The sequence below is a fragment of the Dicentrarchus labrax genome, unplaced genomic scaffold (assembly GCF_905237075.1).
Source record: "Dicentrarchus labrax unplaced genomic scaffold, dlabrax2021, whole genome shotgun sequence".
In the NCBI taxonomy this organism is placed as follows: Eukaryota; Metazoa; Chordata; class Actinopteri; family Moronidae; genus Dicentrarchus; species Dicentrarchus labrax.
This window is the reverse complement of record NW_026136714.1, coordinates 2796062-2936824: the sequence shown is the minus strand read 5'-3', so window position 1 is coordinate 2936824 and position 140763 is coordinate 2796062. Positions and strand designations below refer to the sequence as shown.

Here is a 140763-nt window from a genome sequence, read left to right as displayed (position 1 = left end):
ACACACACACACACACACACACACACAGCTGCAATACTACGCATGACGGCCTCATGCCAATAGAATTAGCCCCATCCTGCTTTGCTTTGGAGGCTTGTGTGAGCATTGATTTGTCCGATTCTAAAGCATCCCGGGATCAATTTTTAGTCAAAGCCAACGGAAGCAGTCTGTTTAGATAAATCTATGGTTTTACTTCACATTTAGTGTTATTAGATCCATAAACAACAATTCTAAATATGTATTTGTTCATTTATTGTCAGTGTTTTTCTGTTGTAATGTTTATTCCTATTATTTGTTACATGTATGAAATTGATCAATGTTTCCGTAATATATTGGCTTGGCTTTCTTTACCCCCCCCCCCATTTAGCATTTACATGCATGCAGACATTGAATCATTGAATACATGGTTTATAACACGCACATTATAGCGTGTTGTAAGCAGACATAACTGTGTATTAATGTGTTTGTTATCAACTGTAACTCCTACTGTGGACACACATAAGTGGATTCTGGAATATAAACTGATAATGAATGGAGAATATAGTAAAACACAGCTTCAAATGATAAGTTGACAAATGCTGTACATTAATAAACCCTTACAAATGTCCTTATGCCAGCTTACTGCATTATAGTGTGTTATAAGATATTTATTAAATGTTTGTAGTGCTTTAAAAGCTAAATAGGGGGTTAAAGTCAAGTGTTATGTTAAGATATCAATGAGAGAAACACATAAAGTGTAACAGTTTGCTCCAAAAGATTACAAATCTTTAACAGGGGGGTTTGTATGAGCCTGTATTAGCAAAAGTTGGCTAAGAGCACCAACAATGAACAACCACACCATAATATGAACTGACATACTTCATATAAATTGGTGAGGGAGCCTGTCTGGGAAGCAGCAGCAGCATCCTCAGTCAGGAACAGCAGGTTAGTGCACAGGTTGTGTCACTAAATCACTGCTTCTCATTGTTGCCGTGAAATCACTTATAGCGCACAATAGTGGGCACCTGGCCCGAGTGAATCTGTGGTTCGCAGTGTTATCATGGTCTGTGTGGTCCGCCGTCGAGCTCTGTGTTGATTGTGTTGTTTATTGTGTGTTTGTGCTGAGTAATGGCCCAGTGTTATGTAAGAAGAGAGGAGAGATTACCCCAAGCCCATGCAGGCCACACTGTTAATCCCTCAACACAGCCCTACTGACTGACTGAGGTACCGCCAGAGTGCTGTTACAACACACACACACACACACACACACACACACACACACACACACACACACACACACACACAGCTTACATTCACTTCCTACAGTCTGTGCACCTGTCTTCAGATACCCACAGTCTACTCCTCACCCAGCGTGTCTGCCTGACCTTTTTTCTGTCCGTCTACTAAAAACATCCCACCATGCTGTGTGTGTGTGTCTGTGTGTGTGTGTGTGTGGCCTGAATGGCACTTCTGTGGTCCCACTGAGCCGCTATCATAGCCCCTGTTTGTTTAGCATGTGCTCAGCGTACACTCCATGTTGGTTTTATCCCTCCGCGGCTGTCTGGGGGAGTCTAGGCGAATAGTTTTTCTCCTCAGTCAATTCTCTCTCCCTTTTTAAAAAAAATCTTTATACACACGAAGCGTGGGCTACACGGCACGCTTCGGTTTGTGTCTCCACTTTATCTTAGCCAGGAGGGATTTCAGCCTGAACCACTCCTAAACTCTAAATCTGCCTTGAAGTCATAGAGTCCTCTGACAGCTCCTTCTGTTTTGTCAGTTTTACTCATCCATGAAGCCAGCATGTCTCAATGGAGGCACAATGACATTCAATATTCACATTTTCTTCGATTTACATTGAAGTAAAAGCCGGGGGAAGAGGGTGACTGCGCTTGTTAAACGCAGAAACCGAGTAATGTATGAACAGAGAGACCATAGATATCACTGGGCGGGTAGCTTTTTTTTAAAAGAAATATGCTCACATTGAGACCATTTGAGCTGAGGAATTGAGCTGCTGTCTCATAATCAGAGTCGTTCTGTTGAGCGAGAGATATAGATTGCAATGTTTGATAGTCCAAAGTCAGGAAGCATGTTGCACTTCTAACCTCTGGTTTCAAGGGTCATGTAGAAAGTCTATTGAATGAATGCAGTAAATAGCATTTTGGTTAGGTAATCAGCGTGTAGTTTGTAAATATATATGTGTGTGTATATATATATATATATATATATATATCTCAAAGCAGGAAAACTGTAATGGGACATGGCCTTGGCTTGTGTTTGTGTTTAGTTTTGTCTTCCATTTCAGAGACTTTGAATAAAACAATTTCCTTCTCTGGACTTTTCTGCATCGACTTTGAAAAAGACTGTGAATTATTTGAGAATCTATGAAGTGAATACATGGAAATTTAAGTTAAAGAAGAATATTAAAATGCAGGAGATAAGAAGAAAGGAGAGAAGGGAGAATGAGTGAGTGAGTGAGTGAGATAAGAAAAGAGAGAGCGAGTTAGAGAGGGACTAAAGAGTTATATAATAGTGCAATAGTGTGTGTGTGTGTGTGTGTGTGTGTGTGTGTGTGTGTGTGTGTGTGTGTGTGTGTGTGTGTGTGTGTGTGTGTGCAAAAGTAAGGGAGAACAGAGTGGAGGGTGGATAAAACAGTAAATGGTGTTTACTTGCAGGCACATTGACACACACAAAGATACCAAACCATCCTGTCCTCACATTACAGTTGCAGACTGTGGCTGCCCTTAGCAATGAATAACGCCAGAACCCGTAATAGTTAGAGTCCAAAGTCCACACTAGCTCCACCACCGACTAGACTTTAGCTAACACTCAAAGCAGATTAGTCCATATACTGTAGGATAGTGTCAGTTTAACATTCCCACTTCTACTTTATACTCCAAAAATATAGATTAAATGCTGCTGTTTTAGATTAAAAAAAACTTTGCATTGAAGCAAACTGCATTGTCACGAAGCTTAAAACAATTATTCTTATTTTAATTAAACCTATAAGTATTTTTAAAAACAAAATTTTCATTGAGAAAAGGAGAAAGAACAACACTGATTACTGTATTGTTGTTACTGTGACAACTTTTAACATGAAAAAGAAGCATTTCTCCCCCACAGTAAAACAGATACTTCCACATTTCATTAATTATTAGCAATTTGGAGAAAATAATTTTGCTGAATGCCTATATACACTATATACGGAAGGTGTTCAATGCTGGCAGGTGCACAGTGCACACTGGCAACAATAAGCCTATAATATGACTTAGCCAACTGCGGCATCTTTTCTTAATGACAAAGATTAGCCTGTTTTAGTGCTTGTAATCTCATTGAAGAGACTCTTATTGGGTCTATCTTTCTTTCTCTCTACATCCCTCTCTCTCTGTCACTCTGTCTAAATCCTGAGTTACCTCTCTTAACCTGTGTGTGTGTGTGTGTGTGTGTGTGTGTGTGTGTGTGTGTGTGTGTGTGATGTGTGTGTGTCCTTAGCAGTGGCTGTGGACGTGAGGTCTCCTGTCATTCACAAAAAAAAAGAGAACGCAATTACGAAACTGACTGCTGCTTTTGCTCTCTCAACTCAGATTTAATGTTCATAACGCATTCTGTTAAATCATCCCACCAGAGAGAGAGAAAGAGAGAGAGAGAGAGAGAGAGAGAGAGAGAGAGAGAGAGAGAGAGGGAGCGGAAAGCGACGGCCGGGCCGAGCAGCGGTAGTCTTTGTATCAATCCCCGAGAGATGCCCCTGGGGCCACTTTGGGGAGAACCTTGTTAGGCTGAGTTAAATTGTTGCCCGAGGCGAGCTATTAGCGGCCATCCCTGGGAGAGGACACACACATACGCTCACACACGCATGCTCTCACACTCGCCTGAAACGCACACATACATTCAAACCTTTTAAAAACTCATTCATATGCTCACGTTCAAGCAGACAGCATCTTTCAACTCAAAGGAATACATAAACCACACAGGAATCTTTACTTAAGTAAGCAGTAATACTACGGTGTAGGAATACTCCATTACAAGTACTACAAATGCTAAAAATACGACTGCAAGCTCGGTGTAAGTAAGTAAGTGAGTAACTGAAATGTACAAAAATAAACAGTATGTATAATAGTATCAACAGTAGAAGTACTCTACGGTGGCTCTTTAGGTTCTTATTGGTGCATTAATGTGTGTAAACAGTACTTTAATGTTGCAGTTGGTCGAGGTGGAGCAAATCTTAACTACTTTATATGTTGGATTGTTAAATCTGTAACAATACATAATATTTTATCATGTTTTTAGGTGGTTTGAAAGGTTTATCTGTTAAGTAATGGGGTAAAAAGTACAATATTTCCCTCTATAATGTAGTTGAGTGGAAGAATAAAGTAGCATTGTTACTTTCTAGTACTGCCCACTTTCTTTTCTTGCATGCACAAACAAGTGTATATACGTATGTATGTTCTGTATTTATCCAAGCAGATCTGGAAGGAGACAGATAGTATTAGAAACACTCAGCCTCCATACTTCTCTCCGTCATTTAATTCTCTCAGATATTCACACTAAGTGCTGCTCTTCATTAATGCTTTAAAGCCCATTCAGGCTCACTCATGTTGACGTTCCTGCTTCCTGACTGACCACCGACAAACACTATAAAGGATGACAAAACTGGGGGCAAATTTCTCCATGTCTTATGTAAGAACTGAAAGCAATTTTCTGTCTGTCTCTCCATGGATGTCCCTCTCTTTCTGTTCCTCTCTCTCTGTCTCTCTGTCTCTCTCTCTCTCTCTCTCTCTCTCTCTCTCTCTCACACTGGGATAGCCACCTTTCCTCTCCCTTCCCCCTCAAAGACACACACACACACACACACACACAACACACACACACACTGTCATCTACAATTAGGCTCAAGAGCAACACCATAGGAGGAGGAGCGTGAGGTTAAGGGAGGATGAGGACATCACCAAAGCCAACAAAATGTTATTTTCTCACCTCAGGAATGAAACAACAGCATCTCAGTCACCGTATGTGTGTGTGTAAACATATTCTTCTCCGCTTTGATTCCCCTCAACATAACACAGCGCCGAACACCTCGACCCCGCTCTGTGTTTGAACAGCTCAGTGTGCACGAATGCATGTCTGCTAACGTGAGGGTGGAGGCGTGAGACAGGAAATAAAATATATAAGAGAGAGCTTAAAGCACTCTGTGTGTGTGTGTGTGTGTGTGTGTGTGTGTGTGTGTGTGTGTGTGTGTGTGTGTGTGTGTGTGTGTGTGTTTGCTTCAGCAAGTGCGCCTCAGTGTGTGTGCATTCTCATGGCTGATTTCAGGACGGTAATGACCAGATGCAGACCTCTCACACTTGGACTCGTTCCTTCCACTCTGATGCACCCGCTCAGTCCTCAAGGAAAGGTCAAAGGCCGTCAGGGTCCTACAGGTCACCCAGGGGGTTTGAGTGTGAGCGGACGCCTGTGTGTGTGTGTGTGTGTGTGTGTGTGTGTGTGTGTGTACAGTGACCATGAGAGGCAGATCTGAGAGGGCAGATGGGCAGACTGTGTGTGTGTACATATATGTGTTCAGGCAGGGGTTGGGTTTACCCTGTGGATTTTTTCCCACGCCTCCATCTCCTCTTATCCATCTGAGGACACATGCTGCACTGGGTGGGAGACTGTGTGTGTGTGTGTGTGTGTGTGTGTGTGTAGGGGGGGTGTGAGGGGGCAAGCATAGAAATCATACTGTAAAGTCTGCTTTTTCAAAGGCAGTTTGCAGTAATGTATGCATTCGAGCATGTCTGAATGTGCCTCTGTCTGTCTGAACGTGTCTCTGCGAGCGTGTGTGTGTGTGTGTGTGTGTGTGTGTGTGTGTGCGCCTGTGCATGTGAATCGATGCACTGGATGGCAGCCAGTGGCCCCCTTCTGTTCCCACTCCGTGGCGTCCAATCACGCCGCGGCACAATATTCTATGAGCAAACCGCAGCTGATCCCAGACCTGCTATCTGAGCAATTACCCAGAGTGCTCTGGGGCCGCATGGCAAGCTGGACAAGCTCATGCCCTCTGACATAGAGCATGGGGGGGGGGGGGGGGGCAAGAGAGACTGTTTTTCTGACTGTTTGTGTGTGTGCGTTGGCAAAGTGCGGGAGGGGGGTCGATGCATAGACTGATGGGAGAAGCGGAGGTTGGGGGTAGTAGCATGTATGCTCATGCAGCAACAGTGTGACTGACTATATTACAGAGTGGACAAAGACATGCTTGGCGGCGAGGGATGGAGATGGGGGAGGGGAGATGGGCCCGCTGCGTGGCATTATGATTATTACTATAACGCACAGAAGAGCAGACTGTACAAACACAACCGCTACAGGACTGTGTCATCTTATATTAACGAGGATGGTTCACGTTAGTGTGTCAGCGTTATGTTGTTTATCAATCACATCAGGCCGAGATGTTTGACTCAGGGATGGTAATCGCTAGCATGGAGCTCACTGCTGCTGTCTGGAGCTTTCATAATCGATTCATCTACAGATTGTTTTCTCAATTAATTAAGCAAACGTCTGCTCTATATCAGAAAATAGTGGCCCGAGGTGACATCTTTAGTCGTCTTATTTTATCCCACCAACAGTCCAAATATCAAAGAACGTGTATTTCCAGTGACAGAAATCAGAGAAAAGCAGGGACCAGAGTATGACTAACAGTTTTGCTTTAATAGTTGACAATTTTCTACTGATCGACCGATTGATTGAGTCATTTTGTAGTTCTATTGGTGTTTACAAGCTCTTTCTAAATACACTGAATAAAAGCAATTGATCGGGTAGCAGTAATGATATCAACCAAACTGCAAAATAGTTCAGAAAATCCATCATAAAGAACATATGGCTGGTTATTGAACCCTTACAATGTTTGGTACCAACCAATAATAGTCTGTAGTAGTGAGTATTGAACATTTCCAAGGACAGATTTGTAGTCTTTCAGATATTTACTGATTTCAGATCACATTTTTGCCTATTTTAGAGGCAAACTCTTGTTATGGCTGATGTTAAATGGAAAAACAAGGTTTTGTAGGATACAATACTAAAGTTCTGTTTTGGTTTCAGTACACCGCAGTATTGAAAAATTTGTGATGGATGGTGGTCTGTTGCAGTATTGAAAATCTTATATTGAATATATATATGTGTATACATATATCTTTATTGGAAAAGAGACAGTAGCAACAGACAGGAAACAAGGCGAGAAAGAGATGAGGAACTGGACTCAAACTGGGAAGTTGGCAATTACATGATCAGCACCTTAAGAGGCTCCACCACCAGGGCTCCCAAACAATAGAATTTATGGTTAATTAATAATGTTCTCTGGTGTCTGAGAGAAGTAAAATGGACATAATCCATACTTACTTTTATTTTTCTCACAGAGAGCAGATAGTCGACCACTCTTCAGTATATTTTTTAGAGGCTTTAGACAGTAAAAACAGACAGGAAAGAAAGAAAAGTATGACAGCGCATCGCACAAGTCCGTTTGAAACCACATGCAGTGGCTGTGTTTCATTGATTTTAATGGGACAGTGTGATGTGAAAACATGACAGGAGACACAGGGGAGATAACCCAAGCAGCACTGCTATACGCTATTCCCAGCTGTGTGTGTTAATCCACTCAGCAATCACGCCACCAGAAGTTTTTCTCAGTGTTTTTCATCATCGGCAGGAGGAGAAGAAAAAAAAAAAAGGCTTGTTCCTCTCTAAGCTCTGCGAGACAAGGAAGACAGAGTTGCACTGAGAGATGGAAATAGATCATGAAATACAGAAACTGAAATGATTTCCCAGTCACACAGCCACTTACAGCGAGGAGGAACACTCAAATGAAAAAGTCAAACAGACTGAAGTGGAAGGGATGGTGAACAGTGATAGCATAATTCACAGTATATAGACATCTAAGACCAGCGCCAGAGTTGTTCAGATTTAACAAGGAGTGGTGGGGGGTAAAGTGCTGATCTCCTCCATTTCCCCAGAAGATATCTAGTTAACTGGCAAGAAGCTATGCATATTTTTAATGAAGTGGAGATACCACCCACATTCACCCCTCAACAAATCAACCCCTGGGACTACAGTAGGAGTTGTGTTTGCATTTCTGAAGTGCCTTACATTGGCAAAAGTTATAGTAGAAAGTGATCTCAACTGTTCCATAAGCTGTGCTACTACAGCACCAACCTCTGGTGTATAACGCTGTGTTACTGCATCATAGAGTGTGTGTTTCTGTTGTAGACCCACCCTGCAGGCTGAATGAATGAAACATGCATGTCCAGTCTGCCCCACTTGAAACACATACACACAAACTAAACATGTATAGCAACACCTAGTGGCCTTAATTTGCTGTTACACTGGCAGTATAGACAGAGAAGAACTGCTCTGTAAAATGGTCATGTCACTGTGTGTGTGTGTGTGTGTGTGTGTGTGTGTGTGTGTAACCCTTAATGGTGTGTGAGCTACTTGTCGTTGAAGTATTGTTAAGATATTGGTGCTAGGCTGCTGCTTCTTCTTTTTTTTTTCCTGCAGTGCAATGTAGATAATTAGGACTCTATTTAGAGAGAGGGCCAGCCCAGGAAATACACAGGAGATCCTCACCTCATTAAAAATCAATTATCATAACACACGTGCCGGCGCAATACAGCCCTCATGGCCACAGTCAGCTACACACACATGCACGTGTGGCAACCGTAATGGAGTGCACACTACAACAACTATCTTTGCCTTGTTCTTTCTCTAGTTCCTCTCTAGTTAGCTAGTCTGGGTTTTTTTTTTTTCACTCTCTCTCTCAAGAGATTGCGCAGGCCTGATCCTCCTCTTAGCTGAGGAATCGCCAGCGTTGCAGTCCCGCTCTTACATAATAACCTCAGGATAACACTCGCGCTCCCGCTGGCCGAACATGCTGTCAGTCACTCAGCTCGGAGTGGGTCAGCTCAGGTTGGAGACAAGGCCCTCCCACCCCTGTGAAAGACATGTAGCTGAGAGCAAAATAATCTCTGAAAAGTAGAAATGAGTGTTTTTTTCCACTAAGGTTTTGTTTGTAAATGGTCGCCTGTCAGGAGAGGTTAGGGGGAATAGCTGCATTAGACTCACTTTCTGTAGTTCTACTCTTCTTTAGAAATTCACTTTCACTGCGGCTTTGAAACTGAAAGTTTGCTTCTGTAATGTAAAAACCATGAAATCAAATACCCAAAATGTATTATCATACATCCTAACTTTGAAAACAATAACAACACGGACTCCTCTAAACACCCAACAGATAACACACGTCTTAATTCTGCCGTAATCCGTAACAAGGCAGCAAGCATGTATTGTTGACTGGATGTGGAAGTGGGAGTCCTTTTGGTAAACAATTCACAAAGCCTCTGCTGCTGAGAGAGGGCGACGGGACGAAACAGTGGTGATACACCGAGCTGGCTGCACACACCGATGACGTCACTTCCTTTAAGAGTGTGACAGCTTAGCACATCATCGCTGTGACAGCCAGACGAGTGCAGCGAGTGGGTGGTCACCCTGGCAACAGCAATGCTGTCATGACCGTCTCCCTATATCCTACCTGACAGTCCCCGCTGGCAATGAGCACAACACACACTCAACAATGCACACACCCCCACACACACACACACACACACACACACACATATTCACAAACACTTTGTCAAACACGGAGACATGTACACATACTTTATCTTTCACTGTGTCTTCTTTATAAGTGAAACGCTCACTCAAACCCCCTCTGAAACACACACTAAAACAATGCACATGCCCACACGCCCATGCTCCTTTGGGCATAATTATGTGATACAAAGAGGAGTACAACCTCCCAAGGGGCAAAAAGAAATACAGAGAAGCTATAATGTAATCACTGGAGAGAAACACACACTCCTCTAAGGTGGAAAAATGTAAAGAGCTTTTTCTAAAAATCTCTTAAATATTAAGTATGTATATCCACATCACAGCAGCAGCAGGTGTGGGCTGAACAATTCAGCTTGTCTAAACCCATAGATATTCACTTTATTCATGATTAACAATTTAATCACTTAGACTTGAAGTGTGTGTTAAACAATAGCAACCGCAAAAAAGAAAGAGGATTGTAAGAAGCAAAGAGTGAAGGTGATAAGAAGCACAGCTGATGCATTGTTGTCCTGTCTCCTGTTTACTGCTCATATGTGGTTTGTTGATAACAGCCATCATGGGCACAACTGACCTGTTTTACAGACTATAAATAGAGTGTTACAGGCCATGTTCATTGACAGCTCTGTGTATGTGTAGTCTGTGTGTTGTCCCAGTCCAGTGCTCTGCTCTGCTCTGACCCAGTTTGGAACCAGTTGGGCGGGAATTGGTGGAAATGGGTCACATCTTGTGCTGCACCAAAACTCACAGCAAGAGCTACGCCACCTTAAGCACATAGTCAAACTGCATGTTATTACGTCCATAGGTCATTCATTCACAGACAATCTCCTGTGGAGGGACACAATGATCCATTATTGGCTTTGAGGTACTAAATGTGAATTATAATCTTACAAGAGAGAAATTAAGGGGCTAAAGGCACATTCACATCCTTAATGACAACTATAAAGATAACTAGAACAACGCACAATGCAATAAGCATGAGGGACGGTGCATAGTCCAGGGTCACGGCAGATCAGAGATCAGTTTATAGTTTCTAGATATTTTAATGCCACTTAATGGCCACTAGGGGGCCAATAGGCAAGTGAATGAATGGATGAGGAAAAACAAATGAATGAGTACATGAGCAAGTTACTTAGTGCATCTGGAGGTCTTTTGATGCAAATTGCAAAAGCTGCAATTTTTCTTGACAAATTTAAAATTTGTGACAAACAGCATCATAATGAAGTACTGTAGTGCTGCAGAGATCCCCTGGCCTACAAATCATGTTCTCCACATTTAACATGTTTGTTACATGTACAAACCCCCAAAAATATTCACGATTTTAATTTTTCATTGAAAATTATATTTGCGCAGCTCTATAACTGTTCCATCATTATCTCCATATTCCCTTTCTATCCAATCTCCCTGAGCTACAGGTAAAGTGTATAGACTGTCTGTTGCTGCTCAGTCGCTTAGACAGACAGAACTGTCTCCATTGATCCTCATATGGGATTATCCAATTACATACACTGCACACTCATTCCTCCACAGACATTTAGTATACACACACACCTATAGTACAACATGCACCTGTATGTACAGTATGCACACATACACACATACAAACAATTCATACTCTAAAATCAGAACATATACACTGGCTTCAATGCACAAAATACACTGATACAACTCCTACAAATGCACGTCACTGTGCAAACACATGCAGTTCAGACTCAGGCAAGCATACCGGTGCACACACACACAAACACATACGTGTTCTCTGCAAATACACACCTCTCTAGCACCAATTCCAGTTACACAGGTTTTATATTGTTCTTAAGGGGAATAGAGTAGGCAGAATTCATGCAAACATGATATTATAAAACTGAACACAACTTGTATTTCCCGTTCTTCTGTTTTTGAACTTCGAGCATTCAGAAATACCTGCAGAATTTCCTACAGGTGGGAAATATGCAAAGAGATTACATGTGAATGGCTATTTCAGCTGTGGCTAAGCCAGTAAGCAAGCAGAGGAGGGAACCAGCTCGTCGGGAAATAATTTAGGATTAGATAGGCTGTCTAATCTCTTTATAGAGGGTGTGCCATCTCAGCAGACATACCTGCCTACCTCTAGATCCATCTCATATCTCTTAACAGGCGCTGCGGCTTTCTCTTTCCATATATTATGGATAATAAGTTCAAAGACACCGGTGACAGGTGCTTCTGTGTGTTGCATTGAAATACTTTCTGTGCCTTTGGTTGTGACTGTACATGGAGCTGCCAATACACAGTGAGTAAAAGCAGTTAAATTAGTACAGCGGTAGATTGAGAAAAAGCTAAATACTGAAAGCATTAGTAAAAAAGGTTGTAGAACTCGATGTCTGTGTGTGTGTGTGTGTGTGTGTGTGTGTGTGTGTGTGTGTGTGTGTGTGTGTGTGTGGAGAGAGAGAGAGAGAGAGAGAGAGAGAGAGAGAGAGAGAGAGAGAGAGAGAGAGAGTTGAAGAGTGGTCCTTCACTGATGTAACCTGTTTTCTCATTATGGGCAACCTTTATAACCTCGCAGGGGTCTCTCCTTCAAGCGTAACACAGGGACCCCACACACACACAATTAATGCTATCCTGTCATTTATGTGTGCGTGTGTGTGTGTCTGTCTACACGTATGCAGTCCTCGACATGTCCCAGTCATTAGAAAAACTCCCGCAAGAACATACAGAATGACCAGATGTCACTGTGCCCTTGTGAAGTCACAGACAAATTGTGCGCAGACACATTCACACGTAGTAACCTCAATCAGGTCCAGACAACCATTTTTCTTTTTACCCTCAAATTAGACCACCACCTGAGGTCTAAAAATCTGTGAGGTGACTGAATCAGGTGGGAAGAAAAAAGTCTTGGTCCTGTCCAAAATCTGTTTTTTTTAAACGCATGTCTTTTCTTTTTGCTTGCAGCCCAAATTGAAGTTATACCATGCAAAATCTGCGGAGACAAATCATCAGGTATCCACTATGGAGTCATTACGTGCGAGGGATGTAAGGTGAGGCTTATTACAGTGATTCATCAAAGCCTGTTTATTTGTGCTCGGAAATTGCGCATTTACATCTACGGGTACCTGTGAGCCTGTATTCACGCTCTTTGTTGACGTGTTCACAGGGTTTCTTCAGACGGAGTCAGCAGAACAATGCAGCCTACTCCTGCCCCCGCCAGAGGAACTGCCTCATCGACAGAACAAACCGCAACCGCTGCCAACACTGCCGCCTGCAGAAATGTCTCGCCCTAGGAATGTCCAGAGATGGTAAGGCCCATTAAATCAGTATCTATATCTACATGTATTTAAAAAGGATTATCACTAAACCATCATACTGTATGTGTAGTGCATGAGTGTACACTCAGATCTTATGCAGTCTTGTATCTGAGCTCTTAGGCTCTCCTAGGTTTTTTTTCCTACTTCAACATGCTGTATTTTAACTGCTCTACATTGTTTGTTTCTTACTGAGTTATGCTGCCTTAGGAAGCTAAAATGTTGTGAGGTTTTCTTTTTTTGGTATTAATTCTGTCTCGCTCCCTTGTTGCAGCGGTAAAGTTTGGCCGCATGTCCAAGAAGCAACGTGACAGCCTGTATGCAGAGGTCCAGAAGCACCAGGCGCGACTGCAGGAGCAGCGGCAGCAGCAGACAGGTGAAGCGGAGGCTCTGGCACGCGTTTACTCATCCAGCCTAACCAACGGACTGTCCACCCTTAACCATGAGATTGGGGGCACCTATGCCAATGGCCACGTCATTGAGCTGCCCAAGGGTGGCCATGGCAACGGAGGGGGAGTCCCAGGGGGATACTATGGGATAGATTCCACCCAGCCGTCTCCAGACCAGTCAGGTTTGGACATGTCGGGCATGAAGCACATTAAACAGGAGCCGGTGTATGATCTGACACCAGTACCCAACCTGTTCAGCTACGGAGGCTACCAGGACAGCCAGCTGGGACCCAACAATGTCAGCATGGGAGAGCTGGGTAAAGACTGCATGACATTTTTGCTCCGTCAGTACACAGTAGAATGGCTCATCATTTAAAATCTACATGAATTATCCACGTGGAAAAATTACCCACAAAGTAGTCCTGGTAGAGAGCGTGAGTCAGAGTGCTAATCTGAGAGCAGAACAGGAGATCAGACAGGCTTACACAGCTAGCTGACAAGGTGTCATATTACTGTATGTACAGCTCAGCCTGTTAGCACAAGTTAAGATTAAGTTAAAATGAAGGATTTAGCACAAATCCAAGGAAATGTTAAATTAAGCAGTAAACTGGTAGCACTGAAAAATAGACAGAAGATAGATAGATAGATAGATAGATAGATAGATGGATAGATAGATAGATAGATAGATAGATAGATAGATAGATAGATAGATAGATAGATAGATAGATAGATAGATAGATAGATAGATAGATATAGCAATATAAAATGCAATATAAAAAATGTATAAAATGTATAAATAAGCGGTATAATTGTAGTGCAAAGTAAAAATATAAGGTGCAGTGAACAGAAAAAATGCCAGAATCTTCAACATATAAGAATCATAGCTACAGTATAATGTGCAGAATACATGTATGCATTTCTTTAGCACCACCAATACACATACCATATACCACTGTATCAAATAGATGAATAAGTGACCTTACTGTACATAAAGGAATGAATGAATAAACAAAGAAACAATCCTCTCTTTCAGACCGTATTGCTCAGAATATCATCAAATCCCACTTGGAGACATGTCAGTACACAACAGAGGAGCTGCAGCAGCTAGCCTGGCAGACACACTCCTATGAAGAGGTCAAAATGTACCAGAGCAAGGTGAGGCTTTGTGTTATTATTATAGCTATTTTCAGCTACTCCTGCAATACTGGAGGTATAAAAGTGTGTCATTGTCCTGTTCAATGAATCAGTGGAACAGACAGACAAATGATGGAACAGACAAAGACGATTTGCTGATGATGTATTCGAGACAGAACCTTTAACCCTAAACCCTGGGTGTGTTTGGTTCTAGCCCCGGGACGTGCTGTGGCAGCAGTGTGCCATCCAGATCACCCATGCAATCCAGTACGTGGTGGAGTTCGCCAAGCGGATCTCAGGGTTCATGGAACTGTGCCAGAATGACCAGATCCTCCTGCTCAAGTCAGGTGAGTTGACCGGACGGACAATGACGGGTCAGGGAGATCTGACAATAATGTCTTGTGCCGCCTCTTTGTCAGAATATCACAGACTGTCTCTATGGTTCTTCCAGGTTGTTTGGAGGTAGTCTTGGTGCGGATGTGCAGGGCGTTCAACCCTCTCAACAACACTGTGCTTTTTGAAGGGAAGTACGGAGGCATGCAGATGTTTAAAGCTCTAGGTAAGACATTACTACCTATGCATTTCTTCTGGGTATACATGTCTGAAAAGGCCAATTTAAATTGAAAAAAAGGGGAGAAAATGTAAAACAAGAAAACGGAAAAATAAGTGTAATAACAATCTCTCTTTTTTGTCTGCCCTTCTCCGTCCTCTTCTCTGTTTCCCTCCAAGGTTGTGATGACTTAGTGAGTGCAGTGTTTGACTTTGCCAAGAGTTTGTGTTCGCTGCAGCTGACAGAGGAGGAGATTGCTCTGTTCTCAGCAGCTGTACTAATTTCCACAGGTCAGTGCACGTTCCCAAATATTATTAGAATAGAGGAAGTAAACTGCGTGCCTGCACTGAATCAAGGCACTTAACAGTAAGCAAAACAGGACACACTGTTTTGTGTCAAAGTCATTAAGCCGCATCAACTTTATGAGCAGCTCTCCAATTAACACGTGTCAACTCAAAACTATCAGCATTAAAAAATAAACGCTTCTTTCCTTTTTTATATTCAGATCGGCCGTGGCTGATGGAGCCTCGGAAAGTCCAGAAGCTCCAGGAGAAGATCTACTTTGCTCTGCAGCACATTATGCAGAAGAACCACATGGACGAAGACGCGTTGGCTAAGGTAAGCCAAGCTTTTGTAGTAATTTAAGTCATATCAAGGTAGACAAAAGGCATTGTTCTTAGACTAAAGGAACAGTCTTCTGGCCTCAAGGCAAAAAGCACAAGAAGCTCGACTCTTGCACAAAAAACTCTCTTTGAATCTTCCAAGTCTAAATTCCCTCGTCCTTGACTGTCTCTCCCTCTCGTCTTGCAGCTGATCAGTCGAATCCCAACGTTGTCAGCCCTGTGCACGCTCCATACCGAGGAGCTCCAGGCCTTCCAGCAGCTCCACCCAGAAACAGTCAACATCCTCTTCCCTCCGCTCTACAAAGAACTCTTCAACCCAGACCCCAATTCTGCCATGGCCATGCCCAAGTGACTGCCTGTGCAACAAACGGCGTCAGCGGAGGAACAAGAAAATGAGACCGCGGCCACGTCTGACGAGACGACAGTGGCTGTGTCGACCATGTCATCACCGTGGCAACCACATATTCCTGAGCTCCCCCAGCCTCATTTCAGGCTGGAGGGTGAGGAGTCATCTGCCAGAAACTTACAGTTACCGCCAACAACACTAGGAATGTCCAGCACTTATTCCATCCTGTTCACCGATACAGTCTGAAGAATGTATATATAAATGAAACGCGCCCCAAGCCACAACCTACGTGGGGCTTCCTCCTGTCTCCTGAACTGAACTGACTGACCAGAAATGTACAGACTTTAAAACCAATCTAGGAACAATTTTAAGCTGTCAATCTTTAAAAAAAAAATGGGTAAGTTAATTTGTTTTAACTTTGAAAAAAATCTTTTTTTTTTTTTTTTAATTTTGTTTTGGTTTTTTTTCACGTGAAGAAATTGTGAAATTGAAGAAGCTGGATGGGGGAGGGAACTGTGGATTTTAGAGAAGCTATTGTAGATATTCTTCTAGTGCAGAGCGGATTCCAGTATTACTTCTTGTTCTGTTAAAATAAGTTAGTCCTAATTTAAATATACAGCAGTCCACTGTGGCTGACTATACCGTGTCTATGTGTTTTTATTTTATTTGATAGTTTCTCGTGTACAGAATTTGTAAAGTTGAGACTTGTAAAAGAATATTGGGTAAAACCGGGAGTCGATTCGGGTTTTGTTGATATATAGAAGCCTTGTCTGGATTTTGTTCATATGTAAAGAAGGTACTGCATCCTTCTGATGAGAACTTATAGAATTGTAAAGAGAGCATATGAAGGATTTAAAAAGAAAAATAATGGGTACTACTTTTCAAGGTGAAGATATATACATAAATATTCTATTTTGCAAGTAAAAGAATCTGGCAGATTTGCCGTCCTATCAATCATTTTTTTCTCGCTGCAATAATTACGTCCAACAAAAGCTGGACTGCTTTCGAACAATCAACCACAAACAACCAATCAGAAGCTAGGACCTCACAATAAACCCCACCTCTTCCCAAATTCCCCCTCACCCCGCCCCTTATTTCTAGTGTATTAGGGCCTTGACGTGAGATTTCCGCAGACATAAGTGCATCGGAATCACAATGAAGAAGTGGATGAAAAATTCCACCAAAAATAAAAAGACAAGAAAATCAAGACAAACTTGACTTTAACTCACAACTTGCCAATCTTCAAAAACCTGTGTGAGTGCTGTACGCCCTCATCCCTCCCGTCACTATTTGCACAATCCAGTCCGTGGATGTCAATCACTCCAGGCTGTGAATATGAAGGACCCTTTTCTCTAAAGAGCAATAACTTTCACACTGCCTTTCTGATCTTACTCCTCTCTTTACCTTCTCCTCCTATTTTCAGCTGTTCAAAACAGGGTAGCGGTTTTAACAAGAATGCACTATATTTGACTCTTGATCATTAATTATGTCATTCATCTCTATGGATGGTACTCATTTCACCACAGACTCTGCAGTGTTTTCTAACGTGACACAACGTGAACTGGGGTTAGGACTTAACACAGATGCACTGATTGAAAGATGTGAAGAAATGCAGCCTTCAAGGATCTTTTAAAGCTACAATATTACATTGACAGGTCACACAGAAAGCTGTGATAGACAATCACTTTTTTTTGCTTTTTTTGTTAGTCATTCCGTAGTTATTAGCACTTAGCGATCATTGTTGCTGCTTTTTCTACATTAATGTTGTGTTGATTAGCACTTGGCCACTGTGTAAAATCTCACTGGGCATTTGTATCATCTGTGCATGTTGCTGAAGTCTTTTAGTAGTTACCACCACCTTGTGATAAATGGAGGAACAATGTGTATGCATTACTTTCGTAAAGAGATCTACGATGAGCTTTGACAAATCTCCAAGTACAACGAAAGAGCTTCATTTAAAGCTACTTACCCAAATAAGTGACCCCCAACACAATAATAGCACAAAATTCATCTTCAGTACAAAAATGACAATTGTGCTTTGTGGAACTGCACTTATACTTTTACCACAATTCAAATTACTATGATTAGTTGACCCTGATTTAGTGTTCTTGGAGATCGGTTAGGTTTATAGGTGAAGGTCTTCAACTTCACCTATAAGCTTGGACACAATCGAAGTCATTAACATGAAAAACCATTTAACCATTTTCATCCTCACACGCTGCGTCTCACCGATCCACTCACAAGATCCTTCCTTCGACCCCTGACCCCGACCCCAGATCAGAGGCCAGTGACTCTTAAGACAATCACTTGCTCAGTAAGGCTCGATGCACTACACAGCATCTCTCAGGGAGCAGCTCTTTTTCTGACTTTGCATCAAAAGAGGGTTTAATATTTTTGCAAATTTACAAAAAATGAATTATAAAAGAATAACTTTTTAGGATAAAAAAAAAAAAGGCATACGTCGCCAAACGTATGCAGGCAACGGAATCTGCCCAGACAAGGCTTTGATAAGTGTGTGTCTGTGTGTATGTGTGTATAGAGCATGAATTCACTGTCCAAATCTCTTTACAGCCCAGACTATATGACAAGCATTGTTACATAGCACATGGAGAAAAAACAAAAAAAAAGATATATACTGTATGTCGGTGTGCTCTTGTCACCACTGTGCACTCATGTTTACTGCTTATTTTGCTGCTTTTCGGGACAGTGAGGGAAGCCCACTAGTAAGCTGTGAATCAAGCGCCATCACAACATCCCTGGGACAGTGAATTCCAACTCTGAATATGAAGTTTTTGTGTGTGATGTTATTATTTTCCCTTGTTAGACTGTGAATCAGAGGGGTGGGATGGGGTTATGAGAGGGGATGTGCTGGCAAGAACGAGTGGCAACGCAACACTGTAAGTAAGATACTGTAGCAATAAGAACTGGAGGCATTTACTACTGTCATGTTTGCATTGTAAGATTATTTTTTATTTTATTACTATTTACTATTATTATTGTTCTTATTATGACTACTATTCTTCTATTACTATTAGCCTATTGTTGTTCTGTTCTATTTGCATGACGTTTCATTGCAATGAAACATTTGGGGCTTATTTGTGTTTTTCTCTTCTCATGATATTGTGAGTTTCGTGGGAGGGGGTTATTGGCAGGGTGGGCGATGGGTTTAGGGCAAATTCCACCTCAATTCAGTCAGTTCAAAGCAATTTTTTCACAAGCTGAAAGAATTTTTAAATAAAAATGCTCTTATTTATACACAACCAATTTAAAATTTGTTGTTCGATTTGAAATGATTTACATTTTTTTTCCCTCAACCTTTTGAATGTGTGAGTTGGTATAACCAGTCAGCGAACGGCCCTTTCTGAACTGGCCTTATTGAACCGGATCAGAGACCCTTAACCTGCAGAGGGAGGGAACGATGTGGGGAGGGGGGGGTAATCTATTCTGAATGTTATGGAGTAGCCTGTTCAGTGTGAGGGGCTGAACGCATCATGCGCCTTTACCACTCCATCAACACAGACTGACATCGCAGAGAGCGCACAATAAAACTAGTCGTCATTCTGTGTGACGGCTCGGACAAATTGCGCAAAACATTTTTAATACACTTGGTTTGAAATGCATTTCCTACACTTGGTCAAATACACTCCAGCCCAAACTTCCTCCTCCCTTTCCTGAGAAGACCTGTGTGTGTGTGTGTGTGTGTGTGTGTGTGTGTGTGTGTGTGTGTGTCTGAGAGAGAAACAGAGAGAATGAGATGATGTTTGCTCTACCAATGCTTTGTAAACTTTCTTGATGCATTACACATGCGTGCAATTGGAGTAGTGTTGAAAATTTGTTAAGTTATTGTTTAGAATGTCTTTGCATCCAAGCAAGAGCAAATAAAACAAAATGTAGCAATCTGTAACCGAAACCTAAAAGGTGCTTGGGCTTACAGAACCTCTTTTACACAGGACTAACAATACAAAACAAACAAAAAAATACAATAAAATGAGACTTTTTTTGTTTTTTGTTTTCAAAGTGCCATAGCTAGTGAGGAGAGGATTGGCAGAGTGGGGCGTAGATGCTTTACAGTGTGAGTTTACTTGAGAAACCAATCAAAAAAAAAGGGAACTCTACTCAAAATGTGTATTTGATTACACTGACAAAACGTTTTTACATTTTATGCTTTTTTCATTTGGTGAGAGGGGACTCTGCTGGACTCTGAACTCTGACTCTACAATAAATCCATGAGCTTTGCTGTAGATTTTTTTTTTATTATTTCCACATGAGAATGAGAGAGTGTGTGTGCGTGCGTGTGCATGCATTCGTTTGCATTAAAGAGAGCCACAAACACCCACATTTGATGGATCAGAATGGGTTGAAGTTCAGAGCTATGCAGGGCCCTTACTGAGTCCTCCTTTGAGATGTATATACAATGTGAAGGTCTGAAGTGATTTTTGTTAAATTCTATATTTTATCGCTTTTGTAGACATTTTGTTGTGGGAAGAAAAAAAATAAAAGAAATTTTATGGGTGCATTTCTGCCTCGATTTTCTGTTTTCACACATACACATTGTTAGATTTTAACTTTTTTTTATTTTAACCAAACATGGAACAATTTTACCCATAGTAAATTAATCCATGATGTAACAATGTTAGTTATAACAGTAATTTTCATTGTCTAAATATCAAAATATTTATAGTACAAAAAGTCCTATTATGATTTATCAAATACAGCTTAATAACATAAACTCTTTTTTAGAAGAATAATTTGCAACACTCCCTTCCTCCTGAAAATATTTACTTAATATAATGAAAAAATATATTAGCATCCTTTGAACAAATTACAGTAATTAAATCTCTAGTGTTACAGACTGCTCATGATAACAAATCACTTTTCTATCTCCCTGTTTCCACTGCGAAGGAATCCGAGATGACGCAGGACACCAAGACAGTATTTACTGAGAACATATGTGTGAGTGTGTGTTTTCAGGCAGACATGTCTCGGTACATGTGTTGGCGAAAAGTGCAAGTTTCTTTTTTTTCCCTACTTCCCAGGTCAAAGGTTACATCCCGGTTTCAACGTTCTCTTGTTCATCTTTCCCCGACGTCGACTACGCCTCGCTGCTGTCCGGACGCTTCCTTAAATCTGAACAACAGAAACATCAGTCAGCGACATGTCGCTCCAATAACACAGTCATTACCACAAGAAAGAGAATACTGACAGGCCTGGGAGGAAGTCCACGCATCCGGCATGAATAATTTGGTTTGATTTGTTGGAGAAATCTTGGAGAGGACACAAGAAGAGGAAGAGGAAACACAACGCACCTTTGAAATATCAAAACAACTGTGTCTGAATGTTTGTGTTTGTGTGTTTGTTTGCCGGGCTTGTTTGTTTTTGAGCACAGTTTCTTTCCGAGCAGTTATCCTCTAGATGCCGGTATCGTGCCTACCCAGAGACGTTAATTAATAGCTAATCAAAGCTAATGTCTCAGCAGCACATCGCCAGCACAAAGACATGATTAATATGTAATCAAAGGCCGTGGAGCACAACGCACAAAGCAGGGCCCACCCCCATGCCTCAAACACTACTGTTGTTATAGAAATAAACGAACACTCGTGGCTTAATTAGCTGGCTGTTGGTGTGTGTTGTCTTCATTTGAAGTTGTTGGGGATTTATCTCAGAGCCAACGTTGGCCTCCTGAGTGACGACACTGAGGTGACATACATGCATATACACACATGCATGACAAAAAAAAAATCTTTTGTATACACCAAGGGATGCAAATCGCATACTGGTTTAGACAATAAGCTGTATCCTTCAAGTATTTTAACAATGTTAACACGCACACATTCTCTCTCTCTCTCTCTCTCTCTCTCTCTCTCTCTCTCTCTCTCTCACACACACACACACACACACACACACACACACACTCACACACACAACACACACACACAGCTATGCTGAACATCTCTAACCTGTTAGGCCCAGTCTGCGGCAGCAGGCGCCACAAGAGTGTTTCTGCAGAAAACCTTTGATGGCGACATCTCCGAGGTTATCAGGACCAAAGAGCATCTCACCCCTGCTACCACTGAAACAGGGTCAGGCAGAGGTTTTATCTGTTCTACCAATGTATATTTTTATAGTATTTAAAGCTCTTAATTCAGAAGGGAAAGTTTTCTGAAACCAGATGTCAATAATAAAGTATCTCTGCTTACTGTACCTTTGATCGTCTGCCATAATGACCGTTGGATCGGTCAGAGCCTCTCCAACTCCTGTCAAGAAAAGAACACATAAACAAAGAAAGAAAGACAGGTAGGTAGATACAAACACCCAGACAGTAAAGGAATCTACCTTGTATATCGAGCACCAGAAGCTCCCTGCGTGAGTACTCATACGTCCAGTGGGAGAACGCCAGCAGCATTTCCTCCAGTGAACAGCAGGGGGGGATCTCTTCTCCTGTGTTGTTGTTATACTTCCTGAAGTCGCCACACATGTTCCTCTCAATGGTCAGGTACTGGCCGTTTGAATGCCAGAGGACCAGTGAGACATCTAGAAACCTGGTGGAGAGAAAAGACAATTGGTGAATGCACACACACACCAGATGCATGTATGAGAGAAAGCACACACACACACACATACCTTGGTGAGTAGTGCATATCCTCAGGTTTGATCTGGTTGAACACTTCCATCATCCGCTGGGCTGCCCTCTGCTGTTGGATCTCCTTCAAGCAGAGGTTTACCACAAACTTAAGCTAAAATTGTATGTGTATACATCCCCAGAAATGTCTTCAACTATTCAGTGCTTCCCTGTCTATGTGCACTTTGCTTTTTACAGGGTGTCTGCAGGTTTCCATAGGTTACATTTAAGACATTCTAAGACCGTATAAAATTATTATGAATGCACTTTCCTATTTTACTTTTAAAGTGCTAAAAAAGTAGGAAGGTTATGTAAGAAAACAGGTATTGGTTTTGTTTCGAAGTTGTTCGGGATGATCAATAAAATTTTTTCCCAAAAACACATTTAAAAGCAAGACTGAAATTAATTTCAATAATCAAATACATTTATAGTACATTTTAAGACATTTCAAGGCAGATATACTTACCCTTAAACAAAGCTGCAGTGCCGTGCTACCATGGAAATACCTCTGCCAGGCACGAACCACCTCCGGCCTGAAGGCTTTGACCACGTATACCAGACCAGGTCTGAGCACGTCCTGCTCTGCCCAGGTACACAGCACCCTGAGGCCCTGCCGGAGACCCCCATCCAGAGAGCCCTCTTCACTGGAGAGAGGCTGCAGCATGGCAGAGAGTCCTCGTGACGACCAGGAGGAGACTGTGCTGGATTCGGAGTCAGCTTCAGACGGAACTTCCTCCAGGGAGTAGATGCTCACCTCTTCACCTCCTGCAGAGAAAGAGGAAAACAGTAAATTAAGTGCATGGAAAGAAATAAGTTGACTGTGACACCAAACAAAAAAGTTACCCAGAATGGAGACAGGTGTGAAGGGAATGGTGTGAGCCAGTCTCATCAGGTTGTTTCTCTCCATAGCTGTTAGCACACAAACACAACACAGTCAGAACTATTCAGGAGCTAAAGTACAAGTATAATGACACATGGAATCTCAGGGAAACAGATGCACAATAAATTATTTGAGGTGGAAAAAGCTTTTGGGATCAAGTGCACCAAAAATGTTGATAGCGACAATTGACTCAACTTAATTTTAATACCTGAATAGTGCGGATACAAGTTGTCAGTGGACGGGAATGAGGAGCTCTTCACTGCAGCAGGCAAAACACAGGGGAAATTAAAATACAGGAACAGTGACTCTCACAATAATGAATAAATTAAGTATATAAACATATTTTATAGCAAATGTATCAGAACTGTATGTTCAGAAATACCTTCAGGGGCAATCCCACTTTGTAAACTGCAACAGAGACATCAAAATATTTTATATAATTATTAAAATCAAGTGTTTTGAAATTTGTGGATATTACTGCCAAAAGAAAGGCTGACTTACGAAGACCTACGGCTCATGGATCTGGCCCAGCTGTTCCATGCTGAATGAGGGGGGCTCCACACATCCTGAAGGCCAATTTCAATGCACATGTTATACAATCAATATATCTCGTCAATATTTACTCAATATTTCTATTGCTTCCAAAATTACTACAGTATACAGTTGGTGCATATTTATTTACCTGATGGGAAAACACTTGCTTCTGCAACAAATCCATTGGTTCAAAATCTGAAACAATATTGATATTTCTTAAATCTGAACAACACAACTTACACTGTACACTTTTATTTCGAATTTCAAGAAGATCAAGATAAAATGATTATTGTGTCGTTGTTGCATTTCACAATGATGCTCTCATTTTGTCTGGTGTTATAAGTCCAGCACACCCGTTTCCTTTACAGTGGAATGCTTTTGCCCGTCCCTAAAGGCCCAAACTCACTCTCAACCAGGCCATGGCATGTTTAGTTCAGCTCAAGGCAAAAGGAACGAGAGCTTTTAGTCAACAAGAAAAGTAAAACCAATTTATTATTTGGAAACACTTTGGTTAACATGAGTCTGAGTTTGATAAACATGATGTTACCAATGTCAATCAGCAAATCATGTTAAATAATCGTGATCTCTCAGCCCTAATACATTGCACATTTTAAAAAAAGGACTTACTGAGCTGACTGAGGCTGGCTGAAGCTGACCAACATGTAGGTTCTCCTCTCAGTCTCCGGCACCTTCTCCAGCAGGCATCAGACATGTGGGACTGCATGGTTACCAGTTTTCCAAGTAAAGAGAAACAATCAGCAGGGTTTCAGTTTTATGATCCATGCGTTTATCAGTGCATTACTGAGCCATTATGGAGAAATTTGCCATGAAAAAAGTAAATGTATGTGTGTCACATTACAGTATCTGGACTGCTCTCCTGTATCTTCACAGTCTTCCTGTTCTGGTTCTTGCCTCTGCTGTCTGCCTGAGCGAAGTCAGAGGACTTTGACCACTCTGCAGAAACAGAAACACACATGATCTGTTAGAAAGTGTGCACAATAACACAAAAGTAAATACAGTGTAAAAAAGAAAACATAAAGTACACCAAGATTGTTATGAGCTAATGCATATTCTTTTGTTTTAAAGCATCCACTAGTAAATAATTTAATTTCTACCTCTGCATCGCAGCGATGTGTCCTCCCTAAAACTCCTCCCACCAGCCAAACTCTCTTTGTTCATTGCCTCATTAAGAGAAGAAAATGATCCCCTCATTGGACTGAGGGGTGCCCCAGAGAAAGTCATGTTCTCCACGCTGGATGACAGAGACCTGCAGTGGCCGTAGGGACGGTCTCTGGACAGACACGCCCACCTGGGGGACTTCACAGGTTTTACCCATTGGCTGGAAGGTCTGGACCGAGGACTTGGTAGGCTGTCATCCTGAGAAAAGGCAGGATTTACTAAACCCTCAGAGACGTCTCGAGGGTCAGAGAGAAGGACAGCATTGCTAGAAGATCTGGATATGTTAATATTAGACAGCTGTTCCTGTGACCTTTCCTCGTCTCCCTCTTTCTCTTCTGCTTCTTCTTCTTCTTCATCCTCTTCTTCTTCCTCTGCCTCCTCTTCCATGGAAGTTTCCTCCTGACTGGGATACAGGTATGGGTCACATGTCCAGAGTTTGTGATGTGGTGACTCCATGCCTCTGGAAGACAGAGGAGACCCACAGCGGGATGGTCCACAGAACTCACAGGGCGTCTGTCGGCATCTAGAAACTCCCAGCCAGTTCTCACAGGGATGGTCAACAGAAGCAGACTAGGGTGAAAAAAGTGTGTTAAACAAACTATTTATTATTAGTTCTGTTAGTGTTAGATATTAAAATTATCATATTCCCTGTAAGAAAATTCTCTTTGGCTTGTTTTGCAACATCCTCATTTTCTTTCACTTCCTACAGCTGCTGTTATAATAAAATGACAACATTAAAAGAAAACCATAAGTACCTCTTTTGCTCCTTCGTCTTCCTCCTCAGTGTGTCCTGGTCTTCCTCCCCTGCTCCCCCTGGCTCCGACATGGCACTCCTGTGATACCAATCTACTCGCCTTCTGAGTATAGCCCTTCAGCAAAGAAGGCGGGGTACTTTTGCACGACTTGGCCATCACTCGCCGCATATTAAGTACATCACAGTCTGCTCCACTTCTGTGTGGGGGGGTCCAGCTGTGAGGGAGCATGTGCCGGGACGCTGTGATGGGTCGACACTGAGCCAGTCGCGTCTCTTCCTGATGTAGGCTGTCAGAAGCGGAGAGCAGAGTGAGGGTGTCCACAGCCAGCGCCGAAAGGTCCTGGAGTTGACCCAGCTGACCGTCCAACTCTGACAGGCTGTCCTGAATGAAGTTGACCTTCTCTGAGACCTCCCCCACCATCATGCACATCTCCTCCGCTCTAGTGGAACAAACATTAATAAAAAACACTGTTCAAATGTGTTTTGTCTACTTATGTTATCCCAAATGTTTAAAAAAATGTCAGAAGCTGTCATAAACGGACTTTTTATCCAGTTTTAGGCCATATTTTTATGATAATCTTTTTAGATCTTGTTTTTTTAACTATATATTTTAATCTGATGAGTGATTTTACTTATCGGATGTCTGGATCTTAAGTTATCTGAGGCTGAACAGCGTCACCGTCAACTGCTTTCTTCTGTGTTTTTACCGATATTAATCAGCGGGTTCGTTTGTTTGGGAGAAGAGGAGACTGCAGTGGTGGCAAACTCCCATGATCCCACGCTACTTCATGACATCATCATACTTTGTCTGTTGTTATTGTTTTGATGTGAGAAACCCCCAAGAGGCAGACAAATATTCAACACAGTTAACTTTAAGCTCATACCAATGTCATGATGTCAATCTTTTTAAAGCGACATTTTTTTTGACATTTTGTATTATACTGCATGTCACATGTAAATGAAGAGTCAAGCAAACACACACAGAGGACTGAAGCCTGTGTTTGTAGGACAGGAATACATACTCACTAGAAGAAATCTAATCAATATTGATACCATAATTCACATGCACTTAACTTATTTATGACTAATCAGTCAGAAAACAGGGGTCCTTTTTGGACAGACATATGAGTTCACTGAGAATCAGCTGCATCAACTTAAATACCTCATTATCCATTACCCTCATAAGCTAATGAGGGGAAAATATAACAAAAGGAGCCATTGTGGGTGTTATAGTACGAGGAATGTTTTGGTTCTGGCACCGGACACACACTTATTATAGAAACTATTCACTACACTTCACTAAAATCAACTTGTACAGGGCAACAGAGTTCATGCAGTATATCTTTAATCCAGACATTCTTTTCAGTTACATCATATAGAGCCCCCAGTCCTTAATGTCTCCATCCAAGCTCACTGTTTATGTAAGCATTAACTCTGAAATGTCTACAACACTGACTTCATCCTGTGCAAGGACCCAAGTGAAATCTAAAAGGCCAGTTAGCAATTGTGATTTTGCCGGAGAGGGAACGGGCCGTGGTGCAGCAGGAACACACAAGAGCTGGAGGGTCATCCTCTCAGATAAAACAAGTTGAGAAGCGTCACTATAATTCTACATCCTACACGGCCGGCTTATAAGAATCAATTAGAATATCAATCCAACCTCTCAGCTGTGGCTCTGATCCTGTTAATGTGACTGCCGTGGAGCCCTTCACTCTTCTCGTGGAAGTAGGCCTCTACACATTTCTCCTCAAACTCGTGGAGCTTCTTGCAATCCTCATGGCCCAGGAAGAGCTCTGGTAAGGACAGGAGGGATTTTATTAATAGACTCATGCTGTGAAGTGACTGTCAGATCTGTACAAATAACTCCTGAGTTAGTTTTCCATCCACACACGTACAGCGTGGTACTTACTAAGTCCAGAGCATCTCTCCTCCCGCTCAGCACCTCCACTACATCTCCTGTAGATGGCTCTCAAACCTAGGGTCATGTGACTGAGGAGGATGAGGGGCGGGGGCAGCCACGGCCTATCCTGATAAGTCATTATGTAGCGATAGCGGTTGTATTTCCACAGCTTATTAGATGTCGATGCCATGTCAAAGTAGATGTTGCTGTTAATGAGAAGGCAACAATAAAAGTTATCTTAATTTGGGGTCATGCACTGTAACAAATAAATGTGATTTTTCTTTTTTAATAAACGTGCTTACTTAAAAAATGCAATGAGAATGTTGACCATGATGATGTACTGGAAGAACATATAGACAGCCTGGAGGAAGGGCGTGAGGAAGGAAGCAGGAGGACATGGAATACCATCGTCACACACTGTTAAAACACACAAACACCATTATCAAAAATATTATTATTAATAATAATAATAATAATAACATATCATTCTCAATATTCACCATATATATATATTCAGATTTAGCAGTGGTTTTCAATCTGTTGTCCAGGGACCAACAAGAGTCATTACATCGGTTGTATGGGATCCCCAGCAAAAAGAGGAAGAGGATATTTTTACTTTTATCAAATTTTTTAGATGTTGGAACAAGGAAAGAAATAGGATAGGCCGCTTTGATTGATTATTACTTATAGTGATCCCAGTTTGTCAATATCATTAATTAACTATGAAGACTTTTTTCATCTGTAAACCTAAAATAAAAAATTACTCAGAGGAGATTCCTTATGACAAAATCCTCTCAAAATTGGGGGTCTGTTGTCCAATGGTGCATCTATTATGGGGGTCCTTGACAAGAAAAAGCTTGGGAACTCTGCTTCAACTGCTGCATTAGTTAAAGTTATCAGACTCCTGACACAATGAGCATAATCACCTCATTCACCGCTAGCCTTCAAATAAATAACACACATTGTAATACAAAGGTCAGTCAAGCAAGTGTCACTTGAAATGAGGTGAGACTGAATGAGCTAAATTTTAATCCAGTTCCATGACTAACCTTGCTTTAACAATGTTTTGGAGCACCTGATCTATCTATTCTATTCATGTGGCAGAGGATAAGTGGCAAGTTGACCTTGCAGTTAAGCACCTCTACCAAGAAAACTCAAGGCAACATCAAATTCATCAAGGTAAAGTCTGCTGCTTTAAATCAACACTGTTTAATAAGTATCTAATGTTTTCTACTGAACCACAAACCATCTATTTCCGCTGCATAGACCTCTCCGTAGATCATCCAGTAGGGTTGGAAGACTGCATCACGAGCTAGGCTCCAGGACGGATCCTCATTTGGTGACAGGATGGCCTTCCTGGACACCCCGAAGCTCAGCAGCACTATAGCCATCATCACCACTATGAAGAACATGTTGCTGGTCTGAGCAGACACAGAGAGAGGAGGGAGGGGTGACTAAAGAAACGCTTTCCCACCTTCTTCCTCTCCAAAAAGTAATGTACAGTCTCTACCCACCATCTTAGTGATCATGGTGAGGTAGGGGCCAGCATGCTGATTGACAGCCAGCAGATCCATCACCCTGACGAACCAGAAGATGATGTCCAGGCAGTAACTGATGCGTCCTGCCGTCTGGAATGGATCAGCATGCCAACGCATTACCAGTCCAGCCAGGAAGAGGAGGATGGCAATGAAATCTGATATGTTCCAGTACTCTGAGAACCAAATCTTCAGCTTCTGGCTCAGCTTCCTCGGCTCGGACATTAGTACCTAATTACGAGGTATAAAGTGGGATATTTTTTAAGCTGCATTGATCTATCAACTGAGATTCCTACGTAATGTATTATGTACTTTTATTTTATCTTCAGTATGAGACTTTTTTTAGCAACATTTTCTTCAGAAAATGCATACAACAATGAGCATAAGTTGTTAAATAATTACAATGGAGAGAATACAAATAAATAAGAGAACATGTCTCTCTCTCTCTCTGGCACTCTCACCTCTCTGGTTTTCTCCACTGCAGTGGACAAGATGTACGCTATAACCAGCCACTCCTGAACACTGGGTTTATCCCCCATCTTCACCAGGACCACGTAGGAAAATAACATCAGAAAGGCCAAGTAGGACATCTACAGATGGAAAAAGGTTTAAAGAGAGACGTGGAGCAATTATAAAAACATACACTGCCTTTCAAAAGTTTGGAATCACTCAGAAAATGTCTGATTTTCCATGAAGTCATACATTTGTGCTTTAATTACAACCCTGCAGATCTTCTAGCTGTCAATTCAATGTCATTGTCAACGAAATCTTCAGAAACGTCACCCTAAACTTCCTGTACTTTATTTTAACCACATGGTCAAAGGTGCTCCCACAACATCTCGATAGACAATTGATTGTCACGTTTCTAAAGAAATTTCTTTATTTCTGTTCATTTTGAGACCATAAACCTGCAGACTGTGCCTCAGATGCTCTATTAGCCCAAAGAAGGCCAGTTTTATTAAACAAGACAGTTCTCAGCTGTGCTAACGTGATGATGATGAGTCTTGGTTGTTGAAAATCTGATTTCCCAACAATAGACGAGACTATATTTCTGATTAATTTAAAATTATTTCCATTAAAAAGTGTATTTCGGGGCGCCCGGTTGGCTCAGTGGGTGGAGCTGGCAACCCATGTACCGGGGCTCAGTCCTTGCTGCAGCGGCCCAGGGTTTGAATCCGACCTGCGGCCCTTTGCTGCGTGTCATCCCCTCTCTCTGCCCCCCTTTCCTGTCTGTCTGAAGCTGTCCTATCAAATAAAGGGAATAAAAGCCCAAAAAATACTTTTTTTAAAAAAAGTGTATTTCTTCCAAAACAGTGATTCCTCAGTGTCGATGAATACTGTACCACACATGCGATCAAATAAGCAGGTACATTCAGTCCAAACAAAACTATTTTACATCTATCCACAAACATAACAACATGCACACGACCTACTGTGTGAAACCAGAACTTGACAACAGGAGCTGTGTAGAATTCATACAGTCTTGTGATCCAGGACAGACAATGCACGGTCACAGAGGATACGGTGTCTGACACAGGACCAAGACATTTCTCATGGAACGACAGGCCTCGCTCTGCATCCTGGCTGCCCTGTGAGAGTAGAGTAGGACAGGAGAAGAGATTGGAAGGGGAGACAAGAGAAGTATGATGCTATGGTTAATCAGGATTCCAGTTCTAGTTTGAAACCAGTGCTGGATACGTGCTCTACTGGCACTTTACCGTCTGATCAGTTCCCTCATGGGCTGGAACTGACTTCACAGCGTCAAGCCCAAACAGCATTGCCTCATGGGACTGTGGGACATGGCACATTTCAGCTTTGCTTTTGAACTCCAGTAGCAGGATGGCAGGGGGCAGAAGAAGGCTCAAAATAATCTGAGAGAAAGAGATAACAAGTGTGTTTTAAATACTTTGAATCAAATCACTCATCGTAAGAGTGTGAAAGGGACGCTCGGAGTGCTGAACCCGCTGAGAATTCTGTTAATTTAGTTCATAATGAATTTTTATAGTGATAAAAATACATCACATATTAAGACTTACAATCAGAGACTTTACGGGTGCAATGCATTTAAACATAACGTGAATTTTATTTGGTTTATCTGACGTTGTTTACCTTCAAAAATGAGTTTTTCCTCATGTTGAGCGGACCGGTCCAGAGATCTGTGAGGAGGGTCTGGGTGCAGGAGTGTGAGACGAATGGTCTATGACATGAGGAGACAGCCATCTGCAGACAGGTGAAGTGGCTCCATGCCTCCATCTCTGAAGTCAACAGCTTCATGGCCATCTGCTCGTTCTGACGAAATGCACAGTCTAACATATCCACCGCCAGCTGACCAAACTCACTGTGACACAGAGACGGGACTCACATGCAATCATATGCAGGTTTTTATAGAAGCAACTGCACAAAGTCTGTAATAATTTAAAAAGATATAAAAGATACAAACATACAAAACAAAGATCCAGAAGTGCCACAAAAAAAGTAAAACACCCAAATTGATTAAGGACACAACACAGGATCAGACTGAACCATAATTAATGTAATTGTCCCCATATGTTGATGCATATACACTCACAGTGAATATGTCTTTAATCGCTCTGCAATGTTGTCGTCCATACTGCTCTGCCGTGCCTCAAAGGCCATGGAGCGGTAAAGCTTACAGGCCACGGTGGCACGTGCCAGCGCCTCCTCGCCGTGCTGCCACAGGAACAGTGCCATCTGCTGACGCTGGTGAAGCACGGCCCACACGAACAGGTCGTTGAAGTTGAAGGGAGCCAGCAGTGTGGCATCACCAAGGCCGGGTTGATGCCCCGCTGCTGGCTCGACAACTCGACTGCTCCCAGGTGACTCATCTTGCTCCTAGATGGAAAAGGTAGAGGTGTGGACAAAAGAATCCACAAGGGAAGTGAAAAAAGGGAGGCAGAAGGGAAATAGAACAGATTTATAATGTACAAAATAAATGTTTGTACAAGGCTATTATAAAGATGTTAGGGCTGCCTTAGAGATCCAAAAATGATGTATAAATCCCCCACCAACCTTATGTTTGTAGGGCTGAGCAGTTCTAAAAAACTGCAGGTCCTGGAGACTCCTGACCCTGCTAGAGTTTGGCATTAATCCCCGTCTATGTCTAGACAAGGAGGTGGAGCTGTCCCGTCTACCCTCCTAGAGAGCGTGTTATTTGTAAGAAGGATGAGGCATAATTACATAATTACAATAACATTTATGAAAACACAGTGGGAGTTTTAACTATGGATGCTCACTTTGTCCCGCAGGCGGCTGTAGGCAGTTCTGAAGAGTTTACGTGTGTAGGTACTGCGGTACGCTTCGCCTATGAGGTACTCTATGACCAGGCCCATGTCAATGAGAGAAAGACGGTGACCTATGGGAAGAGAAGTCTACACACACACACACATACACACATGGCTACAGTAAATACGTCATATACTATATAAATGTAGAAAAGACTGCTGCAGTACATTTAAAAAAATAGCAGTATCTATATATACCTATAGTGTAAATAAATGCAGCTCAACTCAATACCTGAGTAAAGGCCAATAAAATCTGAGTAAACAGTGTTGTCTATAGTGTAACTCACCTGTTTTGCATCTTCAACGAGGTGGTGGAGGAAGCGGCCTGTCTGTCCCTGCGGCTGTGGAGAGAGATTTGTCTTATTATTGAGAGAGTAGACAAGTAAACAGAAAATAACAACCAAATCAGAGCAAAAAAAAAATAAAAATCAAATACTTTTTAACACAGTTGCATATTGCATATAAAGTAGCAGCTCTGGGACCCTTAGCTCGTTTCTAAGGGGGACTTTTTATCCCAGAGTTATGAATAAATAAACAGGCTTTAATACACAAAAGACAAAGGCAGTGTGGTGGAAGCCAAGTGTGAGTGTACTGATGATTAAAAAGTCTTGTGATCTCAAAAGCATCCTGAAACAACAACTGGGGAAACACCCTGAATGCGACTGACCAGGAAACACAGAGAATATTGGTGCAAAACACTTACAGTGAATTATAGGGATTTCAATCAAAGACACAGTTTTGGAATTTAACAAAGAATTGAAATCCTTCTGTTTGTTTAGCAAAGAGAGAGCCAAGGGGAACAAAAGGGGAAATAGTACAAAGACAAACAAAAGTACTTCTTTTATTTACGTCAAGATAAGATAAGCCTTTATTGAGGGGAAGTCCAGGTGTTCACAAGGACAGGAATAATAATAATTAATGAATCTAATAATTCATGAGTAAATATGAAATTGTGAGTGTCACAAACATTAGAAGCAGATAATAAATGTGTCTTAATAACCGTGTTGTAGAGCTCCTCGAGGCGGTCCACAGTGAGGAAGCGGTTCATCGTCATGCCGTTGTCAATCAGCAGTTTGACAAAACTGACTCGATCCATCACCAGGGCATCCAGCATGGCCTGCTCCAAGGAACCCACCTACATACAGCACACATTATCTTATGTTATATATTATATTACTTGTGTGCAATAATAGCATAGTGACTCATTCAAGCCCCTTTTATACATCCTGTTCAAGGCTGGAATCTTGCAGTGTTATTCTGTCTTGGCGTTCTGTATAAATCATATAAACACAGAATGCGGGGCATTGTTGTTCTGCTGTTAAGCTGACAGCGGAGGTAGCAACAGAGCCGAATTGATGTCGGCAGGATGGGACTGGGGTGCGATTTAAAAAGCAGCTAGAAACACGTTGCTCCCACAAATCCGCCATTGTTCTCAGCGTGTTGCATAAGATGCACAGAAACTTGAGAACCTGAGTGGCATATAATGTGCACAGGTAGCAAAAGCACCTCAACACTCAGGCTTCAGTCTCACCTGCCAATGCTGTCTGTACACCAGGACATCTTTCTGTGCAATGTCAGCTCTGTCCCAGGCCAGGGCCATACTCAGCTGCTCTGCAGGACTGGCCTTAGTGCCTGTTCATCACACACAATTAAAAACATAAAACAGAACTATAACACACCGTTTGTCACGATTGGCATTTTGACTTGTCATAGCAGGAAAAGCTCAGGTCAAACATTAGAGATTGTAGCTCTATTCAAGTCTTGCCGGTAAGTCGGCCCGGAACTTCAGCAATTGTTAAAGTTATTATTTACACCTGTGGTTTTCCTGCTATGACATGTCGAAATGCGTGCTGTGAAAAATTCCTACTGTCACAGCCAAGAGGAGACAAAAAAAAAAGTACCCTTGAGAGTAGTTGTCAAAATGGCTGCATCAGGCGCCATCTGGTCCTCTGACTCTGAGTCAAAGATGGTTATCTGTTGTTCAAAGACATGTTGAAGCAGTGTGAGCAATCCACGTGTTAAAGCATAACACACACGTTCCCAAATGGTGTTTAACTTACAGACTGTCTGTGATCCATACACTGCTGGAGGACATCGTACAGCTGAGAGGCTTCTTCTCTCTCTACTCCAAACACATTTCCAATCCTGACAAGGAAGTCCTCTTTAATGTCAGGATCCAACTGCCTATGCAGTGAAGATGTAAGTTAGATCTGTGACATGTCTGCTCACGTAGGTAATACAGAAAATAAAGAGGTGTTTCCAGACTTTTTGGACTGGAGGGGGGGGGGCACTGATTTATGTAGGTGTGACATGAAGTATGTGTCTCAGCTTTCCAGACATTCCCAATTTATGTAATTCCAATACTGTTTATGGACCCCAGTATGCAGGAGTATTCAAACAAACAAGGCAAAAATAAAAGACAAAGTGGGCGTGTCTGCAAAGGAGAGACTCATGGGTACACATAGAACCCATTTTCATTCAGATATCTTGAGGTCAAAGCTCAATAGATCCCTCCAAAAAATGGCCATACCAGTTTTTCTATCGTATAGCATGACATGGTTGGTGCCAATGGATGCGTTAGGTACCAGTATTTTCTTTAAAACAGAGCCCGCTACGGCCTCTGAAAGACAGTATGGACTGGTAGAGGTACTAAACTAAACACGTAGTTTCATTTTACACAATTAAGGAAATTCACTAATGTAAAGATGCAAACCTGTCAACAGAAGTCTGCTTGTGTAAGAACGCGAGCAGGTCAGCAGCCCTGCCCGATCCCTCAAACACAAACACTGGCACAGGGGGCACAGTGCTAACATAGTCCAGCACTGTGGACACAATGGCAGGGCCTCCCTCCACCACCACACACACCACAGGCACTCCTTGGTTCAATCCTACAAAGAGTGGAGGAGAAAGAGATGTTACACATCAGTCACACATCAAGCCCCTCAGCTTTTCTCAGTTCCTGTATGACTCACGAGGGTGTATCTTCTGTAGTCGGATGTGTTTCTCCAGCTTCTTCCTCAGGCCTTGCTGGCAGCCATGTTTTCCCAGCGTTCCATCATCCACCAGCAGAAAGTGGGAGTGGAAACCATTAAGACAGGCCCTCTTGCTCAAAGGGTTCCCCAGTGGCTGGTAGTGCCTGAACACCTGAACCACGTCGAGTGAACCAGAAGTCAGTCATAGTGAAACAAAACATTAGGATGTGTTATAAAAAGATTTTAGCACTCACATCTCTGCCTATAAGGTCTGTGTTGTTGTCAATGACTCCCCATGGCGTGATGCCGACTGTGTTTCTCTTCCTCAGGTCGTGGCCCCCAAATGTTTTCACTGCCTCGCCCACATACTTAGACACACCTAGAGAGTATGTAAACAACAGCTGAACACACAGCAAATATACAATTCAACGGGTCACTTAAGAAAGGCATAAAACACCATCTTACTGTGTAACTAAATAAATTCTTCTGCACTGCAAACAAAGGGACACAGCACGCCGCTACGCCCCACAGATTAGAGACCCGAGGGACACTGAGAATGAATGAAGTCCTTACGAATTAACAGACCTACTTGAGTTCACACTAGAGTTATTATAGTTTTGTATTTTTCATTATTTTTTTGTCATTTCTGTCTTCTTTTTTTGTCATCTTCAGTTTTTTGTCTCATTTTTAAATTTTGTTTTCTATTCAGTTTAGTTTCAGTTAGTTTCCAGAGTGGGTTTTACTTGTTTCAGTTTAGTTTTTATTGTATAAAGTGTTTAATTTTTACAAGTTTCAATATTAGTTTTTGTTTTTTTTATCGTAATATTTAGGTTATATGTCAGGGGCGAGATTTAAAGCGTCCATAATAGGTATTACAATACAAACATTGCACTTTATTATGAAGACATCCCAGTACCAATAAACATATACACCCACGCCGCCTCAGACTAAAATGTGAGACATTTCCTGTATATCTTTATTTCATTTTAGGTCATTTTTAAGTACACAATATCATTTCAGTTGGTTTTTGCTCTTTTTAGACTCTAGTTTTTTATCTTAATCTTAGTTAAAGTCCGCCTCCACTCAAAGTTGTGCTTTTTTTCTTGTTCCTGCAGTTGGATGTTTGAGCTTCACTCTGCAGAATGATGTATGTGCATTATGCAACTTATACATGTGCATAAACACTGAGAACGGACTTTACAGGGAAGTAGGAGACATCTTGTGTCCAGCAAGAAAACATTAGAAATTAGCTAAATTTGCATATTCATAGATTCTTCAGTCTTTAATGAGGTAGTAGGAGTAGATGTCTTTTTAATGATTTTAATGTGGAAATTATACATTCTTTGTGGAAAAAACAAATCAGACGCAAATTATTGTTCCAAGCAGACCATCTAATACACGCCTGGAGGGCATCTCTAACAGAAATGTTTTTCTCACACCCAGTTTTAGCTTTTAGTTTTTAGTCTAGTTAGCTATAAGCTAACTATAACCTGGGTTCACACAGCACAAGAAAATGAACAGTATTATAGCAGCATGGCGCACGGAAATGTTCTTTAGCCATTTCACACTAAGAGTAATAAGAAATACTGACTACCATTTGTAACACCTACCTGTATTGATGCCATCAGTGAGTATCCAGGCCCCTGTGCTGAGGGCAGCAGTCATCAGCCCTTTGCTGAAGGCCTGCTTGATTTTAGGAGGCAGGGTGAAGTTTTCCGAGCCTCCCTGGACGGTGAGCAGTAGCTTCGGTCTCTCCATCTGCCACTCTCTCAGCATCAGTTGGAGCAGCACCTCCGGCTTTGAGTCCACAGCCACACGAACAAACTGGACAGGAAAAATAAGGAACTGTAAGAGACTGAGAGGCTCTCTGTGCTTTTCTAAAGCAGTACAGTACAGTTTTGTTATTACATGTATCACAGCATAACAAACCTAAGCTTCTTTATACAATATCAAAAGCCTAATGTCGGTGTGGTTCAGCTCCTGGAGAAGCATTTACCTTCATTTTTAGAGTAATCCCTTGTAGAAAAGCGTTTTTTACTTTGGCCTACATACACATACTGTACAGTTAGTCGGCTCACTGACCGTGGCCCGGCAGACACGGGTGGCAGTGTCCTGAAAGTCAATGGTCCCGTAGGCATCGGTGGGGCTGGCTTTGGTGTGGAGCTCGATGGACCAGTCCTCTTCCACGTCCTGTCCAGGAGCAGGATGGAGGGATATCGGGGGATGGGACTCTTGCCAAGAGTGCTCCCCGATCAGGCGGCCACAACAACATCTGGACAATGGAAAGATTATAATTGAGAATATTTCTTAATTTAAAGAGGAGCCAAGAATGGCACTGAAGGCTCTTCTCGATGGAAAAGATGTTCCCGCTCTTGGCTTCAGTGAGAGTTTGACTACCTTATATGGTAGACGGTAGATAAAGTGAGTTTAAGTATTTCTTGAAAGCGCCTGCCCTTTTCCAAACAGTTTCTCAGATGGTTCTGTGCAACAAACCATCAGGCGCAGTCAGGCTAGCTGGAGAAACGTGGCAGTTCATCCCTCTGTAGATATAAAGTGTTCATTCTAAGGTAACAAAAACACGATTATTATTTTCTCCACTAAATGTTAAACACTGGGCCTTTAAGACAGGCTACAACCACTGTCCCCTTTTCCTGTATTCCTCCCTTCCTCTTTACCTCCCTTTGTCCTTGGGTCTACATTTCTGTGTGTGTGATTGTGTTCATCATTTCTCAGCCCTACAAAATCCACACACATCTCTCTCTGTATAAAAAGACCTTGGATTTATTACTCTCCTTGAGTCAGGCTGTGACACATGAAATAATTAGTTCATTTCTAAACTAGGAGAGACAGGAGAGAAACAATGAGAGAGCGGGGGGGGGGGACTAAAGGGTGTGGGAAAAAGTGACACAAATATTGACATAATAATAAAAACGCCCGCTTTGACTGCAATAGGGGAGGAGTGGGGGTGTAGGAGGGGAATGCACTGGGTTTCAGGAGGGTATCAACACACACATCAACACAGAATTCATAAATTATACCTGATCAGGTTTTGGCATACTTGACATACTGGCGTGCATCTGTAAGAAACAGGAAATAACACATTATCAAAGAATCCACATGGTCTCTATTCCTGGAAGGAAGGGCTCAGTGCCAAATAGTTTTGCTCTCTGAAAAATGTTGTTTCCAACCACTGCTGTTAATATTATACTATGCACTAACTAAACAAACCATCCCTGTATTTCTTCTGAGAATCGTAAAAAAAAACTTGTACTTGTACAGTTTCTGGAAGCTCATCAGTGCAATCAGGTTTTTTACCTGTGTAGATCCCGAGAGGAGGGGATAAACTTCACACACTCTCTCTTGAAGAAGGTTTCCTCAATCCAAGACTTTCGTGACTGGAATGAGAAAAGAATATATATTTACTTCCAGTAAAAACAGATCCCGAAGCTTCTTCTTCTTCTTCTTCTAAGATCTCAACTGTATTATCAAACTCATCCTCCAGCAAGAAAACACACTATTCCTGAAAACAAATTGAAATCAGTGACCTTCTCAGTGAAGCTCATTGCAGAGCCGGCAGCAGCCTGCCTGCTGGACCCAGGGAGCTAACTGCAGATCCCGCCCCGTCCAAAAAGAAAAAACCTGAACTGCACTCATAAAAAATAACACTGACGGGATGTGAGATATAACTTCGCATTCAACTTCAGAGCACTCTTTTCTTCATACTTCCCCTGATCTTTCAAAGTCTGGCTTCCCCCCTGTGCTCCGTTGCCCAGACAAATTTAACAATGGCCTTACTGAGCGGAGCATTGTTGGTAGGAAAAATACACACATCCCCTTCCTGAGATTAGTACACATGGCCGGGAGTTGGTGTGCTCCCTCACTGGGTAAGGCTGTGTAAACCCCAAACAAGGTTCTGGAGTGGAGCTGCCCAGTGTTTTTACAATAAATATATTTCTTTATAGACAATAAACCGCACTAGTGCTGCCACAGATCAACTCAAAGCACTTTGCTCTATATGGGTATTTATACATTTATTCATGTAGTTAGTGGGTGTTAATATTATTCCGTAATTAAAGAGGTGGGCAAACATGTGAAGCAGTTCTCTATTATTAGCATCCTTGGTAATTATTTAGACAACATATTGCATTGTATATGACGTTAATCTCACTTTTTTCACAATAAACACGGTGTAACACGGCGCTGCTTGAAAGTAAATGAACCTACTGAGCAGTTTTCTATTGTTTTACCATTATTTCTTTATTTAAGGAAGAAGCAGTATGTTTTGTATGAAATAACAGTCGTATGTTTATTATTTCCTTTTACTCCTTTTAAGGAAATCAATTGTGTAGTGAAAAGATTTAATTAAAAAGACATTATTGTAAACTTTTGTAGGAGCAAAAGCTTAAAATGAGCAGGTAAAATATAATCAGGTGGCACAAAATTGACTAAATTAACTGCAATTATTTCGATAAATGTAAAATATGTGACAAAAAGCATTATGATATAAGTACTGGTGTGCTGCAGAGATAACCTGGTCTACAAACCTTTTTCTCCAGATTAAAGAAAACATGTTTGTTATTAGATTTAAAAAAATTCCCTTATAAAATTTAATTTGTGATGCAGAAAAGACCATTCTCACACTAATTGTGAATCATACTGCAATATCTGTCAACATAATTCCAATATGATGTCTTATTGCATTGTATATGACATTAATCTCAATTTCTACCACTTTTTGTACAAGATGTTCAGTACCTTGAATAACTGCAGATTCACATGAGTGACATTGTTTTTGTTGACTAACCTGGTTGCAATGCAATTGTATTATGTTTATCTAATTATTATCTGGTAGTAACGTTGACCGACAATCAAATAAGAGTTAAATATCTTGTATAAGACTTACATGTTCCCACTGAGATGCGGTGGAGTTTAAGTATTAAGTTTCAAAGTACCAGTATCAGAGCTAAACTTTTATTTAGCTAGTTAAAATGAGGTCACAATAAAGTTAATAAAGCACTCATTATCCCCAATTAAATACTTTATGAATGTAGTACGCTGCAGAATTAATATATAACTCAATTATAGTGTGTGCTGGAGACGATATTTAATTACAAAGTCGAGTAAAACTGTGTTTACAAACCTGACTTGTTAAAATTAGCTGACATTAGCTGTGTGCTAACAACAGCAGTGTTAAATAAGTTGTATCATGAGTTATAATAGTCAAAAATAGCTCCAACAGAAACAAGCTGACCTCTTCAGTATATTTAGGTACTAAGTATTAAGTTATACACAACTTACCATGGCTGAACAGTGCAGATAAAAACATGTTCACTGGAGTAAAATCCTTCCACTTCATCATCTGAGACCTGACAAGGACTGACTGCCCTTTTATCAGCTGTGGGTCCAAAGTGCAGAGAGAGCCTTTCCAAGAAGCCTTGAGGAGTTCATGACCTCCTCCTTCAAACACACTGAGGACTGTCCACCCCCCACCCCTAAGCTCTGAGCTGTCAATAAATACTGGAGGTGCTATTATAACCCCCCCCAACCTGCTCCTAGTTAACAGGCAGACAGCTGGGGGAATTGGTAATTGGTGAAAGTGGACAAGACAGGTGATAAAAATGTAAATTAATCCGTTTTTTTTTGTATTTAACAAATCTATCTTAACATCACATCCAAGAAATAATGTAGGTATCAGGACTGAGCGTTGAGTTTGGCCTTCAGAAGACTCAACTGCTGTTTCTTTCTTATTGATAATGTGAAATGCCCCAATTTCTTTAGAGGTGAGAATGTGTTATAGTAACAAGACTGAGTAAAAAAAACCTGTGGAAGCAACTAAAATGTGTGTATTTAAACTAATATATTGAGTTTCCAATGAAATAATTATCCAATGTCACCAGGGGGGCTCCGTAGTAATAAGAGTCACAAAATAAAAAAACATAAGCTTTGTGAAAGATTATATTACATGTTTAGTTCAGTGAGAGAGGCTAAAAACGTATTTTTTCAGTGTTGTAGGTAGTTTTTATTATTTTTTTTAATAGGAGTTCTTCTTATTGCAAAGTGCAAGACACTTTTCTTAATAATATAATGTGTTTTACAGATAGTTTTCATGCATATTTATGTCCTGGAGATGGAAAAAAGGGACTGATTTGGTGGAACAGCCCCTATATTGTAGAGTTATTTGCTACATTTCTCTCTAAATTTAGATTTTTGTAGCTTCTTGTCACAGAATATATTTAATTTAAACTTCTGAACTAAAAAAAAAAATTTAATATTTTTAAATAAACCAAAATAAAATTAAAAAAATCACACAGGAGTCAAGACGAGACGAAAACAAGCAGCTGTGCAACAATAACATGCAATAAAAGTTATTACAGAACGCACTAAAGCCTTTCATTTGGTGTAAAAATGTATATTTATTTATATAGAGAGCTACAACTCTGTCAAACCCCCTACAAACAACAAAAGTTACACCAAACAACAGTCTGAAGAACACTGCTATGTACAGACCCAATTTCTTTAACAACAGAGGTCTGCAAGGCAGGGAATCTGCACCGAACACAACTTTAGGAGTAAACTATCTACAGTTTGAGGATGGATGGGCAACCCCTTCAGAGAGGGTTACAATAACACGTCGGTCCCCCTCTGTAAGAACAGGATTGAAGATCTCTTCCTTTACGTCACACAAGTCGTTGAGATCTTGCACCAACATGAGGCTCACTACTACAGCCTGTGTCACTCTGACGGAGCTTAACTTTTGCTTCCGCATCTCAACCTGGATGCAACCTCAAAAAGGTGCTCTTGACCCATCTATCTGCTGAAAAGCATCACGTGTCAGGACGGAGTGAAAACGCCTTTTATCTTCAGGTCTCCATGGCGTAGGAAGAAGAAGAAGGGTCTTTGACTTTTGCTTTGTCTTTGGTTTGGGAACCGTCGCTGGGGTCTTCGAGCAGTGAAAGGTCGAGTTCAGGTAAGGGAGTCCTCCAGTACTGGAAGGAGTTGTAAGAGTCGTCTTCGGCGTTGGTGTCTTCTTCAGCCTGAGGGTGAAAAGGAAGAGAGAGAAGGGAACAATAACATTTTAGTCTGGGCTGGTTTGGTCTGTGAACTCTGGGATGACACTTTATTAATCTTTTATTGTTTTTTTTTTAACTTTTTCATGCATTTGCCGGGACACATCTCTTAACCTCGAACAGAAAAACTCAATATCAAGAGTGGATAAAGTTATTTTATTCCTGTATTTATGTGTTTTTATTACTATGTGTAGTTGTGAATGTGTGGCTTGTTTTTAATTGCTACTGTGGCAGAAACAATTGCCCCACAGGGACAAAACAAGGTCTTTATGTGGGACTGCTCCCCATTTGTATCCATCACATATTGAGACAAGGTCCCCAATTCTGATTGGCTCTAGTTTCCAAAAGTTAAATCACCTCAGGACAGGTGCTTTTCTAAAATCTGGGTTTCATCCAGAGGCTGTGAAGGCTTACTGTATTTACTTAGTGTGGAAGTTGGTAAAGTTGCATTCAAATAAAATGTGTTAAGTCCTAAACGTGTCAGCATCATCTATTGTTTGCTACTGAGGGCAAAGAATAGAGATATTATGTGATAAGGGAACAGAACAGAAATGCTTATTTCTTAAATTAGATCATGGGGATGCACGATATGTATTTATTTTTCATTTTACAACCAATATGATAATCAATAATTACCTGCTTTTCATGGTAGATGCCGATAAGATAACTGATAATTCCCCATTTTAGTATTTTAAAAAGAAATTAACCCGTAGTTTTTACACAGGTAACAAAGGACAAGATGTTGCAAGCAAAGAGTAACTATTGTTTACTATTGTAAATACACCAAAAACAAATGTTCATTCATGTTTTCTATCAAAACCATCACAAACATACTTTGGCTTTCATAAAACTTGAAGCCTATCAGACATTTTGTATACAAATTCAAAATAAATTATTATTATGGGCCGATAATTTATGTGGCTGTAATTTAATTATCAGCCGATAATGAATCTGCCCTGATAATTATCGTGTATTACTATTAGATAGGCATTTTAAAATGTTATACTACTCCTCAGCATTAGTAACATGTCCCTCACAAACAAAAACTTTATCCCACATTTGGTTTTTTAGGCATCTGGTCATCCAAACTTTAACTAAATCAGAGCCATATTTCTCCCAGAGAGAGAGATTTTTACAGGAAGTTATACATTATACATTCACAATATAATATAAATACATAAATATAATAAAAAGAGCTTTACATTGACAACATAGGAGCTATAGAGTGGATAAAGGGTGACATCTAGTGGACATTTACTGCCACTACACCCACTCACTTTCTCTGAACAGCCTCATTGTGACTCCCCCCCCCACATTATCAATAACTTACTTTATCATTAGCTTTAGAGGCAGCAGTCTCCGAGCTCGTGCTGCCCTCTCGAGTCCGTTTCTTGGAGCTCGTGGGCGCGCTCGAGCCGCGACGCTCGTGGAAACTTCCAGAAAAAGTCTGCACCGTCAAAACAGTCGCAGCATGCTTCCTAGTGTCGCAGTTTGTGGCCTTGCGGAACGGAGCTGCTCCTTCTTCTTCCTCCGGTTCCTCGAAGTAGTGCGGCCTCTTCCTGGAGCGGCTGCCCAGCAGAGCCAGCAGGGACGGCGGGCTCACACCCCCGGTCGGAGCCATGATGCTTCCCAGCTGCATGTCAACACTGCAGACCGAGCGGTGGCATCTTTTGGAGGGAGAGTCGTGCAGCAGGGTGTCCTCTGCGCGCCTCTTCGCCATTAATGTGAGCTGTGTGCGCGCACTGGTGCACCGAAACTTTAAAATAAAAGAGTAAAAAGTTTAAAAACAAAAAAAAACACGTGGTTTTTGTCGCTTTTGTTGCTTTTCGCTACCTGATGCTGAGAGTTGGTGCGTTCAGGTGCAGTCAGAGAGCAGGAAGTAAGATTACTGTGAGGCATTCGGGTAACCAATCAGAGAGAGCAGCGCTGTTAGTACCCGCCCACCGCCTCCTCTCTTCCTTTGGCGGGTACATTCATGCAGACCATAAACATATAAAGGAACACATTTTCATAAAACTGTAAATTAAAATGTATTCCTTAAAATTAATCAGTAAGTTTAAAAAAATGTAATTTAAATTTAAATAACACCTGTTTTGTCACCAATGCAACACAAATATATGAAGCACTAGAAGTGCAAAAATTAAATAAATAAATACACCATTAAATAATTACTTGAACGTGTCATTAATTAAATACATAAATGTGTTATTAAATGTGTCATTAATTCATTAAAATACAGATTCATAATAATAATAATGGATTGCTGCAGAGCGAGTGAACACATTCCAATACAATGGGTGGCGCTGTTCACCTCTCCGTTGGTTTAGATACTCTATATTAAACAAAACTTTAATTGCAACTGCTAAAAATCAAGGGGAAGACTGCCTCCGATTCGGCACTTAAGGGGAAAGTTAAGGGGAAATTAACTTATTGTGCAGTGTGACTGTTTGTCCACTGATTGTCTGTTTTTTGTGACACTTCTTGATGTGAAAACGTTTTAGACATTTTAGGTAAGACATCAGCTTTGCCTGACACCTACGATTGTATCTGTGAAACTTTTATTTTATTTGTGAAAATGCTAAAGGAGAGATTTCACCGTTTTTGTTTTACACCAAGATCTCATTAGACCAGGTCCAGATCAAAAACCACTGCACCTAGACCTCTCAAATCTGGACTGGATTGATGTACAGACCCTGAAGATTCAAAAAACATAGTCTCTGATTTGAAACCTTTCTATTTGTGAAAAACAATAAAGACAACATCTTTTTCTACCATTAGACCAGGTCAGATCCAAAACCACTGCACCCCAAATTATAGACCCTGAAGATTCATAAAAAACACAGTCTCTGATTTGTGAAACCTTTATTGAAAATAAAGGGACAAACATTCTTTGAAAATCTTTTCTTTCATGTCAAACCCTGTCTCTCCATCTCATTTTGAATGGACATGAAAATGTCTTCTTTCTCACTACAAAACAGTAAAAAAAGTAAAAAGGTTATGTTTATCTCTTGAGAAACATTAAACACATCTTCATCGACTGCTCAATTGGGAAACATCCAATAAAAGTCATGATTTGCACTTACCTTTCCTCCATCTGGCCGTCACCGTCAGTTTGCAGATCTCTTCCATAGCCTTTATTGTTGCCTGTGTTAGAATCACTTTTGCTATTATTTATCATTTGAACAAAACAATTACAGTAATTATCACAATTATGAATACCTGATTGATTAAAATAGTTTGTTGGCTTTACTAACATCTGCCATCATTTCAGACCCTGTTCTTGTTCTCCCAGCCACCAGTTGTCCTCTTTGTGTTCCTCCCTTTCCTCATCACCTGACCAACTACCGACCTACAGACATGATACTGACCCTACCCGATTGTCCATAGTTTAAAAATATTAAGATGACGACCCACGACCTGGAACCTGCAAAGGAAAGCAGAGAAGCAGAAAACAAAGAGGCACCTTGACACAACGTTATAAAAGCAGAGGTGAGGCCATAAAAACTTAAAAGAACGAAAATTGCTGACTTTTTTTTACTGACTCTGTGCCTTTTCAACAACTTCTCCATGTAAAAAGATTTGAGAGGTCTAGGTGCAGTGGTTTTGGATCTGGACCTGGTCTAATGCGGTCTATATGCAGAAAAAAGTGTGAAATGTGTCTTTATTGCATTTTCACAAATAGAATAAAGGTTTCACAAATCAGAGACTGTGTTTTTATGAATCTTCAGGGTCTGTACATCAATCCAGTCCAGATTTGAGAGGTCTAGGTGCAGTGGTTTTGGATCTGGACCTGGTCTAATGCGGTCTATATGCAGAAAAAAGTGTGAAATGTGTCTTTATTGCATTTTCACAAATAGAATAAAGGTTTCACAAATCAGAGACTGTGTTTTTATGAATCTTCAGGGTCTGTACATCAATCCAGTCCAGATTTGAGAGGTCTAGGTGCAGTGGTTTTGGATCTGGACCTGGTCTAATGCGGTCTATATGCAGAAAAAAGTGTGAAATGTGTCTTTATTGCATTTTCACAAATAGAATAAAGGTTTCACAAATCAGAGACTGTGTTTTTATGAATCTTCAGGGTCTGTACATCAATCCAGTCCAGATTTGAGAGGTCTAGGTGCAGTGGTTTTGGATCTGGACCTTGTCCAAAGTGGTCTATGTGCTAAAAAAGTGTGAAATGTGTCTTTATTGCATTTTCACAAATAGAATAAAGGTTTCACAAATCAGAGGCTGTGTTTTTATGAATCTTCAGGGTCTGTACATCAATCCAGTCCAGATTTGAGAGGTCTAGGTGCAGTGGTTTTGGATCTGGACCTTTCCAAAGTGGTCTATGTGCTGAAAAAGTGTGAAATGTGTCTTTATTGCATTTTCACAAATAGAATAAAGGTTTCACAAATCAGAGACTGTGTTTTTATGAATCTTCAGGGTCTGTACATCAATCCAGTCCAGATTTGAGAGGTCTAGGTGCAGTGGTTTTGGATCTGGACCTGGTCTAATGCGGTCTATATGCAGAAAAAAGTGTGAAATGTGTCTTTATTGCATTTTCACAAATAGAATAAAGGTTTCACAAATCAGAGACTGTGTTTTTATGAATCTTCAGGGTCTGTACATCAATCCAGTCCAGATTTGAGAGGTCTAGGTGCAGTGGTTTGGATCTGGACCTTGTCCAAAGTGGTCTATGTGCTAAAAAAGTGTGAAATGTGTCTTTATTGCATTTTCACAAATAGAATAAAGGTTTCACAAATCAGAGACTGTGTTTTTATGAATCTTCAGGGTCTGTACATCAATCCAGTCCAGATTTGAGAGGTCTAGGTGCAGTGGTTTTGGATCTGGACCTGGTCTAATGCGGTCTATATGCAGAAAAAGTGTGAAATGTGTCTTTATTGCATTTTCACAAATAGAATAAAGGTTTCACAAATCAGAGACTGTGTTTTTATGAATCTTCAGGGTCTGTACATCAATCCAGTCCAGATTTGAGAGGTCTAGGTGCAGTGGTTTTGGATCTGGACCTTGTCCAAAGTGGTCTATGTGCTAAAAAAAGTGTGAAATGTGTCTTTATTGCATTTTCACAAATAGAATAAAGGTTTCACAAATCAGAGACTGTGTTTTTATGAATCTTCAGGGTCTGTACATCAATCCAGTCCAGATTTGAGAGGTCTAGGTGCAGTGGTTTTGGATCTGGACCTGGTCTAATGCGGTCTATATGCAGAAAAAAGTGTGAAATGTGTCTTTATTGCATTTCACAAATAGAATAAAGGTTTCACAAATCAGAGACTGTGTTTTTATGAATCTTCAGGGTCTGTACATCAATCCAGTCCAGATTTGAGAGGTCTAGGTGCAGTGGTTTTGGATCTGGACCTGGTCTAATGCGGTCTATATGCAGAAAAAAGTGTGAAATGTGTCTTTATTGCATTTTCACAAATAGAATAAAGGTTTCACAAATCAGAGACTGTGTTTTTATGAATCTTCAGGGTCTGTACGTCAATCCAGTCCAGATTTGAGAGGTCTAGGTGCAGTGGTTTTGGATCTGGACCTTGTCCAAAGTGGTCTATGTGCTGAAAAAAGTGTGAAATGTGTCTTTATTGCATTTTCACAAATAGAATAAAGGTTTCACAAATCAGAGACTGTGTTTTTATGAATCTTCAGGGTCTGTACATCAATCCAGTCCAGATTTGAGAGGTCTAGGTGCAGTGGTTTTGGATCTGGACCTTGTCCAAAGTGGTCTATGTGCTGAAAAAAGTGTGAAATGTGTCTTTATTGCATTTTCACAAATAGAATAAAGGTTTCACAAATCAGAGACTGTGTTTTTATGAATCTTCAGGGTCTGTACATCAATCCAGTCCAGATTTGAGAGGTCTAGGTGCAGTGGTTTTGGATCTGGACCTTTTCCAAAGTGGTCTATGTGCTGAAAAAAGTGTGAAATGTGTCTTTATTGCATTTTCACAAATAGAATAAAGGTTTCACAAATCAGAGACTGTGTTTTTATGAATCTTCAGGGTCTGTACATCAATCCAGTCCAGATTTGAGAGGTCTAGGTGCAGTGGTTTTGGATCTGGACCTTTTCCAAAGTGGTCTATGTGCTGAAAAAAGTGTGAAATGTGTCTTTATTGCATTTTCACAAATAGAATAAAGGTTTCACAAATCAGAGACTGTGTTTTTATGAATCTTCAGGGTCTGTACATCAATCCAGTCCAGATTTGAGAGGTCTAGGTGCAGTGGTTTTGGATCTGGACCTTTTCCAAAGTGGTCTATGTGCTGAAAAAGGTGAAATGTGTCTTTATTGCATTTTCACAAATAGAATAAAGGTTTCACAAATCAGAGACTGTGTTTTTATGAATCTTCAGGGTCTGTACGTCAATCCAGTCCAGATTTGAGAGGTCTAGGTGCAGTGGTTTTGGATCTGGACCTGGTCTAATGCGGTCTATATGCAGAAAAAGTGTGAAATGTGTCTTTATTGCATTTTCACAAATAGAATAAAGGTTTCACAAATCAGAGACTGTGTTTTTATGAATCTTCAGGGTCTGTACATCAATCCAGTCCAGATTTGAGAGGTCTAGGTACACTGGTCTAATGAGGTCTTGGTGTAAAACAAAAACGGTGAAATCTCCCCTTTAGCATTTTCACAAATAAAATAAAAGTTTCACAGATACAATCGTAGGTGTCAGGCAAAGCTGATGTCTTACCTAAAATGTCTAAAACGTTTTCACATCAAGAAGTGTCACAAAAAACAGACAATCAGTGGACAAACAGTCACACTGCACAATAAGTTAATTTCCCCTTAACTTTCCCCTTAAGTGCCGAATCAGAGGCTGGCGAATCGGAAGCCAACTTCAGCGTCGTGTCCTTGCAAGCCCCAGTGTTGAGACAGCGTGCGAGGTGCAGGACACAATGTCTAAAAGTTGCTCGGAGCTGCTGAGAGAAGCAGCGAACTCGACTGAGGAAGCTGTGAGCAGAACTCGTCCGGCTCCGGCGGCTCAGTCACAGCAGATACCTGCCGCTCCATCACTTACACCTGTCCAAGGTAAGCTTAGTAATTTCATGTTAGCCGGGTGTGCTACTAATCAATAACTTGGGCCACAGGTGTGGGTTGAATAAGATCGGATCGAAAACGTATTTGTATGCGGTAGAACAAAAACACACACAGATTATTCTAGAAACACACACACAAAAAAAAAAGCAAACACCTGTTCAGTGAAATCCAGTCACTCAAATTTAGTGGTCGTGGGATATTAATTATGAACTATGAAACAACATTTTAATATGTTTTGAATTAAGTGAAATTATAGAAAAATTGAAAAATGAATATGGCAAAAGAGAAAGGTTGAATATTTACAGCAGTATGTATGTTAGGAAATTCCACATTTAGATGAAAAACAGATTAAGGTAGATGGTTACTTTTGTATATAAGATTTTCTTTTCTTTCAGAGTTGAATACAGAGTTAAAAAATTACATTTATTTCAGTTGCACACATTTCCCAGCATAGCTGTTCCTTATTTGGTTTTATATAAGGTTTTCATACATTTTAAAAGGGTACTACTATTATTATGGCAGTAGTGAAATTCAATCCACCTAAACACTCCTATTTATGATAAGAGTTTGACCATTTGATATATGCATCCTACAAAACGTCACAATCTAAAGTTGCGCAACTTGTTATTGGCTCTTTCATTATACTTTTTACCAATGTAACTTGGAATCCTACCTGCAAAGACGATCAAACAACACATTGCATATCTTTTCACTTATTTTGTCAGAAAAAGGAGAATCACAAATAATTTCAGAAATAATATTTTTGGTTTGAGACTGTAATGTACCTTTAAACTGGCACTACTCTTTATTTTAAGAAAAGGAAAGGAAGACATGTTCCATTGTTTGGAACAGTTGTAGTATCACCAGGAGGGGGCGAATGAGGTGTACAGTGATTTTGGTGGCACTACAGTTCAAAATAGTTGAGTTATTGATTATTTATCAATAAAAATTCCCCCAAAATATACAAGAATGTTTTATTGATACAATAACAGTTGTAGTATCACCAGGAGGGTGTAAATGATGTGTACAGTGATTTTGTTGAGGCTACAATATATGAGTACAGTTATTGAATATCTTTTGTGATATCTCTTTTCGTTTTTGAAAATTGTTGACAGTCCCTGCACTCTTGTCTCACAGCCGGTTGTACATAGAGATCAATGTTATTCGAGTAGTCTTTTGTTTAGCTGACCAAAAGGCAGATGAAATTCTCCTCCATAGAGAGTGGGGATGACACGCAGCAAAGGGCCATAGGTCGGCTTTGAACCCTGAGCCGCTGCAGCAAGGACTCAGCGTTGGTACATGGGGCAGCAGCTCTACCGGGTGTTGTAGGAGCTTGGTCAGGAGCAGGTCAGAGGAGAGGAGAAAGAGAAGTGGAGAAACACAACGTCTGCGACAAAAATATTCTATCATCCAACTCACCATTTTCTTCAAAACATGATTATGATTTCTAGTTAATTCATATAAATATAAACTTCTATCTTCTATTTTTTGCTAAGTACAATGTTACTTTGTACTTGTAGTACTTGTTAAGAAGTTGTTGTGCCTTAGAATGACTAGGACATTTGGGGCCCGTTTCAGAAAGCAGGTTCAACAAACTCTGAGTTAAAACCTTAACTGTAGGTTGACCAACTCTGAGCTGTCAAACTCTTTTCGGTTTTAGAACACGTGATAACACTTAGTTCAATCAACTCTGAGTCAAGGTAACCCAGAGTGAAGCCCGTGCATTAGGATATAAAAAGCCTTCATCAATGGAACACAGATAACATGATTCACCATGGCAACAAGTGATAAAAAGCCTCAATCCTCCTACTTCTCCCCAGTGGAGTTGGAAATATTAATGACCCCATATTCAGAAAGTGAGCATATTTAAAAAAACAAAAGCAATACTGTGGCAGCAGCAAAAGAGCGGGAGCTCGCATGGCAGAAAATTGCTGATCGAGTCAATGCGTGAGTATTAACTGGAGAAAAAAAAGAAATATTTTGTCTTGAATGTTCCACTTATTCAACAATTATAGGGTGCAACCCAACAGGCACCAAACGGACTTGGCAGCATCTAAAGATGAAATATGGAAATGTAGTTCAAACAGGTAAGGTATAATTAAAGTACAAGCAATTGTGATGTTGTTTAGCCTGCCCTCATTAAACAGCATTTAGTGGCTACATTCAACATGTGATAGATATATTTTAGTAATTAGGGAAATCTGCTAAACAAAGAAAAATCCCAACACTGCCAGTATTTAATATTGTCTATGAAAGCAACACCTAAATGCCTTTTATACATAAAAGTCTCCAAATTTGTGTTTTCTGGATATGATATTAAATTTGACCTCCATTATAGCCAACAGAAAAAAGGCTGAGGCCCGCAAAACAGGTTGCAGTCCACCACCACCACCTCTCACAGAGGCTGAAGAGATGGCCCTCAGTCAGAACAGTGGGCGACCCATTATTGAGGGCATCTCTGGGGGGAGCTCATCGGACCCAGCCACACCCCAGGACACAGGGACCTACATAAGAGGTAAGTTATTCAAATGAATGGCATGTACATTAATCCTTTTTCTAGTGTTCGCTCAGTAATGGCCACCCATTCATCTTAGACACAACTTGGCACACTGATTTTTCTTGTAGCAGGAGGCTATAGTTCTTTGTAATTGGCTGCTGTTGCTTTCAGATATCAATCTATTTTAAGGTGACTCAGAGTTCATCGGGGTCAGGGTAAGGGGTCAGCAGATAGCGCTGGCAGGGGTACCCTCTGTCTCCGAGTAGGTAACCATCGAACTCTCCTATGATAATACAAGATACAGTTTACTGTTTCAGTTGCAATAGGAGGAAACAAAATATTGATCATAGGCTATAGCTGTATACTGTATATAAACTCACCACAGGCAAATCTGGCACTCAGTGTAGATGCACAGAGCCAGGCCACTTCGCTTCCACATTGTTTATCATGTGGGCTGCATCACATATGATCTTCACAGTGGAGAACAGTAACTAGCTGTATAGTGAAGTATATTTCATTTGGAACGTTAAAGGCTACTATTTAGGCCTACGTGTACATTAATGCTGTGGACAGATCTCCTATTCACATAATCTCATTCATTTATGCTATGATAGGAATGTGAGTGCCATCTGTGTAGCCAATCACACCTGGAAACCCTCAAATATATCAAATTGACTGATTAGTGCTTCAAGTCTCAAAGCTTTATGACATAAATTAATTATTGCTTAAGACGGATACCTGCAATTCTGTGGAACTCTTCTTTGAGAAGTCTGGTGGGTCTGTGACTTGGGAACACTACAAATGTGTATAGTAGCCGTTTTAGTGCAAGTGTCACATTTCGGACAGCCCGACAGACAGTTGCCTTGGACACATGCTCTGCATCACCGATGTTATACAAAAAACTGCCGTTGGCAAAAAACGAAGTGCAATACAAAGAATTTGCTCGGAACTGAGAGCGTGTCCACGATGTGTCATGTGAACGATGTGAGGGCTGAGAATATTGTTTAGATAAATTATTAATGATAATTATTAATGATGCAGAGAAATGGAAACGCTCAAACAGGTACTCATCAGGGAATGATAAAACATTCAATCGGGGTCTAATAATCCTCTCCCGACGGAGATTTCTGCGGAGTATCTGCACCTCGACATCAACTGGCTCTTCAAAAAAAGGACAGGCCATGTCTGCCACTGCCTTCAGTCTGCAGGCTTCAACTCAGGGTTAGTAGAAGAAAACCTGCCAGCGAGCAGGTTAGGTTCACAGAGTATGTTGCCAGGGTAACTGACTCAGAGTTAAGCTGAACTGGCTTTGTGAAACCGAAAAACCAGAGTTTCCCTCATCTCAGGGTTAACTAACTCAGAGTTTTCACTAAACCTGCTTTCTGAGACGGGCCCCAGGTCTAGTTATGTGCTTGTTTTGGCTGCGTGGCTTGTTTTCCAGAGATTCTGTGGTTTCTGCTGTTTGGGATTTGTGCCTCCTTGTGCAGCTTAGGTGTGTTGTTTTTGTCCTTGTTTGTTCTCTCCTTGGGAGGTTATTTGTTGGGATCCAAAGTGAAGGTCAGGAAATTTGTGGGGTTTCCTACTCACACGTCACCGTTCACCACACTCTACAGCTTAATAACCCTTTTTTGATACTTACATTTAGTTTATTTGGTTCAATAAAATATATTTTATTAAGACTTTATTGTAGCGTTGTTGTGGCCAAAGAGCCAGATAATAACAGTGACCAAGTTTGGTCCTACACTGGCTCCAAACAAGGATGTTTGCTTTCGTCCTTATTATTTATCCTCTACATAACTACGTGTCAGAGCAGGTGGGAAATAGGACCATATTAAAGTATACAGATTACTCTGTTATTGTTAGTCAGCTCCAGGACAATGAGAGGCCCAGCCCAGTTATCGACAACAATGCCAAATGGTGTGAGGACTCCTATCTTCATTAAATATATCTAAAACCAAAGACATGATAATTGATTTTAGAAGACATGCCTGAAGTCATGGACTCATATCCATCAGGGGCCAGACAGTGGAATGTGGGTAAATCAGATCAAAAACTCAAAACTAAACTTTAATTAAATTGTGAAGCTGTGTGCAAAACGTGCAAAAAACAACTTTTATTTAACACGTCGCTGTCTCAACAGACAACACGCAACAACTTTGTACGTCTCTGGCTCTCGCTCTGAGTGGACTCTCTTTGCAGTAGAGTCCAGCACACTACTGCAAAATAAAGGGTCGAGTGATCACACAATGAGCAGCAGCTGAGTGCAAACCACACCCACCTCCTCATACATATATCTATAATAATGGTGTACTAACTTCTCCCTGTTAAAAACCCACAAGTCTGTGCACAAACAAACTGGAACTGTTATGTTGACCTAATGTGAGTGTGTGTGTTTCATTGTCGGAAATGTGATTGAAGGTTGTCTATTAAAGACTAAAGGCACTTGGGCGGTGAGGTAGCTGGTGCAGGAGAGGTAGGTGGCAGGCAAGCTGGCTCAGTACAGATAGGCTAAGGCTACAGGCTCACAAATCCAAGGCTAACTGACCACAAGGCAGGCAGACTGTTAGCAGGGCAGGGGCTTAAAGGTTGTATGCTAGCAGGCTGAGGTGCAGACTGAACACTTAACTGCGTGCCACAGTCAAGACAAGTGGGTGATGGGAGATGGCTGAGCGTGGCTGGGCAGGAACGAAGGCAAGGGTGTGAATGTGGCTGGTTGCAGAGGTGCAGGGATTGCAGGCAGACAAGCAAGGCGAGGTTGAGGACACATCCAAACTACACACAGACAGGTGGTTACACAAAGCTTTCGTGCAGTGTGTAGTCATCAACTCTCTCTGCTGTTTTTTTCTTCTACTCTGCTCAACTCTGTGTGTGAGAGTTGGAACAGCCCTGCTTGCTGCAGAGTTTCACCTTGTTACTTGTGGTTAGAGGAGGGAGTGATCCGACACAACTCAGGTAAAGGCTGCACTAAAGCACCAAACCAGACAGTGGATAGTCAAATTAATCAATTATCTAAATTACAAACATGTTCTGAGGACATAAAATCCTGGACGAGCTGCAATTTTCTGATGTTAAACAAACAAAATTCTTGTACTTGGCCCCAAAAACCTCAGAGACTAAAGATATAGTTACTCTAGGTTCTCAAACTTTATTTCTTATAATCCTCATGCCGATTAAACATATGTTTACTTGCATTTGTAATCCTAGATGCCATAGGAATTTTTTTTTTTTTAAACTTTAAGTTAAAGTCAAAGGTGAGTTTCATAGAAATGAACTTAAACAAATTAAATATGAATAATTAAATGTTGTTAATGTACTTTTAAACACAGGGTCGTTTTTATTCAGATTACATTTTGACCTCACAGAGGTCTAATTTTCAAGTAACAGATCAACAGAACAGAAAATGAACGGTAACCAGACTGGCAAAGTCCTAATGAACACAGTTAATTTTTCAAGTGTCATGGCTAAAGCGCTTTGAGGGATTACATAAAACCAACAATTGAAAAATCAACACATTCTCGAGGAAAAGGAACAAATATTTACATGGTAAGGCCATTCGAGCCTTGTAAGGATGACATATTTTCAAATGACTATAAATATGGACATTACAAACCTTTACTACTGGTTGTCTCTATTGACATTAACCTGAAGAATCATCAGTTTCTGTCCATCTATCACAAGAGAATGTAAAACACTGAAAAGGGAATGTCAACATAAAGATACTGTTTATGACCTTTAGATCTGCGGGTGATCTTACCAGACATGTTTTCTCTACCTGTGTAAGACTGGCAAAGTCCTAATGAACCCAGTTAAAAGCTTACTTAAGTGGTTTAACGATAACATAATGAACTTATTGCCCCTTATTCAAATTATTGGCAGAAAACTGAACAACATCATAACAGTTTTAGTAATTAAGCCTAGTCATAAATATTTGCATTAGGCTCTATCAAAGTCTTATAACACACAAATCAATTAGTGAGAAGGATGAGCCTGTCTCTCACAACATCGTTTATCTATTCTTGGAGACATTGGACTCCACACTGCCAGACTTTCACCAGTTTGTAAGCTGCCCCACCAGGAAGAACAGGACATTAGACCTCCTGTATGCCAACGTAACGGGAGCTTACACTGCCACTCGTTTGCCCCCACTGGGAAAGTCTGACCATAACCTGGTCCTGCTCACGCCACAGTACAAACCACAGATCCAGAGACAGACCACGAACAAACGCTCCTTCAGGAAATGGTCTCCTGAGGCTCTGAGGGACTGCTTTGAATGTACTGACTGGAGCGTCCTGCAGGAAGCACATGGTGAGCACATCGAGGGGGTCACACACTGCACTACTGACTACCTGAACTTCTGTATGGACGTTGTGGTCCCCATAACAGAAGTTGCAGCATAATAACATGAGGGAGGTCTGGGATGGCATGAAAACCATCACAGGCTGCAGGAAGAAGGGCAACATCACAGGAGAGGGGGATGCTGGAAGAGCAAACCAGCTAAACCTGTTTTTTGAGGTTTGCCCTTATTAAGACACACTGTTGTTGGCTCACCAGCAGTCAAAAAGTGTGACCAACCTAAGCTCTACTCATGCCCATCATCTTTGCCCATTTTTGAATAGGAGCCGTCAGAGTCAGGATTGCCAAGGGTGACAGTCAAAGCGGACCACACTGAGCTCTTCAAAAAGAAGGAAGAACAGAAGGTTTTGCATACATGTTTGCATAGTTTTTTTTCCCTACTGCAGCTTCACAAAGACTATAAGTGGAACAGACTGTGCCTTCTAGATCTTAGTGCAGATGCATAGTTGCCATGCTTGGCATGGGTGTGAATGGGTGAGAGAAAAGAGAAACAGTTCAGCCATTCCAGACAGTGATGGAAAAGATAGGTAATTCTAACTAACTGATGATCAGAACTGATTAACTCTGAGGGTGATAGGTGGTAGCTTCCTCGTTTGTGCCACACCTGAAACCAGTCGAGTGGTGAAGTTGTCAGACCAGGCACTTCTCTATGAGGTAAATCATTTCTTTTTTAAGTATTTAAAGTATATTATATGTACAAGTGTTTTCTATATGAAATTAATTACATTTCTTCCCAGCCACACTCACTTCTAATGAACATTTTCATCATTTTCTTACAGACATGGGACCGACTGGACTATAAATGTGGACAATACAATTCTTTTGTAGAGGTTTTTTGACAACTGCTCTGGGTTGTTTGAAGTCCAACACTAAAATACTTGACTGAATCTTCCATGGAATCATCTTGAATATGGACAATACTCAAATCGATTGCCTTTGTTGTTACTGACAGACTGAAAAGAGATATACTATGACTCTGCAACAGTTCATGGCAACTAAGACTAGGAAGATATTATAAAATACTGAACTAAAAGGTTGAAGCATATCAAAACAGCTACAGCCAGTACTGCGGTGAACACCACCTCAGCTGAGGGACAGCACAAGACTTTTTTTCTCTTTTGAGTTTTTTTTGCCTTTTCATGCCTTTATTTGATAGACAGGAAAGGGGGGTAGAGCAAGAGGGGATGACACACAGCTAAATGCCACAGGTTGGATTCAAACCTGGGCAGCTGCAGCAACTCCGTAGATGGGTTGGCTGCTCTACCGACTGAGCCAACCGGGCGCCCAACACAAGACTTTCAATGACAGCAATATGTTGTCACAGAACTGTACAAAACAGTGGATGTTCTTGTCAGATTGGCATCTTTGGTCAACCCAATTAGGATCTTATTTAAAAATCTTTTTAGTTTCTGTGGAAGCAAATGACAAGAAGAAGATTCAACAACACATGGAATATTGGCGATCACTCTAAAATGACAACAGGATTAATTGTTACAACTCTACAAACAGGTAAGCTGAAACTTGATGAACATGATTACAGTGCCCTCAGCTTCATGCAATATCTGCTGAATTGCTACTACAAGACTACAAGATACTACAAGCTAATACGCATGCGTCAGACCCTTTATATGCGAACTACAAGCTAATACGCATGTGTCAAACAATTTGACAGAAAACTCCAACGCGGACAGATATTATAGTTCAGGACATCGCTGAACATAGCAGCAGTAGTTCTATTTTTTTTTTTGGCTTTTATTGCCTTTATTTTAAAAGACAGCTGAAGACAGAAGGAAAGGGGGGCAGAGAGAGGGGATTCAAACCCTGGGCCGCTGCAGCAAGGACTCAGCCTCGGTACACGGGTAGCCAGCTATACCCACTCAGCTAACCGGGAACCTAGTACTTCTATTTTCAATGGTAAATCATGTTGGAGATTTTGTTCTCGTTTCGTGTCTAAAGAAGAGAGCCATGTTATTTTAGATCAACTACTCTGTTCTCACTAAAGGTGATACCTCTCTAGGTCCTGTTGTCCGCAGTTTGATTCCACGTGTCGTGCCATGTGTACCGGCCGTGATAGCCAGAAAGGTCCATATCGATGGTGGTTAAATAGCAATAATCAGGTTTTTTTTATGACAATACTTGAACAAAGTGCTCTGGACATAGTTTGTGAGGGCAGTACCTCGTTTTGGAGATTTTAGGCAACGTTCTCGTGTCTTTGATTCCACGTGGAGCTAGGCCTGTTAGCTGATGTAATACGTGAGCTAACAGGTCCATATCGATGTTGGTTGAACAGCAATAATCAGGGTTTTTATAACAATACTTGAATATACAAAGTGCTTTGGCCACGTGAGATCAGTACTTCTATTTTGGATGGTAAATCATTTTGGAGATTTGAGGCATTGTTCTCGTGTCGTGTATGAAGTTTTTATGCAGTGGAAGCCATGTTGAGGCCAAGCCTTCAGGGTGCAACAATGTTTTTCAGAGGTGATGTTGTGTTTATTTGTAACTTTGTAACTAACTTTCTTATTTTAGATGAACTGCTTTCTTCTCACTAATGGTAATATCTCTCTGGGTCATGTTGTACTGCAGTATATCTGTTATATAGTTGGCTGAATTGTTTCACACACACACAATACATATTTTTTACATTGCAGACATAATTTTTAACAATGAAATATTGAATATTTTATATCAGGATAAAATAACTGTTTAGTTTTGATCTCTGTTTATTATCATCTGTGCTCCTGATCCCTAGGGAGGCAACGTCTCCAGCAACACGCCCTCATCTTTGGGCGAAGGATCGGCGCAGCAGAGTTATTTAGCCATATTCCGCCATTTTGAAACATCATGTTTCTACAGTAGCCCAGCATCGACATACCGAAGACTGGCTTCACATTGGGACCTTTTACATTTTCCGTGAGTTTACAAACTTCACAGTAGAGCTGTATTCAGTTGGTTGCAATCTTCAACTTCACCGCCAGATACCATTACAATCTTCACACTGTTCCTTTACACGTTTTACAAGTTTTTTTGATGGCTTGATCAATAAGTGTCTGGTCGTATCCCCTTTGTCCAAAGCGTTCAGATTTCTTCGGCCTTCATTATATAGTCCCATTCACTCACTACATATTCTTCTCAATCTCTCTAATTGACCATATTAGTTTGATTTTCATCTAAAACACCATAAATAATAATTCTTCAGTCCTCTTAACTTACTCACTGCTGTCTGTATTTCACAGGGCCAATGCTGATGCCAGAGGAGGTTGGCAGTGGGGTCTGCAGGCCGGATACCAGGAGCTCAACTGGAATGATGGAGGGCTGCGGAACTGGATGAACATTTGGCTGAATATCCAGTGAGGATCATATTTATATATTGTGTTTTTTTATACTTATAATCAGTAAACAGTATAAACTAAACTATATGTTATATGTACTGTACTATAATCCAATCCAATCCAATCCACTTTATTTATATAGCACGATTTTAACAAACACAAGGTTTCCAAAGTGCTGCACAAAAAGATATACAGAATAAATAGATAACACAATAGAAGCACAATTTAAAAAAAAGATGAAGTACACAGTAAAAGATAAAAGCAATAAAATAAAAATAAAATAGAATAAAATAAATAAAATAAATAAAAAGCACTGCCTGCACAAGATAAAAATATGCATGTATACACATAAAATCAACGCTCTACATGGTGTCAAAGGTCGTTTATCCCTTCTAGGCTACCTTAGAAACATGGCAGTTCATCTTGACAGACCCCATGGTAGGTGACCTGCAGCGTCTCTAGATATGAAAGGTTAATTTTAAGTTGACAAAAACACAACAATACTACTGGACCTTTAAGGAACTAATGTTAGGGGAGCAACCGTGCTGTATTTCAGTATGGAATAAACAGGTGATTTCATCACCTTTCTTTGTAAAAAGATTGGGTGACATGCTTTACTTCATTGTAAATAAAAGATTCTATTAATGATCGATCAGAATTGACCACCGCACACTGGAATAACATTACTGTGATTTTATTTAAGAGCGAGCAGCACTCAGGTCTTGTGCTTCATTCAGTCCATAAGGTTCAATTGTGTTCAGTTCATGCATCCAAAAAGCCTCCCTTCTTAAGAGCTGGTTAGTCAAATTGCCCCCTCTTGGATTGGGTCGCACTCTTTCAACGCCAATGAATTTGAGGGAAGTGGCTGAACCATGGTTTTTCTCCCTATAGTGGCTAGCAATGGCATAATCCATGTTACCATTCCTAATGTCCACCTTATGTGCGGAAAGATCACGTTGAGTGTGGCCCACATACATTAAACCACATGAGTAGAGAGACAGCTTAATGAATTCTTTATGTCACAATTCTTTCCTGAGTGTGGGTGATTGAATGTCTTAGTATCAAATGTGTTAGAACAATGTGCACATTTCCCATATCTGTAGTTCCCATAAACTTGTTGAGAAAGCCGATTCTTTTGTGTGAGTTCCTGACAACAATATCTCTGATATTTCTGCCTCTCTAGAAGTAAAAGCGGGGTCTGAAGGATGACAAATGATTTGAAATTGGATCACATTCTAAGATGCTCCAATGTTTGTTAATAATCTGTTTGACTTGCCTAGACCCCGTACAGTATTCAGACACAGAGGTAGTTCTATCTGTAGTATGTTCAGAAGGAGGATTCAGTAATTCTTCACTGTCCCTGTAGTTGTTTTTTTTGATGGCTTGATCAATAAGTGTCTGGTCGTATCCCCTTTGTCTAAAGCGTTCAGATTTCTTTGGCCTTCATTATATAGTCCCATTCCCTCACTACATATTCTTCTCAATCTCTCTAATTGACCATATTAGTTTAATCTCCATCTAAAACACCATAAATAATAATTCTTCAGTCCTCTTAACTTACTCACTGCTGTCTGTATTTCACAGGGCCAATGCTGATGCCCAAGGACGTCGGCCGTTGTCTCTACAGGCTGGATGTCATGGGCTCATCTGGAATGATGATGGGCAGCTGAGCTTGAGCAGCATGTGGCTGGGTATCCGGTGAGGATCATATTCATATATTGTGTTTTTTTATACTTATAATCAGTAAACAGTATAAACTAAACTATATGTTATATGTACTGTACTATAATCCAATCCAATCCAATCCACTTTATTTATATAGCACGATTTTAACAAACACAAGGTTTCCAAAGTGCTGCACAAAAAGATATACAGAATAAATAGATAACACAATAGAAGCACAATAAAAAAAAAAGATGAAGTACACAGTAAAAGATAAAAGCAATTAAAATTAAAATAAAATACAACAAAATAAGTAAAATAAATAAAATAAATATAAAGCACTACCCGCACAAGATAAAAATATGCATGTATACACATAAAATCAACGCTCTACATGGTGTCAAAGGTCGTTTATCCCTTCTAGGCTACCTTACAAACATGGCAGTTCATCTTGACAGACCCCATGGTAGGTGACCTGCAGCGTCTCTAGATATGAAAGGTTAATATTAAGTTGACAAAAACACAACAATACTACTGGACCTTTAAGGAACTAATGTTAGGGGAGCAACCGTGCTGTATTTCAGTATGGAATAAACAGGTGATTTCATCACCTTTCTTTGTAAAAAGATTGGGTGACATGCTTTACTTCATTGTAAATAAAAGATTCTATTAATGATCGATCAGAATTGACCACCGCACACTGGAATAACATTACTGTGATTTTATTTAAGAGCGAGCAGCACTCAGGTCTTGTGCTTCATTCAGTCCATAAGGTTCAATTGTGTTCAGTTTATGCATCCAAAAAGCCTCCCTTCTTAAGAGCTGGTTAGTCAAATTGCCCCCTCTTGGATTGGGTCGCACTCTTTCAACGCCAATGAATTTGAGGGAAGTGGCTGAACCATGGTTTTTCTCCCTATAGTGGCTAGCAATGGCATAATCCATGTTACCATTCCTAATGTCCACCTTATGCGTGGAAAGATCAAGATGAGTGTGGCCCACATACATTAAACCACATGAGTAGAGAGACAGCTTAAGGAATTCTTTATGTCACAATTCTTTCCTGAGTGTGGGTGATTGAATGTCTTCATATCAAATGTGTTAAAATGTGTTAGAACAATGTGCACATTTACCATATCTGTAGTTCCCATAAACTTGTTGAGAAAGCTGATTCTTTTGTGTGAGTTCCTGACAACAATATCTCTGATATTTCTGCCTCTCTAGAAGTCAAAGCGGGGTCTGAAGGATGACAGATGTTTTGAAATTGGATCACATTCTAAGATGCTCCAATGTTTGTTAATAATCTGTTTGACTTGCCTAGACACCGTACAGTATTCAGACACAAAGGTAGTTCTATCTGTAGTATGTTCAGAAGGAGGATTCAGTAATTCTTCACTGTCCCTGTAGTTGTTTTTTTTGATGGCTTGATCAATAAGTGTCTGGTCGTATCCCCTTTGTCTAAAGCGTTCAGATTTCTTTGGCCTTCATTATATAGTCCCATTCCCTCACAACATATTCTTCTCAATCTCACAAATTGACCATATTAGTTTAATCTCCATCTAAAACACCATAAATAATAATTATTCAGTCCTCTTACCTTACTCACTGCTGTCTGTATTTCACAGGGCCAATGCTGATGCCCAAGGACGTCGGCCGTTGTGTCTACAGGCTGGATGTCATGGGATCATCTTGAATGATGGAGGGCTGCTGAGCTTGAGCAGCATGTGGCTGGGTGTCCGGTGAGGATCATATTCATATATTGTGTTTTTTTATACTTTATAATCAGTAAACAGTATAAACTAAACTATATGTTATATGTACTGTACTATAATCCAATCCAATCCACTTTATTTATACAGCACGATTTTAACAAACACAAGGTTTCCAAAGTGCTGCACAAAAAGATATACAGAATAAATAGATAACACAATAGAAGCAAAATAAAAAAAAAATATGAAGTACACAGTAAAAGATAAAAGCAATAAAATTAAAATAAAATAGAATAAAATAAGTAAAATAAATAAAAAGCACTGCCCGCACAAGATAAAATAAGCATGTATACACATAAAATCAACACTGTACATGGTGTCAAAGGTCGTTTATCCCTTCTAGGCTACCTTAGAAACATGGCAGTTCATCTTGACAGACCCCATGGTAGGTGACCTGCAGCGTCTCTAGATATGAAAGGTTAATTTTAAGTTGACAAAAACACAACAATGCTACTGGACCTTTAAGGAACTAATGTTAGGGGAGCAACCGTGCTGTATTTCAGTATGGAATAAACAGGTGATTTCATCACCTTTCTTTGTAAAAAGATTGGGTGACATGCTTTACTTCATTGTATATAAAAGATTCTATTAATGATCGATCAGAATTGACCACCGCACACTGGAATAACATTACTGTGATTTTATTTAAGAGCGAGCAGCACTCAGGTCTTGTGCTTCATTCAGTCCATAAGGTTCAATTGTGTTCAGTTCATGCATCCAAAAAGCCTCCCTTCTTAAGAACTGGTTAGTCAAATTGCCCCCTCTTGGATTGGGTCGCACTCTTTCAACACCAATGAATTTGAGGGAAGTGGCTGAACCATGGTTTTTCTCCCTATAGTGGCTAGCAATGGCATAATCCATGTTACCATTCCTAATGTCCACCTTATGCGTGGAAAGATCAAGATGAGTGCGGCCCACATACATTAAACCACATGAGTAGAGAGACAGCTTAATGAATTCTTTATGTCACAATTCTTTCCTGAGTGTGGGTGATTGAATGTCTTCGTATCAAATGTGTTAAAATGTGTTAGAACAATGTGCACATTTCCCATATCTGTAGTTCCCATAAACTTGTTGAGAAAGCCGATTCTTTTGTGTGAGTTCCTGACAACAATATCTCTGATATTTCTGCCTCTCTAGAAGTAAAAGTGGAGTCTGAAGGATGACAAATGATTTGAAATTGGATCACATTCTAAGATGCTCCAATGTTTGTTAATAATCTGTTTGACTTGCCTAGACACCGTACAGTATTCAGACACAAAGGTAGTTCTATCTGTAGTATGTTCAGAAGGAGGATTCAGTAATTCTTCACTGTCCCTTTAGTTGTTTTTTTTGATGGCTTGATCAATAAGTGTCTGGTCGTATCCCCTTTGTCTAAAGCGTTCAGATTTCTTTGGCCTTCATTATATAGTCCCATTCCCTCACTACATATTCTTCTCAATCTCTCTAATTGACCATATTAGTTTAATCTCCATCTAAAACACCATAAATAATAATTCTTCAGTCCTCTTACCTTACTCACTGCTGTCTGTATTTCACAGGGCCAATGCTGATGCCCAAGGACGTTGGCCGTTGTGTCTACAGGCTGGATGTCATGGGCTCATCTGGAATGATAGACGGCAGCTGAGCTTGAGCAGCCTGTGGCTGGGTATCCGGTGAGGATCATATTCATATATTGTGTTTTTTATACTTTATAATCAGTAAACAGTATAAACAAAACTACATGTTATATGTACTGTACTATATTGCACATCATTCCATCAGAACTGACATTCATCTGAAAAATCAAATGTTAATCACTTAAAATGCAAAGTGCAGACAATCACAAGACAAGTTTATGAGTGGAGCTGCGATTTAAAAAACACTGTGATAACATAACGTATTAATCACTTCAAATACTCAAAGTCTCTGAACTTTTCACTTCTACCTTCATATCCTTATTTTATGAACTCGGTAGACAGGTGTTGCTTGTAATTGCCCTTGCAGGCATATATCAAGTCATATAGAATTGATTTAAATCAATAAATAAGAATCCTCAACAGTTCATGATAGCTTAAAACAATGTTTTACCCCCTATATATGAGAGTAAATATACTGTATATAATCAATGCAGTTTACATAAACCGATGGAACGTGAAACCAACAATGTGTTTTAAAGATGCAAATTATTAAGTATTCTTCAAATGAATCTGTATCTGTAGCCTGCTTTTCTCAGGTCAGTTACATTACAGCTACAGGTAACCCTACATTAATTGTCTCTCTTCTTGTACACAGGGGGAGTCACTACCCACACCCACACCTGCCCTTTGTCTCCATCACATTTGGTCTGATCACCACCTTTTGTATGCATTCCCTCCGACTCCGATGTCAATCATGTAACATTTAATAACACTTTATTAAAAGTAACTTGCTAGCAAACCTGTATTGGACTTAAATTATTTTTCTTCAACAAATGGTGCCGTGACCTGGATGGCAACATACTTCCAAGGACACTCTTCTTCCAGACCAAGGACACACCAGTAAACTAAGAATCCAAATTTCAGAGGTGAGGGGTCCTTTTGAAAACCCAGTTGCAGTTGCTGTGTGTCGGAGGTCTGTGAAGCTGGAGTACCAAAGAAGTTGATGCCATCCAATTTTGAAGTAAAGTTGCTGTGTGGTTGTTGTGCAGATGAGTTCCCTGGGTTTCCTCTGTTGGCAAATTGCTTAGGAATGTCTGCAGATTTTATGTGTATACCTCTTCCTTGCCATAGGATTTGACTCGCTCTCCTATAGGTTATGGCTTTTTATAAAATAGATACAGGAAACACTGAAATGGCCATTAAATGAAAGACCAGATAGTTGAATCCTGTGAAAGACCAGGTATATACTAGTCCAAAAGGTTCTGAAAAGGACTGTCCGCAGTGTAGGGAACACTGTCCAGTGGTGACGTCGCAGTGTGGGGTATACTGCCAGTGTGTGGAACACTGTTTAGAGAATAGGACTATGCAGGGTCGGGTTGGGGTAAGAAAAGCAGAGATCTTGTTTTTTGTAGGGATTTGACCCGCTCTCCTTGCACAAAAGAAATGATTTGTATCCTCTGAATGGAATGTTGATGGAAAGAATTGGGAACTGAATTGTGGGCAAAAGTAAGTGTATAAGCAGAGATATATCTTGTTTTTTGTAGGGATTTGACTCAATGCACAAATGATTTGTATCTTCTGAGTAGAGTGTTTTTTGAGGGATCTCATGGAAAAGAAAATGGGAAGTTATTTCAGTAGAGGGACAGAGAAGGATTTTACCGGCCCTGTAAGTACACGTACAAGAACTATGGTAACGATTGCATTCAAATTTGTTGCAACACACACAAAAAACAAGAAACAGTAAAATAAATGTTGAAAGAACAACATTTATAACAAAGGAAAAGTTACGAAGTAACTAGAAGAAACAGATTAAAAGTAAGACTCTACTCTTAAAATATAAGAATAAACAAAGAAAACTCTTCCTTAACTTCTTAAAACCTAGTTAGTAGCACAAATAAAATAAAAAACACAACGAAGAGTCAAACTTTAAAAGTGCAACAACTCGAAAACTAGAGAACAAAGGAACAACGCAAAGCTTAAGAAAATTATTAAAATTATTAAGTCTTCCCGGAAGCACTAAAACAAACAACATGATTTAATCAAGAGATTTAATCTTGTCTTACTGTTTTTTGTATGTTTGTGATTTAATGTTTAATAAGTCGGCTACTTGCGTGTGTATGTTTTTTTTTCTTTCCAATGTCCAATGTCTTTCCAAAGACACACACTAATGTATGGTAAATGCATTAAACTGACACCACCACAGCAAACCTGAACTGGACTTGAATGATTTTTCTTCAACTTTACCTTCAGAGTTATCCTGCCAACAATTCCAATTTGTTAAATAAATCTTATCTTAAGAAAAGTTTATTGCACATAATGAACAAATGTGAACAAATGTGAACCAATGTGGTATACTGGGGGATGAGGGATTAAGGGATGGGGGGTAGGGGTTGAGGGTTGAGGGATGAAGGGAAGAAGGGATGAGAGTTCAGGGATGAAGGCTGAGGAATAAAGGTTTTGATGGATGAACGGATGGAGGGGTTCGGCACGATAGTAAGAGGGAACCGAATGGGTTGTGAGACTCTGAGTGGAGTCATTGTCATGGTCATTGTGCATCATAAAAGGGTGGTTTAATAAATACAGTGTGCCATATGCATTCCTGCCTCTATATCAGGACTTTATTTCCTCTTCATTAATCAAACAAGTAGCTGGTAGGACAAATATGCCCATTTTGAGAGATAAGTAAATGCTGTAAAAACATATCAGACACACATTATTGTTTCAAGCAGTCTACATTCAGAGAGTACATGTACTGTACCAAGGTGGCTGGGGTTTGACTGGATAAAATAAATTCATGAAGCACTGCAACACAGGACCATGAAATAATTAATTAAATAGTGAAATAATTGTAATAAAAAATGTGGGTTTTTTACATAAAATGAATCAGTATTTTAATGACTTAATGAATCTCATAGGATGAAAGTGCAATATTCTTAAAATATTTCCATTTCTAACATCACACTTAACTAAAATCATTTTATATCAATAATTGTACGTATTTGCTGGGACAGAATTGTGCTTTTATGTCTATCAAGAGGTAGTTCACATTGATATGAAGCAACTAGAAAATAATAATTATAATAGTCTTGCAGTCCAGATATTTTTGACATCATGTCGTGGGACAGAGGGAGGAGGATGAAGGGTCGGCAGCCTACCCAACGCGAGGTATAAAATTCTGTTGCAGGAATATTGAGTCATTTATTCATTTTATCGGCTCAAAAGTAGTCAAAAAATATAAAACACACACTATTGTACCTGTTTTTTTATTTATTTTTTATTTCAAGGTGTCACTACTCTCCCCAGACTGCTTCAGCAGCAGAAATACCAAGAAAAAGACGAAGGACACGACCTCAGTCTCAAAGGCAGCTACAGTCCTGACTGTAATGATCTACTTTCTGGGTTTGCCACGTGACAAGCTGGTTATCAATTCAGGTCATGTTGTCTGCTTATTGCACAGGTACCATTCAGGCTAGGCTAAATCACATATCATTTATTAAAATGTTACTCATATACATTTTACAAAAGCTAACTTTGCCTCTAACATCGAACATTTCATTTAAAAGTTCACATCATAAAATAAATGTTAATCAAAAAAATGACATTTCAGCATTTACACATCTTGGGTTGTAACACAGTTATTCATATATGTATTTAACTGAATTACATCACTTTCTAACTCTAAAAAAGACTTTCATTTTCAAGCGTTACAGGAGGAAAAGCACAGGTGTAATTAATCTCGTGAATAATGGCTGTATTTAGTTTTGTGACACTTCAGTCGAGGTGCTACGCCATTAACGTTACTGGTTCCACCTGCGTGATTCTCCTGCTACGACTGGCCTACGTAGGGAAACGTATCCATTATGGTTTAGTATGAATTAAGGTGTATGTATCCACCTTATCACACCTGTAACCTGCCTCCTAAATGATGAGCAAGCACACACAAAACACGCTTTTTCAGTCCTTGCACCAAAAAAAACCAAACACTTAAATTGGCCCTGAGCTGCATTTTAGTGCCGTTCTGTCCGTGTTAAAATCATATCCAACTTAAAACAGTAAAACTCTGGAGATAAAGATTAGTTAAAATGTTTGGCTTTATTCCAAAGTGTGATTAGAAACCAAAAAAAAAAAAAAAAAGAAAAGTTGATGAAAGTCAATTTTAAAACAAGTTATTCCTGAAAAGGCTGAAAACACGTTTAGATTACATTTTCAAGGTGTTGACTGATGATCCGAATGCAAATGGAGTAGATATAGTTATTGGCACCATAGTTGACAAAATAAATACATTTCAAAAGCAAAAAGTTCACATCACGCTGTCCTATCACTCACACATACATATACACGCGCGCACACACACACACACACACACACACACACACACACACACACACACACACACTCTCAGGCAGTTAAAGTCAGTGGAGATGAGAAATAGTAAGACCGCGGTTAAAAGAAATCTACTCTTCCTGGTTTGTAGCTGACACACAAACCACTAAAACAAAAAGGTATCATCACAAATCCAGGTATGAAGAGATTCCAGGTGTTACTCATGATATAGTCCTGTAATACTTCATATTACATTCTACAACTTGAGCCATATTCAGGCGCTTCACCTGGCCAGGAAAAAAAGAAACCTGGTGGGTTGGGCACATTTCTCCACAAGATGCATCTTAAAAAGATATATATGACAAAAAGGAAATGTATGGGTTGTTTTTTTTTCTTTTTTTCTTCTGGGTCCATTTTCTTCTTTGCCAGTCTAATCTTCACTTAGTCCTCTAAGTTCACCGTTTCCTGTCACGTCAGGCTGTCGGTTCCTTCTCGCCGTGGTGACTTAGCGGCCGGCGGAGAGCTCTGTTGTTGGTCGTCTTCCTCGCAGTCAAAGTAAAGGTCTGCGGGTTTCCGTGCCACGAAGAAGACGCAGTCGTAAATGTATCTCAACATGGAGCGGTCGTTCTCTGTGTAGGTGGTCTGAACCGACTCTCTCTCCACCTGCGGGAGAAATAGAAGTACCGTTTTACAATTGGAACAAGATCTCTGAAGACAAACACGATGTTAAGTCAGGAATATGAATTAAAGTCATTGGCTTACCTCTAAGTGGAAGCCAAAGTTAACAATGGCTGTCCTAATGTCTTCGTAGCTAAGTTCAACTGAGAGCTCATTGGCCATGTTCTCAAAGTGGTACAGCAGTGGACCTGAAGACACATCCAAGGTTTAAACTCTGAGATCATTTTTCTGGGAACCAAAAAGGTTATTTTTCTCTTTACTTGGTAATAAGACGAGTTATACAACTGCACTTTTTACTTTCTTTCTAAGACAAATCCAGTTCATGGAGAATTTGTGTTTGTCAACTTGTGTTATTTTGTTTTGTTTGCAGATGACAGGACACACACACAGACACACACACACACACACACACACACACAGACACACACACACACACACACACACACACACACACACACACACACACACACACACACACACACACACACACACACACACAGATTTGATTACTGATGTGATTAAAAGGGAGTCCATTTTCCACTAACTAACAGACTCTAAACATCTGGGTTTGCTTAAAGAATCATTGAATCAATCATTGAATTTAAAGTGATAAAGTTAAGCCGAAGTGGGAACACTAAAGAGACAGCTGATATCAGAAAGAAGTAACACAAATACACATCTAACAGTGAGAGTGGAAAAAGAGTAAATTTTGCTTTATTTCTAATACTTACAGGTCTTACAGGTGGTGTGTTTGTCTTTTTAAAACGTCCAAAGTTCCCACAGCTACTCATGGAAAGCATTTTGTTTGCCAGTACAGTTTAAATGAATGAATAAATAAAAATATATACACATATGTTGTTTACTAAAGTTGACTCACCCAGGTTGATCCACACTCCACCAGGTTTTAAAATCTTCCAGATAGTCTCCACATACTCGATGACATTATGAGCTGTGTCAATAAAGAAGCAGGTAGCCACACAGTCCCAGGAATCTGAAACAGACAATTTATTACAACACATCATCATTTTAAATGATCATTACTAAAAGGAGCACAATTCACCATCAATTATTCATCAGTTCCAGTACATTCACATCACACAACACATTTTAGATCGATTCAATTCTTGCTTTTTAGAGAAAATGTAATGATAAACACTTTTTAACAGATGGAGATTAGCTGTATTTAAATACAGTATACGCTCTCATTCATCGACCAGCCTTCAAGCCCCGAGTAAGGACTCTTATTTGCATTTGTGTTGGTGAGTTTATATTTATTCACAACAGTTAATATCAGCAATCAAAGTGTATTCTTAATGAAATCAAACATAATCCCAGAGATTTTCTGCGATTATTGCCAGATGTCCACATTTGCAGGGTCGTTTCTTAAAAATTATACATAATAAAAAATACTTTTTTGCAACAACAAAGATGAAAGATGCACAGCTTTTACTGACCTGGCTCACTGTAGACCTCCACAAAGTCCCCTGCTACCATGGAGAAGTCGGCATTTAGCGGTAAACTCTGAGGGTTGACATCAGGGAAGCTGATTGGTCGCGTTTGGTCCGAGGATTTCTTGTTGTTGCTAAACTGGTGGATCCAGGGGTACAGGGTCAGAGAGTTGAGCTGTTCACACCTGAATGGAGCAGTAATTTATTAGGACAGGTGGTTACGTGTTCTGATTGTACTTACTAAAGTGTGATTGATCACTGCATGCATAGAAAGGACCCTATGTGTTGTGTAAGGCAGCTGGAGTCACAGGAGTGTTAGTGTCAGTATGTGCTGTACCTATTGAGGACAAAGTTGGAAGAGAAGAGCATGAAGAAGCTCCATTCGTTGCCCTGGCAAATATAACCCAGCCGAGCGATCTCCCAGGCTAGACGGCCAAGCCCAGCACCCGGAACCAGCACGCTCACCTTAGACACATCACTGACATAATAAAATGTACAAAATGCACATATCACATGGAAAACGTGGAGTAAGTCACATCATCAGAATCATTACAAGGTGTCTTGATACCATAGCACATAGGAAAAACATGTTCTCTCTTATATCAAATATGTCTGAGTGTCATTGTCCTTTATTTTGTAGGCATGCAGTTGTTTGTGTGGCAGTGTGTAAGTGTGTGTGAGTGTGTGTGAGTGAGCTTCAGTTTCCTACTATTGGTCACTTGGGAAGAGTCTTTGGATCTCTTTGATGATAGGCTGGTAGCAGGAATCCCTCTCAGCTCGGCCCACCTCGCTCCAGTCTCTGACAAACTGCTTTATGGTGGACTTGAGCTTGTCCATGTCGAACGTGGTGGATGGCCGCGCCTTCCGCGGATCCTCCTGGAAGTCCAACAGAGACACAACATTACAATTCCTTGAGTGAAGAACAACAAAAAACTAAAAAACAACCTGTGTGCAAACTTTACATTAGAGGTCTCCAATCTTTTAGAGAGTAAGGGGGGCGGCCCAAAGGAAGGGCTACTCTGTACACTTGACAAACATCCATGTTAAATTGATGCTTTCAATAGAATAACAGTGTGTATTTTCCTCTTAGTCATTATCATACACAGGTCTGAACCAATTTGATGTGGAATTGTGGGTGTGAAGTCTCAATGAAGTTTTTCAATTAATAAAAACATATCAATAACGTTTGGACACAGTGAAACCCATTTGCACACTTCCTCGCAAGAAATATTTAAGATCAAGGTTGAGATTCGGGCTGTACGATATGATAAATATTAATATTGTGAATATTGCATCGCAATTTTTTTGGGTACCAAACAAATATGTTTCCTTACATCTGGAAAACAAGAGTTATAGGCCAGGGTATCTCAGTACTATATTATAAAGCTGTTTCGTCACATATTTTACCTTTTTCAAAAAATTCCAGCTTTTGCAATTTGTATATTTAGATTTTGATATTGTTTGGATTAATTGTATTAATTGAGATTAAAGAACATGCCCGGTGAGAACCTCATAGGCTACTTGCAGGCTACCTGCTGTACATGTGCAGTGGACTACCTGCCGTGAAGTCAAGCCTTACCCTCTCGCCGTACTCGATGTTCTCAAACATGTGGAGGCTGTTGTGAATGATGGCCTGCAGCAGCTCCTGGTTGTGGTCCGCACACTGGCTGATCCGGGCCAGGTTGGACAGAACATCTGGCAGCAGATCCTGGTGGTGCTGAGGCAGGCTCCGAAACTGCCGCTCAGCCCGCTTGACCTGCTCCTCGACATGGACCCTGAGAGGAGGAAGAAGAAGAAGAAGACACAAGGTCAGAGCAAGGGTTCATGTCAGGTGTCTCCAAAAGGGACATCACATGCTGACAACTCATCTGAGGAGCAATCTGAGGGTCTTCACACTCTGTTTCCTGTATTATGTACTCTTTAATGTCTTCAGGTGGGACTGCCACATCACATGATTCCTGACTTTAGTCTGTTTTGACTTGTGAGAGGTGTCAAAGGGGACTGGGAGGAAGGGTGGGTCATGCAGTAGACGTGGAGACAAGACATGAGTCAGATGATTGGCCAATAAAGGCTGTTTAAATATAAGAGGAGTCAACTATAGGGAACACTAACAAATATATAAATAAAGATAATCCATCTCAGCAAGCGTGTTTTCCCTCCAAACTGTTATCTTCTCTTTTTGTTATTTGCTAACAACATCGTCTATTGTCACAAAGCGACGTTTCCCCGGCTCGTTTATTTCATATAAACATCGATATTATACCTGTAGAATCTAAAAGCATCGATTATCCTCCAGAAATGTTGCCTCTCCAGCTTGGCCTCCTCCTCCGGGCTGTATTTTATCCTCTCTTTGTGGAAAAATGGTGCTCCTGGCGCTCCCTCTCCCTCTCCGGTCGGTTCGGCCATGTCTGAGACAAATTTACAGCCAGCCAATCAAAACACGACAAATGTCTTTTTCTTGGGATTTATTAACAGCGGCAGACCACACAGCGAGGCACACTGCTGCCACCCACCGTCGGATTATTAGACAGCAGTTATTTAATCTGAGCCACTGGTTGAAAGGAAACAAATAAACAGATTATACCAATATTATACTTGAATGCAAAGTGTACACTGTAGTAATATATAATAAGGTGAGAGATAAAACCAATAGTGCAGTCCCTCCCCTTCTTCTGATTGGTTCAGTAAACTTATAAATTAGTACTCCAGTATGCCCCCTTTTGGTGCCCCATGTGCTCGCTGCAGCTGTCAAGTCCCATCTAATCATTAATAAATGCAATTTCTAATGAGATGATCGGTTGGTGATACTTTGGCTGACATGAATTTAATTTTCCTCATAGAACCACCGTTTCGTGTGCTCGCATAGTTTTTAGTTTTTTTAGTTTACAAAAGAGCTGAGTCATATCTAATGAGAGAAATGTTTATCTGTCTGGGATCTATTTATTTACCGTATTAGGGAATGCAGAAATGACACAGCACACAAATACTGAACAAAAAGACAAATTTAAAAATGCTCCACAGTCCCTGAATTTATTGTCTTTTATTTTCATAAAGCAAGAGACCACAGGACAAATGTTTTTCTTAGTATTTTATAAGTGATGCAACAGCTGTGTTTGTGTAAACACAGTGTTTATTCCATCAGATGTTCGGGTTGATAATCTTTCCCATGAAGAGGACGTTTTCTGTGTCGCGGACAGCGATGACAACCATAAATGGACGATCGAACTTCATGACTGGGACGTGGCGGAAGGACAGAAGTGTGATGCCGATGCCTGTGGCGGCTGCAGCGGTGGCTCCGGCCTCATCCACATCCAGGGTAGCTTGGTGCACAACCTGCGGAGCAAAGGAGGCAGAGTGAGACGAAAGGTGGAAGAAAATATATGTGCAATAACGTTTCCTATCCTTACCTCTGAGACTGCCAGCTTTTGCCCCTCTGCAATGCCGCTCAAGTCTGCACGATCGCCAAACATGTCTGTCATTCCCATTTCAGTCAACACGTTGTTCAGTTTGTAGGAACTCTTGATGGAGAACTTTGGAACAAATACGTCATACGTCCTAAAAGACGAATGGGAAACGTACAGTGACTGATCTGATACTCATGACTGATAACAAACCTTCCGTATTAAAAACCAAGATCACCCAACCTGGGCTTCATCCACTTCAGCCATTTGGTGACATGACCCGGGCAGATGGTGTTCTCCAGTGTTGCCATATCGTCAGGCAGCAGCAGCAGCATGGAGTAGGTGCTGTTGAAGGGAAGGTGGAGGACTGATGTGTTAATCCCCTGGTCGTAATATGTATCAAAGCGTCCCTCATTATTCATCATCTGCACTGGAACCTGGAAAACGTCAATTTAAACGTAAAAATCAGGACACACAGTTTGCGTAATGACTGTAACTCAAATCCATTCTGAGGAAATGAAGCAACTCTGCACCTTGGTGTTCTCGTCCACCATGAACATGTCCTGCTTGGTGAGCTCAGGATCAAATGGAGTCGCCCACTTTCCTGTTTGACGAGTTAAAACACAGCTTAAAGGTTGATACATAAAGGTGTGACCTCCAACAAACAACCAACTCACGGAACCTCTTTACCTTTGAAGTAGATGTAGCTGATGAGATACATGACCGTGCTTGGATCCAGGTTGCCGACCAGCTCGTCTATCTTCCCGTTGGTCTTCTCCTCCACATACTTATTGATGGTGTTGGCGCTTTCCACGGTTTTGGTGAAATCAACATTGAACCCATCTGCAAAGTAGGACTGCTTCAAGGTCTCCAGGAACTCGGGCCGAGGCTTGAAGCTGTTGTCCACGAAGACGGCGGTCCCCGCACTGATGTCTTCACTAGATGTGGTGTTAGCCCGATTGAGGAGCACCTGGAAGGCCTGATCTACATCTGCCTGCGTCAGCAGGGTGTTGTTGAAACCCAGACCACTGTGGAGCTGCCGGTGGGTGTCCCCCCGAGCTCCTACGGACAAGGCAGCCAAGGCAACAGACACGCTAACTGGGGAGTAGAAGATATTTTTGCCTTGCGAGTCAGCATGAGCTGCCAGCTTCCTGTACAGACGGTAGGAGAACTCTTTGTTTGCTGCAGTCACCCGTGAGATGCTGTTGGAGCTGAGTGCAGTGTCTTGTTCTGCCGGATCTTCGACGGTGACATGACCTATGTGGTGATGGCCTCGCCCCACGCAGATCACTGCTGACAAGATCCAGATACTCAGGGCTGCGTGCATCATTGTGAACTAAGATAAAAGTTCAAAAGTAAACATTGTTCATTTGGGTTACACAATGTTTGCTATCACACATATTGATTTTGCTAGTAGTTACAATAAATGTTGTTTTGAAGGCCCAATCAGCTTCTTATGAGCAGTGAACTCCGACATTAATTTACATTCAGATTTTATTATTTCTGTCTTTCTCTGTGCTCCTCTCACCAGTTTGAAGTGACAACATTTGAAGGAGAATCTGATAGCAGGTTGTGGGCTGTCAATCAAATCTGATCCAACCACACCCACGCAGTCCTCATGAAGCAGAATAGCTGAATTTTTGAGTATTAAACTCTTAATAAATAATTATATATCTATATTTGATTGTTGCAATCTGAGTCATGAATATTTAATTTTATAGAAAGACAGTTTTTGACTTTAAATTCGTGAAAATACAACAACACATCCACTGAACCTCCAAACGGACGATAAGAAGAGTAAATCTAATCCTTACATTCAATCTTTACAAACACCCCACAGTGTGCCGTTTCATCTCAAACTCAAGATATCAAACATTGTTTTTAACTTTTACATGAACCACATATTGCAAAATACAACCTATCGGGGTTCTCTGAATCTTTCTAACCACTTACCCTGTCCGACGAAGCACAGGCTGGATGAAGGGGAGACGTCCTTTTTATAAGATTGATCAGAACAACTGAACTTTGGCTTTGTTGATTCTCTATCTCAGGCTTTTATTTGTTCTGTGTAATGATTACTGTCCAACCATGGCATAGTTTGCTTCAGCAGCATGTACAAAAACCTATATATCTCTGTCTCTAGCCCATACAAACCAAACTGATGTTTAGTAGCACTGATGTGTATACTGAAAGCCAGACATTCACTAAAACATTCAGCAGATTCATATTTTTATGTGAAACCTCAATCTATGTAACATGTATATTAAAATATATAAAGAAATATTTTTACCTTAAAGCTCCAGTGTGTAACATTTAGGAGGATCTATTGGTAGACATTAAATATAATATTCATTGGTATGTTTTCATTAGTGTATAATCACCTGAATATAAGAATCGTTGCGTTTTCATTACCTTAGAATAAGTTGATTTTATCTACAGGGAGCGGGTCCTCTTCTAATGTCTGCACCATGTTTCTACAGTATCCCAGAACAGACAAACATTGGCTCTAGATCACCAAAGTTTCTCCTAAACTCTTGGTTGAGATGAAGTGTGTCTTAGTCTGCAATTTCACTACTAGATGCCACTAAATCCTTTACACTGGTCTTTTGGTGTGGGAAATAAGCATTTTATTTTTAGTAAGTCAGATCAGAATCCACTGACAGTCAGCTTATACTGGAACAATGAAGGACCATTGTAGTGAGGAAGGTATTGGACATATGATCAACACCTTGATGGAATCAACTTTATCAGGAGCTCAGCAACTGTTCCTCCGCTTACTTGTTATAAGGCAAAACACTCTGAAAGTCCCCTCAGAGAGCAAGAGATTTGATTCATCACACCGAGACTATAATTCTTCAGAGAACTAGCAACTCTCAGTATTTCAGAAGGATTTCTACACAGGAAAGTGTTTTCAAAAACAACAGCAGTAGCACTCAAAGTAAAAAAAAAAAAAAGGTTTATGCAAACGTATAATGAATTCAGTGGATCTCATAACATTACGGAGTATACTTGAGCTATCTTTATCATATCCGCCCTTGTGTTCTGGACCCATGAAAGCTGACCAGTAATGCTATCAAGCAGGGTTCAGTGTCTGCCAAAGAGCTGGCCGTCCAGTTTGATGAGCTGCCGGAGGAACCCTCGATTGGGGATAACACCCCGGTTATCTTTCACAGCACAAATAGCCTCCACGAGGGTCAGGTTCTGCTTCAGCATCAGGTAGGCCAGGACCAGGGTGGCGGAACGGCTCACCCCTACGTGACAGTGCACCAACACCTTGCCTGAGAACCAGAGACAACATTAGATTCATTTCTAAACTGACACCAGATCTAATTGCCTTTAAATGATTCATCTACCTCCTCTGCTGAGAGCCCTGTGGATAAAGTCGGCCGCTGCCTGGAAGTTGACGCTCATGTCAAAGTCACAGGAGTCATGGGCCTCTATGCCCATGTAGCTGATCGTCATGCCCTCGTAGATTTCCGGCTGTCCTCCGCGTTTACTGTGAGCTGCATTCAGGATGTGAGTGATTCGATGCACGGACAGATCAGCGCAGTTCTCTGCACTGTGTCTGAAAAACACAACAACTCTTGTGTTTCCTGACGAACGCACGCATGCAGCTTATTTCACAGTGATGGATTGATATTTAGGAGACAATTTCAGACATGTGCATTAGAACGTACCAAGAAACCTGAGACTTGCTTTCATGCACTCCCTCAGTGGAAACTCTCGTACTTCCCAGAGATGTAATTTACGCAAGTTCCCAATGTGGAATGCAACTTGTGGGATCTTAAGTTACACCGTCTGCATTTAAATCTGATTTATGATCAGTTCCTCTTTCACATATGTGGACTGAATCCAAGTCTAGAGTTGAGTAATATTTGTAAAAAGGGGCTCAGAGGGCACATAAAAGCAGCAGACACAGCAGAGAGGCTTTGGTTTTTACTGAGAGATAAGTGAGTTACTTACTGGTCACCAATGTAAAGCTTTGGCCACACTTCATCTGCATGGCTGATGATGGCTTTGCCAGTAAACAAGAGTCTTTCCAACTCAAACACCGCTAAACCTGGCGAGCTCAGGTCAATTTCCACTTTCCGAGCAGGGGGTTTATCATTCCAGGACGCGGGAAGTTTGCATGTATAGGACATCGCTTCTTTTTGCACGGGGTTTCAGGCAGATCTCGGAGGTGATACAGCAGCTTTAGGAGGAAACTTCTAGTCCATTAAAAGTAGACAATAATAATAATAATGATTAAAAAAAAGTTTTAGTTAGTTTACCAAAAAATATTAGTCTTCCAGAAGAAAGTTAGGAAGATTTCCTAGCAAACTGTCTGGAACCGCTGCGTCGAACTGGGCAGCATGACACCTCAGATTTACTCTCCACAGGGTGCCCTAAGTGCTGTCAGGAACATTTGACCCTCAAATTAAATCCAGCCTGTGTGCCTCAAGCCTTCCGGGGCCTGTGTTATGCTTTTGCATCAAAATAGCTGTCTATTTAAAGATCTGAATGCTGGCTAGCAGATGTAGGGAGTTGTGAGGCCATGCAGCAGTGTCCACTTGACAGGAGAAAAAAAATGATAATGATAATTTCTCATTATTGTATTTTTATAACAGAAGTTTCTGCTTCTTTTTAAAGAAGGAAATAAGTTTATTTATTTGTAGCCATTATCCATTTAGAGCTAAATATCTCACCTTAAATAGATTGGCTCTGTTAACTTTTCTTTACGATATAAAACAATGAGAAGAAAATAAATATTCAGGTGGTCACAGGTTAAAAAATATACTGACATTTAATTATTTCTCTATTTTCCAACTTGTAATAATTTCAATATTTATCAGGCAAAGATTCCCATCTTGTGTCGGAAACATGCATTACATCTGAAACTGTACAGTTGGGCTCCATTTAAACAGAAACTTACCAGCACAGGAAAATGAACACATATGACAGGTGTTTTTTTTTTTTTTTTCATGCAAAGCTTGTGATCTTATTTTTATTCATTTATTTTTTCTAATCATATAAAACCATCCCCTGAAATATGGCACTCTTTTTTTTCTAAATCAACACATCAACAATGATTGGAGAAAAAAAAAGACTTGCTCTACACAAGAAAATGGAATTGCGGTCCAAATCTGGATAACAAGGATGTTAGTGCTCGAGAAAAACAGAAACAACATCCAAATGAAACAACTGATCCAAGCGCTGTGACCAACATCGTCCTTCAGCACAAAACATTACTGAAAATGTTAAAGTACATCCTTTCTTTGATCCTTTACAGCGACTTAATTGAACACTTACTTCAGAAAATACAAATCACTTGCTTAGTCATATATATATTCCAAGTGTTCAAAAAGGATAGAAAGAACATAATTTAACAGCTTTTCAAGTAACTCTTAAACTTGTCCTTATTTATCTGTAATAACAGTAGTTCCTAGAGCGAAATACATGGCATTCATATGTAGGTCTGATTCTAGGTCTGCACTTGGGAAGCAATTTCATCCAAAAGATGGAATAACGAGGACAGCAATCTTTAGAGGGTTTTCACTAATCTGCTACGTTCTAGGCCCAGTTTTGAGCTCGGAGATGTCGTGACTGTACTGAGTGCGCGTCTGACATTACAGTGCATGCAGGGGGCTGGGAGCGGTGGTTGAAAACGGGAAAGCATTGCACCTATTCCTGCAGAGACACGGAGGAGCAATGGGCAACTAAGTGTATGGCCTCTATCGGAGGGGAGGGGAGGGTGAGGACGATATCATGGTCATGCAAATGGGCTGTGAGATGTGTTAGTAGACAGCTAACGAAGTGCACGTGTTGTTAGATGTGGGATCAGACTAAAACTGAACCCACGATCCTGAGGGACAGCATGACGATAATCTGAATCACAGGTTAGAGACCACCAACGGTTGTAATGTGGCACTAAATCAATTCGTCTTCCAGTGACTGTGCCCTGCGTTTATGCTGGCAAAGGCATGACATGAAAAGATAAGCTGAGCCAGTGTGTCAGGTTGTGTAGTCAGCACAGTCACTCACTGAGGCTGAAAGTCACTTCTGATATGTACAACCTTCAGACTGCACTTCTAACACCACCATGTCACTTATACCAGCATAATTAGGCTTTAAAAAGGTCGATTCCATGTACCAGTAGTTGCTCTATCTTGTTCTTGGGGTCCGTGCCGCTTAATTTCAGGCATTTTACATCACGGTGGTGGAAACAACCTTAACATAACACAGCTCCGAGGAACAAGACTAGACCCTCAATGAGTCCATGGAAGATCTGGAAGAAGAAAAACAGCAAGACTTAGTGACCCACAAAAACCAATAAATAAGTCCAGTTCAGAAGGCTTTCTTCTCCAGCTGGTCCAGAATGGCCTGGATCCTCTGTACGGCCTCCTTTCGGGCTTGCCGGACGGTCTCCAGTCCCTGAGTCTCCACAGAGTCCAGCACCAGCAGCTCTTTGGTCAGCAGTTCCTCCAGACACCGATAACTCTTGTCTGTCTTTTTGCCAACAAACTCGTCAACATCTTCCTGAAGCAGCATCATTCTGGCCATGACCTGTTGGACCCTTGCTAGGCCGGGGTTATTGCTCAGGGGCTGGGGTCCAGCCGGGCCCGGAGCTGGAGCTTGGGCCGGAGCCGAGGGCGGCGGCTCACCTTGCGAAGGATTAGGCTCTCCTCTCCCGGTTTTGTTGTACATTTGGGGGGGTGAGCTTATTTCGGCAGGCTTCCCGTTGGGCGGGTTCGGGGATGGGGTTGGCCTCGGTTTAGGTCCCACTTGTGGTGCACGTTGGTGCTGTTGGTCCTAAAGTAACACAAAAACAGAAAGATGGTAAAATATTGTATTTGCAGTACTTCCACATTTGACCTCATAATGTCTCCGATGTACTTTTTTTCTTATTACCGACTGTATGATGGGGTTGAGTGGACAAATATATGAGCTATGGCTGAGTCCATCGCTGGTTGTTCTTTTTGGACGATTTTTGTCTTTTTATTTTGCTCATTTAATGGTTTGCCTACAAAGAATGAGAGCTGGTGCTCAGCGGCGCAGTACGTACACTGAGCACAAGAATGAATGAGAGGAAAAACAGCTGTAGAGCAAGAATATTTTCACATCTGCTGTGAATTTAGACTTTTTCAACTAGTTGGAATGCAGTAACAAAACAAAAAAAAGGTGAGGCTCTAACCAGGACTGTGACTCCAGGGAAGATGAGGACACTGCAGGGATGGGAGAGGAGCGGGCAATCGCCGGTTGTTGGACAGACCCTTCTGTACAACTATAAAACCCTACTGCACGACATAGCTCAATAATAAGAATTACCTGGTTGCCCAAGGCAAGTAAAACGCAACGTAAGGCTAGTAAATCAAACTACAAAAGGAATGAAACAAACGCTTCCTCCTCATCTCTGTTGAGAGTTGCACATGTGCAGCACCGATCGGGCACAGGAGTTTAGTTTGGTGGCGTAACCTCTGATAACATTGAGAGCGGATGTTCCCAACGTAACCAGGAAACCAGACGTTTCCTGATATTTCCACATAATAACATTCAGATAAAAACAAGTGGGACTGCACCTTCTCTTTCCGTTTACTCATCACTGAACAATCTTGTGGAAAATGAACTATCTCCAGATTCATACCTTGGGTTGGTATGGTGGTGGAGCACCCGTTCCGGTCCCCGGCCATGCTGGTGGGTGCGCTGGACGGACAGGATTCCCGTAGTGGTTTTGTGGAGGCTGCTGGCCTGGCTGCCATTGCTGCTGTGAGGGGGCATACGCACCAGAGTGCACCCACCCGTCGGCCTGCGAGCTTGGGTGGAGAGCCTGGCCAGAGGGGTATGGGGGGTTTGGAGGCATTGCATGACCGCTTTCATTGTAGTGGGGGTAGGCTCCAGGAGGATATCCAGGACCCTGAGAGCAAAAGGCAGAACAGACGTGTAGTATTTCAAAAAAATATTCACCAAAAAGACCAACGAAATCTATTTTATTACAAATGTCACTGTGCAAAGTGCGTAACAGTCAGAGAAAATCAGCTGCAATGTTATACTTGGCAAGTCCTAGTGCCAACATTTGACCATGGCGTGTGCGTTTAAAGGAACTCACCCCTTGACAGTGTGGACCAGGATAGTGATGATGTTGGTGTTGAGAGTGTGGCTGCCCAGACGGCCCACTGCTCTGCTCCGCTGGACAGACCTGGTTAGGATAAGGACCTGGAGCGGGTCTCTGAGGGTCAGCACAGTAGAAAGGGTTGGACGGGTGGAAACCACTTGTTGAATATTGATTCTGCGGAGGGCTGTAGACACCATGGCCATTTGGATAACCTCCGGGCATTACCTACATAGAAAGCACAAGAGAGGGGAAGGAGGGAAGGAGGGAGGGATTCATTATGAGAAACGGCATTGACTGAGTGTAAACATCTATCATGGTGACGTAACCGTGTCCACACAGTCGCTGACTGTACGAAAATGTAAGCGAAGGGTGAAAAGCGCTTAAGAGACTTAAGATAATGAGCAGATTTACTCCTTCTGTAACGCTCTGGGATTTAGAGGCTGTGTTGCCTCATGAGCCATACCTGTTGATTGTACTGTGGCTGAACATCTGATCCCGACGGATAGGTATTTGCATAGTGTCCTGTGGAATGAGACTGGGGATACCAGTAGTGTGGAGGGTATCCTGGGTACTGGGGAGCATCCTGTGAACACACACACACACACATATATATATATATATATAGATATAGGAGGGTTATTTTAAAGAGAAACTCTGTCTTTAAGCACCAGTGTTGGTACTATTTATAATCACACCTGGTAGAAGATACTATAGGAAACTGTAAGTGCTGTTTTTAACATCACTACCGATCCCAGGACTCCCAATAAGTGAGTAAACAGTGGCACTGACTCATTTACGGCTCGTTGAACCATAGCAGCTAAATGCTACACAGCTACCCGGAAACAAGCCATGCTGCAGACTATTACAACACGCATGTATACTATCAGCACTATCAGCACTATCAGCAGTGTTGTTACACCGGGACTAAAGGTCACAAACTCGGGTAACAGCTCAACAGGCAGTGGCGGCGGGCAACTATTACATAATGCCACGGCTAGCTCAGTTAGCCTAGCACAGACAAGAGCTCCACCGTTACGCAAGCTAGCCGGGGTACCAAACGTTTAAACCCCCCCCCACACTCAAAAGGCAGCAGACAGCCCCCCAGGAGACCCCGTCTAACACCGCATCCACTCACTAACCATGGTGTTATTCCAGCTCCCGTTGTTAGTCTCCGAGTTGCAGGTGGAGGGCCAGCCAGATTTCAGATTTGACTGCATTTGGTGACGCTGCGCCAGCTAAACGCGGTCCCCGGCAGCCGTCCTGTCATCCGCCATTGTTAAAAACCAAACGCAACAAGAAGAAATCTTTAAGGGGGAAAACCTAACGTGGCTGGTGGCTGGTCTCTAGGGGGCCGTCGGTTGGCGTTAGCAGCGGACGTCGCCGTCTTTCCGCAGAAGTGGAAGAGATCCGCTTTATAATGAGTGACTGACAACTGGGCCGATTCGTGGTACTGTCTCTTTAAATGAGGCGAGAGGGGTCAAAACGACAGAGCGCTCACTCTGTTGCTACTTTGCGGCACCGCGATCGTCTTTCAACGTGCTGCGAGCATCTGCTGTCACGTTTAAATACTGTATTTAAATGTGAGGTTATGAGTTTTTTTTTCTGTGGGCTAACTGTTTGAATCTGATTTAATTTAAGCACTTGTTTCGGCCACACAAGCAAAAAAAAAAAAAAAAAAAAAAAAGTGTTTTTCCGAATCTGTCGCCGCCTCTTTTCCATATACGATCTTTGCTGTCGCATGTACGTCAGCAGATGCTTTTAGCCAATAGGAAAAAAGATCTTAAAAATATTATTTATTTTTCAATATTAACTCATGTTTTAATCTTTAAAAACCACCTGCTTTTGGTGCTACATTTATTTAAAGACATATTCTTAAAACAGCGGTCCAAAAACGACCACAAAGAGAATTTAAACTGCATTGCAGCGCCCCAAAGGGTTAAACCTCTACAGGAAGTTTATCCCGTGCGTGTATAAAGACGCTTCCTGTGCTCCTCTTAAAAAGAAACATATTTTGAAACATTCATGGCTTGACGTTACATAAAGATACACGAAGCCAAATAAACAGCAGCCCAAGATGAACTACGTACCGGGGACGGCGAGCCTCATTGACGACATCGACAGTAAGTTGGAGAGGGAGGATCCGCTCCCTCGTTCATGGTTTTGGTGAAGAAGGGGAGACCAAAAAAAAAAAAAAATCGTTTCAAGATGTGGCATCGTGTGTCTCACACTTGGGAATCACTCGTACCCGCTGAATATTGTGATTAAACACGCTTTTGTTGGTTGTGTCCTGCAGAGAAACACCTGGTGCTGCTCCGAGATGGCAGAACACTGATCGGTTACCTCAGAAGCATTGATCAGTTCGGTATAACTCATTGATTATCTCCCACTTGTTTTCACTGTAACTCTGCACTTTATATCTCTAACCTGTCCCTCTTCCCCTCCCTCTCTCCCTCCCTCCCTCTCTCCATCCCTCCCTCCGACAGCCAATTTAGTTTTTCATCAGACAGTTGAGCGCATCCACGTGGGGAAAAAATTTGGAGACATCCCCAGAGGAATATTCATTGTGAGAGGAGAGAATGTGGTGCTGCTTGGAGAGATAGTAAGTGGGATTAACCTCCATTTTATATATATATATATATATATGTGTGTGTGTGTGTGTGTGTGTGTGTGTGTGTTTTTGAATGATGTGAGCAGCTCAAGTGAAACAAACTTGGGGTTTAAAAACAGTAGATGGAGATTAATTACTGCTAATAATATAATATACATTAGGCTTCAGTCATCTAAATGTCTGCTGCCTTCTAATAAATGTGCTTTTTTAAAAATGTTTTATGGCAAATTAGGCCCCTTTTTTTGTTGTTGTTGTTTTGTAAACAAGGATGCAGACTAGGCAATGCTGAAGATGGGATGATTTGTTATATGCAGCCTCTTATGTGGCTGCTGAATGCTGACTGCTAGAATCCCCCAGGAACGCTCACATGAGCTATAAACGTAGAAAATGTATTAATCCATCCGACTCCCTGACGTTCTGTAAAATAGGGATGCACAGAATCGATTTTATAGCCGTGTAGGTTTTCACATGCAAGGAATTTGCCTCGGTATAATAACACAGCATGAGGAAAAATATAAAGATAATATGACCATTACTTAAATGAATAAATGAATGAAGAGCAGTTTAGTTTGTGCAGCGACGTGTTCGCAGTACGATGCATAAAGATAAAGGGGTAAAGATAAGGGTCTAGTGCCTTGTTGATGAGGCCAGCTGCAGAACGGGGTCAATAATGGGGAAACTGATATTATCGTGTATCCAATAATTAAATTATATAGCTGATAAATCTGCAAACTGGTTTTTAGGCTTTATGTTCTATGAAAGCCAAAGTAAGTTCATTAAGTTTTTTGATTTTTCTAAACAGTCAGAGCTGTTTGTTTTTTGTTGTGGAATATTAAATCTTTGCTCCCTACTTCTTACCGTTGGCTATGCTTAAACTACAGGGTATGAACTTCTTTTTAAAATACAAAAATATTTAATATTCAGTTAATTTACCGGTATCGACCATGAGAAGCAGGTTATTATCAGTTATTGTATCGGTTGGTGGGGGGGAAACAAAATCCATATTGTGCATCCATACTGTGAAACACAAGATTGGAAACCTACAGAAACATACAAACAAGATACAAGAAGAGTTGAAGGAACTTAAACATCCATAATATTAGATTTTCTTTAATGTATGTGAATGTGTGAAGACACATTTCATACTGACAGTATGGGACCTTCAAGGCCTGCACACAACGCATACATGACACATGAACCCAGACTCTGTAACTCTATAAATATGCATCATTGCATTCAGTCACAAATCTGCATGTTGACATCAGTACGGCTGCAGAGGATGCTGCACTTTATCAGCATCAGCATCAGCACATGATCCTCTAATAACATTTTCATGTTATCGAGCTCAGTGCTCCAGAGGATGTTAACATCTTTTGTGGTAGGAGAGGTTTGCAGTGGCTTGATAACTACACTGAGTTGTTATTTCATTTTTATTTTATTAGTCACTTATTACTCATTATTAATTCATTTCAATTGCTGATGTGGGGAGAGATTCAGTCTGCACGCAGGCGAGGTTTGTGGTTGAGTAGCACTGGTGGCTTCTTCAGACAGTTCTACTGAGACATTAGATTACCACAGCAGTCACAAATCTCTGCGTGCTGTATGATAAAGAGGTTCTCCTGCAATGTTAATTAGTAATGGGAGGTAAGAGTAAACAGATTGCTGCTAATGTAGTTACAGTGTCAGACAATGAAAACAAATTGCAGCTGATAAACAGTGAAATTCCAGGTTTATTTGCACTGTGTAATAATATTAATAATGTAAATAATATGGTGACTCTCTGTCTCTGCAGGATGTGGACAAGCCCTGCGACACGCTCCTGCAGCAGGTCTCCATCGAAGAGATCCTGGAGGAGCAACGGTTGCAGCAGCAAGCCAAACAGGAGACGGAGAAAGTCAAAATGCAGGTCCTGAAAGACCGAGGCCTTTCCATCCCCAAAGCCGACAACCTGGACGAATACTAACGCGGCCTTGATCTCCGGGGAGCCTCGTTCTCAGTTTGCGTCAGAACTGAGACATTTTTACGTTGAGTTTGAGAGAGCATGGGAGCGTTTTCTGTTGTTGTATGGGTACAAGGCTGCATCCTGCTGGGCCTGTATACTATAGCGTACTGTATGAATTTAATTTGAATTAACTGGAGAGAGAGAGAGAGAGAGAGAGAGAAAACATGTGATAGCTGCTCTCACTTTTTGCAGATCATGACAGAAAAATGGAAATAATTCATGTGTTTTTGATCACTCTGTTCACAACTTAGCAATTATTTTACAGCAGCACTTTGTATTTTGTCACTGATATGCTGTGTCTTTTTATTTGGAGATATGTGGGCCTGCTATTGACAAAACAAAAAACTTGCTATGCTCCATTAAAGAGTTTAGTTTTTCATGATTTGAAGGCGTCCTTGGAAAAAAAAAAAAAAATCCTACTGTTTCACTTCCTCTGCTGTCTTTAATGCATTAAAGGAGATATTTGGGCACATTTGCAGCCCGTGATGGCGCCACCGTCTCAGCACAATGTGACATCAAAACGTGAGACTCGTTATTAAGGGGGGAAAAAAAGGTCATAATTCATTTGGATAATTCAGTTTAGGGCAGGCGGTGTATCAGTGCATCAGACTGCCGCCTCACGTCCTGTTTATAAAAAGCAGAGCGCGTCCGGAGTAATCGATCCTATCTGCCTTCATGGGTCAATAACAGGCTTGTTAATCGTTTGGGACGGATACAGTGAGTTAATATTAAACAGGCGCTCCGCAGGAACCCTGTGACCGCTTCAGTATACATGGTATCCTTCCGCCGAGATTCAATGTATGTTTTATTTTTATTTTTATTTTTTACTGTGAACACTTTACACCAGCCTGCATGCAACCAAAAAAAAAAAAAAAAATGAAAACGTTTGCAAAAAGATGTTAAGCTTTGTGCAGGTACGACTTCCGGGCTAATTTCAAAATAAAACTCCACAGAAGTCCCTTTTTCTATAATTTATTAAACTGACAACCCCTGACTAAGTGACATATTTAATAGGTAGTTCATATTATGATCAAAACTGTACACTTAATCCAAATAATGAACACAATATATGCAAGAATTTAGCAGATTATTTCCTGTTTAGGGAACTTTTAATGCAATCCTCTATCAATTAATTTATTTTTTAAATAGTTTTTAACAATCATGCAGACTTAAAAGGCTTCTTCTTTGACAAATTCAATATTTTCTCTTCCCTGACGCTTACCTTACTTCACATTGCGTTTACTTTTCCTCACAGAAGTGAACCAAATGTTGAGATATCGGCCTACTGTGTATATTCTTTGAAGTTTTCGTACACCCCTTAAAATCAAGAAGGCCTCGCGACCTCCCCCATGATGCTTCGACCACCAGGAGGGCAAAAGTGGAGATTATACCAGACTATACAAAGACCTGTACATATACTGCTTTTAGATTACGCCGCCTGGAAATGATAGAAGACAAAAGCCTCCAAATATTATAAATAAATATTAAATTGTCATATCAGTTTACGCACCAGCGCTCCTTTGAGTCTCAGGGTTTGGATCCTATTTTCTGAAGTAACCAACATGCAAGAGATGATCTGAATATGGCCCAGGTGAACAATTATTACAGTCATATAGAGATATTTAGTTTGCAGTGTTAACAAAGGGCCTGGTCCAACATGAAATAGGCAAATAAAAGCCTTAAATCTTGAGACGTTACCACCTAATTCAATGCATCTGTATCATTCAATACAAATACTGTTCTAATATACCACAATAATACACCAGCAGATGGCGACTTTACCTTTTTCACCCATTTTACCTTCATTTGTATCATTGCAATAGAGCCAAAGTGACATTTTGGTGCAACTTTTACACAAGTGTGATATAGAAACCAGTGCACACACACTGAGAATGGACTTTTAATGAAGCAGAAAGAGTAGAACAATTTGAATATGGAAATTAATACTTTAAAAAACAAGCAAACTATTTGTATATGTAAAAGTAGGTAGTTGGGTTAGTTAATGCTAATATTAGCTAGTTAGGTGGGGTTTTGCTAACATGAACTAACTTGAGATGTTGTGACTTTATGTTGCTTTTAACCAGCTGTAATTTTAGTTTTTCTTTTCGGTATAGATGAGGCCGAGCACATAAAAGTACAAGAAAACTAAAAACTTTTTTTTAAAAAGTCTTTTAAAACGTTTTTTGAATTAGTTAGCTAAGCTACATAAATCTAGCTAGGTTAGCTAGCATTTTGCTAACATTAACTTGAGATGATGTATCTTTATTGTCACTTTTATCTTTTATAATTAAAAAATAATAAAATAAACAAGCCCAGCACAAATACAAGGAAATTTAAAACTGTTTAGTTTAGTTTAGTTCTAGCTAATCTACATAAATCGTTAGCTTGCTAATTAGCTAGCATTTTGCTAACATTAGCTGTCAGTTAGTAGCTAACAATTGATGTAGCTGAGCTAGCTAGTTAGCTTGCATTTTCGCTAGCATTAGCTGTCAGTTAGTAGCTAACAATTGATGTAGATGAGCTAGCTAGTTAGCTTGCATTTTGCTAACATTAGCTATCAGTTAGTAGCTAACAATTGATGTAGATGAGCTAGCTAGTTAGCTTGCATTTTGCTAACATTAGCTGTCAGTTAGTAGTTAACAATTGATGTAGATGAGCTAGCTAGTTAGCTTGCATTTTCGCTAGCATTAGCTTACTCAAGATGACATGACTAACGTTACATGTCGCTTTTTATCTTTTAACCTTTTTCTAAATGTGGTTTTATTTTCAACATTGACGTAGCAAAGTGCGAGGAAATTAAAAACTTTTTCAAAATAACATTTTTTTAGTTCCCTTGGCTACGTACAGTAAGTAGCAAGCTAGTCTACATAAATCGTTAGCTTGCTAATTAGCTAGCATTTTGCTAACATTAGCTAATTCACATTAACATTAACTTGAGATGATGTGACTAACTTACATGTCTTTTATCTTAATTATCTAAATGTGGTTTTCTTTTCAACATAGACAAGCCCAGCACAATAAGTGTAATTTTTAATTTTTTATTTTAATTTTTTTATAATTTCCTTGCTTTAGTACAGTAATCTTCACAAACCGTTAGGTAGCATTTTGCTAACATTAGCTGTCAATTGATGTACATTAGCTTTTAAAAAAAAAAAAAAAAGTGCTGTGTGTTGGGGTTTTTTTTTTTTTTCCAACATAGACGAGGTAGTACAGTACAGTGAGGGAGACAGTTGCCCTTAAAGGGGTAATTAATAGAACCAGTAATACGCTTTTATTTTGTTAACAAGTGAGCTCCGGTGTTGCCGTGTCTCTCTCTCGCTTGACGCAGCCGTGACACCGACAGGCCACGCCTACTCTGATGACGCACCCAACCGGGTGGGGGGCCGGAGTAGGAGGAGGAGGAGGAGGAGGGGGCGCGCTGATGTCCTCTGGTGCTTCTCAACCAGCTCCTGCTGTTGTAATGTGAGGCTGGTAGTATCCTGGTGTACCGCTGGAAGAAGAAGAAGAAGAAGAAGAAGAAGAAGAAGAAATCCCCCCTTTACCCCCCCACTCCCCAACCCCACCCCACCCCCCCACCACCACCACCCCCTGCCGGTTCGCGGACCATCGGTGCATCCAACGTGAACTATATATCTTCTGCACCGGAGAGAGAGAGAGAGAGAGAGAGAGAGAGTTACGCATGGACCGGGTTTGGGGGCAGTGGAGTAGACATGCAGCGCTTCCAGCCCACAACAAGAACCATGCCTCAGCTTACACTGCAAGCGAAACCTATGACATCCCGTTTTATCCCCCGACGACTCTGATATGAGGAGTGAAGACAAGTGAACCATACGAGCTGAAGGGACGTTGTGTTTTTTTTTCTCCTGCAGACGGAAACCCCCCCCTTTTTCTTTTTTAAATTTTTTTTTTAGGATTTTCTTTTTTTTTAATGGAGCTGGAGAACATAGTAGCCAACACTGTACTGCTGAAAGCGAGAGAGGGTAAGTGGACACACACATATAGAGATAATATATATATATATATATAGGGGGTTAAGTGGGCCTGGCTGTCACATTTTGCGGCTCAATATGCAGAAAAGGTGGGAATATAATGATCCTGATGACGGCTCTAGGTGAGCCTGCAGACTGTAGGGCTCAGTACAGCAGGTAAACCCTCCGGATGCAACAGAATTAATATATGTAGAATATTACACCCAGTTTGAATGCATCTTATTTAAATTAATGCATCTGGGGATTTAAAAATCAAACTCCTGGATCCTTTTTATCCTCTCTGATTTTGACAGATCATATGCGTTTTTCCCACGTATGTAAAAGGGGGTGGTGTGTGTGTGTGTGTGTGTGTGTGTGTGTGTGTGGGGGGGGGGTCTGCCTCCCACATCCGCTTTCGCTGTCTGTGCACATGAATGCGCTCTTTCGCAACATTATACATGCTGAGGCGCACATTGAAGCGGGGAATAACTCTTCTCACAGAGCGGATAAATGAGTGTAGGCTGGCTGGCATTTTGAACGGTGATGTGATGACGTGCCTGGTGTTGAGATCTATGTATTGGGGCAGGGGGGGCTGCACACACACACACACACACACACACACACACAGGGTATAAACGCTCCAGTGTCTGGGAGGGCCAGAGGCAGTGTGTGTGACTGTGTGGTGTGAAATGTATAAAGATGTACAGTGGCATTAATTGAAGAGTACAGGGTCGTGGTGAGGGCAAGGAGGAGGAAAAAGGCCTGCAGGTGAAACATCACGCAGTCTGACGCCATGATTGTTTCCTTCTGAAAGTCCTCTGGAGGTTCCTGAATCTGTTCTGGGAACCAGTGGGTTAAATAAAACTACCCAGCATCATCATCATCATCACACTTCCTCGGAAGCCTATGCGTGTCCACATCCAGATGTTATCTTTTCACCAACTGCACACTGTTGAAATAAAATCAGTCTGTGTTGTGCCAAAGTTTTGGTTGCACGTGGTTTCATTTGGTAATAACAGTCTCACAGGAGTTGAGGAGGGGAGGGTGACGCAGGGAGGAGGCTCCATCCATTTATCTCACAATGATGACAGTAAGGGGGAAAAAAAATAGAAAAAGGGCAGAGAGAGTTTCATGGGAATTAATAGAATAATAAAGTGAGACAGGAAGCTGACATGCTGTCAAAAGCCCCTCACGAAGGATGCATTCACCCTGCGGGTCAATCTGGGCCGCTTGTTTTATGGGAGCGGAGCGCGACTGGGGCCGGGTGAATTAAGCTTCATGAATTAATAAGCGCGAGTTAATGACCCGTGACAGATCTTGCTTGTCCCAGCTGCTCCATTGGTGCTCGTCCAGGCCCCTGTGTGTGGGGGAGTTAAAAAAAAAGAGGGGCCCTACCATTTCACATCAAGGAGGGATGAGATGGGTTCTTTGACTTCAATAGCTGAGGCACGACCTTTTCTTGATCAACGGCGTGAGTGCAGATGTTTTACCGTGCAGCACACGCTGCATGCATGTCACAGGTTGTTGAGAGAGGCTCATTTAAAGTCACGTACCAGCTACAGTGAGAGGATGTGAATGGAGCGAATAACGTGTGTTTATTCCTGTTTGTTTATGCGTCTTGAGCCGAAAGGAGAGGCGTGCATCCTCGCTCCCACAACAGGAAGGCCCAGTTTAAACTACTTTCTCACTTCTCTGCTGTGGTTTATGCCAGCATCCTCACATCCTCACCCCGATCGGTAAAACAGAGCAGCAAAGAGTAGAAATTAAACAAAAAAAGACAAAGAAAAAGAAAAGTTTTTGATATCTCCAGGCCAGAAGTGGCAAAACGGGCCCCCGTGCCAACCTTGCATCGCTCTTTGGCTCTTCTGTGTCAGCGGTGACTGATCTGAAAGTACTGGTCCGGGGTTTTACTGCCTAGATCTTTTGAAGACTAGTCAATGATTACGAGAACTCACATATGGGGAGATTAGATAGATTAAAAAATAAAAAACCCTTCTGATCAGAAACAATCAATTTCATGTTAATCACAGAGTGGAAAACAACATTTTTGATTTCTTTAGAAAGAAAAACAAAAACGCAGCTCTGATCAGATCCTGAAGTGACCACTATCTTACATAAAGCCAAATGGTTTTTATACACTATCAGTCAGATGCAGCCCATAAGCTATTTAATCAAATTGATCGTTACATAACAAACTGAGTGGGCTACTGCCATCCGAGCTCCATCTTCCTGTGGAGCTGCTCTCCGGTCTCTGCGGAAGATACTTTATGGATGATGGGTATGCGGTGAAATGAAACACCCAGAATCTCCACCGGCGCGATCATCTGAGGATCATCTGACAGCTACAGCCCTGGTAGCCATGTCAGAGCAGCAGGGAAATGCTGATGTTAAAAGCTCTCTGCCTGTCTGTGTGGTCTTTTTGTCAGCTGAGGATATTTGTTGGTGGGGGGGGTCAGAGCACATAAAAAAAAAAGTTCCACAAAGTTATTCAAGCCTGACATGGCTGTTGGTTTCAGTGAGATCTGTTTGGATTAGTTTTTTTTAAATGTTAACTGACTATAGAAGTAGACTGAGGGAGCAGGTTTAATACCCGGGTATACTGTAGATTTATGTGCGTGTTAGCAGATGAGGGGTGTGGGGGTGAATTCCTTTGTTTAAATGTAACCTGAACCCAGCCGTTCTGACGAGAGCAGTGCAGTAGACCCTGAGCTTATTAAGTGTGTGTGTGTGTGTGTGTGTGTGTGTGCATCTGCCTGCCTCCCCATTCACAACTCTTGCTGGCAGCAGTCGCAGATTCCAAGCCAGGCGAGCGAACGTCATCGGCTGTCGAGGTGAATGAGAGTAAGAGGGGGAAAAAACTGCATTGCTGCATCCAGATGCCGTTCTTGAATTGCGGCAACAGAGCCGGGGGTATTTAGTTTTGGGCTACTAGGCTGAATTCCACTCCCAACGCCTGCTGGTTTTCCGACACGGCCTGTTGTGTGTTTTCTTTTTTTTTTTTGCAGGTTGCAGTTGCGCAAGTAAAGATTCACTTTGTCACATTTGGTGTAAAATTCAGTACAAGGAAGTGCTTCATACAAAATGATATAAAGATGGATATAAATTGACCTGAGGAGGAAAGGATTAGTTTATTTCCAGAAACTAAGGTGAGATATGATGATGAGAACATGGCAGCTGTTCTCTACAGTTGTTTTTTTCCCCCTCCCTCATCATTTTCACAAGTAAGACCTTTGATTTTGAAAGTCTGTGATCCTCTTTAATGATTGATTTATTTGTGTTTTTAATGAATTAAAGGACCAGTGTGTAAGATTTCAAAAATGAAGCCAACATTTCCCGACTATGGCTGCTATCTTTCACCACTCGGAGCCAGAGTCTGCGCAGTAGTGATCGAGGTTGGCATCTGGAAGTACTATGTAATTGTCTGGCTTCTGTAGAGAATTATGGCTGCGCATTGAATCGAAATATTATAAAGATCGCAATATGGCCAACTGCAATATGCAAATCACAGAAGATCATCATAATTTTAAGTTTCTTTCCATGAAAATTAACTTTTTAACCATTCCCACACTACCCGTGAATCATATCGCAGTCTGTTTTTACCTCATCGTGCAGCCTCAGTCAGAATCATGTGGCTTTTAATGAATGTTGGACTCATTTGTGTGCTAAATTACAAATGGGAGAATCCATAGAGAATAGCTTTAGATAGATTAGCACCTAAGTATGGTGGCATCCAGTCATTTGGGATCCTCCAACGTGCAACAGGACTGTCCGAGTCCCAGATTTCAGTTTGCGACAAGCCCCAGATTAGATTTAGTTGTGTTTCAAACAAATGTTTACATGTTTTGGCTCTGCTGAACCACAAGCCAACTGTCAGCTATGTAGTGATACAAGATAACATGAGATAACAGGTATAAGGTATTTGTCTGTACAAGCGATTTGTGTCAGCTTTGACAGTGCACAGTGTCTTCGAGCGCCTGCTGCAGATGGGTGGGGGGTTGCGAGGGGGGCCGGCGGGGGTGATGGTGTTGCTTCATCATGTGATGCCACAGCAAGTCTCAGCAAGCTGGGGGAGCTGTCGTCGGGACTAACAGAATTCTAGTGAAATGGGCTGGTTAACCTGTTTGAATGTGCAATCACAGCGGTCGAACGCACACACACAGGTCTTTGTTGCCGCTAATGGTTATGTCAGCATGAATAATATACAGTACACTCACTCACACACACACACACACACACACACAAACTTTCTCTCCCACTTCCACACAAACAAAAACACTTGCCTGGAGTGCTCCTCCCTCAGGACCCCTCTGAAAGGACGGGGCCATGACATTATGCTGTCGACTTTTATTGGATAGAGAGCCTTAATGGAGGGGAGAGTAAAAACACACGAGAGGGAGACAAGCCTGATGTTTGCTCGCTGGGATCTTCTGACGGGAAAGAAGGGAAAGGAAAACAGAACCTGTAAAGAAAGCCGGTTGCAAAAACCTGTTCCTGATCCACGCACATCTCATATTGATCGCCTCTCTCAGAGGTGACTCGCTTTGATTATTACATTTTTCGTGTTTTCACTTTCCCCCTGACATGGATGCTTCAGGAGCACTCAACCTGCAACATTAGACCCCCAAGATACTGCGTTTACTGGCAGTCAGCGTTACTGGTAATACTGTTAATATTAAAGCCAGTGACCCCAAAAAACACATTTTTATCCAGGCTAGTGGCATCCACCACTTTGGTTCAGATATTTCAACTACTGGACATTCATGAGCCATAGGATGAAGCCTGCTGACTTCCAGTAGCGCCACGAGCAGGTTGATATTTGTGGTTTTGACTTAAATGTCTCGACGACTGTTTGGTTCAGACATTTGTTTCCCACAGGATGAACTGTAATTATTTTGGTGAACCGTTGAAGTTTCACCTTGCACCATCATCATCACATTTTATTTTGACCAATACTTTGCAAAATATCTGTAAAAATAACTGCTTTACAGTGTCGGAGCTAGAGAGTGGCACCAAATCACAATTGCAAGTGGCAATGTAGTCGATAGTGAAAGCAACCATTTGGTGGTATGTTTCCCAGGAGGCAATTTATACCTCAAAAATTGTGCTTTCTTAACTGCTTTCCTTATTACCTGACTAAAAACACCAGTAGAAGGTGTAAATAAATACAAGGACAGGTGTTTAAAATGCATCCAAATGACACAAAGCCATCTGCTTTCACAGAGTACTCCAACCAGTCCCTCCTGTGGTACGAGACAACAAAAAAACATCTCTTCTTCCTCCCAAACAGGCTCATAGGGTCAGTTTGGCTGTAAATGGTAACTTATAAAATGTTACTTAACAGCGTTCTAGCTTTACAGTGGATTTCCATTTACCACAGTCGTGTAAAAACACTGACATTATTTTCATGCTAAACTAAGATGATGAGTGTTATGTCTGATAAACTACAAGAGGCTTGCTATGTTATTGTGAGCATGTTGGCATGCTGACGTTAGTTTATTCAAAGCTGTCATGCCTCATGAGTACAGCCTCACAGAGTCTGCTTTCATTTAAAGTAGTCTTTAATGCAAACCAATGATGCAAACTAGGAGATGTGAGCACGCTAATAAGCTAAATGAAGATGCTGAACACAACATGCAGATGTCAGTCAGCATTTTCAGTCAGTAAAAGTTGTTGTTGTTCATTTTTCTGTTCATCAATTAATGAAAACTAGGAAATGTTTGCAAGTACACAAAACTGCTAGTATGGCTTTAAGCTCTTTGTTATGTTAAGACTAATTTGGGACTGATATTTATTATATATTAATATATTACAAGCACAGTTTTTTGATAGAAAATCCAAGAGTGAAAGAGTGATAGATTGTACATTTTATTCAGATGCTTCTACAGAAATATTCCACCAAATTTAACAATGCCAGTGGGAAAAAAATCAGCACTGGGAAATGTTTCATATAATCTATTATTTCGAAAAATGGTTTGTTTCTTATTCTTGCAATTTTCTTTCAGCTTGAATATTTTCAGCACAGTTTCAGTTGCGATGGAAAGAAACTTTTCTGCATCAACAGTGAAAGTCAGGTTTAAGTCCTTCAGAATTAAATTGTAAAGGGCTTTGTTTCTTGGCTCTCCATCTTCCACCAGCAGTTATACATGGAGAAATAAACCAAAGAAGAAGCAGAGATACCCGTTTCTCCATCGACAACGCGCCACAAGGCTCGCTGTGTTTTGAGTAGGAGTGTGACTCATTTTTTCTTGAGTGGAAAAATTCAGCTCTCTGGCTCTTACTATCTCTATTGTTATTGCAGCCTCTACCCACACATACAGTATACATAACTCAGCTGGATGCAACAAGTTCACGCCTGCTCTCCGGGGGTTGTCGAGTGGAATTCTGGGAAATATAGGAGATAATTATCTAAAGTAGAAGTAGACGAGGTACGCTGAGGGAAAGTGGATGCAGAAAAATGTGAATTTTAACAGCTCGTCACTGAAGTACTCCAGGAATTCACTGAGCAGCCCAACTGATGATATCTTCTTTTCCTCCACGTCAGACATACACTGGTGATCACTTACGCAGCATTTTATTGTGTCTCCGTGCACTATACAGCCCGAGCTTCCTGTGCTAGGCATTGCTGCCATGTCTCTTTAATAAAACGTCAAATGAATATTTAATGTGCATTAGTCGGGGGAATAATCAATACTGTATCTTTTGAAGCTTCCTCCCTAATGTCTCCTGCTGTATGAGGAGCTAAATGCCAGACTGTACTTTGTCAACATGTAAATGCAAACTCATGTACATGCACACAGCATAGTCAGACATTATGAAAGGCTTTATAAAAAGTTAATCAAATGCCACTCAAGTTGAACCTAAAGAACCTTTTCACCATGTTTTTTGTTGGAAGAAATAGTCCCACATTCGCCACCGTACGTTATTTATAGGAAACTATGGCTTCGGGGATTCTTTAAAGTGCATTGTGGGAGAAAAATAGAGGAGTTTACGCCATCTAAAAACTGTAAAAACGAATAAATCTCAAACGGCACCTACTGTTCCTTGAGGCTTGCTGTGAGTTTTCAACAATAGGGGGAAAAAGGACACGTGATGTGAGTCCAAAATGCCCCAGAAAAACATATAAATGGGGTAAAAGCTGAAACAGCAGCTTTCTCTCAGCAGTACAGCTCAGTTAAGGCCACAAACACACTCTCCAGGACCTTTTTTTTTTCCTCCTTCATTTTTTTCAAGGGATGTTGCCATAACAGGGACAAAAGAACATGGAATGTCAACATAAGAGCAAGACTTGGGACAAACTTCTTCATAAAGAGAGTGTTTGTGTGTGTTTGAGGACAAAAGGGAAATGGAGACCAGCTAGAGAGAGTAGAGACAGCTCGAGAGGGGCTGTGTAATCACTTTAACCCTATTTGCGAGATGGGTTTTTTTTTTGCTGGTTGGGTATGTGTATGTACGCGTGCACACACACACACACACACACACACACACACACACACACACACACACACACACACATACCCGTGTTCAATAATATCTATCCGCGTACAGTGCACTGTGTGTTCCATCAGTCTGATAAGTTTGATCGCTTGTTTTCATTGGAAGCACTCTCCTTTGTGTTTGCTCACTTGTGATGTAACTGCAGAGTTTCGAGAAGACATAAAATCAGCCCTCGCAGAGATTTAGGATTACATTGCCATCATGTTCGCCTTATGAAAACATTTATGGATGTGAACAAACACACTAACACCGTGTCAGCGCGTAGGAGCGCCCCTATTATGGCTAGCTTCATGTGGACTATGCTCTGTCCTTCTGGATCTTTATGGATGAGCAAACAGCATGTATTGCCCTGCCCCGAGCCCTGCGCTGTGTATGTGTGTGTGTGTACGCCGCTTTGATCGGACAGCCTGGTGGGTTATATAATTTCAGTCTATTGAATGTTTCCCCCCCCCTCACATTCCATATTTTATATATTTATAGAACAGGAAACTTGTGGCACATGACTCTTCCCAGACAGGAAATGTACCCGGGCCTTCTGCTGCTTTTGTGAGATATCTGCCCTTGCAAGTTTTCACACTGAGTATCTTCCTGCACATGGTTCACTCATAAACACACACACACACACACACACACACACACACACACACACAAAAGACACAGTTACTCTAGCGACAACTGTCACGGCTCACCAGCTCTGAGGTCATGGACCGGTTTGACCACCTCAGTTTGAATCAACACATAGCTCCTGCCCTTGGGCCGGTTGCTATTTATAGCAGTAATGTTTACAAGGACATAAAGACAGGAAAACAGCCACACTTGTGTATTTTTTTCTTCTTAATGCTTTGTGTAAATGTAGCTGTGAGCAACATTGTTACACACTGGTTTTATATCTAAATCAATCTTAAACACATAAACATGTCGCTTTCATGCTAAATACAGCTACATTGTTTGAGAGCATTGTTTTTTTGTTAAGTTAGATTCAGGTGTTTTTGTCAATGCAACATACTCAGTGTGTTGGGACACAGCTGTATGCTAGCATCCATACTGCAGATAACATCTCTCTTTTATTGTCTATGACTGATTTAGAGTTTATGACCCCTCATTAAGTGCTTTAACATGTGACCCCCGCAGCAGCCAAAAGAATAGTGTACGTCACAGATGTTTGCTTTGAGCACGTTAGCAGATGTTGCAGCCGGATTATCCCGTTATTATTGCGATAATGAGGGATACGTGGACAGAGAGGCTCGTTCAGGATGGTAATAAGGCGGCTGGACAGAGGGACCGACATGACATCATGGTGGAACAGGGCAACAAAGAGCTTCTTCCTGCTATAGTCCTCCCTTTCTGCTCAGGTCTGGGCAGCGTTTCCCTCGGCTTCCTGTGGCACATAGACCACACACACAAACACACACTTGCTACAGTTACACCAAACCTCAGGGCTAACCCTAAAATGTCCTCCTTTCAATAACAAGGTGTTCACATGTAGAGATAAATGTGGAGGATAATGCCACGACTAAATGACACCTACCTATGCCTGTCAGGATAACTACTTTCATGGACGTTATATTGTCCCAGAAATAATACAATGCACACCTCTTCCAAGAGCTATATGCACTGTTCAGACATTGGAATTGAAAAAAAAAAACCTACACAACCAAAAGAATAAATATCTTGGACTCTCTGGGTCTGTTAAGTATAAACATTTGGCACAGGGGTAGGCTATAGAGTCATTCATTCCTTAACAGGCAGTTAACGGTGGGGAAAACCCTGCTGTGTATTCTGACGTCATCTTGGCTAAAATGTCGGTGACATTATGTGAACGAACACAACAAGTTCACAAAAATGATAGAGGTTGTATCCGATAAGTCAATACCAGGTGGTAATTACACACTGTACCTGTTGTACAACAGGCGTCTTCATCTATTTTTGATGGACGATAGTGGCGAAGACAAATACTTTGCATTTTCTTGTGACTGCTACTTCATATTAAAAGTCAACCCGTGTTTCCAAGTCCAACTCAAATGGCCACTGCAGGCTGGCTGGCTGCAGAAGTGAGTCAATCTCCATAAGGCTCCATATTAAAATTCCTAACTTTATAGCTGAAATAAACATGTCTACAGTCTGTCACAAAAAAACTGTTTTGGTCTCTGTTGTTAATTTCCAGTTCATGACAACTGTAGAGGGGTGATTTTTTTTATAAAAGTCATCCATTTAAATTATATTGAAGCTTAAAGTTAAGTCTGATCAAAGACAAGACTTCTTTGAGTGACAAGCAGGGACAGTCACAGGCGACTGTTTTCAGTAACCAGGCTTCATTCGGCCCGTCTCAGCCAGGACAGCCAGGTGTGTTACGTCACAGAGACTGTCTATGGTTTCACCGATTAATTTGAAGCTGCAGCAGCAGGAAATGTTGGGTTTGCATTAGCAGTAAATTCATATTTTTTTTTGCCACAGTTATCTAGTTCATAACATTGTAAATATATAAATATTTAAATACTTAAATCAGTGGCCATTCAGCGGGCTTGATGTGAAGCCGGTTGTGGCCCACAGCTTGCCAGTTCAGGATCCCTGTTGTACAATTACATAATTATCGTGTCTAGTTGAATCACTGAAAAGTGTTAACAAAAGCTGATTTATTGCAGTGCTATTATCTCAAACTCAACTCAAATATAATATATATTGGTGGTTTAGTTAACTATCTTCCATCTACTACATCTACTGCTCTTACTATGCAAAGTAACATGCAAACATTTGCATGACATTTGCTGCACAGTCCACAGAAAGCGCACTCTGGACAGGTGTCACTTGTCTTTGTCTTTGTTTTGCAAGAGATGGATATCTAGTACTGTAGATCTTTCTTGTGATAAAGCAAAACTGTTTGCCGAAAAACCACTTTGCACAGGAGCAGGAAGAGGATGTTTTATAGAGAGCGCCAGTGCAAACTTCGACGTCGACTTTGCTTGGTAACTTTGCTTGTTGTGTATTTATTGCTCATGTTTTGCATACACAAGAACAGCGGCCCTTACCTGCGTCTCTAATGCAAATAAATTCCATGTATGGAACAGTTGGACATTGTGGGAGAGAAGGAAGAGGGAGACTTTGAGAGAACAAAGGCGTTTGTATCACCGTCTGGTGTTGGTTGGCTTCACTGTGTTGGTACCTCGCTGACCACCATGCTATGACTCAACCCGCGAGGCCGACATTTAACAGATCAGACAAAGGAGGTGATGTGAGAACGAGTTGGATGATCAGAAAGCGATAATCAGTTGTTTGTGAACAAGAATGAAATTTTAGGTTCGGTGCAGGGAGGAGATGAGTGTGAAGAGACACAGAAATCTACCAAAAAAACCTCACTTTCTGCAGGGTGTAGGTGTAGACAGTAGCACATATTCACGGTGCGCCGCTCTGCCAGTGCGCTCACATCACACTCCGTTGCAGATGCTACTAATACATGCACGCCAGATGCACAGCGTGAGATTCAGGATGTGGTTTCGGCTGGTTGTCCGCATCAGATCTGACTGCATGTCTGGAGTGACAGTGTAAGTGGAGGTGTTTGAAACCTCAAAAACCAAGCATGTGAGCGAGCTACAACCTGGTTAATGGCTTGGATTCTTTTGTGTGTCAACACTTTTTGAATATAACCTCACAGCTAAGCAGGGACGTTTCTGAATGTGTGGACAGATGAGGCCCGCAGAACTGCCCGAGTCGGTTAAATTGAGCATGAGGACATTACTAGAGAGAGGTCACAGTAGAAACACTGCACGCACACACACACACACACACACGCACACACACACACACACACACATACACACAGATGTTTGGGTAACCCCCTGGTGCTGGGCCAGACGGATGTCGTTCTCTCTCTGACCTTATTTTTGCTTCACTTGACATGCCTTGATGATGTCAGATCTGCTAAGCAGAAACACAAATAAAGGGCGGCGACCACACTGCCCTCATGGAACAAATTAGGCTGACAAGTTCCTGTGTGCAGCGTACCCACGGCGCAGCGCATATTTCTACTCATGTGTAAGTGACAGACCACGAGAGAGTGAGAACTCTAATAGAGAAAGAAATAAAAAGGGGGGGTGAGGACAAGAAGGTTTGTGGACGACATTTACGAGCATATTCATACTTTTAATAGCCCAGTTTTGTTAAACAGGAACCCAGAGTTACTGATCTGGACATAAAACAAAACGTGTAAGAGTTTTTTTCTCCTGCAGCTTCATACCATGATTTAAAAAAAATCTCTCTGCTTCCTTTTATGTTGATATTTACAATCCTTTCATAAACTTCCCACCCGGACCTAGTTTGTTACACCCCAGCCAGAATATTTCCCCTCCAGCGAGCAGATATACAACAGCTCACGGCCACCAACAATGCAACACTGAATTTGACCTCATTTGAACTGATTGGGAGTTGTATCTGTTTAAGACCGCAGACATCAGAGATTGCAAAAAGATAGGAAAATACTTGTTACATCCAGATGGTTGAGTCTCTTGTACGGGGATGAATAATTTATGCATAATATTTGCATGTTTATGGGAGCGGTTGGGTGTGTTCGCATATGGATGTTCAGATGTCTGCACCCAACAGGCCTCTGCTGTTACTCATAATGCTTACTGGAAGTCAGCTGGACGGATTAAATATGTTGACAGGGGTACTGGTGCGAGATTGCCAAGCAGTTTGAATGTTTTTATCTCCACTAATTTTCCCACACCCTAACTGTGTTCACACACAGCGAAGGAGGACATTTATTTGCCATGAGAAATACTAGGGCTGAGCAAGTACTTGGCTGAAACAAGTATCCGGTACAGATAATGTACTTTTTATGAGTTTCACCAGACTAAAATGTGTCAATATCTGTACTCTATAACTATAGCAACTTAAATAACCTAACTTATGGTTAATAGTTCTCTTATGGCCGTCTGAGATGTTTGTGCCCGTTCTTAACAATGCTTGTGATTCCACCAGAAGCAGAAGCACTAATAAAAGGATAAAATACACAAGTCAACAACATCGGGAAGGCAAGAGACTCTGAAGACGCTCCGCTCTGTGGGAGTTGAAGAAATGCGAATGGCGGAGCCAAACAAAGCCGTGCCGGGTGGAATTTCTGCATCACAAAACCATTGCTCTGAAACTCTGTGGCTGCTCTTTAACTAGTTTTCTAATAAATATAGCAACGTCTGATCAATGCATTTAATTACAGGCTTAAACTTCTGCTTAGTCCTGCCTACTTCTGATTTAAGCCCCGCCCCACATCTAGTTTAAGCCCCGTCTGTTCCGAGAACAGATACGAATACAGATAATTTAGTTGAACAGATACAGATAATGTTGTTCTTCCTTATCCCTAATACATACACTTGGTTGGTATCCTAATAATCCTAATGTTTAGTTTTTCAATCTGTAGAGGCCAGAGACATCACTTTGTTTCAGTCAAAAAGCTGAAAAGGAAGGAAACAACTGACCTATAGCAATGTCATATGAAGCTGTAAACAAAAGGGGTTGATGTGCCTGAAAGCAGCAAATGAGGCCAGTCATTGGCTGACAGCAATGATGTACAGAGGATAATGACAGAAAATCCTCAACAGAGACTGAAGGGAAAGAAGACGCTGGATTACAGGAAACAGAGAAGGAGCGGAAGGTGATGGCAAGAGAGACGAGTTACAAAAAGCAGGAAGGGGGGAGATGTGGAGGGAGAGAAAATGAAGAATAAATAGGTTTGGAGAAAAACAGGACACAGAAAGGAAAAGGAGGAACTACATTATATGCATTTGTCTCAGCATTGTGTTAAAGTTGAATGCCTGGGTGGAGCACAGATGTTTGGTACAATTATTTGACATGGTGTTGACCCTTCACAGGAAATCTATGCCATTTGGTGGGCACTTTTATCCACAAACGCCTTACAGTAGCATTCGTTTTTAGCACGGCGGCCCCCGTGGGGAATGACCTTCTCTCTGCTCACTGTACTGTTGTGCTTTTTGGCAGACGTCATGTTTTTATTAAAAGAGATTAAAATATTGGACCACACAGCAACACTGCAGAGTGTGCTGACGTTTTGTTGTGGAGCATAACTTTACATATTAACTGTTTTCAGAGAACAACTGGTGCTTAAATCAGGAAGTGTGCCTGTTTATAGCTTGTTTGGTCTACAGTAATGTTGATGAGGAGCAGGTGCTGGGAGTTAATGATTCTCTTAGTCCCCTAAGAGATATTTTGACTTGAGTTATTAATACATTCATGGATCGTGTTTGTCTGTGATACGGCTATCATTCTGTGTGTCAGCTGTGGTGACGCAGGGTCCTTTATCTAAAAACCTGCTCCAATAGTGGCTCCTACAAGCCTTAAAAACTTTTTTTGGTGGATTTTCTGCTCTTACCTAAACTGCAGTTAGCACAAGGCCTGTATGGTGTCTAATATAACACCAAAACGTGCAGATTTCAGTCTTTAACACGGCTAGATCCCACTAAATCCTACACACTGGACCTTTTTAAATATCCCCTCCAGACATGTATTAAGACATACAGGAACTGTCTGCTTTGGACAATAATGTGTGTCTGATATTAAAAAAGGTATCATTTAAAATCCTTAAAAAGGTGTCTTCATGAATATGCAAATTTTGTTCATTTTCCTGCTGGACACAAGATTTCTCCTACTCCACTGTAAAGTCCATTCTCAGTGTCTGTGCACTGGTGGCTTCAAATTTATTGTATAAGTCGCATACTGGACCAGGATGGACTTCTGAACGGTTGATTATTGAACAGTGAGCACAGAGAAACTTTCAGCAGATGAACGTAAAAACATCCTTCTAGTGTCAAACTCTGCACATACATCATTCTGCACGGTGAAGCTCAAACATCCAACTGTTGGAACAAGAAGAAAAACATATTCAAGAATTTAAGTGCGAGTGTGTGTGTCACATAATATTACAAAGGCAAATCAGTGTATTGAGATTAAGACTGACTGATGCATTTCAAACAGCAGAGGCAGGAAGGATGAGGCAGTAATGCTGGAGGATTGATGGGAACACTGCTGAAGCTTTCACTCAGAGGCTCCAGCATGACGTAGTGCCTCTCGCATTCCTGGGTTATTACTTAAAGATGTCTGCTTGTCATTGCTTCTCCTGCTCTCAATGTTGCCTCTCACGTCGGGGCGAACCGCTTGCCAATTTCCACTGCAGCGAGTGGTTAAAGGAAATCCCTGTCAGTTCATTAGAGCAGTCGTCGCATATTAAGAAAAAAATAAATAAAACAGCCGAACATGACGTAGGGCAGAGCGAGCTGGAATGGATGGAAAACAGTGAAATATGTTCTCACAGCGATGTTTAATCCCATCCGCTGGACAGAGAGGAAAAAGGCAGAGGAGAATTTAACATGGTTTATATGGGAAATGTGGAGGCGGTCAAATGTGAAAGGCAAGGTTAAGGGAAGAAAATTGGATTAATGGTTGACTGCACAGTATGTTTCCTCTAAAGATCTAAGAAGCGTAAGTGATTTCTGTTCATGATGGTGTGACGTTGCTGCAGGAAGCTGATGTGCGATTATTCAGAGCAGTGGAATCCAGTCTGGCAAAGTCCCGGGTTCTGATGGGAACTGAGCCGGTCAGAATAGGCTTTCTGTCTGTGTGGACAGACAGACACACACACACACACACACACACACACACTGTTCCACTTTCAGAAAAAGCTACTGAGTGAGGAAGAAAGTCAGTAGAGAGAGGAGAGATTTACGGAGGAAGTGAGACGTAATCTATGAATTATATATACACACTGAGACTATGATTTCATTCAGAGGAGAGCCCACACACAACCCCCCCCACCCTTCTCTCCCACTGCTTTTAGCCATTAGGCCTTCATTTGCTCCTCACTGATGAAAATAAACTTTGACAGCTTTGTGAAGTTCTTTCATTAAAACATTTTCTCCCCTTGTTTTTCTCTGTCGCCACAGGTGGAGGAGGAAAGCGGAAGGGGAGGAGCAAAAAATGGAAGGAGATCCTTCGGTTCCCCCATATAAGCCAGTGCACTGAGCTGGGAAACAGCATTGGTACGTGTTTGTGTGCTCGACCTGTTTGTCTGTTTTCAAAAAGCTGTGTTTTAAAGTGTGTGTGTGTGTGTGTGTTTGTGTGTTTTATTTCTGCAGAGAGGGACTATGTCAGCATCTGTGAGAAACAGCCTATCGGATGGCTTCTCTTCCGTCTTTACTGTGAGACCAGACTTAAACTGCAACGATGCATCCAACTACTGGACGCAATGGTACACACACAGACACAAACACACACACACACACACACACACACACACACACACACCACACTAAGTGGGCGTGTGTTAACCAGAAGTTTGCCATTAAGAATCCCGGAATATCCCCAGGAAAATGAACAATCAACTCTCTTTTTCTCCTTTAAATAATTACCATAAAAGCGTCAGTAAACAAAGAATTTAACCTCTAATTGAGAGTTCTCTTACGCTTAGTAACTGGAACTAGTAATGGGTGGCCTATTAAGGTTTGTATTTCCCCAGTTGCTAAATTGTGTTTATGGGGTTCTAATAAGAGAGATATCTCAAGGAGAGTGGTGTACTCTTTTAACCTTTCCAAAACCAAAAACACAAGAGCAAAATGTAAGGAATACAGTGTGTTTATCTGCTCTAACTATAGACTGTATAATTAAAAATTAGGTCTATTATATCTGTGACTTCACCCAGGTTTCTTCTTTTTTTTTCAAGATTACATTTTGGGCTTTTATTATTTGTAAAAATTCATCAATAATCCTCATCCTCAAATTCTCTTTACTAAATCTAAAGCTGATGTTGTTGACTCCTAGTGTGGGACATTTAGCTTTAGCCTCAGTTATTGCATTATAAAGAATAAAGTGACCACATGCATATTATATAATACATTTACAGGACTCATTTTAAACATTAAATTTGAGACAGAGATTTCAACCAACTCTCAGTATTTGCATTAGTGTATGCCAGCCAGCTACAGCTGAGAAAATCTATGTTGTCAGCAAGAAATGAGAAACCTGCTTTTATTTACTTCGAAAACCTGTTTTCACTGTGAAGTTTGAGCAGTAAGTCTGTTCCCATTATTGTAAACCGCATATGTCCCGTTCTATAATGTCAAGTCTGACAGGTGTAGCAACAATAACATAGCAACAGCCATACAGTAACAACAACAGGTGAGGGGCTTAGCTAACGCTCAGGTTCCCAGGTGTGTTAAGAGTAACAGAGGAGCAGCACTCTTTCATGGTTGAACGCAGGTCTAGAAAACAAACACTCATCCACTTTTTCAATGCACTCACTTTCATTACATCGTAGCCCGTAGCCGATGCTGGGTCACGCAGCCAGAGGAGACAATTAAACTGAGTAGTGATTATTCAACCAGTCAGCCCCCCCCCGGCTTGTTGTCCCCCCTCCATCTCCAATCGCTCTCTCCCTCTATCTCTCTCTGCGTCTAGACGGAATACCTCCCACATGACACATTTAAGTCTTTATCTATGCCCAGAATATCTTTTGCGGACATGTGACGGGACAGAAAGGACAGCATTGTTTCCCACACCACCCCTTCCAATCCCAACATCCCCGTCCCTCCCTTTCTCTTGCCCCCTTCAACCACCAAGCCCTAAAAGTGACCGCCACGCTCAGCGAGGGGGAAACCACTTACACGCACTCATCCCAAGCACATGTTGGCGCTAATTCTGCAGCTCATGTGATTGACTCTGTGGCTACGCTCACCCAGTGACACTTTACTGACAATAAACCAGGCCTACCAGGCAGGTGCTTGTGTTTTTGGAGAATATATTTATTGTATCTTTCATATACAACATAAAAAATAGAATAAAAAAGCTCAGATATGACATAAGTAAAATGAGAAGAATGGAAAGTAGGAATAATGAGCATTGACTCCGTCCCCAACCCTCACCCTCCCACCACAGAGAAAGGCAAATTCCAAGAAGTGAATAGACAAGCAAGTTTACAAGAAGACTTCTGTTGCATTAAAAAAATACAATAAAATAAATCATAAATTACACAGACGTGCAGGTGCTTGTGTTTTTAAAGTGATTAAGTAACATGTGAGTCATGTGTAACTAGAAACACTTGTGTCACCGAAACCTTCCCGAAAGAACAAAACTACCACAGAAACGGTGATCAGATCAAGGGAAAATTAGTGTGTGTGTGATTCTGAGGAGTGTATACGCATGAACCTGACCGTTTTGGAGGAAGAGGGAGTGTGTGTGTGTGTGTGTGTGAGCAGCAGAGGGAAGGAATGTGCTCGGGGGTTCCAGTGGTTCCTCTTACATCATGAGAAGGTGTTTGTGCGTTTAGTTTTATGTGGGTGTGGGTGTTGGATCCCCTCTGCTTCCAAAAGGCTAAAGGGGCGTCTTCTTTTCCCCTTTGGCTGACCCCCCACCGGCAAAGGGTGGGATTCAGACAGCTCATTTACTCTGTGTGCGTGTGTGTGTGATTTCTCTGGAGCCTCTGATAACAAAGCCTCAGTTAATCAACACTTGGCAGCAATCACAATTCGCACTCTCCCTCTCTCTCTCTCTCTCTCTCTCTCTCTCTCTCTCTCTCTCTCTCTCTCTCTCTCTCTCTCGGAGTCCTCCTATATATTCACATTTATATACACAGTTATGTATTTATTGCCGGACTTCTTTTGGCTTTGTTCTGAAGTGCCAGTGACGTTGTTGCTTTTTAAAGCCTGTTTTTCCTTAAGCTCCGGGCTTATGTGTGTATGTACTGTATATATATACGTGTGTGTGTGTGTGTGTGTGTGTGTGTGTGTGTTTTGTAGTGGAAATCTGGTGACGCTGGTGTGACACACTGTGACACTCCAGGACCTCAAGGAATCCCGCCGTGTTTACTGTGAGGTTGCCAGGCAACACAAGACCATGTTGGAAAAAAGCCACTGATAGAAAGAGTAGGGACCAGCGTGCAGCAGCCAGCGCCATGTTGCTTCCCTCCTTTTTTTGACAGGGTTAAAAGTGCTGGCGACTGAAACGCGTCAGAGCGCTTTTTCATGTCGAGATGTCCAATATGTCGAGCGTGTGGCGGCCAAACCTGTTTGTGTCAACGGCTTCGTATGTGCAAACACGGAGCCAAGAGCAGCATATGTTTATGTGAGAGTGACGGAGACACACAGAGGCGCAGAGGGCGAGAGGTGTGCTGTGGCCTCGTCACCACCGAACAGCAGCTACTCCATCATACAAATTAAACCGCGAATGAAGAGGGGTTTCTTTTCCCCCTGGGCAGAGAGAGACTTTGAGAGAAGTTTAGTTTTTTTGGAAAGCAGAGATGGAGAGAGAGGAGAGGAAGGGGGGGGGCGGTCAGGATCCTGTTTGAGTCCCTCTGGTCAAAAAACGGATCCTAAATCATCCTCAGGATCATTTAAGAGGATACACATTTAAGTAACATGTCCTTCATCTCAGCAGACTTCTTCTGGTTTTTAAACACTTGAGTTGTGTTTAGCATTTTTTTCCATTTGGTTTTACTTCCTTGATCCAAATCGAGCTCGGGTCTACGGTCAGAGGATGTTTCTGTACAGATTGTCAAGGTTATAATTTGTGATTAGTTCACAGACAAAGTTCTTAATTATTTTATGTTTTATGTAAGAAATTATGTCTTTTTCTTCTAATTAATTCTCTTCTACCACTTCAAAAGCATATTTCTGGTCTTGGTGCTTCTGTTTATATACTGTAGGTACCACTTCCAAGTCTTTTTAATAAGTCATCAATTCTACAGTTAGAAATGTTTGTAAATTGTTAATATATTCAGTTTGGTTTAAGTTTAGAGGTCACACGGTGCATTGGAGGAGTCCTGAGGATGAATTAAAGACCTAAAAAGATAAAGTGTTACGGTGGAGGAGGATAAACACCAGCCAGGGAAATAATTCACCACCATGAAACCCTAAAGTTGTTGTTATAAATGTCACATCAGTAGGATTTTAATAGATTTTTCAGCAAAATTAAAAAATTGTGAGACATAAATGATAAATCCCACTAATGGCAATCACAGTATCTATCAAAATACTTGCAATATGATGTCTTTTACCATATCATGCAGCCATAAATGTGATATAATGTGTTATTTTGTTGTTTAGGAAGACTATGAGGTGACGCCTGATGAAAAAAGAAAAAGTCACGGAGACAGGATCATCAAGACGTTTCTCTCCAAACAAGTACGTTTCTTCCTCTTATACATTTTACTGTAACTGATGTTTAAAACTTGTGGACGGACAATAATGTTGAGTTACAGCTGAAAACCTCCCTAACACCCACAAAGGGTGATTACAAGCATTTAGTAACCCAATGTACTCGTTAAATGTACAGAAATTAAAAATGTACTGTCACTGTGCTATTCTCTGAGAAGTAATGCGTGTTTCTCCTTACTCTGATGTAGTGCGTGTAATAAAAAGTAATGTATTTGTGTGTGTGTGTGTGCGCATATGTCACCGTGTGTGTTTACATGTGTTGATGTAGTCACCTCAGCCTGTAGACATAGCAGAGGTTTTTGCAGACCAGTGCAGAGAGAACCTCGAGCTCAGTCCATGTAAGGAGATCTTCAGCAACTGCCGCAAGTGAGTGTCCACTCTGTCTTTATTCCCTCTCACCTGTCTGCTGGACTCTCACCTGTATTTGCTCTCTCTATTGTGTTTATACCTCATGTTATGTAGGGAAACAAACAGCACAGATATTGCTAAGTGAATTTCAGCTTGCATCATATTCTCAGTTGTTTTGTGCTGAGCCTGCTGTGTGTTTGTGTGTGTGTTTGTGTGTGTGTGTGTGTGTGTGTGTGTGTGTGTCGGATCAGGGCCGTCCATGACTACCTAAGAGGAGCTCCGTTCACTGACTTCCAGAACAGCATGTACTTTGACCGATTCCTGCAGTGGAAGATGCTGGAGAGGTATGCAAATAAGTTAATGAAAGCTGTTGAGTCATGTCATGTCAATTAACAAGCTGACATATATGGATTTATTACTGAAATCATGTTCTTCTGCTTTAATACTTGAGCGTGACCTCTAGTGTGACATTTTCAGCCTAATAAAGCCTACTTCAGTCTAGCACTAATAAAATCTAATACAGTGGCCACTTTATTATTCACACCTGTGTGAATAATGCAACAGTTCTGTTATATATTCTACCTTTTATAGTTATATTCTACCTTTTACAAAGTTTGTAGATAGCAGTTTTTGTTCACATTGTCGGGAATGTGCAAATTCAATTATACGTTTATTATTGAGGTTGTTTATATATGTATATTTTAAGGACCAATGTTTAGGATTTAGTGTCATCTAGTGGTGAAGTTGCAGATTGCAGCTAACTGAATACTGCTCAGGTCTGTGTTTGACGACCTGGAAGTGAGAACGGGCTGTGAAGTGTGTAGGAGAAACTACGGTGGCCGTGAAACTCTAGAGAGTGTTTGGTTTGTCCGTTCTGGACTACTGTAGAAACATTTCAGACTTCAAAAAACAGCTTATTCTAAGGTAACGAAAACACAACAGTTCTTATATTAAGGTGATTATAAACTAATGAAAACAGACCTAGGAATATTATATTCCATTTCCGCCAGTAGATCCTGCTTAATGTTACCCACTGGACCTTTAAGGGTCCTCATTAAAACCACATGTATGTGCTTTTAGTCTGTCTGGAAAATACAATATAAATACTAATAACTAAATAATATTTTGACATAATGAAGGGGGCAGAATATTAGACAACACATCTCAGTACAATACCTCTATGACAGTGTAAAACAAGAGATTATATTGGATTTCATTAGATTGTACAGCTGTACCTAAAAAAGTGGCCACTCAGTGTAATTGCCTTTAACAATGCTAAACAATAACAATTATCACTTCTGCCTCTGGGAGTTCTGCTTATATATATTTCTTTATTGGTGAGGTGACTTTTAAGGTGAAATAGCAAAAGTCAGTTCTTTATTTCAACATTTTATGGATTGGAAAAGAACAGATAACGCAACAGCTTTAAAGGTCAGTAACATTTTAACCAGTGATGGAAGAAGTGTTCAGATACTTTACTGTTGTAGCAGTACAACTGTGTAAAATACTACTACTGCTAAAGATACTACAGTGTTACAAGGAAAGGTCCTGCAAACTGTTGCTTAGATAAAAGTACAGAAATATTATCATCAGAATAAGTATATGTTAATATATTATTATTATTGTTAGTAATGCATTAATGTGAAAGTAGAATTTGACTGTTGGGAATGGTGGAGCTAATTAACTACTTGATACATTGTTGGATAGTTTATAGTAATTAGAGCACAACTCATATATCACCCAGCCAATAGTATCCGTGTCAGCATATATGTTATGATATGTTATGCTATTTATTTTATTTATGTTATTCTTTATTTTCTAAGTGTTCATTTCTAGAATTGGTTGACAGTGTAGTCTATTTGTTAAATTATTTAACATGTCAAAGAATATTTAACTTAAATATTCTTGAATAAAGTTATTTGTTTAAGAAAGCAGCCTTTTTAGTACATTTAGAGTCATGTTGGTCTATTTTCACACCAAAAATTTGTTATATATCGTCCTCCATATCGATAATCTGTGAATTTTCCCCCTCTAAAATCAGTCGAGCTCTTCTAATATGGCATCATATCTCGTAAGATGATCACATTTTGTGTATAAAATCCCAATCAGCAAAGTAAATAGTTGCTAATATAGCTGTCAAAGCATTGCAGTGGAGTAAAAAGTACGATATTTCTTCCTAGAAATATAAAGTAGCATCAAAGGAAAATACTAAAGTACAAGTGCCACCAAGTGTACTTTGTTAAATTCCGCCTCGGATTTAAACACGTGTAATAACTCTTTCAGATGTAATTTCCTACAACATTATACAACTTTAAAGAAACAAACAACTGGCAGGTGAAAGAACTTGACTGGACTAGAATCACACTTCACTTCGGAGACACTGAGGAGGAGCATGATGACTCCAGACAGGAAAATATTTTATGCAGAGTGCATATCAAAGGCAGTTAGAAGTAAACAGCAGGCTTTCAGAGCAGCCTTGATTGTATCCGTGTCTGGAAAGTGAAATTGCGTACAGGAGGCCCCACCCTCTTTACAGGAAACAGACTCAGGATGGTATTGAGTTCCGCAGATAATATCTCCCTCCTAATCAATACTATATGAGCGTCTATTAATGGATTTTGCTGTGTCTGTGTTCTGTCAGGCAACCAATCACGAAAGACACGTTCAGACAGTACCGAGTGCTGGGGAAGGGGGGATTCGGAGAGGTAAGTTTATGATGACAGTGATGGATGTGTGGTTCTTAAAGTTAATTGGGATTTGATTGACACTAATGTGTGTTTTCTTTTCAGGTGTGTGCCTGCCAGGTCAGAGCTACAGGGAAGATGTACGCTTGCAAGAAGCTGGAGAAGAAGAGAATAAAGAAGAGGAAAGGAGAGTCCATGGCTCTTAACGAGAAGCAGATTTTAGAGAAAGTCAACAGTAGATTTGTTGTGAGTACACCTAAAAGAAGAGTGTTTGCGCCCATGTACGTGTGAAGGCCTAATACCATTTAACATGTTCCTCACTTTCCTTCTAGGTGAGCTTAGCGTATGCATACGAGACCAAAGACGCTCTGTGTCTGGTGCTGACCATCATGAACGGTGGAGACCTGAAGTTTCACATCTACAACATGGGCACGCCGGGCTTCGAGAAAGACAGGGTCCAGTTTTACGCTGCTCAGATCTCCTGTGGACTCGAACATTTGCACAGAGAATCCATCGTCTACAGGTAACCCCCCTTATAGTGCAATGAGACGTAGTTCAGCTCAGTTACCTTCTCAGACTCACTGGTGGACACACAGGGGCGATTGCTGCAAAAGCAGTACCCTACCAGTGGAGAAAATGTGACTGCCGGTGGAGAAAACACAATAAAGTTCCCTCCAGGCTGCTAATCTTAACCCTGACTACGCTGTTTCACCAAAAATGCATCACAACTTTTTCGCTCCTGCCCTTCAAACAGCCTGAAACTGCCACTGCTCAGATTGTTTCATTGAGTTTAAAGACTTTCTCAAATCAAGTTTTCATATTCTATAAATTATCAAGTGTGAATGTATACTTTTCTTTTTTGTTGAACATTTTTTTTTAACATGCTGTGTTATTTGTAGGGATTTGAAACCAGAGAATATCCTATTAGATGACAATGGTGAGTTCTGAAACTTCATCAGCTTCAATTTCTGATTATTGCATCGCATAGCATTCTTGTTTTGCTGCTGATACACACTTTTTAAAACTACACAATCCACTGAACTTTGAATAATATATTATATTATTAATATTAATATATTATTAAAATATTAAAAGTATCATGCTCATGCTGACCACTCTTGCGCTGCAGGTCACATCCGTATTTCTGACCTGGGGCTGGCCATCAAAGTGCCTGAAGGTGAACCCATCAGAGGCAGGGTGGGGACTGTGGGCTACATGGGTGAGTAACACAGTAATCAACGATCCCAGGAGTAAATTTACCTGATTAATTATCCAATTTTTAACCGTAACAACCCGTTTCCTTTTCTCTCTAGCTCCGGAGGTGATAAACAATGAAAAATACGGCATGAGTCCCGACTGGTGGGGGCTGGGCTGCCTCGTTTACGAGATGACCGCCGGTCGATCGCCCTTCCGCGCCCGCAAAGAGCGAGTGAAGCGGGAGGAGGTGGAGAGGAGGGTGCAGGAGGAAGAGGAGGAGTACAACGACAAGTTTACAGAGGACACCAAGGCCATCTGTAGAATGGTGAGCATTGATGGGAAAACATGTTTTGTGTGGAGAGATGGATGAACTGATGAATAATGTGCTGAGTCATCTTTGCTGCTGCCCAACCAGCTGCTGACCAAAGACCCTAAGCAGAGGCTGGGGTGCCTGGCGGACAGAGCAGCGGGCGTCAAGGCCCACTCGTTCTTCAAAAACATCAACTTCAAGAGGCTGGAGGCTGGAATAGTGGAGCCTCCCTTTGTGCCTGATGTGAGTAATTTACACTACAGTACATAAATCAATCCACTCTGCCAAAACATGTTCTGAAACTCTTCGTAAAGACCTTTTTGTTTTAATCCTCTCGCTAACCGAAAATAGTCCAAAATGGCCGCTGTATGAAAAATGTCTTCTTGAGAACAGCGAGTGAAATTCCATGATGATAAATTATCTGTTACGATAAACTTGTCTCCTGTTTTTCCTCTCAACCCCTGTCTTTTCTCGCGGTCGTTGCCCTCTCCCAGCCCCGGGCAGTGTACTGTAAGGACGTGTTGGACATAGAGCAGTTCTCCACAGTCAAGGGAGTAAATTTGGACCAAACTGACAATGACTTCTACTCCAAATTTGCTACAGGCAGTGTTTCCATCCCATGGCAGAATGAGGTAAGTGTGTGCACTAAATATGACATTTTTAAGTGCTCGGTGCCGTTTGTATAACTCCTGGAAGAACTCACTTAACAAAGTTCCCCAAATTTCTCTTCTCTCACATCTTTCTTTCCCTTTCTTTTCCTTTCCTTTCCTCTTCTGCTCTCCTCTCTTCTCATTTCCTCTCCTCATATCCTTTCCTTTCCTCCCCTATTATATCATCCTCTCTTCTTATCTCCTCTCCTCTCCTCTCCTCTCCTCTCCTCTCATTCAGATGATTGAAACAGAGTGTTTCAGAGATTTGAATGTGTTTGGGCCTCAAGGGACAAGACCCCCAGATCTGGACTGGAATCAGCCACCAGAGCCGCCCAGACGCAGCCTGCTGGACAGGATCTTCAGGAGACATGTAAGGGAAAACACACACACACACACACACACACACACACACAAACACTGACTAAATACAAAACTAACAAATCGACTCCTCTGTTTCTCTGCTGCAGCACCCAGAGGTCTCTATCTCCCACAGCCGTGTGCAGTCTTCCAGTGTAAACTCTGTCGACTCCATGTCCAACTCTGCCCCCTAGTGGCATAGTGGCAGTGTGGGAGCCACACACACACAAAGGGAAGGAGCTCCGAGGGGCTTCCCCGCTGCTGATTGGTCCACTGCCGGGGCCTGGGCATCAGCCGGAGGCAGCCTGTCTAAAAGCCTAAATGGTCAGCCCATAAGGGGGGGGGGGGGGGGGTTGACCAGGCCCTGAGACCCCGGGCATTTGTAGTGGGATGGTCAGAGACGTTTGGAAATATTCGGACAAACCTTACTTACCCTCAGGATTGTTGGACTGTAGAACAGAGCCACTGACACTGATGAAAACCGAGAAGGATAGAAAACAAGCTAATATTCAGGGGATCCACTGTATAGTAAAGACCACCACAGGGAATAGAAGATGGGGTCTTGGTGAATTTTTCCAGAAAAGGAATTTCTTTTTCACTCATTTTTCAGTCCTTTACTTTCTGGCCTGTATCTTGTACCCGTTTCTCTCCACCTATCCATCTGTCACCACACCTGTACAACTCAACAATAACTTATTCTTTCTCTGTATTTCCACCTCCCATACCTCAGATCACTCCTAGACATTCAGAACACATCACCTCAACAACCTCAACACATTATGTACATTGCCTTGCGTACACTCAGGCCAAAGATTACAGTTTAGTTTTGTGATACCGTTGTCATGTTGATTTTATTGAAGGTTTTCAGCCGTCGTTTAGAACCACAGGAGGATCAGAGTGCGTGATCCGTTTTATACACTTTCTCTAAATATGAGCCTGCATACATATCATATTGCTTAAAGTACACATACAGTACATACATACATACAAGGATAGACATACACAGACTGAATCGTGAGAATCGTGTTGTGTTTTCATTGCATGGACAAGTGTAAGTATGGACAGCTGTATCCCTTTCGCTTCTGCATACCTCATTCCATAGCATACCGTACAACACAGAGACGTCTCCCTCGGTTTACAGTGTCACTTTATATTTGACATTATGTGGAGTTTTGAAAAACAAATTAATATGCTGTACAGAAACAGAAATCTCTCCTTTAGAATTTTTTTTTTTTTGCTCAATTTTCTGCACAGTCCCCCGATGGAGTGGAGAGGAACACATGCACTCAGCCTGACTTACAAGTTGCACAATTTCAAATAATGTCATGCTGTTTCTTCACCAAATGAAAATGTTTTTACCTCTGATCATTAAGGCACATTATTGTATTGATACTGTCACGCTCCGCTTGTTTTCTACGTCCAAAACTAAAGTGTTCTTGTTCTCCTTATGCCTTTTTCCATTTAGAAAAACAATCTTGCTGCATATCCGTTTGTTGTCACATGTACAGGTTTTTATATTTTACCCCTTTACACTTATGCTCTTCAAAATGCCTCACAAATCTTAAGGGTCTTCCTCCTGTTTTGTGTCCGACTGTGATCGAAGACACAGGGTATCAACAGCTACGTGAAAAGTTGTGCCGTATCTGAATTTTTATTTAATCGCTCCAGTTCATTCATGTCAGAGCGGAGGAGGACAGGAAGATGCCAGAGGATCCTGCAAACACCACACAAAGAAGTGGCCTTCTCGCAGCAGCACAGACAATTAAAAGGGAGGGGGAGCTCAATCTCTTCTGCTTGTTTTTAAGAATGTGGTATTTGCCTATTTGAGGTAGTGAAAGCTGGTCCATGCAGTAATTTTAATCGTCCTTACCAATCTCACACAAGCCTGTTTTTTTTTTTCTTCTTTTCTCTACGTACTTGATATGAAAAGAAAAAAAAATCTGAATCAGACTGAAGTGCCTCCTTGTTAGCATGTTCTCCTAGACAATGCCCACACAGACATCAGCACTTTGTGTATTCTCTGACTGTCATGCTCTGTTTGTTTCTCTGGGGAACGCGTCAACACACAAATACACACAGACTCGCACAGTTTGTTGGAAGGGAAGGGAAGGAAGAAGTTGAGGAAGGAGAGGAGAGAGTCAATGAGGGAATTCTCATTCTTAATGTGATGTACAGCTGAGTGCTGAGTGCATGTGAAAGCCAAACCCACTGTGTCCTTCAAGTCCCAATAAACTCTGTGCTATAGTTTGAGTACTCCTCAGTATGTCTGTCTCTTTATTTTCTCGTCTCCTCTGTCCATGTGACCACAGAACACTTCCTTGTTCCTATTCTCATACATTTAAATGATTAGAGATAACATTGTCCTACTCACCATTGTGTTATAGTTCTTCTTGTAGACTGCTCTTATCTTTATGGTGGCACAATAAAAAAAATATATGAATCAGAAACATTTCTTTTTATAAGCCTGAGGGAGAAATAAACCTTCTTCTCCTACAGGTAATTATAAATGAAGTTTTATAACTAGGTTAGGGAAGAAAGACCACGCCCCGAACTCATTTCCGCTCAAAACATATTTAAGCACACCTTATCCGTTCACTCCCTCCTTGACTCATTTTCTACATCCCTCCCCCCAATCCCCTTCTTTCTTTTTGTTTTCCCTCTCTTATCCAAATACAGGAACCACTGGGGCTCACGAAGAGATAAGAGACGGTTCCCCCACTCAGCGTCTCAACACCCACTCTGTTCCTCCTGATCATCTCGCCGAACTCCTCCCTCCATCCACCTATCCTACCAGCTTTTCTCCCTTTCTATCAACCCTCACCCGTCCTTCCTATACCCCCTCATCCCTCGATCCTCGACCCTTTCCCCCATCCCTCGACCCCTTCCCCATCATCCCTTCATCCTTTCATCCCTTCCATCCCTCGACCCTTTCCCTCCCAGTATTCCTCATATGTTCATAACGTGTAATAACATTTTTCGTATTCCATACAGCCATTGGCGTGGTCTTTGTTAGTGAAGTGCACTTTGAAACTATAATCTGAGATCCTTATGTAACATGATTCAAATATAAGAGCAGTGGGACAAAATCTGCTCCATCTAGAGCTGATTTAAGTCACTGTCTCCAAGTAAATATATTAACTGAATAAGTCCACATCTACTGCAAGAAGATAATATTTTCATTACCTCATGCACCATGGAGCTAAAAAGTTGTCCATCACATTGCAAATGAATGCCATCACTGCCCGACTCGTGGGATAAAACATAGGCACCTACTTCATGAAAATGAGTTAGTTTAGTTTATAAGGCTCCCAGTTAGCTACAGCTTTGCAGCAGCTCTTTTTCCTGGGGTCCGCAAAAAGCTTTACAGTGTGACAATGCACCATAACAATTTACATAATAACAAGACAAGCTCCTGACAACACAAAATATATGATATCATAACTATGAGCAGCTTACAGGTGTCAGAATATAGAAGTGTGCACTTAGTTATGTACATACATAACTTCCAACTACTGAAAAATAAATAAATAATCATTTTCTGAAGGCTTTTTTAGTGCTGAACAAACCTTTATTAAAATTAAATGCAGGTGAAATGTGAGTAAAGAATAAATGCACTGGAATAAATGCAGGAACATCTGGTAGTATCCAAGGTGGTGCTACATTTGTATAGTGACAGATATTGTCCAGATGCAGAAGATTATAGACTGGATCTATGTTATCATATACAGATCTGGATACATTTCCATAAAATTGGATACCATTGGATCTATTTGGATACAGGGCATTTTTGTCCAGTGAAGTGTTCCAGTGTCTCTGAGGCCTGTAAAACTATAATACACATTATCATTAAGTAATGATTCCCCTGTCTGGACATCAAAAATCAAAGTACTTACAGAAAACCAGAGACACTTCTCAATAGGAGATACTCTTTGACCTTCCTCAGGTTTTTAAACATTAGAGAGCTGCAGTTTGCCCCAGGACGGAGGCTCATTAAAACATAAAGCTGCTCTTGTCAAGTAGGGCCATATGACCCACTGGGCCCAATGGCCGATTCTCTGTCAGAAAATAAAACAGCTTTACAGTACAAGAGACATGGGTGTCTGCTCTGTCTACTGTGGCTGAGTAATAATAGGTCAGATAGTACTAGGCCTGTGTGTTCCCATGTTAAATGAGAGAACTCACCCTGCAGAAGGCCAGAGGGACTGATGGATAATTGCTGTCAACCAGAAAGAGGGACTCAAGGTTGCAGGTTAAGGTGACTTCAGTCTGCCTTTGGGATTCATTAATCTGTTCCTGTTTTCTCTGTGCATGTTGCCGTTCACTAATCAGATGGCCTGCCACCCTCATTGACAGGTTTCCATTCCTGTGGTCATGTGCATTGTTGACTCTGAGCGCACGTTTGACGTGCAGCTCGCTGAGGCAATGTTGCTGTTAGATAGTTTGAATTTTGCTTGGACGGAGTAAGCAAGGTTGTCAAAACATGTGAGCGGCTTGATAAAACATGTTATTAACAGATCATGGTGTGCTGTTTGACGATTGAGCAAAGCCTTTTGGAAAAACGTGAGTCATGAGTCATGAAGCTAATGTTTGGATGTCCATATTATGAAATGTGATGTGTTTGACAAGTCTAACCGCTATGGAAAAAGTGACAGGGCTGCATTTTGAACAATATTAAACCCTCCCTGGGTAGTTTATTTTAACTTTGACAGGGTAGTTTGACTGAGCATCCTGTACATGGTTGTTTACTGTATCATCTGAAATCAAACAGGCGACATCATTAGTGTTTAGATCCCTTCTTAAAGGACCAGTATGTAGGATTCAGTGGCATCTAGTGTTGAAGTTGCAGATTGCAAATTACTGAACACCACTCGCATCTGTATTTGGCACCTTGGGAATGAGAACGGGCTGTGAAGTGTGTAGGAGAAACTACGGTGGCCTCGACACACACGAAAACCGTGTAAGGCCCTATTTACAGCCAGTGTTTGATTCTGTGCCACTGTAAATAAAATAAAAGGTGATTATACACTAATGAAAACATACTTATATAATTATTAAATTTAGTTTCTGCCAAGTGTTACAGACTGGACCCTTTAAAACTATCCTTTATAGCAAATGATGAATATGAATAATGAATTGAATGCTGGATTTCATCCTCCCACACTTACCATTTACCACACTTACTTTACTATTTTAATTTAATTTCACTGCCCAATGTTCTTCTGTTGTCTGTGTTGCTCTTTTATTGTTATTTGGGGTTTTTGTCTACTGTTTTTTTATTCTTTGTAAAACACTTTGTAACTTTGTTGACAAAAGTACTATGCAAATAAAGTTCATTATCATCATATCATGTTTCCAGTCCTTGAACACAACCACCATCTGCTCTTTCACAATAAACTATAATATACTATACTATACTATACTAACTATAATAATTCTAACCTCAAGTTTACATTTTGCTCCTTCTTTAACCAGTGACTGAGTGAAAAATACTGATAATCACAATATTTCTTTGACACAAACTCACATTTGCTGAAGGCGATAAATGACAATAAATACATTGTTAATATATCAAATAAGTAAATATTTCATCTTTGATATATTATATGATCAATGCAGGAACAAATATATTCATTTTATCTGCTAAAAAGTAATTCACAGACAAAGAAATGTACATAATAATTATAATAATAAATATAATAATAATAATAATAATAATAATAATAATAATAATAATACACTTCAAAATTGGTTTAACAGGGTATGAGAAAGATAAAACAATAAAAAACAATAAACCCTTGGTGAATAAAAGCTTAGAAGAAGGATCACAGAAAGGCAAGACTATAAAAGTGCCTTTTTAGAAGAAATTAAGTGATGAATTTGCCATCCTGACCTCCTCTGGTTGTTTAACTCCTCCTTGGAGGATCACATTATGTTAGTTTATGTAGTGATGTGACTTATGTTTGGGGTCAGTTAGACTTTCTGTTAGACCTTTTATGAACAAAGTGTTATAAAACTCCAATGACAGAAATCCAAATATACTAAAAGCAAAGCTTCTTCTTCTACATCTACAACATGTCATCTGTTCAAAATCACGTTTCTAAGAAATTCTCATAAAATGAAGGGAAAGAATTGAGTATCAAGGTGATAAAACAGCGTTAAGTATTTATGTTTTGAGCCGTTAAAGAGGCCCTAAATTCTCCAGGACGCCAAACAGAAGATTAGGGTTAATGGCTCCACTCAGTGATAATGACACTAGAGATATGCTTCTAGCTAATACCAAGATATCAATCATAACGGGGGAAAAACAAGCCAAACTGAATGGAATTTTTCTTTGCCCTCAAATACCAATGAGTGTTTAGGCTGTAATGGACCATGAAGGGATGGATGAGTCACTCAGGGTCTCTCCCACTGACCTCTCATCATTGAGGAGAGGCTGCTCTCTCCTGTGTCTCCCACTAGTATGGGAATGTTTGTGTGTGTGTGTGTGTGTGTGTGTGTGTGTGTGTGTGTGTGTGTGTGTGTGTGTGTGTGTGTGTGTGTGTGTGTGTGTGTGAGAAATGCAGTGGGCCTGGGCACTGGACGTTATCTGACACAGTGTTTGTGAGAGTCTGAGACATCCTCGTCGTGTCCGCCGGGCAACCTTGGCGACATGGCCGTTGGAAGAGTGAGGTGATGTGTGTGTGTGTTTATCTAAGTGGTGATAGCACTGCGGCCTTGTGGGCAGTGCTCTTATATATGCAGCACTTTCAGTCTACAGACAGAAACCCAAGTCCTCTCTACAGCACTGTCAGCCGGTTCATCCACTTCTTTCAAGAAGATATAGAGCTCAGACAGATATTGAATCTTTGTGATCTACTTGCTTTTACAGTTTTCCAGTTTAGGTTCAGTTTTGTTTTTTCTTGCTTCAAGAGACTCCTGTAACGGAAAATGCTGCCTGCAACCTTCAAACTGTGCGCTGGCATCTCCTACCGGCATATGAGGAACATGACAGGTGAGTGAAAGAATCCTGTTCAGACTGACATTCAGCATCCATGGCCTAGTTTTCTCCCTATTTTTACTGTATGCTCAAAAACGCATATTTTCTGAATGGAGTTCTGCATGGAGCCCAGTGACTGTATGAACCTTTTCTTGGGATTTCCTTCCTTTTGATATACTGTATGTGTAATGAATGGATTCAGAAGTGTAGTAACTGTGTTATTTTTGCCTCTGTCTCCCAGGTTTGAGGAAGAATGCCATGGTGGCCATTCACCATGAGCTGAACAGACTGGCAGGTCCGGGCCCCAGCAACTGGATCAGCCAAGTCCGCCGACGCAGCTCCCTCCTCAGTGAGTCGATACATGTGATAATTCAAGTGTAATACCACACAGAAACTGCTTATTTTAAGAGCTTTTAAAGAAGAAGATATGTCAGTGAAATATAGCCTAAAAATACAGAGACCTAATAGTGGAAGTTGACTAACATTTTTACTTCCTCTATGTTTCTAGGTTCCCGGATTCAGGAAGAGGAGGGGTACAGCGAGGAGGAGATGTCTTATGTGAAGCAAGGTGAGAACGCGCTGCAAAAGGCCATCAGCATCCTCAGCGAACAGGACGGCTGGACCACTGAAATTGTGGCTGTGAGTATAATAATAATACTACTAACTTTACTTCTACAGCGCGGTGCTTCACGAAATACAATAAGTGCAAAGATAGCAAATCATAGAGAAATAAAACCAGGAACTACACAGAAAATAAAATGTTGTTAAAACAATCAATCAAAAATACTAAAGAAGAAAAACAAAAAAAGTATAGAGACATGCACATCCAAGCATGCACAGAATGATTAAAGGTGTGGCTCTTTACAGCTCTGATGAGAATAGATATTTATCCACTGTATATTTCATCAAATGTGAAAGAAAATATGTGAATACTCTTCTCCCCAGGCGAATGGAGACAAAGTCCTGAGTAAGATGCTGCCTGACATTGGGAAGGTGTTCAAGCTGGAGGTGATGCTGGAGCAACATCCTGACAATCTTTACCAAGAGCTGGTGGGAAACATGGAGCAAATGGGGGAGTGGAACCCAAACGTCAAACAGGTCAAGGTAAAAAAGAGAGGCAGCACCGAGGGGGGTTGGAATATGAGCAGAAAGAGAGAAACACATACAAATACAAGCTATATACATATACATATTTATATATTTATATCATTTCACAATGCACAGATCCTTCAAAAGATCGGACCGGAAACGATGGTTACACATGAGGTGTCTGCAGAGACACCCGGTAATGTGGTGGGACCAAGGGACTTTGTCAGCGTCCGCTGTGCCAAGCGCCGGGGCTCCTCCTGCTTCCTGGCGGGAATGTCCACTCAGCACCCGAAAATGCCGGAGCAGAGGGGTGTGGTCAGGTGAGTCGAGAGGAAATGTTCACTTGTAGTGCATGCATTGGTGTAATGGATGGATGGGAATGCCGTTTAAAACTGATGTTGTGCATTGATCTTTGCATGTTTCAGAGCGGAGAATGGACCTACCTGTATAGTCATGAAGCCCTGTGCTGAAGACCCAAATAAGACCAAGTTCACCTGGTTACTAAATATAGATCTAAAGGTATATATTTGCTTTTGCATAATAACCACTCATATTTGCATTCAAATTTATTCAAGAACTAAAAAAGTAAAAAGCAGCTACTGTACTCTAACACCTTTGTCTGTGTCTTCTGCAGGGCTGGATCCCGAAGACAATCATAAACAAAGTGCTCTCTCAGACGCAGGTGGACTTTGCCAACCACCTCAGGCAAAGGATGGCTAATAATGTTTCTATGGAGATGGCTCATGCCTGCTGACACAAGATGCCTCTTGAGCTTTGGCACAGTGCGCTCGACAGTGGAAGGAAAGCAAAACCCCTGCTCATTAAAAGAATCACATAAATCTGCTTAGAACTGCTGAAGAAACACGGAAATCCAGAGAGTATTAAGGAGATCAGATGAAGATGAGGCCTGTCTGAGATCTTAGGAAAGTCTGAGATGTTGGTTTCAACTGGCAAATGTGTGTGTTTTTCCTCGTCCCTCTCGATAGAGAATATGTCACGAGTTTTTGCATCTTACACACTGTTCGCCTCGATTGTTTCTGACACATTCATCCACATCACTCCGCTCCACCTTGGCAGTCAGCATGAGGCGTAAAACATGTAACAAACCGCACACATTGTTTTCTTCCTGATAACAGTTATCGTCCCTCCCTCTGCCGTGAAATTGCACTTTTATGTCTTAGTGTTTTATTTATTGATTTATGGATTACACTATGACTGCCAAGTGAGTAAAATGATTGTAACGTCATTGATATTTATGTCTTTATGCTTTTACTATGCTGTTGGAGAAGAAAGAAAAAGCTCTGTGGATAATGATTACTCTGTCCCTTCCTGACGCATTAGAGCCTAAATAAAAGCATGTAAAACAACCTTCAGTGGTCGTGGTTAACTTTGAAATACATAAAGACGAAAACACCACACAAACACTGGGTCACACTGACTTCTTTCTTAAAAAAAAAACTCATCTTGGAAACTACACAGCAGTTGCACAATTATTCCTCTTCCACTGGGGGAGGAGGCGGATGATTTTTTAAAGGTTTCTCTTTTTAAACCATGAAAAATGTAGCTCGTGAAAAATGTCTTCCTGTTCCTTGATGGGCTTTCAGACTGACAGTTTGCCAGAACGAGCAGGTGTTTGGCCATTCAGATGTGTGAGGAGCCCAGCAGCGAGCAGCTTGGCGCGAGCCAGCAGCAGCACATTCCCCGAGATCAAGTAACGGTGGATTTCATCCCAAACAGGAAATCTGTCCTCCATTATTGCCAGTTGTGTAACATTTTCTTTTATTTTTTTCCCCCATTTTTGTGTAGTTTTAATCGATCCAAAATGTTTTGTAACAGCTCATTTTCTTGGATGTAGCGCAGACAGCAGGAGCCAGGACTCTCACTCTCCGCCTCACATGATTAAGCTGGCTGCAAGATATTTACCAGCACTACTTTCAGGAAATGTTATTAAGACAACGCCACTGAGCCTGATAATGTTTCTGAGGTGAAATAGAAGGTGTAACCCTTTCTTTTTCATCAGCTATTTGAGGATTTAGGCCTGAGTCAAATGCCCCACGGTAAATAAAACAAACCTCAGCAGAATAGCTCCAAGGGCTGGCTTGTGTAATGCAAAACAAACATTATTATTATTATTATTTTTAAAGAATGGGTTAAGGTTAATTGGTTAATAACTGACATCTGCTTGAAAATCCCTCAAAAATCTGAACACAAGCAGATGTGAGGAAGAGCTGTAGCCGCTCGGAGATCTTGTGGAGAAATTCTGGGGTATATAGGAAAGGGAAAATTATCCAGGGCAGATAAGTTGTGTAATAAGCCCAGGGAGACAAAACAAGATCTGGCAGTCGTGTCGAATCCCTGGCACCGATGACAGCCTTGATTAAATCTTTTTATTTATTTATTTTTTCATCCAGTATCCATCTATGCGTCCTTGACTGAAACTTCAAACATCAGCTTTTATTCTGTCAAGGAGAAATTTAGGGGAAATTCTTACACCAAACGTTGTCCAAACGTTACATTACAGGGCTTTTCATGATTATTATAATCATTATCTGTAGCAAAGAAGAGCAAAACAAGTTATCTCAACTTCTGAAAACCGATAATTAACTCAAACAAACAATTTAAGCTTATAAAATAAATGATTTGAGTGTTTATTATTAAGGCAACTTGGGTAAATTTAGCTAATCGTACCAATTTTATTCAGTTAATTCAACTTAAAACTATTAAGTACATTATATGCAGCATTTCTACAAACGTATTTTAAATATGTTAACAGAATTTATCTGAATAAAGAAACTTAAATACATCTTTTTTATGCAAAAATTGTCTTCCGCTCAAGCAAATTATGACACGACCTGTCAAAACAGCTGACGTATAATTAAAACAATATAAAATCAATCACAATTTTGTGTAATTGTAAGATAGAATTAAGTTGTTAGCGATAGTGGCTAACATTAAAATCATTAAAAATTGATACTTACTTGGATATATGATGATTTAAAGACTAATAAAAAACAAATCTTAAGCATTATAGCACTATAACATATAATATAAAATCCTATTAAAGAAAATGAGTCAACTGGAATTAATTAACACTTAAAAATACTGCACAAATTACAAATTATTTAATTTAAATCCACTAAAAACAAACCAGAGTTACTACTTCAAACAATTAATATTTTACTTATTTTATTATTAATGCGCTGTTAGCTTTAATATCTGTGCTGATGGGAGGTAGAAAAAGGAGGTCACAGTATCTCTCTCTCTGTGTGTGTGTGTGTGTGAGAGAGAGAGAGAGAGAGAGAGCGAGCAATGACGTAATGAAGCTAGAGTCCGACAGGAAACCACAATTCCCATGATGCACTTGTAAATTACCGTGGCCAGTGGACGGGGGAAGGGAAGCTGAGATTGGAGGGAGAAACACTCACAAACTGAGGTACTTTTTTTTTTTTTTTTTTTTTTTTTAAACTAAACGCTTCATGTTGTATGTTAACGACGGATGGGGACCGTAGCTGGCGATGTACCGCAACCTTATTTAAATGTAACGGAACAAAAAAAAAAAAAAGGCAGATTAATCCGGTTGGAGGCTGTCGGGATTTTTTTTTTGGGACTACAGACTCCATCCGTTACAGTTCAACGGAGCTACCTGCTAGCACCGTTAGTTAGCCTGACAGCTGGCTTTCCCGGTGCTAACTTCACCGCACTCGGTGTTCGTGGCGTTACATTAACCGGGGGTGTTCACCGGCTTTTTGCGTGTATTTTACCCCGGTGTTGCGTTCTCGGTTTGCGGAGGGAGGGAGGAAGGAGGGGAGGGGAGGGAGAGGAGGGTCTGAAAGCTGTAGCTGCGTCTTTGTGCCTGCGGGGTTGCTAGCTGACATATTTGCTAGCCGTGTCGGTTGCTACAGGCTGCGACTCTCCGATCACATCGATTAAAGGCCAAAAAGAGGGAGTCGATCGATATGTTTTGTGATTGATTTTGATGTTGTAGTTTTAACACCTTTTTTTTTTTTTCCTCCTGTGATTTTAGACTTCTACAAGTAGCCATGTTATTAAAAGTCTTGTATTTAATGTGAAATGTTAAAGTGTTACTTATGTCAGAGTAAAGGTTTGATTTATTGACACTTTAATGTGCAGTTTTAATAAATAAATAAATAATAATACATCAATTAAAATATGCATAAATAAAAACAGTAATTATATTAATAATAGTAATATTAAGGGACCTCTTTTTCTGTATATTTCATATTGTGTGCGATGTATAAGAATAACTGTACTAACTACAGGAAGCGATTTGGCTGAATTTTTAGTAAATCCCTTTAAATATTGCATCCGAGATTAGTTTTTCTTACATTTTTAAGGAACTTTTCTGTCAGTATTATGTATTTGTTTTGGTTTTTCGACAATTATACGTACTTAATATGCTTAGTTTCTTTTGACAAATTGGTGCTTGGTCATTGTTCTGTTAGTTCTTTGGTTGTTTTAACTTTATAGGTTGTCTTCACTCAGCTTATGCTAAGAGTTTTTTTTAACATTTATATCTTCTGTAATAATCTAAACTGTGGAAATAACAATTTAATTTAGCTTTCTACCCAGAGATGAATGAATGAATGAAATGGTCTGCTGTATGCTTTTGTAAAGACCTTTCTGTCGCTGCCTCAGAATTGGATCTCGATTACCGTATCTGGTTAAATAAAGGTAAAATAAAATAAATAAGGTCTTCTTTTTTTTCTACAGGCCTTTTTTTTACACGTCTTGGTTTGTCCACAACCCCAAAGATACTCAGTTTACTGTCACGGAGGACTAAAGAAACCAGAAAACATTCACATTTCAGAAGCTGAAATCAGAGAATTTGGACGTATTTTCTGGCAAAATTACTTGATAGTTGGACAAATAATCGAGTATTCGTTTCAGGTCTAATTATGCATTATCATGTAATCAATATGTGATTTGTGTGTTGCTCATTGATGTTTATTACCTTTTCTTTTTGTTCTAGTTTTTAGATCTTGTGTACATATGACAGCCCCTCCTCAGGACCATACGAGAACTCTATCCATGACCCACATCTCACTGGACGCCTGCACTTCTTACTCCGGACGTGTGCTGCTGTTTCATGTGAGGCTGAAGACATAACACGGCTGCGGCGCAAGTAAATCAAAACTGCAACTGTACGGGTACCTCGAGGCGCGTACTGGATTTGTACTTCAGTGCCAAAGTAATGAAGTGTCTCGGACGGGGAGAGCCCAGCCCTGAAAAGCAATGTCATCATCCAGCTTCTGTGCACCTCTGATGGGGCTGAGGAGTGAACCCACCGGCCAAGCAGATCTGTGGAGGAGAGGAAGGAGGCAGGTTTCCAGGAAACTTGTGTATTGATGGATAGCCATTTCCTCCTGTCAGCTCTTGTGGACTGATACCTGCACATTCCTCTCAGTGTTCAAGGTTAGACTTTGGAGAAGCTGATAAAACCAGGCTGCCATCAAAAAAAAACCCCCACACTATTACACCGAAAAAGAGAGTATGATGTGCGCAACGTGGATTTCTTCTGCCAGTGACAGTTTTGTGAAATCATACTGGTGACTTGTGGATGCTGAGTTCTCTGTGTATATGAGGAGAAAAGTAGAAAAGCATAGATACTCGCAGTCACTACAGATGTGCACTACAGAAACCATGGTGGTCGTTGCATTAGCTCCTCAGCCCATCTCAGTCCATGACTACAGAAGCCTTTAGAGGCCAGGATCAGGAACACGCTCGCCAGCCAACACACTCATATGCAATGGAAGAAGACACTGATGTCACATGCCACACTGAGGTAACATTATTGCGCCTTTGGTCTTTGTAAACGCTTAATCTCATTCCAGTGTTTGGGTTTAAAGCAACTTAACACCATTAAAGCAGCTACACTTTCATTGTTGGTCAACAAAATTAAAGCACCGTTGCCATGAAGTCACCCTCAGAGATAAATGTTCCCCTCCTGTTCCACACTGTTGTGTAATGTTAAACAATTAAGATCTCATTTGTTTAAGCAGTTCTGTCACACGTGTTTAACTTTAACCTTAGGTCAATAGTGCTCCCCTCAGCTTTAGTTGTAATCTGTAGTCTGGCTCGCTTGGTATGGCGGCGGGTTGGCAGCTGACAGGGCATTTCCCTTATCCCCAGCTTGGTGTTCTAGCCGTAACATTACTTCTTCCTCCCTGGCCTCCAGCCTTGTCTATTGCTTCTTCTGTAAACAGTTGGATAAGTATGTCCCCTGCCTCGCTGGATGCAACGTGAGAGCCCAGCGATAGTTATCCTCAAAGGAAGCGAACCCGTTAATTGTAGAATTCCTAACGAGTAAAAAAAAAAACGGTGGTGACACATCTTTGAGATTTTTATTTGGCTTGTTGTAGTTCCCCTTTTTTCTCAAGTTACTTTTAGATTTTATGGATGCCAGATAGAGCCCGACAGATTCACAGATTACCAATATGGCGGCAGACAGTATGTAGAATGAAAATAGACCTTTTCAGTGTGGACTGTGCACCAATATGACCATGCAAAGGAACTCATAAGGCTGCCTTCTTAAACAAATACCTTTATTAAAGTTAAGTTAAATAATTTAACATATGGATTGTCAATCAATTCTAGCTGACAATGCTAAGAGCTTCTTCTTCTCTCTTACTCTGTACTGCTTGTCACAGTATTATTTAAATCGATAAATCACAGCATACTCTAATGGAGAAGAAAAAAGCCCTATATATATATATATATATATTACTACAAGCATTTTTATTTCATTATATACCAGAAAAAAAACAGATTTCATATTTGGCACACATTGTATAACATATAAACTGATACAGATACAATAACGATGTGTCTGCTCATATGTATTGATATATTGGTCGGGCTCTAAATGCCAGAACTACTAAAGAAATGGGAGGATAATGAAGCATGCAGTGATAATGAATTACCCGTCTTAAAAGCAGTGAAAGCTGCACTATTTTTTGCATTGTGTTCATGTCTGAAACATCTGCTCTGTGTTGCTGCTCTCCTGTTAGGGCCTGAATGGTTTGTCACATGAATGTAAACCATTAGAGGAAATCACCAATGGACACTCCAACCATAAGCCTGTGAGTTCAGCTAAAAATCACTTCTTATTGTAATAAGTGTTTCCTGTGTTTTTATAAATCACGTTTTGAACTTTTTTTTCTTCTTCTCAGGTCATGAACGGACTAATAATTAGTCACAATGTCAAAGACCACACCAACGGCAGCGCACAGCTCAGATCCCTGCCGGTGAGTACATTTAATTCTTACTGTCTCACTTCAGCCAACATGGTCCTGCTTGAATGTAAGGTAATCTAATATTTAACAATTCAGATTTCAGCACTGAAGCAGAATGGCCTTCTGCAGACCCTGGCAGCTGGAGGCGACCAGCCTAAGCCTGCAGGTAACGCACAAATACTCTCACACGATCTATCTTTTGTCTCACATGCTCTTCCCTCAGGAATTTGTCAGTGCATCCTAGATACCAGGCAGCCGTTGCAGGTAAAGCCTCCCTCAGGAGTGCAGATTGCCAGCTTGGAGGAGGTGCAGGGTCTCAGTGGCACTCTGAGTGATGCAGTTCTGTTAGACAGGAAGGATTTGTGACTGAGAATGAACAGAATGGGTGTCAGCATTTGCACCATAGCCCCATCGGCTGATACTCTTCTTGTGAAGTTTGTGTGTGTGACACAGTCGGTTGTATTCGTTTTCTCACCTTATTTTATTTTAAAATTATCTGTACAGAAGAAAATGTGGAGTTTGAAAAGGCCAGACAGGAGTGGGATGCTCTGGAGAACGTCCAACCAGGTCAGCTGCTTCTTGCTGTTTCACCTGTTTGCACCAACATGGGGTTTCTCTGTGTCAGTTGCTGTTCTTAAAGATTCACTTTTTATGTAATGTCCCCCAGCTCTCACTGAGGACTCGAACCCGACCCTGATCATCTCCTTCAATGAAGCCCTGCAGTACTTCCAGACCACAGACCTCGGGGACTTGCTGGTAAGGAATGCTACATACCCAAAAATTCTCAAATAAAAGCTGATATTTCAATAATGCCCAACCCTTAAATAATAGCAGGGGAAGCAGCAAATGAAGGCTGGAAAACAAATCTACCTGCACTCTAATGGCTTATATGGTAAATTAAGCATTGTCATTGCTATACCCACACTTTAAGTTTGATGACTTCACAGTAAAAGCTTCCCGGGGGGGAAGGAAAGTGCTGGAAGGCTTTTTATTGTGAAACACATGGAGGGAGTTGAGTTTGCAAATTAGCACCGCAACGAAAAGCACATCAGAAATAAAAATAAACATACTTACTATGCTTTTATCTGCGGTGAGAACTGTAGCCACAGGTTAACTATAATGTGTAAATACAGTAAAAAAAAACATCATAGAACTATTACAGTAGATTGAAATTGCTATACTTGTCTACTCATTATGATATAAACTTGTGGAAGAATGTTATTGATGGCTCTAACTATAACTTTAAAGCAGGTGTTGTGTTTTTGCCCCCACCCCCATCTGCAGAAGAACATCCAGCCAACCATTCGCAGGACAGGTCTGGCCGCGATCACACACTTCCTCTTTGGACCTCCACGGCTGCACAGGGAACTCCTGGAGGAGAGGGATCTGGTCTTTGCCATCGCACAGTGTGAGTGTGTGTTTGCTGGGCCTGTTTGTGTTATCTTCCCGCCATGTATAAAACCACAGATTTTCACTTTTACATATTACATATGTGTTGTTTTTTTCCATAGGCCATGTGGACAACAGCCAACCGGTTCACATGCGTGTCCTCCAGACCATTTATAAGAGGCTGATTGGCAGCAGGCTGGACTGTCCTCGCTACGGGGCGCACTGGGAAAACATCGGCTTTCAGGGTACGACGCCTTCGCTATAAATACAGTGATTCATACCAGAATTAATCTTGCTGGTGAATAACTGCTCTATGTCACACTAGAGCACCAGCATCTCAGACCAAAACAATGAGCCCTAACTAATTTTACTTAACAGATTATTATAAAACTGGACTGAAATAAAATAAAACTCACTAAAATCGCCTTTGTTACTTTTACCTACAATCCCCAACGCTGGTTTGGACAAAAATGAATCCTTAATTCACAGAGTGAGATGAGAAAATAACCGCAAAACAGGTTGTTTAACCAGAAACAGCCATAATATCGCTATCACTCGCCACCAGGCTTCATAGATCACATATCACATATCAACGTAACAACCTAACTACATTCAAAGTGGACAGAAACAAAATCACGTTCTTTGTTTGGTCTTTCCACTGTTCCAACAACGACCAACTCTGGTTTGCTCAAAATAAATCCTTAATTCACAGATGGTGAGAAAAAACAGCCGTTTCAAACGCTCTACTCACATGTACACAGATGTGCACTAACATGGCCAGCCCAGGTTCGTAAACAAAGCACAGACAGGCTGCGGTAGCAACACAGGCACTGCACTATGTCTTTACATAGCAAATAGTTGTTTGTTGCTATATTAATGTTTTAAATGTCATATATATATATATATATATATATATATAACATTTTGATATCACATTGTAATTGTTTGTAAGACATTTTAAGGTCAGTGCATCACACTTTATTTCTACAGTATAAAATGTTTCTTTAAATAAACAAATTAATTAATTGAAAGAAATGGTTCGGAGGCCTCTGTGTGATTATTGGCAGTATTCACACCGAACAAGGAAACACTTATTATTATGATTATAAGCTGGTATGTAATAATTTGGTTTGATTTATGTACTGCAGGTACAGACCCAGCCACTGACCTACGTGGCACTGGTTTCCTGGGACTGATGCATACTCTTTACTTTGTGATGGACCCAGAGACTCTACCGTTGGCTAGAGACATCTACAAGTTATCACAACATCCTACACAGGTATCACCAGTTCATAAAAGAGCAAATGTCTTCCTGCGTGAATGTTTTTTTTTAATCTGTTGGATATTTGTGCTGTGCCTGTGTTCATCACGGACAACTGATTCAGGGATCAGATTTCACTAATCCTTCAGAGAGACACTGAAACTCCTCCCACACCAGGCGCGCTGCTTTGTAGCCGACCCTGACCTTTGTCCTCCCTGCAGAGGGAACTAGAGCGAAAAAGAGAACTTCCCCTCGGGGATCAATGAAGTCGGCTACAAGACGAGCATGTTTCAGGACTTGCTCTTGTAGCCTTTGTAAGTGTTCCCTATGGACCTAAATTTCCTCCTGTATTTTCTCTGCTTTAGAACTTTCCATTCAGTGTGATGTCAATCAACATGACCCGCATCGCTCTGCAAGTACTCAGAGAGGAAGCCTTGTCCAAGTGAGCCACAGTTTTTGTTTGACAGCATCTTCTGTAGGTATGTATTTGTCACACCGTATCTCCTCTCACCAATGCCCCTCTGTGTCTTCGGTCATACCAGGGAGTGCAATCGTCGTCAGCAAGTGGTCGGTGTGCTGAATGAGTTCTACGTTGCGACGTACCTGCACCTGTACCAACTGTGGAAGACCCAACAAAAGACCATTGCTGACTCTGGCTTTGTACTAAAAGGTAAAGAGAAAGGTGTATTGCAGTTTGAAATCATGTTGGTTCATGATCATTTTATTGCAGGTGAATTGTATTCGGGTGAAAATACTGCATATATTGAAGTTTTCTTCTAATATTATTAGACTATTCTTTGCTGTGCCACTTTTTGCCAAGTCTCTTAGACAACTGTACATTCAATCATGCTGAAATTTAGATGAGTAGATATACCACTCTCATATTTGTCTGTTTTTAATATGAAGCTACAGCCAGCACCTGGTTAGCTTAGCATAGCACTAAGATTGGATAGAGAGGGGAACAGCTAGCCTGACTCTGATGCTACACTTTCCAGTATGAAGAGCATTTCAATGATATGAGGTGGTATTGAGCTCTAGAGGTGCTGATAGGTGGACCCAGACTTGCTGTTTCCAGTCTGTGTCCCTTTAAATCCTGAATCATGGCTCTATGTGTTGAACCCAGATTGCAGAAACACGGTTAAACACAGATTGTCGTCCCGGCGTGAGTCCCACAGTCTCTGTGTTTTCTAACCCCTCAGAAGTGGAGCTGTTTGCCAAAAAGAACCCCAAGCAGATGCTGCGCCGACTAGAGGTCTTCCTGAAAGAGAGGCGGGCAGGTGGAATCCCCCGTGGGACGTCGCCAGACCCTCAGGCCCAACAGCCCTCTCCCAGCCTGGGGGAACGAGGGGCCAGAGCCGGGACGGGACAGGGAAGCAAGGGAAAGGAAATGCACTTCACAGGAGTGTGTGATCTACCGCCAGACATGGAGGGAGAGGCCAGACTCATCTAAGCTAGACTCTGTGTGAGTGTGTGTGTGTATGTGTGTGTGTGTGTGTGAGCAGTCCTGTTTGTGAGTATATCTATTATGGTATGTGCAAGTGGCTTACTCTCAGAGAGCTAGACCCCCTGCACCAGACCCTATCTAGGACCTGCTATCTGAACCCATTCAAACACTTCCACTCCTTCCACTGGAGTGCTGCACTTTGATCAGATTAAGCTTGGGGGTCTTTCAGAGTTATATGATTTTTTTTTTTTTATTGATTTTTTTTTTTTATTATTAATGGTTAATTTATTTATTTTTTTTAACAGAGAACATAGAACAGTCAAATATAAAGCGCAGATGCAGGTCAGAAACACAAGATGTCACAAAAACAACAAGAGAGTGAATGTTGAATGTGAATGCACTTTTGTGTGGATTTAGTAGCCAAATCAATAGCTGCCAAATTCTTGTGGTTAACCTTTACCTGCCCCGAAGTCCAGATCGTACACACTCGTGTCCCGAGTATCTTAGCATCGCGGAGGGGGGAAGCATGGCATGGAGTGGCTTCTTAGCAAAGGCTTGGCGTTTTGTCTCACTCCAAGACACATCACACGAGCACGCAAGCAAGCTCATAATGCAAGCTAAGGGCAGCATATTGTTAAACGCTCTGTTAACTTCTTGTTGATGAGAGGGAAATGAATCAGTTTGGAGCCCTGCTACAGAGCAAACAGAAGCAGGTTTTCTCTCAGCATGAGTGGAGAGCTGCAGATAGAAAACCTGGAGAGGTTACAGATATTATTATATATATATATATTTTTTTTTTTTTTGTCAGCTGGGAGCAGAAATTGCTTGTAGAGGCTGTTCTCAAACATCTAATACGGTAGACTTTGAAAGCAGCTTGCTTTGAAGGTCTGGTTACTTTGCATTCTCTGTTAGAGCATGGATGAAATATATACGTTACGTGAAAGATGTACAAGAATGGTAGAGAATGGAGGTATAGCCAGTTGTTGGTGTACTCATAGTGTCTGTTGCCAGGGGTCGGATAGACTAGGTCTAGAGCTCCCGCTTAATATGGGGGAAATATATTTTAAATAATTTAAAAAAATAACTATTTTAGTCTTTTCTGAAGGGACAGCTGTCATAACTCCAGAGTTATGTATAAAAGCACTTCAGAACTTTGTTATTAAGCTGATTGCTGAGTGACCGTGAGAAGGATTTTTAACGCTATTAAAAATTCCACCAGAACGTCAAAAAAAAAAAAAAAAAATCTTCTCAACTTTTTCTTTGCGGTCGAAGCCAACGAGACACTTCATAACAGAGTCTGCGTGTTTGGCTGAAGTGGAAGGTCTGGTATGAGCTTTCTCTACATTCCGTTATAAAGCATGTGATTGTAATTTTTTTTGACCAGTTCAAAATTTATTCCAGTGTGTCTGTGTGTGTTTGTGTGTGGTGGGTTGTGTGTGTGTGTGTGTGTGAAGGCTTGTATGTGTGTGAAATGAATTGAATGAGCTGATATTGATGAAGGGTGCCTCTCCTAGGAGATGTATGGTACAGTATGCAATCCCAGCTCTTACTCAACGATAATCAAAACGATAGTGCTGTGTGACGATAGAAATCGTTCCTAACTTCAGGGTTTGTGCGCTTGTGCAAGCGGATGTGTTTGTATGGACGCGTGTGTGTGTGTGTCGTATGACAGGAACTGACTACAGATGGGGTGCTTTCCTCTGCACACAATAAGCCAGCTTTACTAAGTACTTGATCCATCAAGCTGCAAAGACGGTACTTTTTGTCATTTTAAAAATGGTACATAACATTTCTGAGGACAAGATTTATCCTGAAAGAACACATTTCTTGGGTTTGCTTTTATAAAAACCACAGGTCGGCTCTGGACACGGCTGGTTTCGGCGGCTCTGTGGCCTGGAATGGGTAGAGCTCCTCAGCAAAGCTGGTTCCTGCTCTGTGCTAATGTGAAACCGTCTCCCATCGTTGTAGTCTCAATCTGTAGCATGTTCAGGTAGCACTAGTACTGTAGCATCCTATAGCCTCCTCCTCTTCGTAAAGCTTGTTGATGTCATGTCTCAGTTACAGTCCGTAGTGTCAATGAGTGCGCAAACTGTTACTACTATAGCACATTTATTTCATATTTGCATCGAGTCTCCTTCAGTGGACACACATTTAGGTGGTGCAGCGTATGTTTCGGAGAGATGTGGGATAGGCTTGACGTGTTATTGAGCTCAACGTTGTCTTCTGAGAAGGTAACAGTAAAAAACGGTGCCTACATCCAGTGGAGCCATGTGGGGTAGAGCGCTGGTTGGTCCTCGCTTCCTTTTTCTTTCTTTCTTTCATTTGAGCCATTGTGCCACAGTAGACTTTCTCATTCATGTAACGCAGTAAAGAGTTGACGTGACCCCTGAAACATGAAGGCCTAATGGATATATACATAAAAATACACAGGCATGTACATTTTCTATGTCAGCATCTACTTTGCCATCTCCGTTCTCCACCATATGACTTCAGAAAATGAGCTGATGTAGTTTAGCCAGCTGTTTGCGAGTGTTTTGATCGAAACAGGAAAAAATTTGCACTGTTGTAGATATTTGATAGTATGTGTGACGTATGCAAGAGGAAACAGGCCATCTTCAATAGCCATATTGTTCATTATCGCCCACCTCATGAAACAGGCTTCGTAGAGTCCGATTCCCCTCCTCGCTCTAAAGAAAAATTGCACCATGGATATGATCTCACCTTTTTATTTTAATTAAATTTTAAACTGAGGAGCAGTACAGTGTATGTAAATCAGGAAGTTTGTATATAGAGAATTAATGATTGTAACTGTATGATTGTCTGTAGGGCATTATACTGAAACACATTGCTTACCTCAAGACTTGAGACAAATCTCTTCTTTCTCTCTCCTGATGTTTGTTTGGCCTCTCAGTGAGACTCTTATCTTTTTATGTTTCCTTGTACCTAGGCCTTCTCTCATACCAATTGGACATGTTATATAATGTATATTCAACACCTGAAGCACTACGTAATAGCAAACTAACACAAAAGCTGGTCAATGTTATGTGTATTCTATTTAAAGACACATTTATAGACACTATATAGGCCCACACACGCTCTGATGCACATCTGCAGATTAAAAAAAAAAAAAAAATCCTTTTTAAATCGATCTATAATTGGCTGATGTTTACCATGTTTGAATTAAGCTGGTTTTCTTGTGGCTTCAGTGATAGTACAGTATACTTTTGCTGTGTTTAAGTGTTTGATGTCCTGAAAACACTCAGAAAACAATCCAGTCTTTACAGCTACAGTCACAAACAAACACTTCAATATATGATTGTAAAGATATAGGCTTGATTAGCAGTCATAATACGGTGTATGCTTTGACCTTGGTATATATTCAGTATCCAAACAAGGCCTGATTTATCCTCTCATATTACCAAAAGTTATATTTTCAGGCAGTTGTAATAGATCATATTCTTATGCGTTGATCATCGTTTGGAATCTCCTCAGTTGTGAAACTAGAACCAAGAGAAAAAAAAAACACAAAAAAAAACCAAACGGGTTCTTGCAGGATGTCGGATGCTCTGAGAGGTGTGGTGTGAAGTTCTGCTTTCCACAGCCGCAGCTCGGCAAATACAATCACTTCTCTCTCAAGATCCTGCGCTTTATATGAAGGTGTTTTACTGTTGCCGTCGTCGTCATGTCCCTCAGAGCATTTTATGACTGTACCTTGATTGTAGAAGCCCTATTTTATACTGAGAGTTATTTCAGAATACAGTATGTGCTGTTGTACATTAAATGTATTGTATGGAGAAAGCTAAATAAATGCTGTTTAAAAACGAATGTATTTTCTCTGTGGAATCACTGAACCTTGTGTGACTTTGTACTGAATCTAATTAATTGCACTTCTAGCACTATCCACACTACACCTGTACAGTTAATTCCCCATTAGTGTACACCAGGTCACTGTACTGCTGTGTTGTACTATCAGGAAATTATACAAAATGTGAGTCAATCAAACATAACTTTCCACCCCTGTATTTATTTTTAGGGCTGCATCTATCCATTTCCAACATTGTTTGGAAAGTCATTTTGCTTTCTCTTAATAAAACTTAATTGGCAGCGATATTCTCAAGTCACAGTTTGATTGATGTCCATTGACACAGGTTTTGTATATTGTTCATACAATACATTAATATGTTATGTTGAATCATCTGTTGTGTACTAATTTGGAAATATATTAGTCTTTAAAATGTCTAAAACTTGCAAAATAAAAACAAAAAGTTTCACATTTGACAAGCTAAAACCTGCAGGTATTTGATTAAACAACTAATTGTTTATCAAAACTGCTCAAATTCTTTCAATAGATGAATTAATTCACTTATGTTTGAACTTTTTTCAGCAGCTCTTCCTGTTTGTTTGTGTAATGCATTGTGGGGCAATCAACTGCACACTGTCTACATTACTATGTAGTTTGTTATTGGGACACAGCTCTGGGTTGTAATGGGGCTTCAACGTTTCTGTAGCTTTTCTCTAATTGAGCCACTAGAGAGCACACTTTGACAGATCTGCAACTACGAGGACCAACGCTATGAGAGAACATATTACAATCCACAGGTGCTACATCATTCATGGGCTGTTGTTACTATGTATTGTAGTACAGTAAAATACTCTCATGCACA

At 40.9% G+C, this 140763-nt stretch overlaps 11 protein-coding genes and 2 long non-coding RNA genes across 19 annotated transcripts in view; 7 read left to right on the top strand and 6 right to left on the bottom strand.

Moving 5' to 3' along the window:
- Positions 1-20436, top strand: part of rorb (RAR-related orphan receptor B) — a 24033-nt gene extending 3597 nt beyond the window's left edge. Inside the window, exons 1-10 of one of the 2 annotated variants that reach the window (XM_051422736.1) lie at positions 11604-11869; positions 12529-12614; positions 12731-12872; positions 13153-13584; positions 14301-14422; positions 14616-14748; positions 14853-14960; positions 15131-15241; positions 15457-15569; positions 15762-20436. In XM_051422736.1, coding sequence (XP_051278696.1) covers positions 11851-11869; positions 12529-12614; positions 12731-12872; positions 13153-13584; positions 14301-14422; positions 14616-14748; positions 14853-14960; positions 15131-15241; positions 15457-15569; positions 15762-15926 — 1431 coding nt within the window. In that variant the 5' untranslated portion in view covers positions 11604-11850 and the 3' untranslated portion in view covers positions 15927-20436. Of the gene's footprint in view, positions 1-11603; positions 11870-12528; positions 12615-12730; positions 12873-13152; positions 13585-14300; positions 14423-14615; positions 14749-14852; positions 14961-15130; positions 15242-15456; positions 15570-15761 lie in introns of those variants that run through there. The other variant, XM_051422737.1, reaches the window with a different exon arrangement.
- Positions 20437-20471: 35 nt separating this feature from the next.
- Positions 20472-40966, bottom strand: trpm6 (transient receptor potential cation channel, subfamily M, member 6). 3 transcript variants are annotated; one of them, XM_051422734.1, is made up of 41 exons: positions 40894-40966; positions 38911-38990; positions 38634-38672; positions 37678-37867; positions 37206-37419; positions 35850-35974; positions 35596-35767; positions 35337-35511; positions 34684-34807; positions 34525-34597; positions 34155-34255; positions 33624-33758; positions 32911-32964; positions 32576-32710; positions 32352-32477; positions 31891-32174; positions 31431-31659; positions 31040-31192; positions 30755-30910; positions 29783-29911; positions 29301-29552; positions 29033-29207; positions 28089-28203; positions 27796-27992; positions 27547-27679; positions 25888-26326; positions 25069-25702; positions 24813-24907; positions 24581-24671; positions 24102-24148; positions 23921-23985; positions 23802-23827; positions 23628-23678; positions 23383-23448; positions 23006-23304; positions 22542-22624; positions 22254-22459; positions 22123-22174; positions 21878-21990; positions 21124-21184; positions 20472-21047 (listed from the first exon to the last, which is right to left on the bottom strand). In XM_051422734.1, exons 1-41 carry the CDS (start codon positions 40894-40896, stop codon positions 20993-20995), a joined length of 5952 nt encoding a protein of 1983 aa, XP_051278694.1. In that variant the 5' UTR covers positions 40897-40966; the 3' UTR covers positions 20472-20992. The 3 variants fall into 3 exon arrangements, with proteins under 3 accessions (XP_051278694.1, XP_051278693.1, XP_051278695.1); XM_051422733.1 differs by lacking the exon at positions 40894-40966 and adding an exon at positions 39141-39382; XM_051422735.1 differs by lacking the exons at positions 21124-21184; positions 40894-40966 and adding an exon at positions 39141-39382.
- A 1017-nt stretch (positions 40967-41983) lies between these two features.
- wu:fa19b12 (uncharacterized protein LOC560551 homolog) lies at positions 41984-44546 on the bottom strand. Its single transcript, XM_051423406.1, has 2 exons — positions 43993-44546; positions 41984-42629 (listed from the first exon to the last, which is right to left on the bottom strand). Exons 1-2 carry the CDS (start codon positions 44380-44382, stop codon positions 42456-42458), a joined length of 564 nt encoding a protein of 187 aa, XP_051279366.1. The 5' UTR covers positions 44383-44546; the 3' UTR covers positions 41984-42455.
- Positions 44547-46826: 2280 nt separating this feature from the next.
- Positions 46827-49297, top strand: LOC127375983 (uncharacterized). Its single transcript, XR_007887477.1, has 3 exons — positions 46827-46875; positions 47920-48033; positions 49238-49297. It is a non-coding gene; the product is annotated as an uncharacterized LOC127375983 (long non-coding RNA).
- A 7743-nt stretch (positions 49298-57040) lies between these two features.
- Positions 57041-59449, top strand: LOC127375996 (uncharacterized). The gene is made up of 3 exons (XR_007887480.1): positions 57041-57196; positions 57322-58051; positions 59295-59449. It is a non-coding gene; the product is annotated as an uncharacterized LOC127375996 (long non-coding RNA).
- An 8719-nt stretch (positions 59450-68168) lies between these two features.
- On the bottom strand, positions 68169-73793 carry carnmt1 (carnosine N-methyltransferase 1). The gene is made up of 8 exons (XM_051421359.1): positions 73634-73793; positions 72950-73145; positions 72080-72246; positions 71708-71848; positions 71377-71555; positions 70800-70913; positions 70007-70110; positions 68169-69907 (listed from the first exon to the last, which is right to left on the bottom strand). The coding sequence occupies exons 1-8, from the start codon at positions 73774-73776 to the stop codon at positions 69713-69715; spliced, it is 1239 nt and encodes a 412-aa protein (XP_051277319.1). The 5' UTR covers positions 73777-73793; the 3' UTR covers positions 68169-69712.
- Positions 73794-74373: 580 nt separating this feature from the next.
- Positions 74374-76749, bottom strand: LOC127375470 (alpha-1-antitrypsin-like protein CM55-MS). Its single transcript, XM_051421358.1, has 6 exons — positions 76725-76749; positions 75462-76107; positions 75305-75375; positions 75015-75208; positions 74778-74925; positions 74374-74703 (listed from the first exon to the last, which is right to left on the bottom strand). Exons 2-6 carry the CDS (start codon positions 76099-76101, stop codon positions 74509-74511), a joined length of 1248 nt encoding a protein of 415 aa, XP_051277318.1. The 5' UTR covers positions 76102-76107; positions 76725-76749; the 3' UTR covers positions 74374-74508.
- Positions 76750-77710: 961 nt separating this feature from the next.
- On the bottom strand, positions 77711-79343 carry LOC127375474 (dual specificity protein phosphatase 26-like). Of its 2 annotated transcripts, XM_051421362.1 has the most exons (4): positions 79043-79343; positions 78735-78963; positions 78125-78336; positions 77711-78049 (listed from the first exon to the last, which is right to left on the bottom strand). In XM_051421362.1, the coding sequence occupies exons 2-4, from the start codon at positions 78911-78913 to the stop codon at positions 77856-77858; spliced, it is 585 nt and encodes a 194-aa protein (XP_051277322.1). In that variant the 5' UTR covers positions 78914-78963; positions 79043-79343; the 3' UTR covers positions 77711-77855. The 2 variants fall into 2 exon arrangements, with proteins under 2 accessions (XP_051277322.1, XP_051277321.1); XM_051421361.1 differs by having other exon boundaries at positions 78735-79342.
- A 192-nt stretch (positions 79344-79535) lies between these two features.
- On the bottom strand, positions 79536-84298 carry bag4 (BCL2 associated athanogene 4). The gene is made up of 5 exons (XM_051421360.1): positions 84000-84298; positions 83324-83443; positions 82855-83085; positions 82393-82662; positions 79536-81560 (listed from the first exon to the last, which is right to left on the bottom strand). The coding sequence occupies exons 1-5, from the start codon at positions 84075-84077 to the stop codon at positions 81096-81098; spliced, it is 1164 nt and encodes a 387-aa protein (XP_051277320.1). The 5' UTR covers positions 84078-84298; the 3' UTR covers positions 79536-81095.
- A 496-nt stretch (positions 84299-84794) lies between these two features.
- On the top strand, positions 84795-87852 carry lsm1 (LSM1, U6 small nuclear RNA associated). Its single transcript, XM_051421363.1, has 4 exons — positions 84795-84980; positions 85154-85222; positions 85344-85459; positions 87261-87852. Exons 1-4 carry the CDS (start codon positions 84935-84937, stop codon positions 87429-87431), a joined length of 402 nt encoding a protein of 133 aa, XP_051277323.1. The 5' UTR covers positions 84795-84934; the 3' UTR covers positions 87432-87852.
- Positions 87853-91039: 3187 nt separating this feature from the next.
- Positions 91040-118940, top strand: grk5l (G protein-coupled receptor kinase 5 like). The gene is made up of 16 exons (XM_051421357.1): positions 91040-91450; positions 106879-106974; positions 107071-107183; positions 111031-111108; positions 111410-111507; positions 111741-111833; positions 114131-114194; positions 114279-114419; positions 114506-114696; positions 115073-115110; positions 115303-115392; positions 115487-115695; positions 115786-115923; positions 116175-116312; positions 116569-116700; positions 116798-118940. The coding sequence occupies exons 1-16, from the start codon at positions 91399-91401 to the stop codon at positions 116879-116881; spliced, it is 1755 nt and encodes a 584-aa protein (XP_051277317.1). The 5' UTR covers positions 91040-91398; the 3' UTR covers positions 116882-118940.
- A 4499-nt stretch (positions 118941-123439) lies between these two features.
- On the top strand, positions 123440-126119 carry star (steroidogenic acute regulatory protein). Its single transcript, XM_051423372.1, has 7 exons — positions 123440-123678; positions 123905-124012; positions 124172-124302; positions 124609-124767; positions 124888-125072; positions 125178-125271; positions 125387-126119. Exons 1-7 carry the CDS (start codon positions 123615-123617, stop codon positions 125504-125506), a joined length of 861 nt encoding a protein of 286 aa, XP_051279332.1. The 5' UTR covers positions 123440-123614; the 3' UTR covers positions 125507-126119.
- Positions 126120-128071: 1952 nt separating this feature from the next.
- On the top strand, positions 128072-136222 carry elmod3 (ELMO/CED-12 domain containing 3). 3 transcript variants are annotated; one of them, XM_051422211.1, is made up of 13 exons: positions 128072-128185; positions 129743-130555; positions 131781-131852; positions 131943-132017; positions 132102-132171; positions 132510-132572; positions 132673-132761; positions 133290-133413; positions 133517-133639; positions 134543-134673; positions 135021-135097; positions 135198-135325; positions 135855-136222. In XM_051422211.1, the coding sequence occupies exons 2-13, from the start codon at positions 130454-130456 to the stop codon at positions 136103-136105; spliced, it is 1305 nt and encodes a 434-aa protein (XP_051278171.1). In that variant the 5' UTR covers positions 128072-128185; positions 129743-130453; the 3' UTR covers positions 136106-136222. The 3 variants fall into 3 exon arrangements, with proteins under 3 accessions (XP_051278171.1, XP_051278173.1, XP_051278172.1); XM_051422213.1 differs by lacking the exon at positions 128072-128185 and adding an exon at positions 128266-128290; XM_051422212.1 differs by lacking the exon at positions 128072-128185 and adding an exon at positions 128297-129444.
- Positions 136223-140763: the final 4541 nt, after the last annotated feature.

Coding starts and splice junctions, on each gene's coding strand:
- bag4 (XM_051421360.1), bottom strand. CDS start 84,077: ATGCAGTCAAATCTGAAATCTGGCTGGCCCTCCACCTGCAACTCGGAG. Junction 83,444..83,999: donor GGAGCTGGAATAACACCATG/GTTAGTGAGTGG, acceptor GTGTGTTCACAG/GATGCTCCCCAGTACCCAGG. Junction 81,561..82,392: donor CACCACCATACCAACCCAAG/GTATGAATCTGG, acceptor GTGTTACTTTAG/GACCAACAGCACCAACGTGC.
- LOC127375474 (XM_051421362.1), bottom strand. CDS start 78,913: ATGTCCTATACATGCAAACTTCCCGCGTCCTGGAATGATAAACCCCCT. Junction 78,337..78,734: donor AAGCTTTACATTGGTGACCA/GTAAGTAACTCA, acceptor TGTGTTTTTCAG/ACACAGTGCAGAGAACTGCG. Junction 78,050..78,124: donor CAGGGCTCTCAGCAGAGGAG/GTAGATGAATCA, acceptor TCTGGTTCTCAG/GCAAGGTGTTGGTGCACTGT.
- trpm6 (XM_051422733.1), bottom strand. Junction 22,625..23,005: donor CACTGCAGCTTTGTTTAAGG/GTAAGTATATCT, acceptor CTCTGCTTGAAG/GAGATCCAACAGCAGAGGGC. Junction 21,185..21,877: donor CCGCAGACTGGGCCTAACAG/GTTAGAGATGTT, acceptor GTCCTCTCCAAG/ATTTCTCCAACAAATCAAAC.
- LOC127375470 (XM_051421358.1), bottom strand. CDS start 76,101: ATGATGCACGCAGCCCTGAGTATCTGGATCTTGTCAGCAGTGATCTGC. Junction 75,376..75,461: donor CAGCTACATCTACTTCAAAG/GTAAAGAGGTTC, acceptor CTCGTCAAACAG/GAAAGTGGGCGACTCCATTT. Junction 75,209..75,304: donor TGGTGGACGAGAACACCAAG/GTGCAGAGTTGC, acceptor GACGTTTTCCAG/GTTCCAGTGCAGATGATGAA.
- wu:fa19b12 (XM_051423406.1), bottom strand. CDS start 44,382: ATGGCGAAGAGGCGCGCAGAGGACACCCTGCTGCACGACTCTCCCTCC. Junction 42,630..43,992: donor CCTCTAAAGCTAATGATAAA/GTAAGTTATTGA, acceptor TTTCACCCTCAG/GCTGAAGAAGACACCAACGC.
- elmod3 (XM_051422211.1), top strand. CDS start 130,454: ATGACTACAGAAGCCTTTAGAGGCCAGGATCAGGAACACGCTCGCCAG. Junction 132,573..132,672: donor TCTGGAGAACGTCCAACCAG/GTCAGCTGCTTC, acceptor AATGTCCCCCAG/CTCTCACTGAGGACTCGAAC. Junction 134,674..135,020: donor TATCACAACATCCTACACAG/GTATCACCAGTT, acceptor TCTCTGCTTTAG/AACTTTCCATTCAGTGTGAT.
- grk5l (XM_051421357.1), top strand. CDS start 91,399: ATGGAGCTGGAGAACATAGTAGCCAACACTGTACTGCTGAAAGCGAGA. Junction 114,420..114,505: donor AAGTCAACAGTAGATTTGTT/GTGAGTACACCT, acceptor CTTTCCTTCTAG/GTGAGCTTAGCGTATGCATA. Junction 114,697..115,072: donor AGAGAATCCATCGTCTACAG/GTAACCCCCCTT, acceptor TGTTATTTGTAG/GGATTTGAAACCAGAGAATA.
- lsm1 (XM_051421363.1), top strand. CDS start 84,935: ATGAACTACGTACCGGGGACGGCGAGCCTCATTGACGACATCGACA. Junction 84,981..85,153: donor CCTCATTGACGACATCGACA/GTAAGTTGGAGA, acceptor TGTGTCCTGCAG/AGAAACACCTGGTGCTGCTC. Junction 85,460..87,260: donor TGGTGCTGCTTGGAGAGATA/GTAAGTGGGATT, acceptor CTGTCTCTGCAG/GATGTGGACAAGCCCTGCGA.
- star (XM_051423372.1), top strand. CDS start 123,615: ATGCTGCCTGCAACCTTCAAACTGTGCGCTGGCATCTCCTACCGGCAT. Junction 124,303..124,608: donor GGACCACTGAAATTGTGGCT/GTGAGTATAATA, acceptor TCTTCTCCCCAG/GCGAATGGAGACAAAGTCCT. Junction 125,073..125,177: donor GAGCAGAGGGGTGTGGTCAG/GTGAGTCGAGAG, acceptor TGCATGTTTCAG/AGCGGAGAATGGACCTACCT.
- carnmt1 (XM_051421359.1), bottom strand. CDS start 73,776: ATGGCCGAACCGACCGGAGAGGGAGAGGGAGCGCCAGGAGCACCATTT. Junction 73,146..73,633: donor GATGCTTTTAGATTCTACAG/GTATAATATCGA, acceptor TCCTCCTCTCAG/GGTCCATGTCGAGGAGCAGG. Junction 71,556..71,707: donor TCCAACTTTGTCCTCAATAG/GTACAGCACATA, acceptor TGCTCCATTCAG/GTGTGAACAGCTCAACTCTC.